Source organism: Apus apus, chromosome 5 (genome assembly GCF_020740795.1).
Source record: "Apus apus isolate bApuApu2 chromosome 5, bApuApu2.pri.cur, whole genome shotgun sequence".
Lineage (NCBI taxonomy): Eukaryota > Metazoa > Chordata > Aves > Apodiformes > Apodidae > Apus > Apus apus.
Window position 1 is genome coordinate 33496706 of NC_067286.1, and position 144179 is coordinate 33640884.

The 144179-nt window shown below is 37.4% G+C and overlaps 1 protein-coding gene and 1 long non-coding RNA gene across 4 annotated transcripts; one reads left to right on the forward strand and one right to left on the reverse strand.

Annotated features, from left to right (window-relative positions):
* Positions 1 to 9164: 9164 nt before the first annotated feature.
* SPRED1 (sprouty related EVH1 domain containing 1) lies at positions 9165 to 72172 on the reverse strand. Of its 3 annotated transcripts, none has more exons than XM_051621463.1 (7): positions 71381 to 71399; positions 46905 to 47014; positions 36694 to 36868; positions 26728 to 26896; positions 25393 to 25442; positions 15624 to 15782; positions 9165 to 10940 (listed from the first exon to the last, which is right to left on the reverse strand). In XM_051621463.1, exons 2-7 carry the CDS (start codon positions 46931 to 46933, stop codon positions 10281 to 10283), a joined length of 1242 nt encoding a protein of 413 aa, XP_051477423.1. In that variant the 5' UTR covers positions 46934 to 47014; positions 71381 to 71399; the 3' UTR covers positions 9165 to 10280. The 3 variants fall into 3 exon arrangements, with proteins under 3 accessions (XP_051477423.1, XP_051477422.1, XP_051477421.1); XM_051621462.1 differs by lacking the exon at positions 71381 to 71399 and adding an exon at positions 47195 to 47268; XM_051621461.1 differs by lacking the exon at positions 46905 to 47014 and having other exon boundaries at positions 71381 to 72172.
* A 459-nt stretch (positions 72173 to 72631) lies between these two features.
* LOC127385591 (uncharacterized) lies at positions 72632 to 75048 on the forward strand. Its single transcript, XR_007889708.1, has 2 exons — positions 72632 to 72732; positions 72954 to 75048. It is a non-coding gene; the product is annotated as an uncharacterized LOC127385591 (long non-coding RNA).
* The last annotated feature ends 69131 nt before the right edge of the window (positions 75049 to 144179 follow it).

The window sequence follows — 144179 nt, forward strand, 5'->3', positions numbered from 1 at the left end:
AATCTTCTCAGCTGTCCACCCATCCTTTGGCCTTGGCTACTGACAACAGCCATTACTAGCTGCTCACCCCATGTTAGGATTCCCATGTCCAGTCTCACCCTGCCACTGATGCCTCTCTCCATGCATTCCAAATACATTCTGCTCAGGCATTTTTGCCTTGCTTCTCTTAGGAAACTTGTCTCAGATTCCAGCCAGGTTTGAGAGATGCTTTTAAGCTGGACTGGTAATCTGGAAAAGGTTTGGAGAGCCTGATTTACATATATATATATATATATATATATATATATATATATATATATATATTTTTTTTTTACTAAAATATCTTAAAGTTAGTTAGCAACTCTGGGAAAACGTTTTCTGTGCCAAAAGAGCATGTGAGGCAGCTGTTCAGTAATTATGCAAACACCTGTGCATATTTTTAAGATTACTAACAGTTGGAGTAGCTGTCCTCCTCACCTCAATACTATGCTAATACCTATTACTTATATTGAAGCCTTTGTTCTTTAAATATATTCACATTTTAATAATTCTGTCAGTGACAAATACTGAGGTATTATGATGACGTGACTAAAATGACAATCTTTCTATAGTACTTGAAATATTCAAGTATCAACAGGATTTGCCGCCAAATCAGATAACAGATTTAGCAGACACAAAATCACATCAGTTTTTTGAGACTGGTCTCTTGCTTCTCCAAAATCTTTGTTTTCTTGAAAAACAAGCCACAGAATCGCTGATGCTGTAAGTGCCTTCTGGACATCACCTAGTCCAACCTTACCTGCTCAAAGCAGTGTCAGTTTGAGCAGCTTCCTCAGGGACATGCCTAGATGAGTTCTGAATGTCTCCCAGCATGGAGGCTTGTCCACCTCTCTGGCCAGCCAGGTCCAAATGCACTGAAACCTTCTGGACACTTCTTCACAACCATGACTTTAGGAATGTGAGTATACTTTACTAAGGTAGCTAACACAGAGATGTCTGTGCAAGTCTGCCACAAGCTAAAATTCTTCACAAGTCTGAATATCACCACCACCACCACTGCTTTAGAACAGAGTGTTAATTGAAATGTCTGGAAAGCAGTCAACCTTCGATATCAGTCCATGAGGTATTCAACTCTGCAAATTCCAGATAAGAGCTATTTGTGAATAAAAGCGTTCTGTACTATGACTTGGTGAATTTCAGAGGCAGTGCCTATTATGGAAGAGCTAGGACCTTGACTGTAACACACTTTACATATTTATTCAGGTACACCATGAGGCTCAAAGGCCCTGGGGAAGTTAGAAGCTGCACAGCTGTATTCAGAAAGCTTGAAATCTCTTGCAAATACTGTATCACTTGTCAACTGTCCTGAACAAGTTAATTTTGTGAACAGGGCCCAGGTGATGCTCCTCTTCCTCCGCTCTCCCTCTGCACTCCCATTACTCCACACATACAAAATCTAACCTGTCTCACGCTTTATCTAGGACAGCATGATTCTCACATCTCATGCCCCACCCCCATTTTCGAGGCTTCTAAGAACTCACTGAAAAAGACCACAAAGCCCAAGGAAGAAGGAATAGTCATTTCATCATTCTCATGACAGAAGTAGCTGTGAAAGAAAAAGAGTTCTCTCCTTCATAAGCAGCATTTTTATCACATAGCTGTAACATCACAGAAAATAAGAACAGTGGATCCTGCACAGCTCATGACTCAACAGCATTTCTAGAACCACTGAAGGCCAACAGTGACAACTCTTCCAAAATAATTTGTTCTGTGTGGGTTTCAACATAATTTCAACAACTAAAAATTATTTAACTGTATTACTGATGGGATTGTTAGGGCAAGAGAGCAAACCAAGAATTGTTTAGCGCTTCAGGATCTGGTTCCCCCTTTCCCTTGGAAAGAGTTGCACAAGAATGTGCTGGAAAGTTAATCCAATTAGCTATCTTATAGACAATTACATGCAAATAGGCAAGACAAATGATAATTTAGGTAAAACCATATCAGACACAGAAGCTAATTCTTAGAATTGGTCAGCCCATGTACCAAAGCTGGATGCCCGCATAATGGAGGAAACTTCTCAGCATTATCATATTCAAGAGAGATGCAGTATTTGGCCTTTGCAATACAACTTTAAAATACTGTTTATAACAGGCATTCAGTAATCAGCAGCTATAGTCATCAGATGCACACACAGCCTGTAAAAAATCTGTAAGCTGGCAGAGAAAGCAGAAGAAGACTTCAGGCAACGTAAAAAGAAATGACTAATGGAAAAAACATAGGAAAGATAAAGTCACTGCAACACTTCCTTCACAGGCAATATAAAGTAACAACAGAAAAGCAGCTAAGCACACTGGCAGGTACAAAGGGACAGTCAGCTCTCTGGCAAAGGGACAGTGATAGCTGCTGACAGCAGTGATGTTTTCACAACTCCTTTATTTCAGAAATAATAATATAGTCTCAAATCCTTATGTTGAAAGAAATAGTTCACTACACTACTTGCTGTTTATGCGGGATACAAAATGGCATGTTACCTACATTGGGGGCCAGGGAATCTTCAATATATGTAAATGGAGATTTATTTTTTTCAAATGTAGTGGAAGGAGAGAGCTCATAGAGGAATGTTTTGGCAGGTTGCAATATTGGAATAGGGGAGATTAGCATATAATTCAAGGCCAGTTTTACATGCAACAGGAAGTTAAATGATCTTAATGGGTTTTACAGCTAATTGTAGATTTACTGGAGAAACAGACGATCAATCAATACTGGATCTGTGTTTAAAAAGGTAATTCCTTCTCTTTCAAACACTTACCAATCACAAAACTCCCAGTATTTTTCATTGTTAGCAAGTTCAGTAACACCTATGCATTGTCCATGGTGAAATCAGAACTCTCTCTTAGGAAGCTTGCTCATTATCATGGAAAACAACCAGATCTGTCTTTCTATAAAGTCTCTATTTTCAGGCAGCAGATCATATTGCAACAGCTTTCATTTAGGAATTGTTTATTTACCATATAGGCCTGGGTAGGAACTAGGAAGAGCTTTCCTGGTCATGCTTTTCTTTTTCTTCCCCCTCTCCACTCATCCTCCCACCCCCACCAAACATTGAGCTTTTTGGTCAGCTTACCTTACTGTAGCAGGACGCTCCATCTCTCAACATGCCTGCCTAAGTTTCCCTCAATGATTCAATTGGCTTTTTTCTCTCAGTTTTATAGACCAGGCCTGGAATGGAAAGGTTCCCATGAGAAAGGAAAAGGGCTTGCAAGCTCTGAGCTGGTAACAACCTTGCAAGGTACAGAGGGCCAAGTTGTCAGCTGTCTTGTGTTGAAGAACACAGTGTCCAGCCTGGCCACAAGGCCCGAAATGGAGGCAAAATAAGAATGAACAGATAAATAAGAACTTGCTTGGTGAGAAAAGGGCCTTCTTGGTTTTTTTCCCAGTTTTTCTTTTATTCTCCAATGAGAGATTTTGAAGGTACGGCTAAATAGTTACACGACATGCAGTCAATCCACTTTATTCTATAAAAGCCTGATCCCATCTTTGATCAGCAGACTTCCCATACACTTTCCCAGGAGGCTGATAGAACTTCTCTCCAGTGGGGGTGCCTGCCAGAGATCAATTCTCCAGAATTAAGGACCACACAAAGGGAAACCCAGCTGTGGCTGGGCGAGGGTGAGAGAGATTAACTCCCTTATTGTCTCTATTAGTTAATTTAACACTAAGCAATCTTTCATCGTTCTCTATTTTAAGATTGCAGGATCCTTTTAAAGTCAGTAATTAGTGTTCTAGGCCTAGTATAAAACTTGCTGTTAACTAAGTTGCCAACATTTTAATGGTTGATGCTTTTTGTTTGATCTAACTACTAGCAGTACATTTTATTGTTAAGGTACCTTTTGCATACTAACCTTAGCTTCTGCTCCCATCTCCCAATTTCCCCATAATTTGACTGTGCTTGTGCCTTCTAATTTAAAACAGTTAAGATGCAGGTGCTGTTTGCAGTAAATCTTTTTCTGTGCATATACATCTCATCTGCTATCTCACCCTGTTCGAGACACTTATCCCAATGCATATTACTCAAAATTAGAATACAGACTTTTTTGATGGTGGTAAAAAAAAAAAAAAAAAAGGCAGTAAATGCCAAACATTAAATAATTGTTCCTATGCATTACTTCAAACAGACATAAATCAACATACATTGTGAAGAATACATCAGATCCAATTTGGTGGGCACCAAGATGTGCCTGGAGTCTGCCAAATCACCACTTAGATGAAATCATAATTCATCTGAGAGGCTTACTCTGTCAGTGAAAGTCATTATCTTCTCAAACATTCCCAAAGTTCTCAAATCAGGACATGAACAAGCTTCCTGAAGAACTGACTTACCTCTTTTGCTTTTCCTTCTAGGTGAAAACAACTATTGCCAGTCACTCGCATAATGCAGTACTCAAAACATAATTTAGTCAGATCCCACTGTGTATACATGCACACACTCTACAATCTCAAGTTAAAGTTCTGAAACATGGTATTATTTTTTATTTTTGTCCCTTTACTTGTTATGTCTGTTTCCAAGCTATTTAATTACAGTACATAGCTCAGTCTTCCCAAACGATGGAAGTGATGGTATAACCCTACAAACCAAAGTCTTTCCATTCTGGTACAGAAGCACATAACTATCCAGGAGAGCAAGTCAAAATGTTCAACAGAAATACAAAATACTGAGCATTTGGACTAATTGGTATCTTTTTAAACTGTCTTTAGAAACTGGCCACCAGGTCTGTGGTCTACAGACTATAGTATTCTTCTATAGACTTCAGTATTTTACTTAATTTATAAAGCCCAGCAACTGAATTTGACTTACCTGGGGGAAAAAAAAAAAGCGCAGACTCTTACCTGTCCTATTTTCTTGTTCAAAACCAGAAAACTGTACATTAGTTGTGATGTTAAGGTGGATTTCTCCAAGATCAAACCCTAGGTTTTTCATTTTTATGAAACCACATTTAATGCTGACTCACGTTTTCATATACTGTCTTCACATAGTCCTAAAATATTCCCTATTAAGCCCTCACCTTGTTAGTGACTTAATGTCTGTTCCCCTTCTCTGGTAGAGCTGCATTTATAAATCATCAGTAAAAAGCTTAAGTAACAACAGTTAATAGTCCATGTGATGATTACACCATGTAACAGTAAAAATTCCTCAAGTAAGATCCAATGAACAGAAGGAATTACTTTATTGGTTATAACCAGTAAGAAAGCATTTGCAAAAACCAGAGGCAAATACAATTAAGTTTAGAATAATCCATCCTAAACCACGACCACTGAGCTTTCAAATTATAGTCTCACAGATTTCTATGTGTTCATACTAATTTTTCTTTGTGGAGTTTTCCTTCCTTTTCTGGTGTATTTCTTATTCTTTACCTAGCACAAAGCTTTGAATTAAATTGTATTCAGAGATACATATTTTTTGTTATGGGGTTGAGTGGTAACTCAAATAAACATGATTTATATGAAGGAATCCTGAATTCTATAGCATCATGTCAAGGACCAGTACTACTACAGATACAAAGCAAGCTGGTACAGGCGTATTTTTGTTTAAATCATTATAGCTACTCTTAAAAAATGGTTCTTACGATGAAAGATGCTGGAGCTTAAAGGTAATAAATTTTTTTACATTGATCGGATTGACATTTTGTTTAACCAGGACACAGAATATTATGGCAATTTGATAACCTGTATTTTTATCTTTTTTGTTCAGCTCTTAAGCTGCAATATTTAATTTTGTATGCACTGTTCTGAGTAATTCCAACACAGAATGGAAAAACATGTCAGTTTTTTAATTTCAAGACAGTTTTAATCAGATAATTACAGGAAAAAAACATTTAAAACAATTTTTGTGGTGTTATCTGCTAAGTCAACTTACAAGGATATGATGTAACAAACCAGTTACAAACTTAAAGGCATATTTACATTATATACTCAAAGTAACAAGCTATATTCATATTCATAAAGGAAACACTTATGGGATGAGTTAACTAAATTATACATCATTTGGTAGAAAGAAATAGCAATTGAGGTTTAATGGAAACAATAAACACATGAGGCACTTTGAGGTCATTAGGGTGGAGAGAAAATGGCACCAAGCAAAAGAAAGAAAACTATGTACAGCTTATACTGCAGCTCTGAACACGAGGGCTTCTTCTTCTTCACCAAATGCTTTGATTACTTAAACGAACCAGGACTTTTGCAATTAAGAGAGAGAAGCTTTCAGGAAAAAAAACAACTCACAACAAAGCAAACACAAAACAAAACAAAAAACCAAACCCAACCTCTCCTTGTATTTATCAGCACACCAAAGGAAAGGGAAGTTTTATCTACCCAGCTACTGGACCAACAGTACCATAAGGCCTCTTTTTAAAGTTATTATTTTGCTGCCAGCCACCAGCCTTGATCTTCATTTTATCAATATGAATGTATCCTTTTACTGGTTCGATACTGTGCCATAAACTCGGAAAAGATTCAAAGGCTAATTTAAACCTGTGCATTATCTATACAGGATTATCCTCCAGGTACACACAAATTATTCTGAAGACAACACATCTGAAATGGGAATGTTTTATTCCAACATGTAAAATTAATACATTCTTCAAAATACCTTTGTTTCTCTAGAGGAAACCACATTGGCTAAAATTGGAACATTCCTTACATAAGCTCTGGAAAGGCTTCAGAGCTTTATGCCATCATTTGCTGCTGTTTACTAAATAGCTACCATAGAAATTGTAGATTATTATCAGAAGATTGCTCTAATCTTGCACACAGCTGTAGGTATCCCCCTCACAACTACTGAATTGCCTGTGCAAGCACACAGACCCACCTGTGCATACTGAAAACTTTATTTGTATCACAAACCAAAAGGCCAGACTCACATGGCATCAACATAAAAAACTCCCATCACTTTGCTGTGGGAGTGAACTTCAAGGGAAAACAATTCTAAATAGTAATAATAGAAAAAAAAAAAGTTTTATGAGCCCGGTGAAACAGTCCATTTTTCTTTCATTCCTTATTTTTACGCTCTTGTATAACATGCCATCAGAACTATTTAAAACCTAATAAAATATTTGGTTAAAGCATTTTTACTTTCAATCAATATTAATAATGAAACTTCAGAAGCACATCTTAAGATGAGACAAAGAATCACAGTAGGAGGCCAAATTACTATTTTGTAAATTCTTAACTACAGCTTAATATATTTTTGTAGCTTAAGTAGTGCACCAATAGCCAGTTAAATTACTGTGTAGCCTAATATCATGCAAGAATGCAGCTGAATGATTTTCCCCAGTAGATGGTGCACAAGTGCTGCTATGATTTAACTTCTTCCCCCATTTCAAGGGGAAATACTTCATTTTCACATTATAACTGAGATTTTCAATACGCCAGGGACGTAATATTCAATGATAGTTTCCCAAGGCTTGGGTCTCCCCTCCAAGCAGCACAAAACTCTGCTACTACATGCCTGACAAACTACAGTTCTGATGTTAAGGGTGAGGGAAGGAGTAAGGACTGGGGAGGAAATTTCTCTTTTCCCAAATGCTTAAGTATTTCAGAAGAAACAGAATAAATGTTATATGCTGTCAAAACCAAAAAGATGTATGGATATAACAGCCCATTCTGGAAAGGGTTTGTTGTATGTCCACCTATCACTACTCATCTCCTAACTGCAACAGGAGGTAAGATCACTCACACAAGAAGAAAAAGTACATGTGCATCCCACCAAAACCAGCCCGTTAGGTAATCATGGGTCTTCGCAGTTCTTTTAGTCACTCTCAAACTGGGCATGCAGGCTGACACTTCCAGGAGAAAAAGGGAACATACGTCAGTTTCGGTAACCCATTTTAGATGGATCTGGTCTTCAAAGCGGAAAGCAAAAGGTGAAAATATTTTAGCAGGAAAGTGGTTAAATGCAAGGTGAAAATATTAATGCACACATTCAATTAAAATATTAAAGCATATGTTTCATAAAGAATACAGTACAGGGCCAGGAGTTTCACTATGTTGTATAGTGCTCAGAAGAAACTCTTTAAACTAATTTCTTTCTGAAGTATATACACAGTATGATTCTATAGCATTTTCCTATACAGCCAGCAAGTTCTTTTCTTAGGTTGTTCATATCTCTCTTCACTTTGAATCAGGAACCTAGAACTTAGAAATATGAAATTCCTCTAGTTCACTAGAAAAACATTGCCATTTTTTAATCAAAGTTGTTATTAAAGTTAACAGTCTATTCTAGGCAACCTACATTTAGTTGAAAAGATGTAAAGCATGAAAATCAACCAGAATAGCAGTTTTCAAATATATAAACAGTAAAACCCAAGACTGCTGCCAGAGTGTCATATTCTTGGACTAAACTAATCCAATCAACTCTTAATACAAAACTAGAAGCTTCCGTAACTTCTACAATTTATCAATATATTTGTCTTCTTTTCAATGTGAAATAATACTTTGAGATGATCTATGTACACAAGGTGGTCAATTCAAGCTGTAATATAAATATAAATGTTTTCTTTTAAAAAGTATTTTACAGACAGATACAAATGCTAAAAGGGAAAACTAAGAGCACTGATACATGCAGAAGGAAAAATTACACAAAATATACTGAAGAAATGCATAGGAGGTGAGAAAGGTAAGTCATGTGCATCTTTTAAAATCAATTAGGTGTTTTGTTTGTTTAGTGACAAGGGTATATACCAGTGACAGTCTGTCCCACTCCAGCCAAGATATCAAACAGGCACCTTCAGTAGTGAATGATAACCAGTTTTAGTGTTTTACGTATCTTTAATGAAAAGTAAATGTGTCTTACTTCATGACAGAGCAAAGCATGTAATGTTTTAGAAAATTATCTACTGGGCCATCAGTTCATTCTTATCTGAAAGTTAATCACTTAGTAAGTACAAAGCCATAACAAGTATCATACACAATATACCATCGCACATACACATACATACACTCTCTCTCACTCCCTCCCCCACCCTCCCTCCAATTTCCTCAATTATGAAGTTCACTCCAATTCTGCCTGTGCTGTAATTTATTTCTCAAGCTAAGTCTTTTGTTGTTTGTGAACAAAACACTCAGTACTTTTGTTCTTGCTTGTTCAACCAAGAAAAAGTTGCAGTTCAAAATAATGAAAACAATTTCACTTTTGTTATTAATCTTTTGTTTTAATCATAGTACTTGATAAACAGCTGAACAGGATCCTAGTTTAACAGAAGGATAAACAAGAACACTGATGACAATTTGTTACAACTGCCTTAATGTACCTTTTGCTTAATGAACATTTGAATATGCAATAAAGTATTTTTGGAGGACACCCCAAAAGAAAACAACTTGCTGGTTGAGCAACAGAAATAACTTCCTTTTTGCTATTATGTTGAAATCAAAGTAATTTATATATAAAAATAAATGTTATGTTCTAACAAGAACATTTTAGACAATTACATCTGTGCTTAACAAAAAAATATTGGTCACTCAAGACTAGAATAATTAATATTTTAAAGGTTTTTAGATTATCAGGATGTATGGATACAACTCAACACAAACTGTAGCTGAAGGGAAACAGGACTGAAAATACCAATTTGTCCACCTGGAATAAAAATGCAACTAAATTAACTAATTAAATATTTAAAATACTACCATGGAATGTGACAGTAGATATGGTCCATACCTACTATATCAGAGAGAAGGAAAGTTTAACATGTAATAATTCGTACCTTACACATTTAGTTAAATATAAACATTTGTTATTTATACATAAAGTCGCTTCCAAAAAACTATTAATAAGTGATTTAGTTGCACTTAAAATCAGTTTTATTTCTCATTGTCGAGTATTAACTTTTCTTAATCTTAAATCAACTGTCACTAGTGCACTTTTAGTTAAAATTTCCCCTCAGGTAAGTTTTAATCCTTTTAAAAGAGCCCCCTCACCTACACCACGAATGTACAAAGTGGCAAAAGTTAATCCCTTTTAGTATAATCATAGTTTATATACTCATTTTATAGCCAATAATAAGAATAGGCTTTCCTTTGCAAAATCTCCTTCACAACTTGCAACAAATGCCACGTGCTCAAAGGAAATAATTAGGCGTGGCTAGCACTTGTAAAATGCCAAGGTCTGACAAGTCTTGTTGCTTCCTCCACATCAAGCATCTCTTACATGAAAGAAGATTCCCTTCAGCTTGCCAAAAAGCTTCCACAAATCCAAGTTAGATGCTTCCTGGAAACAAAGATTTTTCAGCTCTGTTTGGCACAAGACTGATTCATCCCGCAGCTTTATGCTTTCCTCCACAGCACCCACATACCTCACCACAGTGATGGCATGCTCTCAAGGGGAGGTAGCAGCACATACAAGGAGCAATGAACGAGAGTGCCACCAGTGCTAACCAGCGCAAGCAGAACTTGTCATCACTAGTGTCACAAGAGCAAGGATCAGAGAAATCTCCTTCAGAGTCTGACATGCAGTGATACAGCATGCTCTCTGCACAAAGCATGCAACTAACTTGGTAGATACATCTTTTAATAGGATCTGGTGCATCTTGACATTTTCCTCTGCCATTATCTTCATGATTAAACCTTTCCTGGCAGTATATACAGCGGGAACGCTCACCATCCTCTTTTCTTCTTTTTGAGTTTTTAAATTTCGATGAGGAAGGCTGAATTTTAAATACCACAGAACTCTTGGAGTCTTTCAGGGAATTCAACTTAGTTCCATCTCTACATGGGTATAAATAGTCAGATTTTTTACTGTCTGATTTAGAAAATGGTACATTTGAGTCTGCGTCATCCCTCTCCAGGTCGTTCTTCCACATGTCAGGATGCCTGTAGTCTGCATAACGACGTATCAAAATGTCACGAGGGTTTATTCTAACAATTTCATCTTCATCCTGAAAGCTAACATGTCTGATTGACTTCAGTGGGACCTGAAATAGCAAAATAAGAGAAGTTCACTATAGCAAAGTCCCAAATTTATGTCCACCTACAATGTAAAACTTAAGATTAGAAAATTAAAAAACAGGATAATTTTTTTTCTTGCTGCTGCAAGATAAAAATTTCAGCTTGTTTTCCTACTAGGACAATCCACAGACTTCCCCACAATAATGAGCCTTTTGCATGATACTAGGACCATGATCTTCAGTATTCTTTCCTGACGTTTTAGCATTTCATAAAAGCTCTGGTTATTTTGGCATCCACATAAAACTTGATACTGTTCTTTGAATTATGCTCAAAATTCATATTTTACCACCTCACACTGGCAATTAATCCCACGGCTTAATTACGCCTTACCTGAATTTTCTGATTTCGCGTACGTGACGGTTCACTGCTTTGGGATTAACTGCCTGAGTTTTCAAACTCCCTTCACTTTTACAATGAGAGTACTGAATACTGGTTACTTAATTCTCAATGCTGTATTCTAGATGAGGATTTTGCCATTTGAGGAAGAATATTCCCTACATGATCAATCAATAACAGTGGCTTCTAAATGCTACACCCTTTAGCTAATATATAGTACTTAAATTGATTCGTTTAGGACACCTGCAGGCAAACACCAAAGTATTTTTTAAATTCTCAACCTGTAATGACCTGATCATAATTCAAGACCTTTTACCTCAAAAGGCAACTAGGAAGGAACATGCTAAACACATACAAAACAAACAACTAAGAGATAGGATAGAGTTCTTGTTTATTCTGCCTTATGATGACAGGGAATGGGGGCATGGAAAAGCTGTTGAAGGCGGCAAATGTGAATAATCTGAATTGAAATATTGCAGACCTTAGATATAAGATAGTAGACTGCCACTAAATGTTACTGGAATCACATGACAAGTGACTTTCAAGAAAAGGTGCAAGTAACGACAGGATAAAAAATTAGCAGACATATATGGAAGGAGCTCCCAAAAATAGCAGATAGTGCAGCAAAAAAGCAAGTCTCAGTAGGTCCTAGTATTCCTGCCTTCACAGACAGGCAATTATTTTCCTACACTGTAGGGCTATTATAATCGGGAGCCAGAATATAAGTGAGCTTCAAGTCAAATTCCGCCTTTTTCTCCTGTCAAGTGCACAGCCTGCAAACCATCTAACAGAGAAGACTGAAAAGATCACTCCACTAACCATTAGTCTTACACATTTCTTCCAGAATCATGAATTATTTGGGAATGCATCTTTGGCATAAGTATTGTTGCTTTGGGAGTGTTTACCTTACTGGTACTCATCAAATTAATGAGAATTAAATGTGTCACCATTCCATAGCCTAGGACAACAGTTGAACTGTATGTTCCTCATCTGTTGCAGTGTGCAACAGCCAACTACTGAAGATGATGATTTAAGTTAACATACTTCTATTTCACTTTGCAAGTGTCTATGCTCCTACTACACTGAAGTCTGCAAGCCCTGATTTTGGGGTAGGAGACGGAGCCAGAGGAAGGCAGCTGGGAAAGAGGAAGGAATAGCTTCTCAAAATATGCCAGCTTTTGATTAATAAGAATATCTGTAGCCTGCTCTAACCATCACTTCCCTGCTTGATAATCCTTGTGTGATATATTTTAAATACAGAACTGTAATTAGAGCTGCTTTGCCCTGGAAATTTCAATTGAAGTATGCTAACAAGAACCTTTTTTTTTTTTTTTTCTTGGCTCCAAGCCACGTACTTAGACTTCCACAAGGTCTAAAGGATACGGGGTGAAGAAAGGTCATATCCTATTCAGCTAACATCACTGCTCTTCCATACTTCCCCAGGCTCCAATGCAAGCAGCTAGGCCTCCCCTTTGCTTATAAAAGCAGAGTACTTCTCAACTCTATTCTGTTCTCAAACAAGAGAAAGAGCCCATTGTTTTACCATCAATAACTAGCTATGGCTAACTGGCTTTCTAGAACAGTAACCAGCATAAATTTATTTAAGGGGAAAAGCATCAAAAATGTCATTACAATTCTCTATGTTACAGTCATAAAGGATCCTTACCCCACCATCCACACAGAATATTACGCATGTACTTAAGACATTAAATAAAACCCATTGTTTGAAAGAAAACAAAACCCCAAAACCTCAAACTTAAGAACCCACTCTCAACCTCCCATTCCCCAGACAGCTAATAGCCATTAAAGATCACTACAAATACTAACAACTGTAAAATGTGACGTCTCCTTAAGTCTTTGAAGGCTTTCTGTTTGTTTGAGCAGAACACACCACATACTTAGAACTCTGTTTTTAAAGTCCCCAGCCAAACAGCTACTAAAATGCAAAGGTCTGACATATTACAAAAAAGGCAGCATTATGTTCTTTACGCAACTGATATTAAGAAATTGTTTTTTTTTTTAAGAAAGGAAGTAGAAAACGCTGAAAAAGAAGCAAACAGGAGAAATTTTGGTAAAGCTTTACTTGTAAAGTGCTTACATATTGGGTGTTTAATGGGACCTATATGAAAGCACAAGGTACATAAAAAAAACTTAAGAACAATTAAGTTAGGTAAGGTAGTCAAGTTAGCCCTACCCAACCTCGCCTTGGACACTTCCAGGGAGGGGGCACCCACAGCTTCCTTGGGCAACCTGTTTCAGTGCCTCACCTGTTTCATCTTAAAACTGTTACTTGAAGGGCTGCACTTTTAAACAAGGCATGAACACTTGCTTGGTACTATAGCCTTCACTGTCTCTCCTCAAACAGATGTCCTTGAGTTTGCTCAGCTTGTAGCTCCCCAGTATGAGGACACCAGCAGCTGAAAGCACTAAAGTACTAAATCTTAGTTAAACATGTATCGGTGTATTACACCGTATCATCACTGTAGCTGAAGAGCTGAGGTACTTGGATATTTTTTAGTAACAGTCAAAGTAGTAGAGGTAAAGATCTGAACTGTCATTAACCGCTTCCTTAGTTTGAGCATCTACTTCTTGAGCTATTGAACTATAAGCACCATAAGAGTGTTCAAAGTTATTCATACATCACTGAAACAAAACAGGTATTTACCTCAAGATCTGCTGTGCCACATGGTCACATGCATGGAGTTCAGCAGAGACAGTGCAATGTGTGCATAAACTGAATGTGACATTTTGTTGACTTGTCTATGTTCTAAAGGTGTGCACCACAGGACCATGCAAAAAGCAGGGAATGTTGGATGCAGGTGGTGCTACAATATGAGAACAATAGTTTAAATAATATCTACTTCAATTTGCACGGAATCTCCCTTAACTACAGCCTACAAGAAATTAAATCTACCACTGTCGTTTCAAAGAGATTCATATTTAATTTCTATCAAACAGGCACTACCCCCAGTATAACTACAGCTCTGTAGCAAATTCCCTATGTGCTATGAAAACATACAGGTATTTTAAGCTACTGCACTTTTCAACTTTGGGAGGACTAACAGCATGTACATCACTGGTTACTGTAGCTGTAAAGTGTTAGCTGCAACACCTAATCACCCATCTATTCTAAGAAATGTTTTAATTCTCTTAGCAAGCAAATAGGAAGAGGGAAAAATATGTACTTCTTGATGAACAGAACAAACAAAACTATGAGGTGACTTACACAAAGAGATAATTTGAGCTCAATCAATGACTGAAAATCAGAAGTTTGTAATTTCATGTTCTTTAGTTAATTCTCCAGATAACACTGCTTCTTTTGCCCAATAAAGCAGTTAGAAAGCAGCTGATACAAGAATAATACAATCTTATCTTTACTTGCAAGAATGACTGAGGGCATTAAAAAGCTTTATTTCAATGAGCAGAAATATTTTCTGATTAAGTGTTCGTAACTACTTGAACCTGCATTCTGCTTTGAATTCTGTTATTAAGCTTATTCTAAAAAGTTTCCCATGTGTTTTCTTCTAGGCCTAAGAGCCTCAGATTAATTATTAAAAAACTGTCAGTTCTTTGAGGCTTAGAATAAAGCAAAATGTATATTGTTAAAAAAAAAAAAAAAGCTGTAACATCACCTTTGCAATCTAATGTATAAATACGACCCAATTTTAAAAATGTACATCAGCCTTCTAGATGTACACTCACATTAGTGGGTTTTCTTCTGTGTTAAGAATCTGGTAATCAATAGCTTAATACTTTTCACGCATAACTGAGATATTGTTTTCCTTTCATTACCAAAATAGAGTGTTTCAGTTTAAATAGGCAGTTAGAAAGTATAAAAAACAATGATTCACTAAAAACATTTAGCAAAAGTGCCCCACTGTGTAACACATCCAAGACATAAAATATTTTAAAGACACAATATTTATAATCAAAACAGTATTAGCATACATGTAACTGAGACTGAGCTCATGGCCAGGTAACATTTTTGGAACAAATTCAAACAGCTTTTCAAGTCTTCAGATAGAGAAGTCTAATAAGGAAATCTGACTTCAACAAAAGTGAAACATTTATTCGTAGTCTGCTGCATTACAGGTAAATAAGTAAATAGGCAAATTCCTTCACAGAGCTCTACATCTGCCATAACAATGCTGTAATGTTTCAGCTGCAAAGCTTTATTGATAATTTCAAGAAGTTGAGCATGTAATACTAGATACAGAGATTTAGAATAACAGTGCCTTCTTATCAGAAACTATATACTGTGCCATTAATGCAGCAAGAAAAGTAAGAACCTCTTCTTTTGTTGGAAGTCTTACCTGGTTAGGTTGGCTAGGAAAACAGGCTCTCCTGGTGTTGAAATCCTCCAATGCTGAAGGCCTCAAATTTGCACTGTTGTAAGGTTCACTGGTTACTACAGTTTCGTGTTGGAAAAGGTGATCTTTCATTAATGAACCTGATGTATTTTCTTGAGTAGTCTAGAATACATAAGAACTCCCTTGAAATGTTTTTGCATTTTTACAAAAAATACATCAAACCCACCAAGTTTGTACATAAAGGTATTAATATTTTACAACATGTGTTAGAGGCATCTATAAACAGAAGCATTTTTAAATACACATTTTTTAAGTACTCATAAGGACACAAGTATTTTCTTTATTATGAGTCTGCCTTGAAAAATAAGAGCTCCTCTTCTGCAGAGCATACACAACTTGGGCATTAGAGATACATGTTGTTGTAACTCACTTGCCAAATCAGACTGAGGAACTTCTCCAAGGAAGGAGAGATTAGCCTAGTTTCTAAGATTATGCTTTCCCTAGCTTCCCACAAGGCTGCCAGCATTTAAAAATATGCAACTGGAGAAAAAAAAATAATCTGAGATTAATAAGGCAAAAACTAGTCTGACCTTTTAATAAATTACAAACAAGATCAGCTGGAAAGGAACTGAAAGCCATTTTTAACATATACTGGCTCAATTAAAATATCTAATCACAGCAAGCGTGTATTAAACAACTAACGACTGTCTTTTTGAAATTAAGGCTGTATCAGGGAATCTGACACAAAAATGAGACCACATGGCAACATATAATAGGGTATCTGCAGGACGTGTGCCTCTGAGAATAAGGAAGAGGAAGTATGTTTGGGTGGAATATTAGCTTGTGAGATGATCAAATTTCTGAAAAGAAGAGAAAAACAAACAGTTCTCTTTCTTTAAGCTTAAGTGACTGGGATATACTTAGGATACAGTAGTGCATATTGATATAAATCCATTGGGCTGCCAAAAATGTACTAGACAATGTTTTGTTTGCATTAAGAAATGCTGTAGATGTAACTGACTGTCATAATCTGATAGCACTGAGAAAATTCTGGCATGATCCAGCTTCCAGCAATGAGAATGTTTCAGCTTTATGGTAAGGATTTGCATCTATCAAGAAAACATTAAGAGGGAAACAAAAAAAACGCTGCAGAAAACTACTGAGGCAGAGGCAAACCTGAAGTTTTGGCAGGTTAAATACTATCACTGAATCATTAGTTTTATCAAAAACTTAAGGACTTATTCTGGGATTACATTAACACCTCACATAAAAGCCTGATGTATAAAGCTTTGAGATATCTCAATAAAGGCGAAATAGCTGTTCTGTAGCTGATCTTTAGGAGAAAGAAAATTACCACATCACTAAGAATTTAAGAATTGTTCAGAAGTACTATGACTGGGAAAACGTTAAAAATCAATCATCAGTTTTAATTCTAGAGAGCATATGCCCCAGAAAAGACAACAGCTCCATCAGGTTGAAGTTCTACTGAAAACTTTTGAAGAGAGACAAAACTCAAGGAAAAAATACTTTTGGCAGATCCTTGAGTATGATAGTGCCACTACGCAATCAACCTTGTTGACAAAATTAAATTTTCTGGTCAAAAACTGTTGGGAAAGGAGTACAAAAGAAATGTTAAAATGACTGGCAAGAGATGGATTTCATGGATATATACTTATTTTAAGGGCAAAACCCGTAAAATATTAGTGCCATATCAAACATCTTCCTAACAGAAGGTACTACTCTAGCTATATTGCCCAATGACATAAAAGCTTCCAAAGCACAGGAAAGCTGCATCCAGAATGAGGAAGAAATGCCCAAGACTATTTTTGGTTTGAGCAATGTTACAAATGCTTACAAGCAGAAACAATTTAAGCTAGGAACACTTGGAACAGCTAGAAGCCATTTTACAGAAACCACAGTGATAAGCACTACTTAACCCTCCTACCCCCCTATCTATTATCAATTTGAGGGGTCTAGGGAGAAGGGATGAGAGCTGCAAAACTACTCCTCCTTCCTTCCCAGGGAAAAACACATCCTACCCACAAGCCAGTCTTTATCCCTGGGTGAGATTTGCAACAGCCTGCATTATTTCCTGTCCATGAAGGTGATTCACACCTTTTTTTCTTCAGAAATAAACTACCTGAACTGTAGAGCAAAGGGGATGCATGCTCTCACAGACACACACACTCCCCTTTGCAGTCAAAAAAGGCTCAGTCTAAAACAGGATACAGGAACTGATCATGTATTACAGTGCTAACTAGCAGCACCAGACAGCGATGTATAAAATACAAACCTTAATCTTAAAGCAAGCCTTTGTGCCCTATATGCAGCAATTACAAAGGAATGCTTTTATAGAATTCCAACACAAACACCTCAATTCAAGTTAATTGACTTCAAGGACAAATCTGGGGGTGAGAGTCGACAGAGAAAGGCATCTGACCATTTTAAGGTAAGAACTCATGAGATAGCTGTTTGGAAAGTACAACACCCAGCCTAGCAACCCCAACACTACAGGCAAGCAGACACAGCCACTTCTGGTGTTTGTGAGGAATGTCAGTGATCAGTTCAGCTATGATCTTATTTAGCCTACTGACTATGCAGAACTACAGAAATGCCAGATGAATATCCTGAACTCTGTATTTTTAATTAAACTGATAGTCTAGATGCAGCCAAACCACGTTCATTAGTGTCAAAAAGCAGCTTCACTTCCTACTCCAATGTGATGTTTTATGACAAGGTCATAAACACCTAAATCCCCACATTTTTAGTGGAAACACAGACAACCTGCAGGGAGAGGCCCTAGAAAAAAAAATGCTATTGTACTGAAAACGCATTTAAGGAAAAAGCACAAATGTAAAGTTTTCCACATGAAATAGGTTTGGTATATTAAATATATAGAATATTACACACAAACACAGATGCACACATTCCCCTTTTCTACTGTTCAAAGCAATTACACCGCCCACATTCAATATCCTTTAACCACAGCCTGCAAAGTACAGTACTGGCATAGGTTATTCAGTATCATCTGTAAAGTAACCTTCGCTAGTTTTAAATGCACAACGGAAATCTGGTTTGCTCCCAGCTGCTGGTATAATAATTACTGTCCTATGGTTGCTAAGAGATACTCTGAATTTTTTTCCAAGACTACTAAAACATTTCTGTGCGCGCAGGGAAAAGGATGCTGGGTAAAGCAATAAAATGACTCCAGCTGTAGCTCTCCAGCAGAATTCAAAGCCAGATGACAGCTGTAGAGAAAATGAAAACCAGACTGAGCTTCTCCTTCAAATTTTCTTTCCTTACTTTTCCCAGTTTGCCAGAGTTAAGTCTGGGAGAGAATTCAACATTGTTCTGCAAACATTGTTAAAAATATTCTGCTCTAAGTAAGTTTAATGATTACATAGAAGGATGGATGAGAGACCACATTTCTGTTGCATCCCAATTCATGTGTTTACTTCCCATGAGGCCTGAAAGTCTGCTGTTTGATACTAACCAATACAAGAAGCTTTTAAATTATTATTTTTTCGTTTCCTTAATTTTAAAATAATGAATAGATGATAGAGGGTTAAAAATGTGAATAACTTCCTTGTACTTTAGTTATTTCTAAGACTGATGGAGCAAATATTTTCATATTTGGCAAAGAAGTTCTTATTATAATCAGGTATATATTTCTGACATGGACTGAAATATTACCTAGATTACTCTGGATGGTTTGTACAGTTTAAAGTAAAAAACAAGGTATCTGACAAGCCTCTTTCTTTCTAGGTTATATATCCTGAATATATAAAGCATAATAGAGGTTTTTAGGGATTCCAAGGAAGGAACTAGTAAATTAGAACATAAAACATAACACTCTGAGGAAATAAGATGGAGAGGGAGACTTAAAGTCAGCTAGGGATACTGGTGAGAAAAAACAACAAACCCAAAACTTCCTTCACTTTTTCAAATACTACTCCACAAAAAAAGCTTAATAAACTCAAATAATTTTAGCATGATATATTACTGGACTTATTTAAAATGGATAATATAAATAAGTATTACTTTTAGTTCTAGTAACTACACCAGACAATTTATTAAGTGCACTAAATACTGTAATCTTTAGTGTTTTATCATGCAGTATTTTCTTCTGCATAAAAACAATACAGTGTCAAAGGTAAATAATTTCACATTTCATTACAAGTCACAATGTCCAGTTATTTTTGTAAAATATAACTTCTGTGAACCTTTTGTTATACACAAAATAAATTGAACGGTCCCTAAATAGCATATTTACAAAAAGGCATGTGTTGCAGGCCTTCTTCCCCTTCATAGTCACAAAACCCCCAATGTACCTACCTATTTCTGAAAGAACACGCTACACTGTTTTTTCCTGCTTATAATTTATCAGTCTGCAGTTTTCTTCTGGCAGTAGTAAGAAACTTCAAAGCATAAGTGCTCCGCTTCTTACTACTTCAAAACTGTTAAAATGTGATGGTAGCCTATAAATAACACCAGTATGGTTGAATCAACAAAACCTGAAAGAGATTAAGACCCAACTGCTCTATTTTTCAGTTTTCAAAAGCAAAACTTACACATTTCAGGATCCAAGCCCCACATAAAATAATTCTAAATGCATGAGCTCTAGATTTCATTTAGCTAGATTTACTTCTAAGGAAAAAAAAAAATCAGATTCTTACATTTTTCTTCAATTAAGTCAGATAGTTTATATTTGGTTAGAGGAAAAGAATCTGAGCCAATCTTTAAACAAACAAGCAAACTGACTTAAACAATCAGCTTGTCTTCTGCATTCAAAATGCCTGTTTTTATACCAAAAAATCCAAACCTCCTACCAAAACAAATTATTAGGGTATGTTGCCTTATAACTATATATACATTCCCGGGATCCACTTGCAAGCACTACAGGAAGCCAGATAGCTCTCCATTAACTAATCCATGTATTTCTGTTTGAAATTAATCTAGTAAGTCTAAGGCTCATTTAATGATATAAACAATTTGCATATAATATGTTCATTAAACAACTAATAGTAGTTGTATTCATGTAAGCAACCTTTATAGGCAAGAATGAACACCCTTAAGCAACGGTATTTTTAAAAAACAATATTTCAACATTATTTGTGAACAACAGAGTATCTAAAGAAGCTATAATGAAGCTATGTCTTCAAAATCAACTTCAGTAAGAAGAAAGCTTTCTCTGAGAAATTTTATTTGAAGAACATAATAATAATAATAAAAAAACCCCCAACAAACTAGTGACCCAAGATCACAGAATCACTTAGGTTAGATAAGACCTTCAAGATCATCGAGTCCAATCACTAACCCTACTCTACCAAGTCCAGCATTAAGCCATGTCCCCAGGCACCACATCTAGACGACTTTTTAACACATCCAGGGACGGTGACCCAACCACCTCCCTGGGCAGCATGTTCCAATGTCTGACAACCCTTTTAGTGAAAAAGTTCTTCCTAATGTCTAGTCTAAACCTCTCTTGGTGTAGCTTGAGGCCACTTCCTCTTGTTCTATCTCCAGTTACTTGTGATCAGTGCCTGCCTCTTTTCAATGTCCTTTCAGGTAGTTGTAGAAGGTGATGAGGTGTCCCCTCAGCCTCCTCTCCTTCACACTAAACAGCCCCAGTTCCCTCCACTGCCCCTCATAAGACTTGTTCTCAAGGCCCTTAACCAGCTTTGCTGCCCTTCTTTGGACAAGCTCAAACACCTCAATGTCTTTCTTGTATTGAGGTGCCCAAAACTGGACACCGTATCTGAAGTGGGGCTTCAGCAGTGGCCCCCCTGGTCCTGCTTGCCACACTATTTCTAATACAGGCCAGGATGCCATTTGCCTTCTTGGCCTGCCGGGCACACTGCTGGCTCATATTCAATCAATCTGTACCCCCAGGTCCCTTTCTGCTGGACAGCTTTCCAACTTCTCTTCCCCCAGCCTGTAGCATTGCATGGGGTTGTTGTGGCCCAAGTGCAGGACCCGGCACTTGGCCTTGTTGAAGCTCACACAGTTGGCCTCAGCCCATCGATCCAATCTAAGTCTCTCTGTAGAGCCTCCCTACTCTCAATCCTCAGGCAGATAAATGCTCCCTCCCAACTTGGTGTTGTCTGCAAACTTACTGAGGGTGCATTCTATCTCCTCATCAAGATCATCGATAAAGATGTTAAAAAGAAGTGGTCTCAGTACTGAGCCCTGAGAAACCCCACTTGTGACCAGCCATCAGACGGATTTAACTCCACTCACCACCACTCTGTGGGCCTGGCCATCCAGCCAGTGTTTTACCCAGCAGAGCGTATGCCTATCCAGGCCATAAGCAGCCAGTGTTTCCATCAGAATGCTGTGAGAGACAGTGTCAAAGACCCTATGGAAGTCCAGCTGCTGACTGGGCATTATGACCTAGTTGTTCTGTATATGGTGCATAATGCTACTCAAGATGATACAACACATTACAGTGAACAAAATGTAAGCCTAGAAAGCACAAGGTAAGAGTTCAGTTTTTGGATCTGCATTAGAGTCACAAGTGCAAGTTTTGTACAACCCCTGTTCCTGCTTTCTATATCTATAAAAGGTGATAATATTTAATAAGAGTAGGCATTGCAGTTTGCCAGCAGCGCCACTGACTAGGTAAGAAGGCTGGATATTTTGATCTTATTTGGATCCTTTTATTCATTCTCTGTAGTGCTGAATATAACCAGCCAGTAAAATAACTCATGAAGCATGTTTTGCTTTCTTCATCACTAATCATCATAATTTTTGAAAGAACCACTGTTAATGAAATTTATATACAAACTGTGCGCTATATTCATACTTCAAATATGCACTAAATGCAGGATTCCTGCTGTGTAAGATGACTAGAACAGCACAGCTGAAACACCTTGACAGCAGATGATGTAACTGAAAAATATGTATGAAAATGAGTATTTTCAAATGTACATTCTGGGCCCTCTGCCTACCATACTACCTAAAGAAGAAAAAATGAAACTGAAGAATATCAATACACGATAGTTACTCCAGGGTATAGACAAAAATAAAAGTGCATTTACAAATATGCTATGAAAAGTATAGTGCTAAATAACTTCTCTCTTTTTTTAATATTTTGCTATTTTAGACTTATGAATACTTAATATATTTAATTAAATAGAGAAGCTCTTCTGCTTGATTTTTTTCACTTCATTCCTTAAGAGGTAACAAATTATGATTCTAGAAGACTGTTTTGATGAAGAAAAAAACACCCCATTGCCCTCATATCCAAGTATCAACTAGCTCTTTAACATTCTAGCCACACTCTAAAATATCCATGCATATATATATATACACACACACACATATATATACATACGCATACACACTCTAAAACTTACTAAAAATACTATGAGAGACTTGGGAAAACAGCTTATAGAATAAACAGGGAAGAACAAATCATTAGGTCTTTTAAAATATAGTGGGGTGGGAAGAAGGAGGGACAAGTCAACATTACTTTTCAAATACATAATACATTATCTTCAAACAAAATGATCTTAGCCGTCTTTCAAGTTAAACACTCTGCGATATCAAGTTCCACTTAACAACAGTATAAGTCTTGGAAGGGGGAAGGACCTAATAATTTTTAGAAGAGATTGTACACAATTTGGTCCTTCCAAGATATTCTTGATGACTAGACCCGGTGCCTGTAAGGAAAATGCTACAGCCTCTCTACACTGACACTCATAACCCTGCAATTATGACTTTGTTACTGATACATAAACCAGAATTAAATTAAGCATAGCTAAGCCAGGGTGGGTTTAGCCTTTCTGGCATTTCTCCCCCCCCCCCCCTTCTGGTATTGTTATCAATAGGCAAATCTAATATAATTTACTTTACTTTGGTATGCAAGATATGGCAAGCGAGATCAGCTAGCTTTGTCATCTCTAGAAAACAGGTAATTCTTGCCTTGTATCCCCAGCACGAATTCACAATTAAACAATGCATGCTGTGATGAAGTCATTAAATGTTTTCCTGTCTGTATGGAATGCAACAGATTAATTCTACCAGTGGGTTGCACCAAACAAGATTGTTTGTACAATTAAGTTATATATACAGAGATATTTTTTTAAAATGTATTTATATGTATATATAAAATATATGTATTTATATTATATAAGAAGTAAATCTACATTCTCTATTTACATATCTAAATATATCTCTATAGACCAGAATATGTAAACACACTTTTCTCCACTCTCCCAACAACAAACTTCGTAAATATAAAGAATCCTGGATATTTGCTTCATTTTTGGCATACTTATATAGAAATGGAATAGCTAGGCAGCATAATCAAGAGGTAATTAGTCTCCTCTAATCTCATTAGGCCTGTAGAAATTGCTCTGTTATTAATCCTTGCAACAAAGCGTGTTTAAACAAGTCTTTTAAAAGCTGATTAAGGATTGCATTAACTTTGGCACACATTTCCTCCACCATGTCAAAATCTCATTCCTATTTTAAATCCAAAATATCCAGTATTTATAGTTTTTACTTTGAAGTGCCTTAAAATAAAGCAATAAAGAACAACAGGTGGTTGCACAGCCAACACTCACACAGAGACACATTTTTTCTACCACAAAATGGAAAGAAACCAGGAGACTCTTCTGCATTGCCACTGCATTGCAGTATCCTTTCTAAATACTTGACTCTCCACCTCCTATCATAATTTGGTTCTTACCCATATCTTCAAAGTAGGCTGCTAATTTTCTTGATTTTGCGTGGCAGAGGTTCTATGCTGCATCTATCTACACTGATAAAGAAGTTAGTGTTGCAAAAATGACAAAAATCTTTCCATCAAGAAATAAGAAACCACTTAAGAATACTATTAGTTTTCTGAATAGTCACTAAGACCCCTTAGTCAACTTGATTCTCTATCAGCTTCCTATTAACTTCAATAACTACACTCTGAAAAGTGAATGTATGTGTAAGTAAAGGCATGACTTTCCCTTAAACTGTAGAAGAAATGACATGCATACATAGACACAAATAGGTTTTTTCTCAGTTATATTACAGATACTTACTTTATACATGTATCCATAATATTTGTTTATACTGACTTTTTAACTACCTGGATTCTTGGATATTCCCAGGCACTGCTACACATTAGTGTTACAGTACTGAATATGGTTTTTGTGTAAAGCATTATGATTCTGAAGCACATTACGCTTCAGAATTCATATTATTCTCTTCTGCCATTATAACGTATAGAAATTGAATGATGCAAATATGGATCAACACAAACTTGAATCCCAACAAGTGACTGCTTTATCTTCAGTGTGTTTTTTAAATTTATCTGAACCTCTGCCCTTCTTTGGACTGGATTCTTAAACCATTGTTTCAGCATCTTTTCAACTCTAACAACATTAGAAGTGTCAATCACTGTAGTGAAATCTAGGAAAACAGATAGGATGTCCATGTAGTAGAGTAAGATTCCTGACCTCTCAATTTTTTTTTCCCCCAAAGAATACTCCATGTTCCCATGAGTTCAAAGAGGACACAAAACCTAGAACAGATATTGTAAACTTAAAAACTAAACTCAGGATGGTTAATCAACCTGTTGATTAAATATCAACTACTTAAGTTTAGATCAGACAACATTTTAAAGTCTTCTAGATAATTGTTCTGGAACTTCCTCAAAGTGAATTTTGCTACTGCCCTTGTTTGGTTATTCTCATTAATGAAAAAAAAAAAACCTGTTCAATGAATTTCTTAAAAAAAATAACTGCACAATCAATTAAAAAATTGAAATACTCACTTGAAAGCAGTCTTCTGCCACTTCAGCATCATTTTGAGAGGGTGGATAACCTACAGAAAAAGTAAAAAACCCCAAATTGCAAGACTACTTTCTTTTTATTTACTGCTTCCAGTAGTCCACAACATCCTTCAATATCCAGCTATAAGAATATAAACACACTTGTTTACTTTTTAAACCAGTAGCTCCCTGTACTTCATGTTGATTTTAACTTTCTACATTCTGTATTTCATATACTGAATATTCCTAGCCACACTCCTTTCTCTTCTTCACACCTTTCTTGCAAAAGCATTTGCTAAAGTGTCATCAGAAGTCAGAAGCAAGGGAGTACATTCTTGTTAATGTAGCATTTTGAAAATTAAAGGCAAGTACATTTGCTTGACATGAATGCATGCTGTGCTATATTTTGGTATAAATCAGCAGAAATTGCAACTGTGAGACCCTAAGAGAGGAGTCATATGTTCTCTAATTATTTCTCTTGCAGGGATATGGATGATATCAGCACAACTTAAAAAAAAAAAATAAAAATTTCCCTTCAGAAACATGTTTCTCCCTTTGCTAATATAACACATTAAATCCCTAAATTTACAGAACATCACAGCATAGAATATTATGTTGAAATTTCTCCCTTTGAGTTACTTTTCACAAGCCTGAAGAGATATTCCTTCCATTCAATAGACACCTGTTCTCCTCCTTCCCTCTCCCCATCTGCCAATACATTTATCACATTTTCAGCTCGGAATCAAGGCTTGATGATCTGCTTCAGTTTGCTCACTAGTTTCCGAGAGGTCCATGAAACTCTGGAACCAGTTAGCCATATTACTATTAAATTATTCTACAGTCCCATATAAACCTGTCCTCAGAACTACTCTGTCAGTGTTAGTAAACAAATACAAATATTAAATGAAAGTATGCACAGATAAAAAGAGAACTCAACGGGTCTTAAATCATTCAGCTTCACAGCTTATCCTCTAAGAACACAGAAACTGTAAAAAGCTGCTGAGAAGATCCAAGTAAGACACTATAACGTTCTAGCTCCCTCCATTTCTTCATCTCTAAAATAACAGGGGCAATGCTTTAGTATGTAGGGATGTTTCAGGGCATTACCTTATTAGTGTTTGAGAAACAATCTAAGACACCTGGATGAATGGCACTTTAGAAATGCTGTTTAGAAGTACTATTTAGGAACTGTTCAAATCTCAATATGCTATAGATGAATTCATACCTTCAAATACTGTCAGCACTAATCTTATGCAAAGCGGTCTGATTTATCCCATTTACTAAACACCCAACACCTGCCTCCCTGTCCCCGTAAGCCCCTTCACCTGAAATATGTACCTTGAGAAATATCCTCTACTGCTCGCCGAATACCTCTGTCAAATGCTCTTGCATCAGCAGGACTCTGAAATGTGAGGCCAAACTTTTTGTCATCAATCTTCCAGTGGTAAAAAGTAGGAGTAACTTTGTTGTAAACGAGGTCCTTCTTTAATGTGCATTCCAAGACCACCTTCCAAAAAGAAGAGAGGAGGAAAAGATACCACTGACTAACATATCAAATTTAAGAACAAAATGCAGTCTTTGCACATTACCTGAAAACATGCATCATAAGAGCAGTTAAAAGTCTCTGTTTAAATTTCGTCCTATTACAAGAATGCAATTTTAACTTCATTGCCATTACAGCCAATTTATTCAGTAACAGTTGCTGATAGGTGGAACGGGTTAAGGACATTATAGGTATACTGAGTGAATCTTCTCAATCTCAAAAGCATCTCATACCCACAGAAAGCACTTTGCTCAGTACAGACTTGCTACAGGTTCAGCAAATTAAATAAGCCACACCCTGTATCAGTGGGAATTTTATTTGTACATTTATTATGTACAGTTTTTGAGCACTGGACTAACTTCATGCTCCTTTCAGATGGAATCAGGTTTCTGCCAGAAAGGCTATTAGACATGAGAAAATAAACAGAAGAATTGTTTTAAAAACTGAGATTAATACAATCTAAAATGTTTTTTTATGTACCTAGATAGAGGTATTTATGGCTCATGTTCAACTATAATGAAAACACTAATTAGGAATACTTAAGAGAATTATTTGGCTACAAAACTATTACAGGTGTACATGCACATTCAGTTATGAAGCAAAGTCGCAGTTTTCACTTAATTTCCCCACTTTAAATTGGCTAGGTCTTAAAATATATTTGCATACTCAGTTTAACTGCAAAAACAGTTTTACACTGAATGTTGCTCAATTAAAAAAATCCAAGGTGAACAAGAAAGAATGGAGGGACATGCACTGATCTCCTTCAGTAGCACTAGATATAATAAAATGCACAGCAAGAAAACCTGTATTTCTGTATTACTACTAAATTCGGAAAGCCTACAGTGAGAGAGGTGAACAAGGAATTTTAATAGTCTATAATTTCAACGTTAACATATTTTCATAATTTTAATTTTACATTTTGTTACAGATGCAGGTTTTTCAGATAAAAATACAAAATTTCTTAAAATGTGTAGAAAAATACGGTTAATTATAATTGCAAAAAAAAATCACCAAATTAAAAAAAATCCTGTCAGTACTTAAGATTATTCTTACATATCCTTTGTGTTCTTCCTCTCCCTTCCATGTCTAATTATTACAGAGGCAAATAATATTTTTTCTCCTGCTCTTCATTATTTATTCCCCCTACCCTATATCACACCCCTAAGCATCTTATCTCAAGTTTTACTGCCTTCTCCTTCTACCTCTAGAAGAATGACATTCTTTCTGCACATATAAACTGCTTCAGCATTAAAATAATTCCACTCTGAATTCCCTAAATGGTCAAAAAAATGTAGGTGCAACTGCCTACGTGAAAACACAGGAAGGACTCTTTAACTATTTGCTGTAGATGTGCAGGAAAAGGTGCTGCAGCAAAAAAGGAAAAAAAAAAAGTATTCTGCAGTTTAAAGGTGTTTTAAATGATGGTTCTTCATTGGTTTTGATTATTTTTAAACCTGCTTCCTCCTAAAAAGAGAAGTTAAAACCAAAGATTTCTTACATCACTGCATTTCCTAGGTCTGGGAGCACTTTTGGGGACCTCTGCTGTACTAAACACCAACTATTTTCACACTATATTTTGTGTGCAGTTTCACACAAAATAACAAAAAATACTGCAAGACTCATTTTGTAGCACCTCAGTGAACACCTGCTCCCAAAGGAGTTAATCCAGATTATATGGAAAATTCGTACCTGGATGACAAGTATTTTTAAAAGATAGTACCACTGAAGGCAAACTACTGGATCAAAACTTTACTGAGGAGAACATATGGTTTTCCAAGAAATCCAAATCAAGCCAGAAAAGCCCCAGATCAACCCCCCAACCCAAAAAGTAACACTGCTACACCCAATCCCCATCTTCAACCCTCAATGTTTTCTAAGACAAGCAATCATTAACAAAACCAGCAAACATATTATCCAACACCATAATTGTTTTCAGCTTGATTTAAGGAAACAACACTGCCACTGATTTTTCAGATCTAAAGCTGTATGAAAACAGACCAGTTAATACAGTTGATGCAAATGGTTAAGGGCACTGAAAGGGAAAAAAAAAAAATATCAGTTGCATCAAAATCATGTTACTAGACACATGAAGAACCCATATGGGTGAGACTTTATGCCTGTGCCACCTGAGAGGAAATTCAAAAACTGTTTGTCAGAATAAGCAGTAGGACACAAACCTACAAACATCCAGCCTTCAGTAGACTTTGTTGCATCCGGAATACTAAAAAACCAAACCACACAAAAAACATACCAACTGTCCCCCAGAAGCATTTTTTTTCACTCCAAACGCTTCTATGCTTTGTGGCAACAATGTGGTTTTTTTTTCCCTGTTGAACATAATGGTGTCACATGCTTCTTCATGCTGAAGCACACAAGCTATATCTGGGGCTGGGGAAAAAGTATCCCAATACATGTATGTCTAAAGCCTGAATGTAGAAACCAAGCTTTTAGCAATATAGATAAATTTTTTGAGTCGCCAAACATCCAAAACTCCAATTATTTTTACTGCACTTTGTTATGGTTCAGAACTCTCCGTATCATATATGAAGATGACACCATACTCTCATCTACATGGTTACCAAAAAACTGCCTTCCCAATCTTTTTAGGTAGATCTCCCCCAAGATCTCCAGTGATAAACACAACAAAACCCTGCAAAATTGTAAACTGACTATGGCATAACAAAGTTGCATTTTTTAATAAACATGGCTCAGTGTTCTAAAAGTTTTCTTGGAGATTTCATGTAAGATTTCCATGCCAACATGAAGTAGCCATCTTAGCATGGATTGGGAAATGTTGCAGTTATCAGACTCAAAGAAGAGCTCCAAATCCACATGATCAAGATCTAAATTCTAAATTCTCAGAGCACGAACAGGGCTGTATGTCTGTTTACTACTACTTAGTTAAAAAATCCTTTAAATACCCAGATGTCATTAAGTGTAATACTAAGGAGATCATAGCTACTCATAAAAATACTCATTTGTTACATGTTTCTTATCTCTGCGAGCTACAGTCTTTAAAGATATTAGAAACTATTTGGCTTGTGTAGACAAGATGACTCTCTAAAGTCAGAAATTTTAAACTTCAGCACTTCAAACCCCAGTATTTTTAAACAAGATGAGCATTTAAGATCATTACCTAAGGCTTGTTTCAGAAACAAATATGAAAAAAAATCCTTACTGCATCTGATATACATTTTTATTTTGATAACAGACCCATAATTGTACATTTCTAGATACTAGACACTATTTTACTGGTTTCCAGCTGACATTAAACAGCTTATAACATTACATGTAGACAGATACCCCATGACTTCTCATTCCCAGCCCATATTTACAAACACAGAAGCATGTCGTTTTTGATGAAACTTTTTAATGCCTTTTCTGCTAAACAGAATCAAAGGCTTTTCTCTAGTCTTGGGACCAAGCAGCATAACCTGAATATACATTCACGCTACAGATGATGTGGCCGCAGTGCAACCATAACCCTCTGAGATTATTAGCATTCTGTGTGTGCTTTTTTTTCCCCAGCAATTCAAAAAGCAAGATGATGACTGTACTATAGCTCATCAAAATCAACCGTTTGTCAAACTTTAAAGCCAATTTAAAAAGTAAATTATAAATTAAGATTTGAACAGCATATTTTTAGAAGAGAACAGTATTTATATTCAGTTTAAGCTTTGTACCTCTCCCTTTACACAATTACCTGTTCTTCAAAAGATTTTAAACTTTGATTTGTCACTCCTGACTCATGATCCGAAAGATACTAGTCACTTTTTTTTTCTTCTCCTCTAGTAAAAACTCGCACAGCAAAGGGCTGGAGAAGAAAATAAAGCAGAACAGAGAAGTCTAATAGACTTTTTATCCAAGAATGCAAAATTCACCAAAGCCTAAAAATGTGTAAGCTTGAGCCTAATATATGTTTAACACAAGTGCTATTAAGATAGAAGAGAGCTACTGTAAACACAGTAAAAGAGAGCAGCAGACCTGACCAGGTTTGAAGGGAGTGCAATTGTTCCAAGCAGACTGGCTGGAGCCAGATTAGGAAGGTGAGTATAATAAAGGAGGAAACATGTAATTATGTCAAAGTCTTCACAAAATACCCTTACATTCCAGCACAGAGCTAATCAACTTGAGCAAACTAGCAAGGAGGATTCCTTCTCCTAAATTAATTCAATGGTGCCACCACTTGCATTTTCTTCTCAAGCTAGGATTCTTTTTGTGGATCCCATGAGATATTATAAATAGCTCAGTACTGGACAAAAATTTTGAAAGTTCTACATGTAGACCGATCTGGTTCATTAAAGGGCTGACAGTAACCTAACTGTTACTGTCTGAAGCCCTCCCCCCCCCCAATGAGGAACTTCAGTATTTTGATGTTCAGACCCAAAGTATTTAATTTATACAGCTGACTTACAGACTGAGATTTATAGTCCGAATTAAATGCCTGCATATACTATAAAAATATATGGAGAAATAGAGCACATTGGAATTGCAACGCAGTGTCAGAAGTAGTACTTTGAGAAGCAGCAATTAAAGATAAGTTACAAGAAACAGTAAGAGAAGCGATAAAACATCTCTCATTCTTTTGCATTTAACCATTTAAGAGGCATCTGGAAAATACCTCCATTAAGTATATCACCTCTGGATTTCAAGTTGCTTGGAATAAATTCCACCTTTCTACTAACACACAGGTTGAACAGTAACACTGGCATTACGATTCCCATGCATCTTACAAAAAAGCTGTAGATCTGAATTTCATTTGCTCTCTAACCTGAGATATTTCAAAACCTATGCTTCCCTGCTTCCCAGAAAAGTGCTTCAAGTTCCACATTACAGTTTGTCCAGGATAAGGGAATTCCTGCACCTTTTCAGGAAGCTGAATGAGTTCACTAAAGAATGACCTACTGGGCAGAGGAAATAAAAATCTATTCTAGCTATAAAGGTATTTTAACAGTGTGTAATGTGACTTGAGGGGAAGACTCCATTTATATGGATTACTTTATTTTTTTAATCCATAGGAGTATTTTCAGAAATGGCTTGCAAAAAAGTGAATTGGAAATCGTGGTTCAGTTGACCAAGCTGGAATGACTTCTAGATACTACAATAGATTAAACATTCTCAAAGACACATATGCTCAAAGTCTGAATAACTGAAATCTTCAAAATGGTTTAGGAAGCTTTTTTAAACCAATATTGCTACTTTCTCTTTGCAAATGCAATTGCACAGCAACCAACTAAATAAAGAGGATATGACTAATTAAAAAAAATTACTAAATATTCTATAAGCAGCTGGGAGGAGTCACACGATCACTCGCCCTTGTTCTCACAGGGGACTTCCCAGATGTCTGCTGAAAATACAATACAGGAGAGAGGAAACAGCCTAGGAGGTTCCTGGAGTGTGTGGAAGATAACTTCCTGGCACAGCTGTTGAGTGAGCCAACTAGGGAAGGCATGCCGCTGGACCTGTAGCTTGCAAACAGAGAAGGATTTGTGCTGGGTGTGATGATTGGAGGCCATCTTGGACACAGCAATCACGAAATTATCATTTTTGATTCTTGGAGAGGTAAGGAGGAGGGTCAGTAGAACTGCTACCTTGGACTTCTGGAGGGCAGACTTAGGCCTGCTTAGGAGACTGACTGACAAAGCACCTTGGGAGGAAGTCCTGAAGGTCAAAAGAGTCCAGGAAGGCTGGACATTCTTCCAGAAGGAAATCTTAAAGGTGCAGAAGCAGGTCATCCCCATGTGCCAAAAGATGAGTTGGCAGGAAAGATGCATGTTCTGGCTGAACACAAAGCTTTAATTGGAACCAAAAAACAAAGGGAAAAGAAAAAAAGGGAAAAAAGAGGAGAGGTTATGGCCTTTGGAAGAAGGGAAAGAAAACTCATGGTGACTACAAAGATGTCATTAGGCTACGAATGGAGAAAATCATAAGAGCCAAAGCCCAACTAGAAATTAATCTGGCCACTGCCATAAAAGATAAATACATTAGCAACAAAAGAAGGGCTAAAGAGAATCTCCATCCTTTATCGAATAGGGGCGAAAACATACAAGACAAAGTAAGGAAAAGGATGAGATACTTAATGCCTTCTTTGTCTCAGTCTTTAGTAAGACATCTGTGGATGTCGTCTACCTAGACTTTACTGAAGTCTTTTACACAGTTTTCCACAGCATTCTCTTGGAGAAACTGGCTGCTCATGACTTGGATGAGTGTACACTTACCTGGGTAAGAACTGGCTGGATGGCTGGGCCCAAGACGTTGTGGTGAATGGAGTTAAATCCTGTTGGTGGCTGGTCACAAGTGGTGTTCCCCACTTAGTGTTTGGGCCAGTTCTCTTTAACATCTTTTCCAGTTATCTAGACAAGGGGATCAAGTGGATCCTCAGTAACCTTGCAGACAACCAAATTAAGTGGGAGTGTTGATCTGCCTGAGGGTAGGAAAGCTCTGCAGAGGGACTTGGACAGGCTGGATCAATGGGCGGAGGCAAACTGTATGAGATTTAACAAGGCTCAGTGTTGAGTCTTGCACTTGGGTCACAACAACCCCATGCAATGCTACAGGCTTGGGCAAGAGTGACTGGAAAGCTGTTCTGCAGAAAAGGACCTGTGAATATTGGTCAAGAGCTGACTGAATACAAGCCAGCAATGTGCAAAGGTGGCCAAGAAGGACTATTGCATCCTGGCTTTTATCATAAATAGTGTGGCCAGCAGGACTAGGGAAGAGATTGCCCCTCTGTACTCAGCCCTGGTGAGGTCACACCTCAAATACTGTGTTCAGTTTTGGGCCCCTGACTAAAAGAATGACATTGAGGTGCTGGAGTGTGTCTAAAGAACAGCAACGAAGCTGGTGAAGGGTCTAGAGCACAAGTCTTACAAAGGGCAGCTGAGGGTACCAGAGTTGTTTAGTCTAGAGAAAAAGAGGCTGAGGGGACACTTTACCATTCTCTACAACTACCTGAAAAGAGGTTGTAGCAATGTGGATGTTGGTATCTTCTCCCAAATTACAAGGGCTAGAGCAAGAGAAAATGGCTTCAAGTTGTGCCAGGGAAGGTTTAGACTAGATATTAGGAAACATTTATTCACCAAATGAGTTGTGAGGTACAAAAGCAGGCTGTCCAGAGAAGTGGTAGAGTCACCATCCCTGGATGCATTTACAAGATGGGTAGGTGTAATGCTTAAGGACATGGTTTAGTGGTGGACTTAGCAGTGCTAGGTTAACAGTTGGACTTTATGATCTTATGGAGACGATGATCTTTTCCAACCAAAATGATTCTACGATTGCACGATTATTCAGGTGTACAGATTTACAAAGAGAGGCCATTCTAAAGTGAGATTAGAGTGCACTGAAACAGCAGACTCAGTTTAACTCTTAATTCAGAATCAGAGTATGATAAAAATACTTGGTCCCTACTCAACAGCAAACATGAGGAACCCATAACAACTTCCACTTCTACTTTAGAAAATAAAAATTAGCATTTGATGCCACTGAAGTAATCTTCAGTGATCCTTTCCAGGGTTGCCTCTTTGAGAATACGGACTTTTCCACTGTTCAGGTTGGAACAGACAATTACAGTTCAACTTCTTTGTGTTGTTTTTCTTGGTCTTTTCTTTGTATTGTGAAATATAATAGTCACCTGTCAATTCTATTTGGACTAAAGACGAATTGCTTGGCTTCACTGAAGAAACGAGTAAAAACCATGCTCCATCAGTGAGTCCACAGCATTGTAGGAATACCCTAGAAACTAATGTAAAACCATTAACTATATTGAAAGCCTAAGAATCAGAACAGTTTTAGAACCAGTGACTAGATCCCTGTCCAACAGAATTTCTCTTCCAGGCCCTGCTACATCCTCCTGAAAAAGTATCATGACCTAACAACATTCTCACATACTCCACTGTATGATCTTGTTTCTTTTATGCCAACAGGAGTCTTGTTGCATACTGGGCAACCTTGTTGTTAATTCATTACACATTAACTGTTGCTTATAAATGCATTATTTGAAGTCTGAAGAAATACATGCATACGTAGCTTCCTTTTACTCCGTTACCAAAGCATCACTGGCTCTACCATATTCTTCCTTACAGCCTAAATCTGCATTTGTTAGTTCCCTGACACACACTGGATAGATGTTCTTTCTAAGTGAATTTCTTCCATCTTGTGTCCTGTGTTTTTGAGGGGCTTAATTCCAACAGCAACTTCCTATAACTGCAGAAAGATAAAAACCTGCCCTGACAGACCAGCAGTTCACATTTGGGGGCAGTGGGGTGGACAACACACATATGGATACGGGACAGGACACACACAAAAAACCCCAAACTAAATAAAACAATTTGTTCAGGACAATAAAGGTTTGGAAAACATATTCATGAGCTCAGTTTTGGACAGGAAGAGGAGCGCAGACATTTGAAGCCTTCTACCATAAGTGGAAGTGAAACAAGGCTTGCCCAGGGGAAGGAGGAGAGAGAACACAAACAGACTAGGACGCTGATGGCTGTGACAGTTTCATATGCATGCAGGAGAAATATTAAACTAACCTTCAGTTCTGAACATTTTATTACCCTCAGATTCTGAAGGCAAGCTGTGAATGTTGAAAGTACTAAGAATTAAGAGAAAATTGTCAAATATCTCTAAATGCAATTAAGCTCCTTAAAAACAGCTTCAGTAAATCTAAAAAAAGTTCTAAAGGGAACTACTGCAAAGTGAGGAAGGAACTGCAGGTGCACATAGCTGTGCAGGAACACAGGGTACTCTGCTAATAGCACTACGCCTCGCTGAAACAACTGAGTCAGCAGAATTTCTATTTATATGCTCTCTTCCTACAACAGTCACAGTCAAGGCAGAAAACTCAGCAGTCCTGCCTCAAAGGAGAAACTGGTATGCTTGAGAAACTATCAGCAGTACAGTGTAAGAAGTAATTCTACCTTTTAAGCTTACACAGAAGTCAAAAACTATTAGCAGAAAAGAGTTTTTGATCAAAGTCATTAAGATGAAAGTTTTGTGCTTTCCCCATCTCTGTTTCCCCCCCTTCAGAAGCCTGTTTGGTACACAAGTACCCAAGCAAGCCTAGAAAGTAAATTTTGTCTTCCATTGGTCTGCAGATAGAAATGGCTGAGATCCTATACCAGTCTTCCTTTTGTAAGGCTGCCTTTTGTGATGCTATTTAGGACAAATTTGTTACTGGCATTTTATTTAATGTAGTTGGTAAGTGAATACTGCCTATCTGTTCACCAAACCAGATCAATTCTTAGACCTGTTAGCTGCATGCTTTCTTCCAATAGACAAGTTATTTTCATGTTAAATGGCTACTTTTTGTCATAGCCAAATTCCACAAAAATATGAATAATTACTGAGAAATTCCTTCAGATTTTGTGTTTTTAACTTTATTATCTCATTTTCTAACATGCCTTTTAAACATAACACAATTGGTTTATAAACTTGTTAATAAGATTTAACTAACACTCCTTTGGAAAAAAACGCGAATAGCAAAATGTTTCCGCAAATGGATGGAAATCCACAAGGAAAGAAACTATGTTTTGAAGGTTGTAAAAGGTTAACTTGCCTAACTCTAGAAGTACATGGTATTACACCTAAAATAAATAATTGGGCCTTCAGGTACATAATCACCAATACAGATAAAAGATCATCAACAGCATAACACTAAGACTATACATTTACTTTCTAGTCTACAAGCCATAAAAATCAAACATCCATTCTTATGTCCTACACAGTTTTAGTAGGAACATTAAATGCATGCAAATTGTTACCGTTTTATCCCTGAGTCGTTCTCCATGGATAAGAAAATCAGCACAGCTATTTTCTTCCTGGGGAATGACTTTGAAGACTGTGACACAGCTCAGTCCACCCCCTCCAAGTGGTAACCATCCACCACTTGAGTCATCCCGGGTCATCACCACAGCTCGCACTCGTGCATAACTATTACTGGAAGAGATGCAAAAGAAAAAATTAGTTCTCCATAAATGCTAACCAGCTAAGTCTAGTTAAAAACAAAAAATCAAAATCAAACCAAAACCCCAAATAAAACAACAAACTCATAACCAAGATCATGGTAATTTCAACTGTGAAGGTTCAGTCCTTCCACAACAATCCACCTAGAAGAAACCAGTATAAATTACTCTCTAAAAAATGTTCTTCTGGATTTTATGTCTTCATTAGGACTTCTTGGAGCTTACATGCAATTCCTTTTAAAGAAACTTAATCAGACTATCTAGTTCCTCAGAGTCAAACTAATATTATTCTAAAAACTTTACAGTCAGTGATCTAGCTACAGAGGGCCAGGGGTGGGAAGAGAGTAAGCATGGCCTCCCGATTTATTTTAGACTAATCATGAAGCCAGTCAGCCACCATGAAATTGCACAGAAAAGAGAACAAGAAAGCAGAAAGAGGTCAGGCCTTCTGCCACTGAAATCTAAACAAGAACAGGCTTCTAGCCAGAAACCCTGCTTGCCTTCATGCCTTCCTCCCTCCCCCCAGTGCACATAGCCTGTCCTTTGCAAGGGTAGGTCAGGACACACAAGCTGTGGGGTTCCACAACAGAACCAGTTACAGCTACTTAAAACTGAATATTTGCAGTGCCTGCTAGCTGGTTCTCTCCTGTATTTGTAGTGTGTGGAAAATTGCTTAATTTTAAAATTTAACAGCTTTTTCCATAATTTAGTATTTTTATAAAATAAACAAATGGCTATCACTTCATTACTCAAAAATCAAACTCCTTTTTTGGAGTCCTGGATAAAGTTTTTTGTGATCTTCTCTCAGCTTTTATTCCTTCCTTTTAAACTAAATGACACATACTTAGTTTTGGTTATTTTGTCACAACAATTGGAAAACCCCATGGTTTACCAGAGATGCTGTAAGATCCAACATTCAAAGTATGGTCTACTGCAGGAATGCAATACTCCATGAATGAACAGTCCAACACTTTAAAAGAAATAAGCTTCACAATATCTTTTGCAACAGATTTCCGATTGACGGTTTAAGTACTTACACTCGTTAGCATTAGTAATATTAGAAGAGGACAAAGTTGTTCCTACTGTACAAAATTATCTGTGATATAACCATTCATCAAACCGCTGCATTTTAAAATGATCACTGCTTTTTTTCCCTTTAAGTGTCCCAAAATAATGGAAGGTAGGCTTTCTTGCATAATATATTATGTTCTCTCTCTCACACACACACGATTCACAGATATGATTCACATATATATTTATATATTAATTTTGCTGCAAGCATCTAAAGCTTAAATGCATAACAGTTTGCAAAATGGGAAATAAGACTACCCAATTTTAGCTTATAGGCAAGTGATTTTTTTATAGATACTTTGTTTGCCCCTTCTAAGCAAGAAAACAGCCTCCTCCTCCTAAATATCATAACTAAAATGACAGTTCAGTCAGTGATTCTCACCACTTCTGTACCAACATCTTTTAGTAACTATTCCCACACAGCAGACAAATATAATCAAGTAAAATCCAACCTTTTATTGTATGCATCTATCAATTCTAATATCTGCAAATAAAAATGCCTGTATCTTGATGCTTAATAGTATTAGTGAAAGCTGAATCATTCATTGCTCTCTATCACTTTATTTCACTCAGACATAAGTTCAGATTGTAGTTGTACACTTCAGATGCAAGTAGCCTTTTGTCTCATTTCTCTCAAGTGAAGATCCTCTTCTGACAGACAGTGAGGACATGGGGACTTTCTCTGAAACAGCAAGAAACTGGTTAAACCTACATACTCTTTTTTCTACTCTCCATTCAATTGAATAACAAGTTTAGCTTTAAAGTTATTAATTCTATACATTTGGTTGTAAAACCTAAGAGCTTTCTTTCATATGCGAACAGACTGCAGCAAGAGTTCAGTTAAGCATCAGTTAGGGATATCACAGAAATTCACTTAGGCTCCATGAGAAAACTTGAACTACAGTAAGTTAATTTTTATTATTTTAATTTTTTTTAATAGTGTTTACACATCCATTTTCTTTTCAAGAATTACTAACCAGAAGCAAAGATGAAGGACACCTATATAAGGCTTAGTATCTTCCACTTGCCAGAAGTTACCTGTGTTTTTTTTCCCCTTCCCTATATTAAGACACCTAGTCTGGCCTACTTAACATTTCCACATTTTCTAAACGGTTTTAGAAAGCATTTATACTTCCAAATATTTTAGAAACTGCTGTCAAATCCACTGCATTAGTGCAAGAGCTAAAATAAAACTCCCCAACAGGTAACATTTAATGAGTAACCTCTTAAATGGAAACAAAACAGTTTTTCCAGACAACTGCCCTGTAAATTAACTAGACAAATAAATAATTGTACTTGCAACAACACCAAAGACTATGAAGAGATTGCTTAGCTTTTGTTGTTGGTTGTTTTTTAACATTTTTTTAATATTTTAAAGGAACTCACAATTGTTAACAATAGTTATTTTTAGTAACAATACAAACTGGTTTGCAATTAGCCACAAAGCAGCAGCAAGACACAGTGATTTCCATTTCCAGAATCCTCTGCAAGCAAAACAGCTTCTGCCTGTCAAACGACCAGTGCTACCAAAACCCCTCAGCTGTCTTGTATCTCTAAGCATCCCATCCACTTTGGAGCAAACTGCTCAACTGCTGGTATTGCTTAGCTGTGGGGAAAAAGGCAGACAAGGCTCCAGTATTTTCTCGCACCATCCCTACAGCCTTTTATTTTACCTATGCTTGCACATTTAGCATCTCTATCAGGAATAACGAAACCAAAGAAAACCAAAGAGGGCAATCAGTTGATCATTGCTCTTGTGAAACCCTTTACTAGAGCTACCATAAGTATGTGAAATGTAGTACAAAGAACAGCATTGCAACTGCAGGCCCAAGACTACTTTATCACATCCAACCTTTCCTGAGACTCCCTGACTGGTGGTTGTGGCCACTGGAAACTCTTGAGGCAGAACAAGATTTACAGGAAAAGTGAAATGAGATTCTGTGCATATGAGCATGCTGCTTCCCAAGATTTAGTACTGAGCACCAGTGAAGACCAAGGACTACCACATCAGAATCCAAGACCAGTTTCTATCAACTACGGAAACAGGTGTACTCTCTAGCAGCTGTGTGCCTCATGTAAGGAGATGAGAGTATGGTATTCTTTTGTGATTATTGTGATAAACTGTGATGAAGCAGAAAAAATAATGTTACCTACAGTATAGTTAAGAGCTACTGAACAGGACAGCATGTGTCTGAATGGTGTATCTATTAAACTTGAAATTAAGTAATTTTAAGATAGCATAGCATATTATGTAGTTTCATTCTAAAAATATTACCTAATTAAGATGATTCTTCACCAAAATCAAAAGCTAGAGTGGGGTGAACTAAGAAGCCTGAGAAGGCATTAGGGAGCAGAAACAAAGGGCTACAAAGAGGAAAGATGTAAGACTTAAAAGTCCCTGCCTGTCATCAACTTTATTTCAAGATCATCAAGCATTAAAATCCGACCACAGGTTTTAAAAGCTCTCTCCTCCCTCCAAAAACCATGTGTTTGTGTCACTGTAATGCTCTTGGACCCAAAATGACTTACAACCAGGCTGACCAAACTGTTGTTCAAGTGCAGGAAGCACTCCATTGACCTAGACAAGCTGGGATCTTCAGCTCAGCAACTAACGAACAACCCTGCTTTTTCTGGCAGTGGGGGGAGGAACACAATTGTAATTTAATCACTATCACTTTTTTAAATGAAAAATAAAGTATTTTGATAATTTGAGCTATTTATAATGTGTAATATCAAGCCAATTAAAGATACAAAATGTTATTACAACATTTGTCCTTTTCTGCATTAGCAATCAAAAAGAGAATGAAAGGTTAAGAATTTTCTGCCAAAATACTTTTCCCAGAGAAAAAGGGGAGATGTTGAAGGAAGGAAAAAAAAAAGAGCTATCTTATTACATTATATTTATTTTAACCCTATTTCAACAGTATGTAAATCTTCCCTCTCCTAGATTCATATTAAGCATTGCCATTCTTTTATTTGAATGCAGGACTGAAAAATATTATCAGTGGTCTCAAAAATGTCTGTTAAGACAATTGAATCACAGAATCATAGAATGGCTAGAGTTGGAAGGGACCTTAAAGATCATCTAATTTCAAGGCCCCTGTGTGGGCAGGGACACCTCCCACTAAACCAGGTTGCTCAAAGTCCTGTCCAACCTGGCCTTGAACACCTCCAGGGAGGGGGCTTCCACCTCTCTGGGCAACCTGTTCCAGTGTCTCACCACCCTTACACTAATGTCTAACCTAAATCTACCCTCTTTCAGCTTGAAACCATTAGCCATCGTCCTCTCCCTACACACTCTTGTAAAAAGTCCCTCCCCTGCTTTCCTGTAGGCCCCTTCAGGTACTGGAATGCTGCTATAAGGTGTCCCTGAAGCCTTCTCTTCTCCAGGCTGAACAGTCCCAACTCTCTCAGCCTGTCTTCTTAGGAGAGGTGCTCCAGCCCTTAGATCATCAGACTACAAGACTCGGGTATCCTATCAATGTATATAAATACCTGAAGGGAGGGTGCAACGAGGATGGAGCCAGGCTCTTTCAGTGATGCCCAGAGACAGGACCAGAGGCAATGGGCACAAACTGGAACACAGAGGTTCCATTTAAACGTCAGCAATCAATTTTTCACAATGAGGGTGCCTAAGCACTGGTACAGGTTGCCCAGAGAAGTTGTGTAGCCTCCATCCTTGGAGCTATTTAAAAGCCATCTGGACATAGTCCTGAGTAACCTGCTTTACGTGGCCCTGCTTGAGTATGGGGGTGGGCAAGATGACCTCCAGAGGTCCCTTCCAACCTCAATTATTCTGTGATTCTTTTATTTAGTATCATATTTCAAAGCACAGCATTTTTAATAAAACATTTATGAATATAAATTTATAAATATAACTAAAATGGATTAATTTATGAGGATTTATGATACTTTGAAGTAAGATTTGTCACTGTGCACAACTGCTATTTAAACACTTCTTACAAGGGTAAGGAAAAAAAAAGGCATTCTGAAAAATCGTGACACACGCTGCTATGAAATTACACTATCTCTGCTGGCACACAAGTTATAGCTTCAGGCTGATCTCTGAACGTGAACTGGTCATGGATCAAGGCTCTTTTTTACCTCTGACTAGCACTTTACACATGAACTTTAACCCCTCCAACTTCTGGTGCAACATACTTATGTGTTTGTAGCCTCACCCAAAGAGCATAAATGAACCACACTTGGCTTTTTATGATTGTTATTATCCAAACAGCTTAGTGGAAGAGTTTACAATTTGCAGCTAGAGAAGTGCTCGTAAGTACATGCATGCGTCAAGTACCAGAAAGTAATACCAGACCACTAAGCTAATGTCTGCTTTACTTGCAGATAACATTTGTTGAGTATTGACTCAATTTAGACAAAAAATAATTTCAGCAGTATCACATGAACCTATCGGTACACTGCTGATGATATAAAGCCCTTTGTTACTAAAGATTCAGAGAATGACTGCCACTGGCACAAAACATTAATGACTTCTTTACAACAGAATGAGATGCAAATACAGCATGAGGACTAAAGGAGACATTTTACATCAAGAAAACATGACAGCATAGCCTATTAATTTTTATGAAAAGAAAACTGCTGCATATATTTTTTGCCATAGTAACAGCTACTATATGAGGCTCTGCCTGACAAAACAATTACTCTTCTCTCAAAATTGTACCAGCAAATCAGAATATACACCGAACTATTTTGCTGGTAAGAAGCTAAAACTTCGCAGATTTTCTCTAAGACAGAGGCAAAAGGTTTTCCCCACAGGGAAGACAGGAGGCACAGCTACCATGTGTGGCTTACTACACCTAGGGTATTTAATTTTTGTGAGGAGCTTAGCAAGAAAACAGATATCCAGGAGGAACTACAGACAAATGCTGCTACATTTAGTATACTGATACTCACTCTGATGTACTGAATGAGCTCTGGACTTCGCCAAAAAATCTGAATGGAACATTGCTGCTTGAACAAAAACAAAGAGACCTACTAACAGAATCCTGAACTAACAAGAAAAATGGCTTGAACCCAAAATGGCAGAAGGAAAAAGCTATGTGGGAAACAGTATTACCTAAGGAGGGGATAACTGGTATCTGGAAGAGCCAAAAATACTTGATTACACAATTATTATTTAGCAGAAGAGGCTTGTAAAACAAGGTGTTTGACAGGGCACCTAAAATTCAAAAGGGAAAATGAGAGAAAAATGAGGTGTCCAGAATGGGAAAATTGTTGAAACAGTAAATTGATATTATGAAATGTTCTCCTGGACACAACATCAGAAAAAAATAATAATAAAAAAATAGTAGCACTAGAACCACATTCCTGTTTGAATACAGACAACTTGAGATTTGTGATCACATAAAGTAACCAATGCTGCAAGGAAAAATGGCTACTACCCCAAGAGCTTTTGCAAAGCACACGAGCACATGAAAAACAGAGAAGCTGTTGAAAAGATCTGAAAACCATGAAAATTACACACAAAGTAGATATTTGACATTTCTTTAATAACATTTTAGCCCTGCTCCCCAGTACGTCCTCTTATATACTAATTATAGCTAGTTTCTATTACTTCTGTATGTCATCCATGTGGATTCTTTAAATCACATAGTAATTTAGCAGATTCAAGATCACGACACATACTTAGCTTCCACCTCTTTTAAAGAAACTGCTTTCTGAAGGCCTGAGTTTTCCTGATAGTATGGATTCTGTAACACTGTACGATCAAGGCATATTTTCTTAGAAAAGTCAGTTTGTTTGGGTTTTTTAATTGCTTGCATATATGACATAAGGTGCTATTTTCTTTCCACCCTTCCCCACAGAACTTAAAAAGAACCAAAGCAACATTCAAAGATGGGTCCACAGGTTTTGGACACATGTAGCAGAACTAAAAGAACTGTATGTAGTGTTACCCCTTCTAAGAGTTGGTGAGATGAGCCAGACACAGAAGATGCTTTTTAATTACTTTCACAGCTGCCTGCCTATCAATAAAGGGCTGCTGGTACCAGGGACTCCTGGATTAAATTCCACCCAATTCTAGGCAGACAGGATAACATAAGTTGAGTGGTTAGATCCTAATAATCACAAGACCCCCAAGTTTAATGGACTTTCTCCAGAAAACTCTATATTTGCCTTATTTTTACAAGCTGACAGCCACGAACTCCTGAAATATCCACTCTTTATTTCAGCCTAGGATCTCCTTTCTATTTATATTCTAGTATTTTTTCTTCCTTCTTACTCAAGAATTTCAGATGATCCAAAGGAAACTCTTCACTGCATTTAGAACACAACTGTCTGTACTTCTTCAGTTTTTGTGAAATCACTACTCGTTTCTTATTATGTAGCAAACAAGCTATGGGGTACTGATGCCATGTATTAATTGCAACTTGCTTACCACGGAAACATGCAGATCAAGATGAAAAAGCACACAAATAAAGCATGAGAAAGAGTTCATTTTTTAGATAAGGAAAGTTAACATTTCTTTCCAACCTTGCAAAAACAGAGAAACAACTAAAGAAACGATGGAAGACAAGCTTTTAATTTTCTGCAGCACTTTAGAAAACTTCGGACAAGCACAAATTTGTAGCCTAAGGCAGATTCCACTGAGACTAAGATAACTTGACACTTCCAGTAAATGTCATCAGACAACTTCCATCCAGTCTAGAAGGAATTATTTTATTTTTTTAATGAAGCTTACAGATTCAATTGTGTCTCTTATTTTCCTCAGATTAGTAATGATTACCACAGTTTATAATACACAATTTAAGGACAGTTTTTCAAGCAATAGTTGTATCTGAACAACTATTTAAGGCCATTTTTCACAGTCTTACATACTCACAAAGTCCCTGAGCTTCACTCAAGTATGCAAGTACAATTAGATCACACTCGTAGTGAAAGCTATTTGTCATCTAGTCATCAAGATTAAGGATAGCAGGACTTTGGAGACCCTGTTAACAGGAGATGTGAATGCATTAATCAACAAGTCATTTTGTAATAAAGTTCTTGACCACTAAAATAAGATGAAGGTACTAATACATGGAAAGAAGACCATACCAAGATTCATTATGAACAATTTTAGTTACTCAAAAGAATGTATGTGTCAGCTGTAGTGAGTAGGTTATTTCCAAACAAGCACCTATGTATTTTTTATTTCACTCCTTGTTTGTAAGAACAGTATTTTGCAAATGGACAAAAAGCTATTATTCTCCTCCTAATACACCTCAAAACTTTAGCAAAAGAAAGGACCATACAAGTATTGTCCATGCTATGCTTCCCCCAACACACCAGAAAACTGCCTCTGAATTTATGTTTACGTCTGAATTTCTTTCTTTCAGCTTGTCCTGGGCTATACATGCTTTGGGACAGGGACCATCTGTAATGATTGTAATTCAATAAAAGCATGAGTGCATGTTGGTATACAGTATACACAGCTTAGCTTGTGAGCTGCTACATACATACATGCCACATACAATCTTTTAGCAATACATTTATGGAAGAATAAATGGAAGAATATGGAAGAATAAATACTCTTCCTTTAACTGTCTTAGTGAGTTGAGACTGCTAGTGGATGTTGTATAAAAAAATAGCATTTTAAAACTATGCGAATTAAAACTGTAGTATCATTTGTTGATATTGTTAAATCTAAAGCTTGTCCCAAAATTTACACTGACACGGCTTTTCAAGGACTTTAACCTGCCCATATGAAAGTTATCTTGCAAACAAAATTGTATTCTAGGAAAATCCTTAAATTGCTGCTTTTCACAAAACAAGGAAACAACAAACATCCAAAGCGATGTTTCACACACACATAAATGGACAAATCATAAATGTCCACACTAACAAAACAGAAATACTACAAGCCAAACTGCAAAATGCTTAACAAATAGCACCAAAGTAAAAAAGAAAATCTGAATTAGCCTGAAGGAAGATAGCTTGTGAACTTACAGATCTATTTTAAAGGTCTATGGCCAGTGACCAAAAGGAAGCCAGCATTCCCTTGCTAGGCAGCAACATACTTTGTGATTTTCATCAGTCTTTTTGTAGTTTTAACAAACCATTAATACTTGGGATGGAAGAAATAAACTGACACAGATAAGTGAAAGACAAATGCAAAGATTTCTATTACAATAATCCATCAGGATTCACACGATCATACAAAATGTTTTAATGATATGCCCTTCATATTTGGAATATGTCAGCATGAACAATGTGACTTACATACCAGTATATAACTGTATGATCTATGTTTGATAATCTCAGTAATAATTAGCACCCTAGTCAGCAGTCTAAAGCATAGAAATAAGTGAGTCTCAAGCATCGAATTAAGTGATTCAGAAGCCTTTAGGTCAGACATAGCAATGTTAATAGTGCTTTAAAAAAAGTGTAACTAAGCCTTGTGTAACTACATTCCCCACTCCAACCTACTGCTAAAGCAACACTTCTCGCAAGTTCCTACAAAAAGCTGTATGTAATGAATACAATGGTCATGCATGAACACAAATTTGCTGCTGCTTCAGAAGAGAAGTTTAGAAACTTGTAACCAAGTGCAGAGAAAAGGAATAAAAAGTATACATATATCCCCGCCCCAAAATATTTAAAAAAACAAGTATACAGTCACACTTCATAAATGATAGGTAGTCATGAGAATTCCTGCAATAACCACTGAATCTCTTAAGTTTACTTGGCAACTGAAAAGGGACGAACCAGCTACATTTTCCTTGTTTTGGCTACAACAAAGTCCTAAACAAAGGGTTACAACTCTGAGATCATGAGATGTTTAGTGCTATGATTACATCTTGTTGTGCTTCCTCTTTGGATTTTTCAAAACCATTAATATTATTAGAAGATACGGGTCTAGGGTGGGACTTCACCTTAAGGAGGAAGTTCTAAAAAAGGTGCTGGAGATAGCTAAGTCAAAATGCACAAAATACCTTATTAGAGCATCAATAAAGTGTGACATGGCACAAAGCAAGCTTGAAACGGTTTCTCGACAGCAGAGTACAAGCAAGGAGTAAAAGAAAGGTTCTTCTGCTCTATCAATCTGTAAGACAAAAATGTCAGGTAGAAAGAAACAGGCAGATTTTTTTGGTGCAGCTCAATGTTGCACAGTTTTACTAGACAAAACAGATTACTATCGTGGCTATTTGCTACTTCTGACACAAATATGGTATAATAGAAGTTTGTAAAACCCAGTATAAAGTACAAGATTTAAAAATCTTACTAAGTTAATGAGATGCACATTAAGTCGTTCCACAATTAAGTATTCGTCATCTTGTATTTAACAGCATTGAAAATGAATCCTGACTGCATAATTGAAGAAATACAAACAAAAAATTAAATATCTCTGCTTAGAGAGACAGAAAAAGACATTAAGTATTCAATAAATATAAATTAAACTGGTGGAATGGACAAATAGGTGTAGATAGTGAGGATAAAACTCAAACAGGAATCTAAATCTGGCCATTTCATTTGTACCCATGTGTTTTGTTATGGGCTTTTGCTCTTATTTCAGCAAGAGAAGGGCATTCTCTATTCACATCCCAAGCACAGGGTCTACTATTAAAACAGTAAGAAGTATAAATAGTTTTCCATTATTATAAATAACAATTAATTTTGAGTACTTTTATCTGCAATGACACTGTCAAAATAATCCAAATAAACCAGAAATAGTCATTAACTGCTTCACTAGCTGAAGAAAAGTAACCAGCATTTTATCATGCATTCTAAAGGCCAGGTCAAACAACATATTACAAATCACTTCCATAGTGATGGTAACGTTTAATCTTTAAATTTGGAGCTAAATTTTTCACTATTTAAGTATTTAAGCCTCAAGTACTGGTTGTATCACAAAAGTTAATGTGACAGAATTCTGTAGACTTTGTCCGCAACCCAACACTGAGAATGCATTCATCACATATGAGCTCTACATACAGGATGTAGAATAGTGTTCTTGAGGGCTCTGTTTCTTGAATTTTCATTGCTCAAACATCAAAAAGTTACTGTGCTTGAAGAGAAGGCAATACTTCCTAGCCATGCAGTAATTCCTGGACATAATTCAATTTTTAGCCATTCCTCACAGTGTTATTAAAGACATACTATTTTAAAAAACTTATTGACTATAAGAAAACTCAAGAGTGAAATGATTGCTTGAATCAAAGGATTTCAGAACTGTTACCCTGAATTTCAACTACCTGATGACTGAAGTAGCTCATCCTTGTTTTCTCCACCCATATGTTGACTGGGAAGTGCTGTGTGACTTGGTACTCACCACAACCATCTATTTGAGGCATTTTCACAAAAGACAGAGTAAAAAAAGGATATTGACTATTTCACATAAAAGCTGACGTTTAAAGAAAAACAGCTGACACATTTGTTTCTTTAGGAAGCACAAAAAATAAAAGATTGCCTAAGAGTTATTTAAGGGGAAGAAAGGGGAGCTAAAAATGCCAGGACTCAAGTAACAAAAATGAAGTAATAGATGTTTCAAAAGTGACATGAAAATATTGGGAGGGGAAGAGTATTGCTTGCATAAATTCTTCTCTACCAAGTAAGTAACATTTAAAAAAAAAAAGAGGAAAAAAACAAAGGAGAGGAATAGGAGGAGAGAGGGGAAACAACATCTACTTTTCCCAAACAAGAAGACATGAAGAAAAATTGGGTGTCCTTCTTCAATGTGTGCAGCATTGTCATGAAGTATTTACTGTAACTGTATTAGAAAACCATAATCATGAAACATATCACTGTTCAGCATGCAATTCTCATGCTATGGCTTCCTATAATACACTGATTTTTTTCTGCATTAAAAGAGAAATATAAAATCTTGTAGGTAAATCTAAAGTAGTAAAATTTTGGCTAGATTGGTTTAAATAACAAAAACCCACAGTAAAATACTGAGATTTTTCAGTTTTTAACTGTTCATGGATTACGTAATTTCCAGCAAATACAAAACATTGTATTACAATTAATATAACTTTAGCAGTTTTAAGTAACACAGGTGGAAAACTGATTGAGATCATGAAGGACAGGAAAGAAAGGTTTTAAGAAGTATTTCCACAGTAAGTAAGCAGAGACAGATGAAAATGCACAGTGATCAGATTTCTTCTCATCTTTTCTGTGACCACCTTCTGCAGTCTGATTTCAGGAGGTCCTTTATTGGAGGCTGGTGAGAGAATACAAAACTACTGACAGTTCTACACTATCTTCTACTAAAAAGTCAAAGACAACTTTCGTACTATACAACTACCATTACTATTATAAGAACTTAATTAATTATGATTTGGCATTGTTGCCAGAAGCACTCTACATGCTTCTCTTGCCGTGATCACTTACTCCTGCCACACACTTTCTCCACCACTTCTGCAACTTTTCAGTGATAGCCGATGTACATCAAGAGTAATCCAGAAGAAAGGTTAACTTCAATTCAGATCGATTATCCAACCTTCATCAGTAAATGACAGATTTTTGTCACAAGGCTATCTAGCAACTGCTAAGAGTGGTTCAGTAGGTATGATACTTCAACACAAGCTCTGGAGCAGTGTCTAAACACGTGTGTGTTTCCTTTATCATCAAAAACTGTTACCAAACTCTCATTTACCTAAGTCTGTATGTATCAGGAAAAGCAGGGGCCAGTCACATTACAGCCCAGTTGGAACATGCCTGCTTCTCTACATCATATATGTATTCTGAGATTAAGCCACAAATTGCAGTAAGAGCACCTAGGATTTAAACAACAAAGTTGGGCATTTTTGATCACTTTCTGCAGTTTCAGCATAAACTAGGTCTTAAATTTTCCCTTTCTTGGGGCTTCACACATGTGGAATGATGAGCACCAAACATGTAACAAAATTACCAAGAGTTTGCTACCTCCTAAGAAATACACATTTTCTTTCTCTAAATTCTTACTGTGAGAGGTTTTGGTCCTCTGTATCTAGTAAAGCCCAGTTCACATGCCAAAAAACAAAATTAATTTCCTTTATGCAATGACTGAATACACAAAGGGAAACCCTTTGGATTCCAGAATATGGAAGGGGATTACCTCTGGTAGCACAGAAAACAGAGATTCTGAGCACTGATAAAAGTTTAACCCACAATGTCATGAAAACCGAGATACAGAGGAACCACGGTTTTCAAGAAATACAACTGAAAATATATCACAATATGAGAAACTATCATAAGCACACGTAATTTGCATGTAGCTTTTGATATCATTAATCCACATAAAACCTCGTATTTTGAATACAGACATCAAATAAATGAGCACTATCTTGCTGCATATTAAAACACTGATAACAGCATGTCTGGCGGAACTTTTGTATTCGTAAATAATTTTACAATAAAGCAATACTAAAGATTGTAGTCCAACTGTATGAATTCAGGAGTCTGAACTGCAGTAAGACTCAGCAAGGGTTAAGACTACTCATCCAGGATCTTATTATTGGAGTTACAGCAGCCTCTATTTGGAAATCACCAAAAGTGATTTGTCTGAAATGATTCATCAGCTTGCCTTCATTGATGCACAGACACCAATATTCAAGGAAATATGACCCAAAAAAAAGTTACAAAATAGAAAAGCAGCCTTAAACAACAACCTAGAAAAAAATAATGAACAACTTAACATGATCTGCTAGAAAACATGTATTAATTTTAAGGAACGAAAACAAAACAAAATCAATGAAGTGACTACACAGTTAACTACCTACTTGAAATGGAGACTCTTTAAATCAATTTACTGGTACAACACATTTTCCAAACTGCAGTACTACTGGCATCATGGACCACTGTTGATTGTCACCAATTTTTTTTTTTTAGTTTGTGCCCCCACGTTATTATGCCAAGCACATAAGGGAAGGAAATACAAATTTCGCCCCTTCAAAAGAGGAAGGAGAAGAAAAAAAACACGACCAAGAAAACCCTTCAAGTTTTGCAGCTATTCATCCTTTGAAAAGGTTTGTTATTTACATAAGGTTATTCAGTATTTTTTGAGAATGCAAATAAATAAAAAAAATCCATGTATTTCAAGCTTTAAACACTGGGCTCCAGTACGATGGCACTTAGAAGGAAAACAGCTTCCAGATTACACTAATGCAAGCATTTTGACAGTCAGACGATGCATCTCCACAAGATGAATCAAAGGGCATTGAACAGTTACACGATAGGAGTACAGTACACATAACGGGCACATAAAAGCTACAAAGATTTCTTGTTTTGTGAGCTCCTTATTAATTGCAAAGGTTTATGCATAGGAGATGTCTCAACAGTAATATATGTTGAGTTCTACCACTGATTCAGCATCTGTAGGTCTGCAGCAAAAAGTATTTTGTGGGACAATAGGGAAGCAACTAAACCTACTCACCTAAATCCAGCCTGAATTCCTACCCCCTTCTCCTCCTCCAGACTTGGGGCACAATTCTGCTACTTCTTTGTATTAACTCAAACCAGTATGCAACTGTGAGATGAGCTGGCTGTGCAACCAAAACAGAAAATCCATTATCCCAAAAAGATGGTTCTGACTGGTCAGTGCCCTAAATCACCTACAGTCATGAGCCCCTTAGACAGAAGGCCAAAACTGTGTTAGTGAATGAAAACTATCCTTTTCAGTGGCAGCCCAGAACTATACTACACTTAATTAGAAGTGAAATTACACAATTGTTTAAAGACTTAACTAAACTATTCATATTTGGGGAATGATTTATATATAAATTCATCTTCAATCCAGTGGAGAGCCATAAAATTCTGCTCTAGTCCATACACAAATTTTAATTCTAAATAGCTTGGGTTTTTTTTGTTTTGATTACTGCTTTAACTCTGGTTTAAATCAGTCTGAAGCTGATGACCAACAATGTAGCCATTAGTCCAAAATAAAAATCCATGTGCTTCTCCTGTACATCATGGGAACAAATTGGCAAAATTATGCCTTACGTTTAAGAGACCCAGAAACCAAGAAAAATTTTCTGTTGCATTTGATGTATCACTTTAAAATCTCTTATACACACACTTCCAATACCAGCTGTGAATCTTAGGAAAATTTTTTTTACTGTGAAAGTGACAGAGCACTGGAACAGGCTGCCCAGAGAAGCTGTGGAGTCTCCTTCACTGGAGACATTCAAGACCCACCTGGATGCGTTCCTGTGTGATGTACTCTAGGTGACCCTGCTCAGGCAGGGCGGTTGGACTAGATGATCTTTCGAGGTCCCTTCCAACCCCTAGGATTCTGTGATTCTGTGATTTTGTGATTCTGTGAAAGTCTTAGTCAGGATACTGCTACAGTAGCATTTTCCAGATATAGCCAGTAATGCTTACATTCATCTGTATGTAAAGTTTAAAATAAATAGAAATTAAAACCAAACGAAACCAAAAATCAAGCCACGATTAATTTCACACAACTACAGGTTGAGAGCATCAACACCTTGTTTCAGGTGTGAAAAAAATACTTTTATAATTTTAAGTTGAAATTAGCCCTGTTAGTCTACTTAAGCATTTACTCTTGATCTTCATGTTCCAGCTTCCTGAGCAGCAGTTACACGGTTAAAACTCAATGCCTATTAGAATAAACTTCTGGTGGGAAGTGCTAAGAATTCACCCCACTGCCTACCAATCTATCCAGAAATCTGTTCTCACTCCTACTTCCTCATGTCTGTTCCTTTCTGTAACAGCAGTAAGGGGGTTGGGAGTTTGCCTTTCCTCTACTGGATCACAGTTGTGTACGTGAACTATACCAAACCATATGGTAATCTCTTTCAATTCCTTTAACAGTAAGAGGCAAAACAAGCTTCCTATCAACTCAATCTGAAGAGATCCAGGTATGACAGAAAGCCTACAGATACCAGTGTTTGCATCTCTGTATTCACAGAGACCAGTTGCTAAATTCTGCTAATACATTAAAGTAACAAGCAGCAACTATAGAAATGTTGCTTCAAGGATAAGAGAGTGCAGTCCTGCCCACACTCATACAAGCACTTAGTGCAGGTCTCTTTTCACAGGTAATTAGCGACAGAACAAGAGGGAAAGGCTTCAAGCTGCAACAGGGGAGATTTAGACTGGACATTAGGAATTTTTTTTTCACAGAAAGTGTGGTTAGACATTGAAATAGGCTGCCTATGGAAGTGGTTGAGTCACCATCCCTGGATGTGTTTAAGGGTTGTTTGGATGTGGTGTTGGTGGATATGGTTTAGGAGAGAACTTTGTAGAGTAGGGATGATGGCTGGACTCGGTGATCCCAAGGGGCTTTTCCAACCTGAATAATTCTATGATTCTGTGCTCCAAGCTTCTCACTTCACCATACACAAAACTAGCCAGCTGCCTACAAGCAACTTGGAGTAGTCCAGAGAAAAAAAAAAAAAAGACCCAGATGCATTAGACAGCATGCATGAAGGCTCTGAGCTAAAGAAAATGAGTGTATTGAAGGAAAAACAGTGTCTGTGTAATGTGCAATGCCTGCAGAGCATGAGCTTCTCGCAGGAGAGAGAAACTGAATAGGAGAAAGGTTGAAAGCCTAAAAAAAACCTCCATAGCTGCCTGGAAGCTGCCAGGCAGTGGCAGGCCAACCAGAAATGCAGCGGAGATGGATTTTCCTTTCATGAGGGAAAAACATTAAAGTTCTACTGAACACCAAACTGCAAAAAACTAATAGGAAAACCCCCAGACACAGCACCTCAGGAGAAATTCCACTACTCACTCTCAGCAAAGAGCAGAGAAGTTTCTCATAAGGGCCCAACCTCTGGTTACAAGAAGTTGTGTTTATCTCTTCAGTAAAACTAGGATTGTCTGATCAAATACACTGGAATAAGATCTTGCTCATTTCATTTTCTAGAAAGTTAAAACAGATTTTTACAGAGACTTTATTTTCAATCTTACAAAATAATTGTTGCATTTTACAACAGCTTTTAGTCCAGCAACTAAGTTCTTACGTAAAACAGCTCAAAATTTTCTATGTATTTCCATACTAAGTTTTAGGGAACACAATTTACATGAACATGCAAGGAAATTACTTGACAGAAAATAGCTCCCTCAGCTGGAGCTGCATAACTTTTACTTTTTAGTTTAATTCAACTAGTAGAGTCTTTAAGTATATAACTAAACTATATTTGTATAACACCACGGTAATCTAATTATCTTATTTTAACTTTACTGTTTACTACTATGATCTGAAGTTCTTTATTACCACATAGATTGCTTATCAACAAGAAGCAACAATATCAGAGGGAGAAGGGAGCACAAACTGAAAGCAGCGTAAGGTGCTGCCCATTACCTGCCCTAGAGAAATGAAAAACACCAAAGAAAAACAACAGCCAACTAGCTGGAGCTGTATCCAAGATCTGCCTGTATTAAAATATAATACAATACAATCAAAACTAAAGTAGAGTTGTCCATTGCATCATTTCTTCAACTCTAATAACATACACAATGTGGAGACAAGACATAGGTGATACTGCATGAGACTGAATATTCTACCTTTAATTTATAGGTGTTAATGCACTTGTAAGGTGCAATGACAGATCCCTGACATTCGATATACTGATAACAGAAGTGTTATTTAAAGAACCATTCATTTCTCATGCTAAGGTTAAATACACATCCCTCTCAGTTTAAAAGATCTGAACATTTCTTTGTCCTTACTTCATTAAAAAAAAAAGGGGGGGGACAAAAGTAATTACAGAAATAAGGAACTAAGCCCTAAGAGGAAACCTTTCTATATCTGTATTTGCCTTTAAAACTCATCCTTCACTAAAACACTACTCTAGACATGACTAAGAATTGCCACTTACAGCATAACAAATACAAACAATTTTCTTTTCACTGATACACAGCTATGAAAAGAAAGCACCTTTCTATTTTCTTGGTTCTGCTTTATGTCATAAATGCATGTTACAAGGATTAAACACCCAAAACCATAAGGGCTCAAATGTTAGTGTGAAAAAGTTGAAAGGTTTCAACTCTTCCTCACTTAAACCTTACAATGACCACTGGCGAGAGGATGTCAAAGGTGCCACTAGCCTATAACATTTTCAGCCTTCAAAAGACAGCTGTAAAAAAGCCAAAACCAACCAACCAAAAAAAAAAAATCACAAGAAACCATACAAACTCACCTTTGAAAGAAACTTCACAATCCACATTTAAAAGCAGTAAGTTAAAATACTAAATAGTCTAAAAGTTAAAATACTAAATCTTAAAAGTCCTACAGGGTGATACAGATTTCAGAAAGCTCACAGAAACTCTTCAGGAAAAAGGTTCCTTAATTCACACCACAATAATTTAAGGTTCAGTTAATGTCAAGCACCATTATTTCTTAAGGGCTTTTCTGAGATTCTATGTTAAATAGATTTAACCCCAGAGATGTAACATGATCCAATAATAGTTACGACTAAATTACAAGTTTTAAAGTAGACAGCCATCAAAGTAAAAACAACAAGCAATCATGGATTCAGGAAATGTACATTCTCCCATAGTCAGCTAATGGCAAGTTTAATAGGATGTGATGGATTTTTCTCCACCAGGAGAAAATACTGCCTACATTTCTGCTTCAACAACCCACGCCAGCTGACTAATGCAGTTGTATTTTTGTCTCGTATGAGGACGGTTACTTGCCCATCCTCTAGCAGTTGCAAAATGAAACATTAACAGCAGCCGTGGGGTGAAAAGAAAAGCTGCTCTATTTGGTAGCCAAGATCCAAAGTACAGGCCTTTCCCCTCAAACAGTGGAGCTCATTTGCTGTCACAGGATGATGAAAAGACACAGCATTTTGAACAAGGCCACTTTTAAGGCTTAAAGTAGCTAACTGAAGATACTTTTAAGAAGTAATAAATCTTCATGGGGAGGAAAAGTAAAGGGTTCACAGAAATTAAAAATAGGGTTCTTGGATAGATAAGAGCCCTTGGGAGCTCTGACGTTGTTGTTGGAAAGAAACACTGGTAGATCAAAACAGGTTTCTTAAAACAACTCATCAAATACTATTCAATGTAAAACCTCTTTCCCCTGGCATAGCAACCATCCTAATGGTAACTGACCAATCACAAAGACACTCTTCTGCCACACTACCGAGTAATCAGCATATCCCTGCAACTAGAAACATTTTATGCAAGCACATGGGCTTCAGGCTTGCAAAAATTTAAATGTTTCACTGAGTAGATGTACAGATCTCTGTAGAAGTCTGTAGTTTATCACGGAAATAAAATTTAACGTGTATTTATAAGTCTTGCAAGATATTTGGTTTTGGCAGAATATAAATAACACTGCTCTAATGTGTTTCAGCATCATGGTATCCTGTCTTAAAAACTAGGCATTTTGGTAAAGACTGTCATCCTTCATATAAGAAGTGGCAACTGCAGAGCCCACAGAGATATTTAAACTTCTCTTTGCATTTTCTTTGAAGTTTCAGAATAGTGTTTGGGCATTCTTTAACAGTAACAAGAAAGCTAACAACTGAATTCAATAAAAATTGCCCAGAAATGCTTTCTTACTAGTGCCATGGATACCGCTAGTAGGACTGGAAGCAATTTCTTAGATAAACTATCTATAGCTTCCAACACTTCCAAACAGTACATCAATTAGATTGTGGAGTTTACTAGTATTTTTCCAGAACCCAATGTGCTCAGTAGCAGGGCAGTAACTTGATATGAGAAGCAGTCTTAATAAAGGATTCTAATATTCACTGTACTACAATGAAAAAAGCTTTAAAATCTGCTACAAGAAGAGCTTTCAAGTAGCAAGACAGGCATCTGAAATCATTTTAGATACTTAATGCCAGTAGTTTGCCTAATTGACTTTTAAATGCATACCTAAAACTAGGCCTTGTCAGTCTATCTTTTCAGCATTGTCTTACTGTCTCTATTGCCTTTCATTTTAACTTCTAGCAAGGAAGAACTTGACCAAAGGAAGGGAACCTTGGTAACTGTCAATGCCATTGAGAATTAAATGAATGGTCTGTATCACCTCCTGCAGTCACTACTGCTTCTGCAAGCCCCAGCTGGAACAGCAGATCTGTCTTGGCAGAAGGCCCAGATCTAATAAGGGGAAATGAATTAATATACTTTGTAGGCATAGATAGCTCTTGTAGCAGGTTTACTTTTGCCCTTCTATTTCCTGTCTCCCCTTAATTCCATTTGATACCTTCATTTCTCTAATCCCACCTTGAGAAAACAAGACAGTTTCACTGACGATCCATGATTAAGATTTTAAGGCTAAGAAAGCACTACATGCAAGAAAAACAGCCCTGGTGTCATTTACTTCTAAGAAATTGCCTACGAGAAGTCCAACAACACTAACAGCAATGAAGGGAAAAGTGTAATTTAAAATACTCAGCAGTTCTCTGAAACCCATATGATGTCACATTTACAGTTTGTATTGCCTTGACCCAACTAACAAGTTAGAATTCCTTGCGTTCCAATTGACTTCTAGCAAGCACATGGTTCTGCGTTCAAAGATGACAGACAGACCTACAGATAAATGGAACACATAGATATATTTAGACGTATTTACATAACTTTTAATCAAGAAATACCTGGTTTGCAACTCAGATGTATCTAACCTAAAGCAGCACCTTTAATAAAGAAAAAAAACCCACAAAAACAGTTTCCAAGCATTAATGAGCTGGTCCTGACTGAAGGAAGGTGACACAGGCAACCCTCTTTTCATTTCATGAGGTCCTTGTTCAAGGCCAAAGCCCAAGAGCACCAGCACCTCCAAATCCCCTTTCTCCTGCTGCTAAAATATTACTTTGGTATCAGAAAGCAAGCAGTTGACACCAACATGACCATAAATTCAATGCATTTCCTAATAAAACTGAATTGTTCCCTTTTTTTCCCCTAAAACATCATGCTTACCATTTCATCTCCTTATTCACATGGTTCTTGTGAGACAAACCACTGCAAGAAAAGAAATATGCAGTACAAAATGCTCTGAATGTAGATACTAAGACTAGTTTAAAGTCCTAACATGCAAACTTAAAGAGCAAGCTACACCAAAAGATTAGAACTGAATAATCTAGCATAGCAATATCAGTTTGCTTCAATGTCTGGATGCCTGAAAACACAACACTTGTTTTAAGAACCGATAAGCCATCCAAAACTAAATTGCTGCTAAAGTAAAATGAGGTCTAACCAAACAACCACAAGCTGAAGTTTTCTACCAAAGAATCAAGAAAAAAAATAGCATATTTCAGGTAAAAACTTGCTGATGAGGAAATAGATTCATATGGAATTTAACTAAGTATAACAAGTGGCAAAGTAATCTTTGCCAAATCCTTTATGGCAATTCTTATGTTTTTATGTAAAGCATTAATACCTCAAGGGAATATCAGCATTAGCATCTCAAGATAATAAAATACAGTATTAAATTATTATTTTGTGACATCCTTGAACATTTTGTTCAGATATTAATTGCATCTCAGAATATCTTCAATATCTCAGTTATCAAGTTTCTTCAACACCTTCAGAATGAAATTCTCCATCTCCCAGAAAGCAGAAACTGTAGTTGGCCTCTTTTTAATTTTCAAGAAGTTCTGAACCATCATCCACATTGTCAAAAAACTTCCCCAAACCATTTCAAACCACAGATCTGCTTTACCACTAAAAAGCAAACAAGTGAATAGCTAACATCAGCAGATTTTAAATAAAACTACTCCTACTCTCCTTTATTAACTGATCTCCACTTCCAATTTGCCTTAGATGTTTTAAGAGGTGGCTATTAACTATCTAGAAACAGTTATTTTATGGGTTAAAACGACAGTACCAGTGCTATTTAGTGAAACTGGATTTGTCAGTGTTGGTAAAACACAGGGCATTAATGGCATTCTTTTTATTTCTATTTTAAATGGCTTGCGTATTTACACAACTTTAGATTATTCTGAAATACTGAAATCCTTCACTGGTTGACAGAAGGGATTTGGAAAAAAAAAAACCACCAACAAATAAAAAACCCACCCAAAATCCAAACCCATTCTCAAGAGTTAAGTATTTCAAATTATATAGTCTATCAAAAGCCATTAAACAACCAATAGCACATACCAGTTATACCACTACAAAACTTCATACCATTCAGGCGAGAGGGCATTTAAAAAGATGTTCAGATTTGTATCTCTTAAAAACACCCACAGAATTATGAAGATTTGTTTGTGATCACCCTTTTCTGCAGTTTTGCAGAGGAACATCAACTTTCAAACCTTCAGAGCTGCAGACAAACAATATAATGCAATCCCAAATACTATAATTAATACTGAATTAAACTTAATTCCTATGAATCTTGTGACCTCACTGGTAGCAGCCTCAACTACCAGACTGGGCAACTGCTGTTGCAAGCAAGGATACATATTGAAATTAATAAACCACACACAAAACATTGTCCTTCGTGAAGGAAATGGTACGTAACGGAGCTCAAGATTCTGAAGATGAATGAAAATCCTATGAATGAAGTTTTATCATTAGGAAAAAACAAACTTGGACTACATGAGCTCCAAAGGTCTCTTCCAACCTCCAACATTCTGTAGTTCTGTGATAGACAGAAGTAATACATAACCCTCCCTACGTCTGCTGTCAGAGCAATTTCTGATTATCATCTCTTTAAAAGCATACAATACTACACAGATATTTAAACCTTGAGAAATATCAATCTGAGATTCTTGTGATCTACTGGAATAATACACAAAGAAAGTGTTAGACCAAAAGAACTTCCTGTTTTGACCATTGTTGGCATTATTATTGCCAAAGGACATATTCCAAAGTCAAACAGAACCAATTCCTGACAAAATTATTTGCTGAGCTATAATAAGAACTCACTGTGAAGGAAAGCAAAAATAGTCCTTTGGAGAACACTGTTTTCCAGAGTAAATAGAGAAAACAGAAGTAGTATCCTAATGAAAACATCATATAACTAAACTGATTTTCTTGGTTAATGGTAAAAGCTTGAACAGCATCTTTCAGTTTAACTGTTAAAGACTACCTTTCTCAGGAATCAAATATAGCATTTCATTATACAGACAAAATAAGGAATATTTACCTCAGACAAGGAGTACCAAGACTGCAAAAAATCCCCTCTCACCAAATACACCCTAGATCATAGATATTACTTATGTAACTGGGAAATGACAGTTATGCTTTCTCCACCAGTATTTACCTAACCGTAAATAAGATAAGCAAGAAAAAAATGTAGAAAGCCAATCCTTTCTACGGTAGGATACTCTGATTTACGCACTGATTGTAATCGCCTTGGAAACAAACTGTGAAAGTTGGCCAAAATTACTCTTGCCCTTGAGAAGTGACATGTCAAAGTTAGTTCATTTACCTCCTGCACCTTCCCTACTGAAATGATCTTTTCCTGAAACACATGACAGAGATTTGGAACATCATGCCTTATTTGAAAGAACACAAGGACCTTAAAGCTAACTTAAAGCTTTTACTTCATCTATTGAGCTTCAGTTGTGGGGATGAAGCTCACACAGCACAGATTTGTCAAATAAAAAAGCCAATCATCTACCTCCCAGTAGCTGCTCAGTCCTAAAAAAAACAGCTAAAATAACAGATTTGTTAACAACCCTGAGTTAGGTAATGGGAGATTTTGCAGAAATCACTTAAGCATTTGCCTAGGGCACTGAAAATTGAGTCTGTGACCATACCTCCACCCTGGCCTCTTGGCTATAGTCCTCTTGTTACGGGATTAGAAGCTTCTCAGTTTTTAGGTTGTTTGGGAGGTGAAGAGGAATGTTTGGAAATGTTTCCAGAAGTTGAAGTAGCGTTGCCTTATCATGTTCTTTTAAGCATTTTACGGGTGTTCTGCACAGTGTTACGGAGATGCTTGTGCAAGCATATTGTATGTTTGTCACTGGTACCAGACCAGTTTTGTTTTTCTTTGAACACCCTAAGTTGACAGTGCAGGAATTTACTATCTTTCATTTCTCTGTTACAGCTGCCTGCAAAGGGGGAATATGTCCACATTCATTCCCTTCAAGCAGCATGAGCTCTTCTTCATCTAGTACTTGAATCTGGATGAAGAACAGGTCAACTCAAGGAAGCTATTCAAGAATAAGAAATGAAGTTGGAAAGCTATAGTTGAGTACAGTGTAGTTTCCTAGGGGGGAGGGCTTTTATTATCCTCCTTCCGGAGTAAGTTGTGGTTAACAGGGGAAAACTGATATGCTTAAGTCGTCTAATTAGAGGAGCTTTTCAGGTTCTTCCCTTTCTTTTCTTCTCTGCTCCACCTTTTCAAAACTGAACTTTTCTTGCATTAGTTACTGCTGTTTGTGGGTTTGTGGTTTGTTTGTTTGTTTTACTGCTGAAAGTGGCATATTTTTCTGTGTTTTGAAGTATGTTCACATTTAGAAAGACCCATTCTTTTAGGTTTTGGGTTGTTTTTAGCATTTAAGGAAGCACTTTTCTGAGCATTTCTCTGTACTTATGTTCTCATCTAGCTTATCTTGAAATGCTTCTCCAGAAAATAAGACACTGGTTAGTGTCTCTCTGAGACATTTTGACTGGCCCACTGAGCATGCTCAGAGGTCTTAATACCAAGGTTTTATCATTGAGCAGTGATAGCAAGAAGCCTGGTTTTTGCCACTCTGGAACAACAAAAACATAACCCTAATAAAAATGTTTTTCCTGTAGAAAGACAGAATGCTTCCCACAGGCTACGAGTTCATCCTTCTTTCAGCAGTGAAAGAAAAAGACAATCCAGAAATGTTGAAAATAAATGCTGAGCGACTTTTCCATTATAGAAAATGCTACTTTTTTGACATTTGTGACCAAATCTTTCTGAAGTAGATCTACTTTTCTGAAACAAAATAAAAAATGTATGGCTTAGACATGTGGAGTAACTGGAAATATACCAGATCTGTTATTTTAGCTGTTTTTTAGGAAATTTAGGAAATTTTAGGAAATTATACTATACTCAACTATAGCTTTCCAACTTCATTTCTTATTCTTGAATAGCTTCCTTGAGTTGACCTGTTCTTCATCCAGATTCAAGTACTAGATGAAGAAGAGCTCATGCTGCTTGAAGGGAATGAATGTGGACATATTCCCCCTTTGCAGGCAGCTGTAACAGAGAAATGAAAGACAGTAAATTCCTGCACTGTCAACTTAGGGTGTTCAAAGAAAAACAAAACTGGTCTGGTACCAGTGACAAACATACAATATGCTTGCACAAGCATCTCCGTAACACTGTGCAGAACACCCGTAAAATGCTTAAAAGAACATGATAAGGCAATGCTACTTCAACTCCTTCTGGAAACATTTCCAAACATTCCTCTTCACCTCCCAAACAACCTAAAAACTGAGAAGCTTCTAATCCCGTAACAAGAGGACTATAGCCAAGAGGCCAGGGTGGAGGTATGGTCACAGACTCAATTTTCAGTGCCCCAGGCAAATGCTTAACTGATTTCTGCAAATCTCCATTACCTAACTCGGGGTTGTTAACATGCACGATTCTGTTCCATCACCATAGTAACAAAGCACGTACATTTTAAGGTGCATATGGGGGCTCTTCTAGTGGATGTGTCAAGCTGAATACAGCTAAGACAATATAAGATTTATTAAGCTAGACTTCTTCAGTACAAATAGAGAAAGCATGAAAGTACTGTGCCAGAGATCATCACAGGACTGTTAAAGCAGTGGTTACGCATCCATCAAAAAGTTTTGTAGAGGCAGAAAGAAGTCAAAGATGAAGCAAGACTCAGTCAGGACAATTATGGGCCTTTATGCATAAAACCAGATGTGTATTAACAGCCCGATTTGAGATACACTAACTTCTTTGGGAACCACAGAAGAGAATATCGTAAAAAACATTAATAACCATACACTTTACCTACCAATCATAAAAACATAAATAGGAAAAAAGATCCAATTAGAAAAAAAAAATACTGATTGAGAAATGCCAAGCAACTGGCATTTTGATTTCAATGAGAACTGCAAGTACTTGGCACTTCCATGCCTGAAGCAGGAGACTATACCTGTAGCATACACCAGTGCCTACTAGCATGCCAGATGCACATACCCTATAGCAGCATGACTTCTCCTAACAGACACCATTATCACCTTAAAAAAGCCAAATTTAAAGCAAGTTCAACATAACAAATGTGTTATTCCCTCATCTTCTCATACCACACTAGAGACACTTCTCATATTAGAGGAAAAAAACTCAAACCAAACCCTTGAATTTTGGTAAGGATTAAGAAAATGGCGCTAGCAGAAAGAATATAAGAAACGGCACATTAAAAGTCTGAGTAGAATTACAGCAATATTACCAACATCTGAAATACTCCCACAGTTAAAATCTGAAGATTCAAGACCAAAACCAGATTAAACCACTTAAACAAACAAAACCCTAACAAACTTGTTAGAACATTGTTTTAATTTTCGCTATTAGTATTTCTAGAACTTTAAGGCTTATTAAGATGCAGTCTTCAACTACATACCACCACCTGTGTGCAATCAGAAGGTGCTGTCCTCTCTGGCACAGGATGAGAAGCAAACAAGGCAAGGGCCCCCCCAGTGAAAGAAAATGGGTATTTCCTAGTATTGAAGGTTTGAGAGCAGAATACATGCAATCTGATTATATTCCTGGCTCTGTCTCATTATCAAAATTCATGCAAATTCATTCCCCCATGGCACATGGATTATATTTGCACAATCTCAGTTCACAAGCTTGAAAATTCTCAAGCTTTGAATTTTGCAACTTTGTATGCCCCTCGTACACTTATTATGTACCTTATTACAGGCAAACATAACTTCATTTTTTTTTTTCTTAAAATCTAGTAAAATTAAAGTAAGAGACAGCAACCCCCAATTTATTTACTTTTTTGGCATAACATAATTAGCACAGACCAGTAGCACTTGAACTACAAGTAGAACTTAAATGAGATACAAAAATTACCCCCTGGAGAAGGTACAGACATACCTATCCTAAGTCCACCCTACTAGGAACTTCCAGTTTAGTCTTGGTCCTAGAGGGACCAAAGACCAATGGCTAGCAACAGTAACTAATGTCTTAAAACATATTGGTTTGGTACATAAAGTCAGTTACTTAGGTAGACTAAAAAAGAAACAAATAACAAAAAACAACCCAGACTTTCCTATTTTAAATGCAGAGGCCTCAACTTAAATCCTGAGTTAGTTTCTTTACACCCTTCACGTGTGTCCCAGTTCAAGGCTCAACATATTAAGGCATGCTGTACGGGTATCCAGAGTATGCATGCCATGCATAGTAAGAAATACCTAGGGCACAGAGTACTTCTTCACAGCTGAGAGGCTGAAACATTTCTAGGAAGCTACATAAAAATTCCTAAATCAGATCAAGTTCTGCAGTTCCTCCTTTCACTACCCTTATTTAATCCTTTCAAAAGGTTAAAAAGAGAGAAATTACTTCTGTCCTTGAGGTTTATACTACTTCACCAAAACAGTTCTGAACAATTTCTGAAAGAAAAAAAAACAACTCAGGCAGGAATCCTCACTGAGAGTTATATGTTAACCAATTCTAGGTTTATTTGTGGAAGGCAGTCAGTATCAGTAACAATTTTTATTAAAACTGACACTAGTTTTCAGTAATTACATGCTTTACTAGTGAAATTCTTGATACTTTTTTCTTGCTACACTTGTTTGTTTGCACCATTTGGCTTTACTAAAACTGAAACAAATCAGTTTCATTTTGGCTTTGACCAACTTCAGTTAGTGCTGCAACTCGTCAGTACAAGTCAAAGAAAAAGGGTAGCTGTCATCAGTTGTCAGATCATTTTTGGGAAGACCTATGTATTTGGTACTGTTGGTACTGTTTTTCTGGAATTTCTTTTTAAATAAACAAGACACCTCTTCCATAGACGTTAACAACATCAGGTCTCACAAACCATTCAAGTCAAACATCAGCTTACAGAATTTCTTTAGGGGTTCGGAACAGGTGAGTGCTTGATGTGCCATAGCAGAAGGATGGATTATAAGACTTCCTCACCTACCTAAAATATTACACATAGCAGTAGTCAAAATTTTCAAACACAACAGTGAATACATCTAAGGGGAAAAAAAAAGGGGGGGGGGGTTGTGGAATTTTAACACCTCCTTTTTAAGATGGCTTACATGCTTCAACAGTACACGTTTGCGGAACTCTTGTGTAACATACATGTGAAAAATATTTTCTTCTGAATGGAAGTTTGGTACCAGACAGCAATGCAGAATGGAGCACAGTAACTGCTACAGTTTCTATGGCCTATTTTCCCTGTTTGAATTGAAGCATTTACTGTCACATGACAGTGAGTTCTTAGAGAAAAAAAATACTTGTGATCTCCTTGCATATATAGATGTGTTTATTATCATTATATTGGGACTGTTTTATTAGTATTATTTATTTTCCCCTCCTTATTTGGAGCATTGGGATCAGGGCCTGCCACTGTGTGTGGCAAGTCACTTGTTATTTAATTGGAGCCACATTTATAACCAATTATAGTACTCAAAGCACTTAAATGCACATCTTCTGTTCCTTAGCATACCTAAAGATTTGTTAGTCATTTGATTTTTTTTTTTTATTATTTTATTGTCACACACAGGAGAAAACCAGTAAACATAAAATACTGAATATAATAAATGAATACATATTATTTTAACAAACTGATATCAAAGATACCAGCATTAACATTATGCAAAAGATAAGCTTGAAAGGATGTGAAAACACATGCACCTAAAATGTCTGCATACTTCCTACAAGAAGCTGCTGTTCAGTACCACCATAGTCTTTGAGACTGAGAAAAACCACAGGAGTAATGCCAGCCAACAGATTTTACTAGATCATAGCCTAAGCACTACCAAAATAAAATAAAATAAAATAAATCTTCTCTTGCGAGTACAGGAAAAGTAAGTGCAACAAATGTATTGCTATTGTTTTAAGTCTAGAAATATATGTCAATACAGCATACCAGAAAAGCATCCAGTCCCCTTCGTTCCCTCAAAACAAGCATCGCAGAAGATTATTTCTGCTGAATACCAAGACTGGTTAGAGGATACACCTAACAAAGTGTTAGGAAGTATTAAAAAATGTTGCTAATGTATTTACAACTTATTAAATTCTAATTTGAAATATTTGTACCACATTAGTTGCCAAAAAATTAAATAACTGCTTCACAACTAGAAGTGCTTTCAGAAAGCAGAATGAGTATTTTCAAGGGAGAGAAAGGAGAACCAAATTTTATGTTTTCAGGGACTATTTAATTTATGTTTACAACCAATTCCAGCCATTCAGTAAGTGTGCAAACTGTACCAGTTAAAATTTGCTTGCTTAAACATTGTTGCACATTAGAACTGAGAGGAAAAAGACAAAGACAGTTCCTTTCTAATATCTCCATAAAGAAACAGGGATCCTCAGCAACATGGCAACTCCCAGCCATCCTTCCAGTTCCTTTAAAGAAACTGCAACATGTTCAAATCAATAAACAGGAAGAGAGAGAAAATAGACAGTTAAACATTAGAACACTACCATTTAAGACAGTATACACTGTATGCTGTGTCATGGTTACTTTTTTTTGAATCGGGGAGCAAAAACCAAAAAAGACAAAAGTATTTCCTTTGTCTCCCTTTTAAACTTGTGTCAATACTCTGAAAAGTATTTTTTGTTTCTGTTTTTTGTCATATCCCACCAAACCACCACCAATGTATACTATTTCTCCAGATACACACAAAAATGGGTTAACAGCAACCAAAAACGCCAGTGTTTAGCCTAAAATTCATTAATAATTCCCTCAATTTTCATCCTGTGAATCCAGTTCTGTTGAGATATACTGCTTTCAAGAAATGTCTCTATTTTTGAAACACACAATGATGTCCTCATTGCCACTTTAACACTTCAAGTATACTACATTTTAAATGAAAAAACAAAGAAAACACTAATTTTTTAATTGAAATATTATCCCTGGCTCCAGTTAGACTGAAACATCCAGAAAACATTTTTCTCCAATACCACAGTAATCAAGGGTTACTGCTAAGATGGACCTTTTATTTTTTTTGTTTAAAAAACCCCAACAAATAATAAACAAAAAACCCCTGACTCCCAGATTACATAACATGCAAATTCACTTTCATCTTCAAAATAGTGTCACATAACACAAAGCCTAAGAGGCAGCAAGTAGTAGTTCATATGACTGGAGAAGCTTCCCAAAATAAAATATATCAGAATTGTAATGATTCATATAATCAACTGGTTTAGAGGCTGCTTTCCTTAAAAAAAATATTTAAAAAAATCAACTTTTTACAAATTCCTTACATTAAGGGATGAAGAAGTTCAAATTCTATATTCCAAAGTCTACAAAATTAGCCTGCTGAAGTGTTAAAATCCTCCCAGAACTAAGAACCCAAACTAGTTGGCTTTACTTTCTATAATATGATTTAATCTTCATCTTTCAGTATCTGTGCTTGTAGTACAAGGAGTTCTGGAGCATGAATTAAGTATAAACAGTATTCTCATAAATACTGAAGGAAGACTTGGATGTAGCATATATTATATTTTAAAAAATCAGTTCAGCTTTTTCAAACCGTATTAACATCATAATCCAGGGTCTGTTAAACACACAGCATTAGTATACACTCTATGTTTCCTTAATTTATAATCTCTTTAATTATCTAGGAAATAAAGTCTAAGATTACCTATATTTATGTAGAAAAAGAATAAGCATATGACACACTGAATCCGTAAAGATACATTATGTAAAAACAAGTCTGCATATAATTCAAGAGCACAACCATTCCCTGAAAAAGAAGGAGGCCACCTGCAATACAGAGCAAAGTAAACAAGCCAATAAAGCATTGCTCCTACTTCCCAGTAGCAGCAACTCAGACTCCATCTTAAGTCTGTCATCATTCATCCCTACTGAATGGGGACTACATAACGTAACAATTATTCTGTTTTAGCTAACACTAAAATTCAGTAGCATTTCTAGGCAGCAATAAAATCTGCCACCAAAACAGGAATTGCTGACCTGCCTGCTTTGACATTATTATGTTAAGTTGCATAAACAGCAAATTGACCCATGAGTCCACAAATCCTACTAAATTGCTTAATTTAAAAAATGATAGTATTTGTGAACACCACACTGTGTTCATGCTGACCACATTGACTGCAAATCACCACTGAGGGGGGGGGGGGGGGGGGGAAAAAACTGAAGGTATAGAAATGCTCCCATTTAACTAATACCGATCAGACAAAGACAGTAATATCATTAAAAGAACAACGTAAAAATCACAAACACGGATTTATCTGTGGCAAACAGAATTTTATACTGCTACCTTCCATATGCTCATGACTGACAAGAAACTCAGTATTGCTCAGTGCAGCTTTTTAATTAATCTTTCCCAGCACTGCTGAGAATTTAACATTATTAACTAAGGTCAAACTCTAGACACCACAAATATTTATATTTTACTCCATAAAATGAAGTTTTCTAAACAAAGAATAGTGCTCAGTTACCAGAATATTCCCAGTAGCCACAATGGCACGAAATGCATTGCAAAGTACCCGTATTCGCCCTTATATGCCCAGAGATTTGTTAATGAATTCAAGGCCATTGATGTCATCAATTATAGTGATAAAATTAAACACAGTGAATTTTAAGTACACGATGATTTCTGTAATGGTTTATTTGGAGTATCAATCATATTCCCCAGTCTTTTAAAGTGACACAATTGTGCTACGTGCAAAATCAACCAAAGAGGAACGATGCTCTGGCCTCGCCAAAAGTACTGTCAAAAAAAAGGCAAATGAAACCAAGAAGAGAGATATTTTTCTTCTGTTATTCTGATAACCAAAGTAAAAAAAAATAAAAATAAATCTATCATCTGACTAAAAAAAGCACTGTTTGTAAGGTTACACACATTTAGCTCTGTAAGAACACTGAATTAACTCAATCCAAATACTGTATGTGAGCTTTCCTTTCTCATTTTAAGTGAAGATTAGCAATACATCAGGTATTCTCTTAGGGTGCACCACCAACAAAGATTCCTCCACTCCAAAAATGCATAATTAAGGATCACCTTAGTGTAATTTGTTAAGATAATGAAATACTGTTTTCATGAGCAATGAATGTCACCATTTTAACATGGGCAACCACAGAACAGTTACATCAAATAAATACATTGTCTGCTTCAGAGATCCCTCATCCCTAAGATGAACTTGATTTCATTTTTTGAAAGATGTAAAAATATTAAAAATCCAACTTAATACACTGACCTCTAAACAGTTTATGCCATATTAGAAGGACATCTGTTATTCTGCTATTTCAGAGGTCTCCTCAGCCACTGCATAGGTTAAGGAGAAATGACGATTAGCTAAGCTGCCACAAAATTATCGATGTGAACAGAAACCAGCAATGCAGTTCATTTTTGTCTATCAATTTAGTTGTCCTCATTGTTACCTGTATTTTATCACAGGCAGCATTTTCAGATATCTCATTAGGTATGACTGACTTCCTTCTACACCACGTTAATATTTCGCAGATGTAAGACACTATTGTTCAATAAAATGTAAACTATCCAATATGGATTGGCACACTGTCTTGAAAACACATCCATAATAATGATTTCGATTTTCAGTATTTTATTTTTTAGTCGGTATTTCTGGAGGGGAATATATTTCAACGTTTTCTGAATAAAACTCTTCCCTGCTTTTACGTTATATGGTACAGCGAAAACGCACCTCTGAACTAATGGTCCTTTACAGAAAAAGAACAAACGCAAACCATAAAAACACACAAGCCCCCCTCACCCCTCATCTTTACAGCCACTTCCCATGCTGGCAGCCGTAAGCCCTCTTTCTGCTGCCCTCCCCGATAAACCTGCCGGCCTGGCTGCCTCTCCCTTCTCATGGAGGTCTGATCTGCGAGGCTGCTGAATGCAGACACTGTACTGCACTGTGAATGGACAGCCAGGTATTTTATGAATGGAGCAGATCACGTGCTCCCAGCACCTCCCCGAGCTGATATTTCCCACATAACTGTGTCAACAAGCAGCGAACAGCACATATTAATACAGCAGGTCCTGAAGACCTTCCTCCGCCAGCCGCTGGCTGCAGGCTGGTCCTTCGCACAGCAGCAGCAGCGTTAGGCACTCTGCAGGGCAGGTTTTGCCGCAGGTCAGCGGTGAAGGCAGCAATATTTTTTTGGTGTTTTTTTTTTTTTTTTTATGAATGAAGATTGTGGTATGCAAATGAGAGCGATTCACAAAAAAAAAGAAACATGGCGGCTGCCCCGGCTACCGGCCCCGCGGGCGCCGCAGCGTCTCCCGCCCGGCCCGCTCCGCGGCCGGCAGCACCGACCCCCGCGCCCCGCTGCCCCGCGGGGCTCCGCTCCTCGGGGAGCACAGCGTCGCGCTCGGGGGAGCGCAGGGGAAGGTGCAAAGGCTTTGCTCGGGGAAAGGCAGGGAAAGGGGGAACTCGTCTTTCCAGGCGGACGAGGAGCCGTCCGCGCCCTGTCAGCCCCGCCGGCCGCTCTCCCTGCCCGCCGCTCTCCCTGCCCGCCGCTACCTGCCGGTACAATGGGCGCCCGGCCCCCTCCCTCCCCAGCGCCATGGCTGCGGCCGGCGCCGCATCATTCATAAAACCAGCCCGAGCACAGACCGGCATCGCCAATCGTAACGCCACAGCTCGGAGACCGCAACGATCAACCTTAAACTTCCCGATAGCAGGAAAAGTTTCGAAATACTTTAGATTCGATTTTCAATGCCATAAAGAACTCGGATGTGTTCTGACAAATATTTATCTCCTCCGACCCAAAACGCATTTCAAAGACAGATTACATGCAGGGGGATACAAGCGCACACACACGCACGCACACACTCTCCTCTGGATTTCCTCCAACCCAGTCGCATTAAAAATATTAAGAGATCCTTGAACTGTACCCTTCCTCTTAAAAAAAAAAAAAAAGTAAAAAAAAAAGTCCCAAGTGTTCATTAAAGGGAAAAAAAAACCCAGGGCTTTAGGGTAGGTTTAAGCTGTATTTACACTGACTGACTCATCCAATTAAAATTCAGGAGCAGTTTCCTGCAGGATGAAGCTCCCACACACTAGTTTCCATGTGAAATATCCAGAAGCAATGGGATATTATCAAAGGTGGTACGTGCAATATCTCTCTGGGCATTCAAAACCCATCCTCCCCCTCCGAGGCACCGTCGTTACCTGCACCGTTTTCTACTGGGCTTTAACTAAACCATGCTTCTCTGGCCGCTGGCTCGCAGCCCTTCTAAACCAAGCTCCTTCACAAAGAAGGAGCTTTCTGGGCTTCCAGAGCGAGCAGAAATACGCAGTACGCGCAGGGGGGAGGCCGGGACACGTACGTGCGCGGGCAGGGGCGCCCCGCGGGGCGCGGAGCCGGGGGACGCGCCGAGCCCCGGCCCCAGCCCGACCCCAGGGCGGAGGGGAGAGCCGCCGCGCCAGGGCGGAGAGGGGGGAACGGCCGCTTACTCGTTGTTAGAAGTCGCCGTCTCTTCGCTCATTTTCTCCTCACCGCGATCCGACAGGGAGACGGAGCAGCACCGACGCAGCCAGGGCGCAGGCAGAACTCACCAGAAACTTCACCATTGTTACCCCCCGGTCTGCCCTCCCCGGCCAGGGCACGGGCAGCGTTGTGAACTGAGGGAGGAGGGGGAAAGAGGGCGGGTAGCGATATTTATCCTGGAAACACGAAATCCTGTTGTCCTGCGCTGGAGCGTATTTCTCCGTCTTTAGAGATGATGATGAAGATAGTGGTGGAAACAGCAGCAGCAATCACAGATCTTCTGCTCTTGAGCTGCCCCCAGTTAATGGAGAACAGACTGGTGGAGACAAGAGAGGGTTCCCCGCTGCAAAAAGCTGCACCGCACCGTCCTCCCGCTGCAGCTCATCTCCCGCTGCAGCCGTCTGCACTGCTGCCCTCCTCCTCCTCCTGCTGCTGCTGCTGCTCGGCCGCCTCCCTGCCTGCCCGCCCGCCTCCCGCGCCCAGCCGGGGCAGGCGACGGCAGAAATTCCTCCAGACACCGGAGCCGCCACAGGCCGGGGCGGGCGCGGGGTGGGGGGAGAAAGGCGAGGCAGAGCGGCTCGGCTCTCCCACCCCCTCCAAAGCGACGCCGAGCACTGCGCAAGGAAAACGAGCCGGCCCCAAGGAGAAGGCTGGTGACGGGGGGAGGGAGGCGTTTTAAACCAGCCTGGGGGTGGGAAGGGGGGGACAGAGGAGAGAGAGGATGCGTCACGGCTGTTTGTGCGAGGAGAGGAGCAGGGAGGGAGGGGGAGAGGAACTACCAGGGCGAGAGAGGAGCCCCCGGCCGCAGGACGAGGGGGAGAGGACGGAGAAAGCCCGCGGGGAAGTTCAGCGGCAGCGCTCCCTCCCCGGCAGCAACTCCACTGGCGACCGCCGCCGCCTCGGCTCCTCGCAGCCGCCTCCGCCGCCTCCTCCTCCTCCTCACAGGAAAACTGGGCGGAAGCGTTGACTTCAAGGTCCTTCCGCCGCCACAGCTTGATCCAAAATAACCACGGGGGAAAGGGAGGAGGGAGAGGAGGGAAGAGCGAGGGGAAGAAAGCAGTTCCCTTGACCCCGCGTCCGCCGCCCTCCCCGCGGCGCCCGGCGCCTGCCCTGCCCCCGAGTTTCCTGAAAGTAGTTCCCTCCTCTCCGGCGCTGCCTCGCGCGCTTCCCGAGGAGCGGCTGCCGCACGCGCACGCCCGGCGCCGCGGAGGGATACGGGAGCTGCCCCGCCGCCCTCCTTCCTGCTCCGAGGGCGCGGGACAGGAGCGCGCGCGGGGCGCCGTGGCTCCTGCTGCGGGCCCCGCCTGCCCGGGCAGCGGTAAAGCTGGGGGGGGGGGGGCCGGGCGCCGGCGGGCCTGTGTCCGGGCGTCTCCGCCGGCGGGCTGCGTTGCGGTTTCTCCCTACTGTTTTTTAAGCCGGAGAGAATGTAACCGCTTAAGTGTGCGGCAGGCTCGGGGGAGTGGGGCTGGTGAGGCGGGACCCTGCGTGGCACCGGTGTGTCCTTCTTCACGGGTCGCCGCTCGCCTCCGTGTTCGGCAGGACCGCGTGTGTTCCGGCGAGCCGAGAAGCGCGGTCACGTTAGCCGGGGTCTCCGTTGTGAGCGGCGCCGTGCGGGGCTGGCGGCAGCGCGGCGCCTCCGGGGGTGCGGGCGGGGCTCACCTGCGGCCTCTGAAGGGCCTGCCCGCCTGTCACGCCTGCCTGAGCTCTGCAAACCTGGGAGCGGTCCCGAGCGGGCGATGGCAGGGAGGGAGCGTGAAAGCCCGGCTCGGCCTCTCTCTCTGAGTGCACCCCGAAATGGAAGCCTTTGTCGTGGGTCCAAGCAAGCAGGGAAATCGAGAAGCAGCAGCGACTGAACCCAAACCCCTTTTCAGGAACTTACAAAGTAAACGCGCTGCTCGATCTGATTGAAAAGTGGAGCAGTGCAGCAAACCCCGAGGGCTCAAAAATCACGAGTCAGACCGTCAAGTAAATGAGATTATAATAAAAGATTATATTGTGATTTTGTCTGTCGGTTGGATTTTGATTTCTTCTTGCCTAGTCCTTCCATGCCTGCTTGCCAACTGATACATCTCGTCAAAAATTTATGGACTAAAATATTGTGGTGCTACTGTGAGAGACTTCACTTCCCCAAAGCATGTTCATTATCCCCAGCTTCTCATGTACTTCCTCAGTTTTTCACAGCTGCTCTTGCAAGAGCCTTCTCTGTCAACTTTGATCCTATTTTGCTTTTTCCTGTAACTGGGACTTTTTTCCCCTGACTCTGGTGATGTCACAGGCGCAGTGGTGAGCTGTTCTCTCTTCCTGTTTGAAGAAGATGGGGTGAGCTCCCTTGGCAATAGTAACTAGTCTAATTCCCACACTACTGTTAGTTGGTTGCTTTTCCCAAGGAAGGGAGATACTGGAACATGGGAAATCAGGAGGAATTTCCATCATTTCAAGGGAACATGGAATGTCTCACGTCATCAGAGGCCAGACTACAAACTTGCATCATCTGTTTGAATACACAGAAGCAGGATGGTAGTGTGCTTATCAAGGGTGTTTTTTAAGAAAATTCTTCCTTTTCACCTGAGGTTAAAAGTACAGTTTGTCTATGGGTCTTAATGATGTCCAAAGATTTTTCTTGAAAATGTTTTTTATGTGATTGAAAGCTATGAGGAAATCTTGCAGTGACGAAAAAGCGTATGTATTTTCAGACAGGTTTTTGTTTTGAGGGGTTAAAGCATTTTAAACATCTATTTTTATCTGCTATAGCAGGCAAGAAATGGAATATTTAGCTTCTAGACAGTATGTTTGCTGTAGTATTTCTTATTAATTGAAATTCCATGTGTCTCTTAAAGAGTTCTACCATAAAAATAATGGAACAATTAAAATAAACTATCACTCTCGCTCTGGTAAAGGCCTTGTAACATGTTTCAAGCAGCTCACGTGTCAAACCTACAATAATAAAGCTCGCTTCCTTATGGGAGGATTTTAGAGGAAAATTTCCAATTGTTTTGTAAAATACTTTTTTTCTAAAGGAGTACACTCAAAGTGGTTCAGTTATTCATGGCACAACCACATCCAGATACTAAAAATACATTACAAACCATTTTTGTACAATTTTGGAGTTCATATTAATCAAATTGAGTATTTGATAGGACAATGCTCAGGTCTTTTGAAACTCAACTGGAGACATGGTATTATTCTACTTAGCAATGAGAATCCTTTCAGAGAACTTCCTGTCTTGTGGCTGGCACATAATGACACTTCCTCTAGTATAATTCTCATTTTCTACTTGTTTCAAAGCTGAAATATTTAACATTCTGTAAGCTAATGGTTTAATTAAGATAATTGGATTAATATGATCTTGTACAAGAATGTTAAAGAATTAGCTCAGTTTGTCAGATGGTGGTATAGCTCTATTCACTGCACTTGAAGAGACCGTTTGGTAAGATAGACCGTTAATCTGGATGTTGGTTTTCTTTTAAAATTCCTTAAATATATTTAATGTAAAAATTATTTTCATCATGGCAATTCAGTAAAATGAACTGTTTTGTAATATACCACAAAGAATTTGAAATCATTAAGGACTCTTTCAGGTTTTCATTAATGTGTTTATTAATAATTAAATGTATGTTCAGTTGTCAACTGAAAATGTGAGACTCATCGGTGACTTTCATTTGCCTGTGCAGAGGAGGTCAGGAGAGAGGGACTCATCACTTCTTCACTTGCAGCGGCTCTTCAACTTCTGCGAGCAGTCTGATGCTACAGTATGTGTAGTAGAAGTCTCGCAAGCAGTTTCTCTCCTTTCACCTCAATATCATAAAGGGGACAGAAAATCTGCACTTGTCTGTGTCTTGGTACTGTAATCCTGTTTGTTTACCTCCACCCAGGGTGGAAAGATTGGAGAACACGATCCTGGAGTATTGGTGTCCTTTTGCTGAGCAGCAGTTGGTTTCAAGGCTTTCCACGTTTGTTTTTTGGAGCTGAAATAAGTGGTCACGTGTTTTCAATGCAAATGGTTTATTTCAGAAGTACTTGTGATCCCTGCCTGTGCAAACAGCAGAAGTGGGCTAGGCATTCGAAAACCTTAGACAAATGACCACTTTGAGTCCCAAGCACCAGATGTTTTGAGGTCTTATCTTTCTTCGTATGTTCTGTGCCTCTTTGCTTTCTGTTGTTACAGACTTTACAATTTAAGTGTCCTGAGCTGAAATGCGGGCTTCCTGTGTATGATCTGGAAAAGATACCTTTGAACAGGAAAGCTTCTAGTACTTTTCACTAGAGCTGCTGAGGTGTATTCACTTTTTGGTGTAGGTACAGGGATGACTCCTTACCTGAAAACAAGATATGCTCAGTGCTGAATGGGGCAAATGTGATAAAAATTATAATTTTTTATGTTACTTTTGATATTTTTGTACATCCAATGCTTTCTGTAGTTGCACTTTACAAAAAATAATTTAGATGTCAATGCCATTGTTTCTCTATAACATATTGATAGCTGTGGACCTTCAAAGTAAAAATATTCCCTGGCCTCGCTTCCAGAGACCTTTTTAAATGGGAAATAGGGGGTGACAGTGCTAATGGAAAGTGAAGGCAATGTGTATAATTAGGAAGCCATGTAACATACAAGCAGAAATTTATGTAAGCAAAATGATAATCTGTATTCTGAATGTCTGTATTTTTGTAATTTTCACATATGTCTGCATCCAGAACCCGTCTTTCTGTGACTGACACTAGTCTTAAAAATGCTCAGTTAACCAGGAGTAGTTATGATGAGGCAGAAGTCTGCTCGATGTTACAAACTGTGTTTACTTGACCGAGCAGGACTGAAGCATTTTTCATACACTACTACTGAATGTAGAGCAAGGGCCCAATACGCCTGTTCGCCATTCTTGCAAATGGTTCCACGTGTGCCTGTGAATGTTTCTGATGAAAGAAGTGATCAGGAGTGGCAATGGAGTGTAGCAGGACTCTGAGTCTGTGGCAGAAGAATTATATACAGAAGATGCATTAGAGGGTTAGGTTGAATATTTCTGATCAGCATGGCATTCACTTCTTAAAGTCTGTGATAGGATCAGTGGAAGTTAAAGAACCCTTTCAAGATTAGCTGGGCATTGAAGAGCTTCAGTGACCAATTCTTAGTTGAGGTTTTAACTACTAAATACAAAAGTTCTGAACTCTGCCTCCACAAAACACAGTGCTGCTTATATTTGAATCCAGATGCTAATGATAAATTTACAAAACATGGAGGTCAGGTGGAGGTTCTGCCATTTTGAGGAAGATTATTAGAGGTCTATTAGGAATTTCTTTTCTAATAGCTTTAATTCAGAATCCTAGCTTGAGTTAAACACTGAGTGATCGTTAAACACATCTTAATAAGGGTTTAGCTAAACTGAGCTCATTAAATTTATGTTAGTATTTCAGCAAAGTCAGTTTTTGTTAAGTTCTAACCAGGTATCCTGCCATCACATAGCAATAGGATAAAAAAGTTGTTCTTGATGCTATTGTCTCAAAAATGTTTTCCAGCAAGATACAGAGCCATGTTAGAGTCAAATCTGTATCAATTCCAATATATTTGAGGTGGATCTAATTAATCAGAATATCAGATTTTCATATATTATTCCAGTTACTGATTTGTAATAACAGAACTATTTATAGGAGATAGAAAAATGCTAGGAAAATGGAGTCCCAGGTGGGAGGATGAAAAGCTCATTTTATGTGTTTTCAAATGTGTCAGCTGTTGTACCTTTCACAGAATCACAGAATGCCATATTGGAAGGCACCTCAAGGATCATCTGGTCCAACCTTTCTTGGTAAAAGCACAATCTAGACAAGGTGGCCCACGACCCTGGATGTGGTTGCAGTGGTCATCTGTGGTATCAGTTGTTCAGTAATTTTAGTCTATCTTTTTTGAGTATGCTCAAAGGATGTTTTTTTGGGATAAATATATTTGTTGTGGTTTGGGCCTAACACGACAACAAAGAACCAGCCACCTGGCTGCTCACTCACCCCACCCCCCCTACCTCTCCACACACGCTGGGATGGGGAGGACAAAGGCCAGTTAGAAGCTCATGGGTTGAGACAAAAGACAAGGAAGGTTCTTCACTGATTAAGGTCACGGGCAAAACAGACTCAACTTGGGGAAAAATAATAATTTAATTTACCACTAATCAAATGCACACAGGGTGCAGACAACACAAAAATCAGTGCTTACATACATTGCCCCCACCCCTCCCTTCTTCCCAGGCCCAAATTACTTTGTTCTCCATTTCTCTCCCTCCTTTCCCCCAGCAGCACAGGGGGACAGGGGATGGGGTTTAGAGTCAGTTCACAGGCTGGTGGTTCCTGCCACTCCTTCCTTTGGAAGAAGGATTCCTTACAGTCCTCACCTGCTTCTTCATGGGGGCCCTCCCATGGGAGAGAGTCCCCCACGAACCTCTCCTTCATGAGTCCTTCCCATGAGGTCAGGAACATCAGGAGCAAGCTGCTTCAGTGTGGGCTTCCCACAGAGACATGGGCTGCTTTGAGAACAGTCGCCTCCCCTGGCACAGGGTGTTCCACAGCTGCTTAATCCAAGTCCTTTGACAGCAAATCCAGGTCTGCTGGGAGGAAATCCAAATTCACCCCTTCTGCTGCCTTCAGGGAATGTTCCACCATGTTCCTCCATGAATGCAGAGGGACAGCCTTCCTTCTCACCATAGGCTGCAGGGAAACTTCTGCTTGGGCACCTTCTTCCCCATCTTGCTCACCAACCACGGATATCTCTCTGCCTCTCCAGCACAGCTTCCTACCTGCTTGTCCCACTCAGGTCTTATATAAGTTATTTCATATGTTAATCGTAGAGTTGCATCTGTTGCCTCTCTCTCTCATGGTTCCTTGGCTAGCCAGTTTTGGAGCTGGGGAAGCTTCTCAGCTTTTTTTATCAGAGCCACCCATGGGGCCCCTCCCCACTACCAAAAAACTTGGCAAACCAAACAATATTTTAGGGTTTTTTGGGTAATACCTTTTATGCCCTAAGGTATGGTCAGCTAGGGCAGCATTGCCACTGAAAACAGCAGCTTCACCTTTCTCCTACTCTGCTCCCTTCTCTACCTTGCACCTTACTTAGATGGCCCAAATATTTGTGTATTGAAAAATGAACTGCACTGGGAAATTCACCCAGATTAAAACTAGTGTGGGAAATAATAACTGATTAGCCTTTTAGTATTTCCAGTGAACCATGCAACTGGAGAAATACCCATGCTCACCCAAGAATGGATAACATGGAAGGGGGGGGAGCAAGAAAATGGTGGCATTGGAAAACTGCTTTTTATGGAGGCAGGGCTGATTTGTGCCAAACTAAAGTGTGGCTTGATAAACTACCACAAAATCTGGGTAAGTAAAAGGAAGAAAATGGGCAACCTGAGAACACTAAAAATCATTGCAATCTCATTTGTTTGGTAATGGCTATGTTGAGACATAAATATTCTGTGAAGAATGTATTTCAAATCTCATTCTAAATCTAATACAGACTTTCGTATGTTTCTTTTTCTGGACTTTTTGCCCCATTATTACCAATAGTAATCTAGGAAATCAGGCCCTAAGATCCTCCAAAGAGAAAGTCCCAAATATATTCACAAATTCCAGTGGTGCCTTCTGGCCAGCAACTGGGGACAGATTTGTTGCAGTCATTTCAGCCTATATAAAATAGGAACTGGAGACACATTTCTGTTTGATATGCAGAAATGTGTTGCCCAGGGGAAACTGTGGTCTAATGTATTTTGCAGTAAAATGAACAAGGAGCATTTACATGACTGCTTCATATGTTCAGCCATGAGAAAGCAGGTTCCTATGTCACTCAGCTTCCAGGGGAGGGCAATTCTTACCCACACTAATTGCTCTCACTTCTGGAAATAGAATGGAAATACCCACTAAGGTACCACATAAATTCAAACAGATACGTAAACCTCTCAAGGTTTTTCATTCTGGTAGAATCAGAAAGGAATCAGAAGTGGATATGCACGGTCTGAATTGAGTGTTAGCTCAGGTGCAAGTGAATGTTGCATGTAGTCTGCTTTAGAAAACAAATGGTGCAGTACCAGGATTGCAAAGAGAGAACTTGCCTTCCACCACTTCAGGTCTCTAGTTATTCCAGTGTCATTTTCCACCATGCTTATAATTGCCATTGTATTGAAATTGTTTAATTTAAAAGCAAGTTAAAACCTGAGGTTGCTGTGTTCTGCTTGTTGCTTTTCCTACAGATGGGCTTGTGCTGCAAACCAGTGTGACAACTAAGCTGCATGTGCTGTAATTTCTAGGACCCACACAGAGTTGTGCTAAATGAACTCATGGCAAATCAATTAAATTGTTATACATACCTGCTGCCTACTCTAGTAAAGGTTTAACTTGGGGGGGGGGAGAGTAACAATTTAAAATGGTCAAATAATCATAGAAGCATAGAATCATCCTGATTGGAAAGGACCTTGAAGATCAAGTCCAACCATAACCTAAATCCCCCTACCATAACCTAATTTACCCTTTCAGTGCTTAAATCATGTCACTAAGCACTATACCTACATTTATTTTAAACAATTCCAGGGATGGTGACTCCACCACCCCCCTGGGTAGCCTGTTCCAGTGTCCAACCACTCTTTAGGTAAAGAAATTCTAATATCCAGCCTAAACCTCCCCTGGTGCAGTTTCAGGCCATTTCCTCTTGTCCTGTCATTATTCACTTGAGAGAAGAGGCCAACTCCCACCTCCCTACAACCTCCATTCAGGTAGTTGTAGAGAACAATGAAGTCTCCCCTCAGCCTCCTCTTCTTCAAACTAAACAATCTCTATTCCCTCAGCCTCTCCTCATAGGTCTTGTTCTCCAGACCTTTCACCAGCTTGGTAGCTCTTCTCTGGACATGCTCCAGTGACTCAACATCCTGCCTGTAGTGAGTGGCACAGAACTGCACATGGTACTTGAGGTGTGGCCTCACCAGTGCTGAGTACAGGGGCATAAAACAGGGGCAATAAACTTGTTTTAAAATCAAGCATCCATTTTAGAGGGTTTTTTGATATTTATACTAGGTGTTTCCATTCTTCTTTCTTTACTAGAAGGATAATTAATGTGTTTATTTTTTTAAAAAGACTGTCTTTCTTCTTAAATAGTAGAGATTATGAATATTGCTTTTGAATTGTAGTGTACTTCAGATCTGGGCTATTTTTAATTCCAATTGCTTGAGAGATTTTTCTTTTGTCCATGAAGGTCCTGAAGGAAAAATTCCTCTTGCTTACTTCCTCAATTAAAGCTCATCATGTGTAACCCTAGAAAATCGCTGCACCTGGTTACTGGCACTCAGACTGGGATGTATCTTTGGTTTGGCAACTAGTTTAGACCAGACACCCAACTTTTAGATGGCTAAACAAACCCTATTTACGAGTCCTTTCTGTACTTTAAGAAATGATCAGTCTAGCAAATTGGTACAATACTCTAGGGTGTCTCAGATCCTGAATTGCTCTGATGTCTCTCAGCTGAGAAATAAAACAAGGTCCTGATTAGCAGTGTTTATTAAAAGGCCTGTGACACTTTTTACTTGAGCTGACTATAGATGGGTAATCGCATCCACGGTTACATAACTAAGATAAACATTTCATGGCGTTATAAACTCTCCTGCTGTAAAGCATAAGCCACCCACCAACTGCCTGATTTTAGGAAGAGCCCTCTCTATTACATAAGTGTTCACTATGGGGGTTTCTTGCACCTGCCTCTGAAGCATCTGGTACTTGTCACCTTCAAAAAGAGGATTCAAGACTCGATGGACAACTAATCTGAGCCAATCTGGCAATTTTTATGTAACCGAAGGCACTTTGTGACAGGAGGACGTGTCATGGTTCTTGATGATGTATCTGCCGAATTCCCAAGGCTATTTAAAATGTGTATTGTATGTTCGTCCTTAAAAGTTCATTTTTAAGATGCTTGATACAAGGTAATATTGTAGGAATCGCTATACAAATGTGCAAACGAGTGGGACTATATTCATATGTGTGACTGTGGGTGACTTTTAAGTACATTACTCTTCATGAAGAAGAAGTGAATTGCTGGCAGAGAAAGTGGGAGTACTATTACATAAGTTGGAGCTATCCAGGATATCTTTAACTTGTTCTTATATGCTTTGTGCATTTTTCCTTTCTTTGCTGGAAGGACTTAACAGGTGTAACTATCTAACAACAGCTTTATCGCAGCCTAGATTTGATTCCTCCTTGCAGTGTTTAGCTGGTGTGGATTCCTGATTACTCTCACAGCAGATCATACAAAAGCTACCAAAGTGCTTGTGAAAGAATTTACACAAAGGATCTGTATCGGGGGATTTTATCATTTACAAGAAGAAAAATTTTAGATACCCTCTGTTGAAGTAACATTCTTCAAATCCTAAATAGGAAACCTCTTATTTTTCATGAGAACGTACTGGGCTCTGGGATGGTAAATGGTCATGTTTAAAGCTAAGTATTTTCTTTGTAGCTCATATTTAAATCTCACTGATGTTTCTGGGAATTAAGCACATTTTTAAATCTAAGCTTGTTCTTGACTGCTTTGCAGCTTTAGGATAATACGACTTGCTGCCTGTATTAAAACATGTCTAAGCATTTCCTAAACAAAAGTCTCGCAGTACACAGCAACACAGTGAAATGTTTTATTGTGGGACATTAACAGTACCATATTTAATTGAAACTTAATGCTGTTTCAATAAAAGTTTGGCAGCATTAGGTGCTGCATGCAGGTTCCTTGGTAATGATATTAAATATTTTAAACCTCAGATTAATCTGAAGCTCTCCAACCAATAGACTCTGTGAAAAGCTCTCCAAACATTTTCATCCATTGCTCTGGCTTCCAAATGTATCGGCTCTTTGTCTTTTTCCTGGTTGCACTGACTGCAACTGTCACTGAGTCACACAGCTTGCTTTGGGACCGCAGCCAAGTTGATTACAACAACAGCTTGTGAACCATGAAAAGGTAGTCTCAGATCTCAAAGAGAACTAAATTGTAAAGAAAAAGGACACACTAAATCAATCTGAAAATGAGTGGACTCAAAAATGTTTTTGTGTAATTCTCACTACTTTCTTGAGAAAAAATAGGTTATCAATGGTGAAATTAATTCTTTTGAGACATCACAGGCAGCTACAAATGAAAAATGTGTTGAAGCTGTCTGTAGTCTATCAGGTGTTAAGGCAGTACCTGTCAGTATACATGGTACACACAGGTTTAGGGGTAAATGCACTAAAATAATTTCTTGGTTACTCTAAGTGTATTTCAGTGATACTTATTTCTCAGTAAAACAACTGCTCACCAGCTGTATAGGACTATCTGACATCTCCAGGGTGTAAACAATAAAACTAACTAATTTATTTATACTGTGACATTTACACAGGTGATCTTTATGCAATGGATGGTTAGCACACCAAGTAGGAAAGAATTAAACTGTTGTCTTTTTGGGGGCCCTCGCAGGCATTATTATTAAAAATAGTATCACAGCCTATTTGGATGACTGATGAAAAGGTTCTATTCCCTATCTTCTACACCACAAGTATGGCTTAAATACATAATTTTTGGGAAACAATACTCAAGTTCCCAATGTTTTAACCCATGTATTTTAATTGCATGATTTGAAAGTGAGTTGAGTATGTAGATAATTTGTGAAGATTTCAGTTCAGTTGGTGTAACACTGCAATTTAAAAAATAAGTTTTGCATTAGATCAGCTACAAGTATCCTATAAAGTAATATGGAGCAAGACATTAATTTGACATATGTGTCTCCACTGACATGAGATCCTCTGTTACATACATTTTCTCCTATAGTGACTAAACTTCAAACCCAACTTGTTTCCCCTCCCTACTCCCAGTGGGAAGTGGAGCCCTATCTTCATTCTCTAATTGGGCGAAAACGTCCTGATTTCCAACCTAAATTTATTAATGATCAGATTATACTCATGTGTTCTCATGACAACCCTTTCCGCTAGCTTAAATAGTTATTCTCCTCCTTGAGGGGTTTATATCTCCCATAATATCAGTCCCCATACTCTAGATGTACCAGATCACAATCTTCCATTTTCTTCTTATAAGGCAGGCTCTCCATTTGAATGGCCCATCTCTGCAACTGCTTTAGCTTGAATGTATCTTTCTTGGAGAGGAAACACATGAACTGTGCAGAATATTTTATATAAAGTGTTGCCAGGACTCAGCACTAATGGTCTTAATCCTCCAGCATTTCTGACAAAGCCTATGAATGCATTTGTCTTTTTCTTTGCTTGTAGCATATTGGTAGATCAAATAGTTTTGATTCCAATTAATGTATATGTGTCATTCTCCTGAGTTGTCTCTAGCTGAGGAGCTCAGACTTTACAGTAGAACTTTACATCTTAGTTTCTAAATGCTTGATTTTGGCCCTTGAATTTGACTTAATTTCTGTTACTCCAGTCTTCAGTTATCATTTTTTTTCTGGTGTGATATGCTCCCCTGTTATGATCACTTTGCTTTGTCAGTCTGTCTCTTAACCACAGATGTTTTCTGTGACATCTACATCTGTCCAGATGCAAATAAGCCTGATCCCAAGAGCAGTCCTTGAGCACTGGATCAGCGCCACTAGCTGTCTCTGTCCAGTTTGATGCTTTCCTTTCAACACTTGCTAAGAAACATCTACAATTTGTAAGGTGACATGTAGACCACTGCTCCTGCATGAATTTTTACATGAGATTTAAAAATGCATTTTTTAAACATAAGAGATAGAGATGAGATAACTTGAGGATTTTTGTCAAAGAGATAGGAACCTTTCATTCAAGGCCATATAGCCATTTCAATCCTTCCTGCTCCCCCAGACTGCTAACATTTGCAGGCAGTTCATTAGTTTATGTGAGGGTATTTTAAAGACTTCAGAACAATTAAGGTAAAAAAAACCACAATATTAATATTCAGATGAAGTATAAAAAAGTATAATCTAATTTTGATGCTTCATTTGGTTTAAGATTCAGATTAGAAGACATCTGAAAACCTACAGCTTGCCTCACATTTCATCCAAGTTTGAATCAAAACTATGAAAACAAAACTAAGAGCCTTTGTGAGAAAGGTCATCAGCTTAATTCAGATCCAGAAATTCAAATATATCTTGGAACAATAAAGCAGAAACCATACCTACTGCTTCAGATTAATCTGGAAATCACAGAGCTGCATCAGAACTAGCAACAATTTATGTAATTCTTTACAGTTTCGGTATACAAGGCAAGACATAAAGACTAAACTAACACCTACTATCTGCTTTCTCTCATTTCTTACACTGTAAACTGTTTGAGGTAGGGCTAGTTTTAAGATTATTCTGTTTCCATAGTGCTCAGAAAAATAGGCTCTTGTTCTTAGTTGGCACTGTTGTAGGAAACACCATTTCTGAAGAAAGATGGACAAAACCTGCCCTGTTGTCAATGAATCATGGATAATAGTGATGTTTACATATTTCCTCCTAGCCTCCACATTTTGTAAAGATTAAAAAAACAACTTCCACTGTAATACCAAATTACATATATTTGCAGTACAAAGAGCAGTGCTTAGTTAATGTAATGACTAAATTCAATTCACAAAGATACAAAAATTTGGTCAGGTTTAGAAACTATTTTTAATTCTTTCCATTGTGCACACAAGCTGCAACATGTGTGATATTACATTCCTACATCTCTGATCTGTATACAAGGAGAATAGGATTTAAAACCCTATTCTTGATTTTCTGAGATTGATTAAAATGCTACAGCACAGCTGAATCATGCAGGTGTAAATTGTCTGTGTGTGGGAGGAAGAGACAGAATTGCTTCTCTACAGCTTGATCTGACTTACACTACAGCAAACAGCCTTTTCTTCTTTACAAAATGTGTGGTAGTCAAGAAGCATCCTACTTCTCTTGTGATCTGGGGTACTGACAGAGTGTTTCCAGTTATTCATTCTAGATGGAAAATGCAGACAAGTACAATGCAGAACACATGTCAGGAAATGTGCTCTGGGTTTTTGGTGGAATTATTCCATTGCTAAATCAATCTTCTCCTAAATGTCTGTGAAGTGCCCTTTTTATGAAGCTATCTTTCATAAACTCAGACACTCATTCACAGACATGCACACACGTATAGCTGTGCTTATGTAACGTGTGCACAGATACACACACATATGCAAGAACACATATCTGAATTGTTCCTGAAAAATGAATACATTAACAAGCCTTTTCAGCTATTTTTCTTTCACCTGCTTGACAGGCTTGGATGCTGCTGGTGTCCCAGTGTCTACAAGGCTCAGAGATCTGGGCTTCATTGTGCTAGCCATCAAAGATGCTCAAAGAGAAGAATAATGTAATGAAGAGTGGAATAGTGTTTGCAGAAGAGTCCAATAGTGTTTGCAGACAGAAATGGGAGGCACCTACAACTATTATCTGTCCTGAACACATGCCTGAAGATGCATGTTGTATATTTTATCCAGCTGTGATTTGCCCAAGGTTGTACTGAGTCTCTGTGGTAAGACCATGAATTGATTCCAGATCTCTTGATTTCAGGCTAATATGTTAACCACACATTATTCTTCTATGGTTAGTAGAAAATACATAGCTGAAAATGCTTTATATCTGAGTAATAGGAACTGTTACTTGCTTTGACTGGCTATGAATCAATGTAGAACAAAAAGAGTGGGCATACTAAAAGTGTATTTGTAAAGCATTTTGGGAAATTAAGAAATTATAAAAGCCCCAAGAGAGAATCAAAGAGGAGAAATTTCTTGGAAGTCAATGGAGAGAGCAGCCGAATGACATATTTTATAGAGAACTCAAATCTAACTAGTGTGCAAGAGCAATTGTTAATGTAAAAGCAAAATAATATTTGTTTTTTTCAGTCACTTGATTAGAAAGAAGCTTGCTGTTTACATGACACAGACTACATGGGGAGCTGCAAAGGGTCATCCAGTGAAAATATATATTTGAAGATGTTCTTTGGACTCTTGCCTCTTTTAATTCATGTCAATGAAGTCTTGAGATACCATCTCTCTGCTGATATGCGCTCCTGAATGAACCTAGCAAATAGCAGATACCATCTGAGTAGCACTCCTATAACTGCAGTTCAAGTTTCAAAACAGGAAAAAACCCAGTACATTTATATTCGGGAATGAGAAGGAATCAAGCAAAGTAGTAATTCAGGAACTTTGTCTTTTATGTCACCCAGTCTCCCAAAATGATTAGAACATTTTGCTGTGGTGTATTTCATGGTGTTAATAATCCAATAGGGTGAATAGTATTTGTTTAAAAAGTTTTTAGAAGTCGAGGAATAGACAAACTCAAGAAAGACCTTGTAGAAATAATGAAATAGGACATTTTTCTTGATCTAGTGCTAAATGTCTTACTTAGGACATACAAGCTTTCAAAGATCAGCTGCTGTGTTTTGCACTGGTGACATTGGATACAATACCTAGCAATAGGGTTTTTGTCAGTTTAGCATTTATGTAGTTAACATTGACTGTAACAGCCAGCTTGGAACTTTTGGGCAATAATTGTGTGTGGCCTACTATTCCTGTATGTGTTTTCAAGTGCTATGTCATATGAATCCTAATGGCAGGAATTTTCCATCCTCCACTGTATTACTTTTCTAACAAAAGTTACAAAGACTCAAACAGCCAAATATGCCTGTGTTTACATGTACATTTTCAGTTTTGCTTTTAGAAATGTTACTGTGTTTCATTAGGCTTACAGAAGGCTTGGGATCAAATTTTTGGCTGGTGTGAGAATGTAAGACTGTATTACTGGAGAAATATTAGCTTATGGCAGCCATAAGTGTATATGAAATATAAAGAAAACGTATTCTTCTAGATTACAGAAAATATGCTCTTTGATATCTTCTTCTGCCAACCCAGTAGTGCAAGGGACATTTCTTGGGGAAAGATGTTGTTACTGGGATTATATAGTTTTGCAATAATTTGCTAACAGAACACTCTCTTGATCTCATGATTTAGTTGTCAGTTAAGGCAGCCCTGAAGTGATCTGACCTTGAGACCAATGACTTCAAGACTTGTGGAGTGTAGAAGGAGCTGTTGCTTTCCAAATCCCATAAGGATTCTTCAAATGCAGTGGACCACAGCAAATTTCTTAGGCAAGTCAAGCAACTGTAAGTGAAAAAAGTCAGATGCCAAAAATGCTGATGTAAAATTATATATGTTTATGATGTATGGGATACAGAAACACACAAGGTATGCAGCTTTTAGATAACTCATGGAATTGCTAAAGAAGTCATCCTATTCTTAGAAACAGTTCTGAGAACATTTCTTTTACTGTACAATTGCAAATAAATCCTATTTCATCTCAAGACCCAGAAACTCAAACCCTTTCTCTGCCACCTTTGGATTGATCAGGATGCCCCATTCCATGATTCTGGATGAATCACTGAACCTTTTTGAGCAAGATTGTTACTATCACATAACTACCACCCTGGTAAAAGAAATGATGCTCCTCCTTCTTATTGCTGATTGAATAAGCACCAACTGAAAAAAGCAGTAGCTGGTATCAGGCAGTACACAAAAGGCAGAGAGAGTCAAGATTCATCAGGTAATGTGTTGAAGAACTGAACTGGAGGATTTTCCTCTAGCTTTAAATAATTATCTTTGTATTTAATATTACATTTTTAACATGAGACTAAATATGTATATAGTTATGTAGTTATCCATGTGGAAGCTCTTTACATAAATCATGGCTCTCAGACTGCACCTTACTAAGTGTGATCAGCATTTAAAGTAAAATCCCCTTTCCTGATCAACTTGTCTGCAAAAAATATTTGAAGGAGGGATCCCCTTTATGGAATAGGGCTTCTACTTCTGTTTGTATGTGCTTGAAAGCTTTCTTTCTAGATTTCAGAACTGTCCCTGACTTGGCTTCACACTTTTCTGAGTTCATATTCTGTTCTTTCCATCCCATCCATTTCCCAATTTTAGTTTTTTCTCTTTCTTCTTTTTCTGCCCTCTTCTTCTGTGAATAATTCTTCTGTATGTATGACACATTCTTTCTTCTGAAGAAATGTGACCAGTAACTCTTACATGGAAACTAGGATTGGTGAAAATTGCAGTAATGCTACTAAAAAGGCTACAAAATGTTGACATTCTCAAAATGGATTCAATGAAGATCTGAATTTCTACTTTAAACACATTTCTCTTGCATTATATATTTTTTGTTTTAGTATAGTGCGTAAAACCGACAGGTTTTGTAATGCGAAAATACACGATTAAGCAAGTTCCTAACAATCAGAAATAGGCATTATGTGTTCAAAGAGAAGATAAATGTCCACTGAGACTGGCAAATACAGTAATTGTCCCTAAGACTTCCATCAGATTTGCATGAGAAAACCGCCAGTAAAGCCATGCAATCATACAGTGCAGAATATTCCTAAGAAGGCATCCTCTTGGGGTTTGTTTTACCATTTCCATGTTGTGCTATTTTGGCTTGACCATCATTAGGCTTATGAGATCTTAGACAACACTACAATAAAAGGTTATAAAACACGTTCAGCATGAAGTCCATCATTCCCTCCTCATACACCACAAATTAGAAAATGGTGTGGGTTCCCATTTGCCTGTTGCAGCTTTCTTAATGCCATTTGTATTTTTTTCAGGTGGCTTGGGTTTTGTTTGTTTGTTTGTGTGTTTTGGGGTTTTGGGTTTTTTTTGGTTTTTTGGGGGTTTTTTTGTGTGGTTTTTTTTTCATTTACAATCCATAGAAGACGGTGAGCTACCAACACACAAAAAGCTATTCAATACATATGAAGAAGAGGCAAAAAAGGAGTAGTTTGAGGAGACCACTGCTGTGTTCTGTGAGAAGTTAGCAATGAAACACACTGCTAGAAAGTAACGTGTGCCCGTTCTTCTTTCTCTTGTTTGAAATACAGTATTAGATGCTATCTGAGATTAGAAAACATACAAAACCAAATCTACATATGCAACTAATTTAATCAAAGGGGTGAGAGGGGTGACTAGAACAGATCAAATGCCAAAACCATACTTTGCCACAAGAAAAAGTGTGGCGCTGGGAGTGGAGGGGGTAAAAAATTTACTCCATATGGTCTAAATATTGATGTTTAATGTCTCTGTCATCTGTCAAGCACAGGGAGATGCAACTAGAAGTATGTTGTCCTGGCTGAACTTTCTGATGGTTTCTTTCTCTATATTTCTGTTTAAAGAGTGATAAATCACCAAACACTACTGCATAACCACATTTTCTTATTCAAGGAATATCTGTGCCTCTAGTCCCCTCCAATTGTAGTTTTATATAGAGTCTATGGAGAGAAGAACAAGAGATTATGGGGTGTTTGCTTATTGCTCAGGATGATCTGCTTGCCTGTGGCATCTAGAGGGGTGCTTTGAGGAACATAGTTTTTCTTTTGATCCTGGCAAAGTTTCAGTAGTAAAACCACGTTGTCCTTGAGAGAGTGCTTGGGTCAGGGTAAGCTTCCTGCTGATGGGACACATGCTGAGCTTGCCCAGGGAAAGTGGTAGGGTTTCCCCTGTTTAGGGAACTGAGCCAGGCAAGCTCTGGAAAATGGACCATGCAGCTACTGAGAGATTGAGGAGATATTTTTCCCACTGACCATAAGTGTTTGCAGTATCTCAAATTCTCTTTGATTATAAGATAAGGATTGTGAAACACAGGGGCAGAAAGCTTTTGGTGCAGTTTCCCTGGGAAGAGGAAAGAAAAGTGAGCAGGAGATACAAAACAACATACAATTTATGGTTTGAGCTTTCAAATAGTGCTTAAATATTTGATACCATTGCTATTAATTCTCATGAACTACAACTTTAGTTGTAGCTTAGGAGTTGTGCAGCATGGAGGCACTGCTGATGGCCTTTTCCTCAGGATTCAGTCTGGCACAGGAGTGCAGGATGGAGGATGGAGGGGCTGCAGGACCTGACTGGTTGGTAGCACAGCATGGGTCAGCTGTGCTGTAAACAGCATGGTGTTTGTTCTTTAGGAGCTCTCATTGCTCTTCTGGTGCTTTATCATACTTGTGTAGGATGTGTTTTCCCCACTATGAGAAATAAATTTAACTCGGCAGTGCTCTTGTTACTCAAATGGAGTGAGACATACATGTTTAATACCAGTCCTGGCATTTTTCGAAAGTTTTGTAAATTATGTTTCCTGCTGTGTTCAGAATTCTCATCTGCTAATAAAACAGTTTCTACCTCTGTCCACCCCCCCAGGCAATCACAATTGCCAATTTTCAAATAAAAAATAGCCAGCTCTCTTCAGATTCTTCCTCTTAGAAAAGGCATATTTAGTGCTAGTACTAATAAGCATATTTAGTGCCAGGCTCCTGCTTGGTTCACTCACACATTTCAATCAAACATTCAAGCATTGAGCACACTTCTTCCACTATTCATTTTTTAGTGAATTATTCAATAAGTATAAAGCAGTAATTGGCTACTCTATCTTGTGACAGATAGCCTCCCCCACCCCTAAGCCACAAATATGAGTATTGAGAGAGCCATTTAATTCAGACTTGAGTTGTTAATGTATTTTTATGCAGGGTTTTTCCTCAGGTGGGCCAATAGCTGGCATCACTACTTATAGGCAAGAGCTTTTTTAATCCACAAAAGGTTTAAACATCCAACTGATGTGTACATGGATTTTACCAGCAAATTCAGCAAGATTGACATTAGTTCTCAACCAAACCATTGGAAATCTAAGCAAATAAACTTTTACTACCCAGATTTTTATCACTTCTGTGTTGTTGGTTACAGATAACTTGAAGTCCATGAAAGGTTATCTGTCACTGAGCCCTCTAAGAAAGGTGCTTGTGTACAAGCTGAAATTTGCACCTCCTTATTTCAGTAAAAAAAAAAGAAAAAGAATAGCTTTGATCACTGGAAGGAACTATTTTGTGCTCTAGAGCAGTCACATCAATTGCCAACTTTTAGTTTCCAAATCAAAGCTGTTCATTAGACACTTAAGAACAAATCCATATGCATGCAAAAATCTGATTTTAAAAGGAAATTAAGGGACTTGGAAATAACTCTGCTTACTAGGAAAATAAGCAAACCTCAGGCCATGAAAACCTGAACTAACAAATATGTTCCCAAGCTGAAAGTATTCTAAGTTTGCAAGGAAGTTTAAATATTGTCTATAATTTCATGGAAAGTGGTTAAATATTACCATTATAGTTCTGAATGTTTGCCCTTCCTCTGCATGAGTGTAATGACAGTCAGACTTACACTGAACAGAATAATTAAATCATATGGTGATAATACAGTGAATAAACATTTCAGAGAAAATAATATAATTTCTTTAATTAATTCTGCGTGGCATATTCTCTGGATATGTATAAGAAAGTCAATGGAATTCACACCACCTTATCATGCAAGTATTACATGTCAAATGAACTGAAACCTGATCATTTCATTAACAATTACCTTGCTGTATAAAAGACTTTAATTACATTCAAGTATATGAAAATATACGGTAATGACTTACTAAAATTTAAATCTGCATTTCATATAGTAAGCAAAGAATAACTCTGCTTGTGTGTCATACGATTATCTTGGAACTTGTGGTTCCAAATTAATATCAGACAGATTGATTACTCTGATACCTGCCAGTGTCTTCAGCTTATTTACTCTTCTTTCCTGAAGAGCAGCATCTGGCTCCTAATGTGTCAGCTCTTAAGAACATTGTTTTTAAGAGTTCAGGAAATGTGTATGACAAAAATTGCTGCTGGTAACAGGCTTAGTTCTAAAAAGAAACATGCAAAGATACTTTCCTCCAACAAAAGTCAGAGAACCATGCAGAGTTTTGGTAAGTCTGTAACAACAGTAACCAGCACTTCTACATTATGGTTAGTCTGAGTTAGTTTTTGTCAGGTAACTCAACTTCTTGGGTCTGGGACCGTGAACATTCAGATATTCTTGGCATTCAGAAACTCTTTGATATTTTGCACACAAATGAAAGAATAATAAATTTAAAATATCTTGACAAATGCAAAACATGCAACACTGATCTATGGTCAAAGATTCCAGCATTGAAAATGGTTCCTGAGATGCATGGACTTAGAACTCTGAAGAGGCTGGAACCTTGAATTCAGCTGAGCTGGATTCAGCATCTTCCTTGGTTTTTCCTTGCTGACTTTGAGAACAAGGCATTCTTCAAATTACTTTCTGGTCAGATCTGGGTGTTGAGACAAAAATGAGCACTGAATCCAGAATCTCATAGGGCTCTTTCCGTACCCTCCACCCACACTACTATCAGCATGTCATGCTAGGGATTTAAAATTGTATGTAGAACATTTGTACAGTCCCTTAGAATTCCCTTGAAGTTTTTATGCAAAAGGCAGAGTGGAGATAGAAGTTGCTTTCAATAATGTGACTTTTATTATGACCCTTTGATACTGTGCAACTTCATTTCCTTCTACCTACTTTGTAAGTCAATTAAGAAGAAGAAAATAAGTGCTGGCTTGTGTACTGCCCACCAGGACTACTCACAACTCAGAAATTATTCTACTAACAAAAAATTAACTAAGTGAACATGTTCAGTTTGTTTTTTTTTCAAAACAGGGTTTTTTGAAGGTTGAGTTAGCACTAGTAGCTGATTTCGGATTTGTTCCTTTTCTTTTTTTCATAAACAAAAAAATTATTTCTAAGCCCTATTTGAAAGAATCTTTGGCCCAAAGCAACATGACAAATAATGAAGCTGTAAAATAAACAACAGTAAGAAGTCCTTTGTTTGTGTGTAAATTTGGTTGTATGTAATATAAGCAGAATAATACCTGCCCTGACTTTTCTTCTTCAAGTTCCTGTTCTCCATTGCTCTTTACTTTGAGTAATGATTTACACTTGAACTAACTGAGTGCAGAGAGTGTAAAAGAATATCTCCACATTTAGGAGCATTTTATACTTGGTTTAGACTGGCATTGCTATGCAAGAAGTATGAGTGAAGCCCTTCAACTGTAAAAATGCATGATTCAGCAAACTTGCATATATGAGTCATCCTCACTCTGCTGAGCAGATTTCTGATCTTAATGACTCTCTACCATCCTAAGAAAACATCCTGAATAAAAGCTGTAAGGAAAGTAACTTGTACCCATTGCACCGCTACTTCTCAGGTAAAGGATACGCATTGCCTCTAGCCAGCTTGTCTGGATCTCACTCACAGGTTATAAACTGGACACATTCAAATCCAGATTTTTCTTGCTACAACAATATCCTTATTTTCAGGTTTGTTGTCCACATACATAAAACCAGCATAGGCAAGTAAATCTGCAGCCCAGAATGGTTTTGTTTAGCAAATAACTAATTTATCACTGGGACATCCTATTCCTACCAACCAATTAGAGCAATTAGGCTGAGCACTTTGCACAGAAATCCTAGGTGAAGGATTTCTTATGTATCTCATATAGCATGAAAGGACAGAAAAGCCTAAAGAAAAACTTCAGAAAACATTTTAAATGCTCTTTACAGCCAGATTTAACTGCTGTCTCTTGACAACTTAACTCTTTAGTTGCAGAAAAGCACTCTAAAATTGTCCTATTTGTAAAATACTTTCTGGAATGACCTCCATGTAAATCAAATTCTTATATCAATTGTTGCCTCCACATGAGCAAAAACTCATCTGCTGAAATTGCTGATTTTCATTCTTTTATTCCCAAATAAAGTTTTCTATGCAGGTGATAAAAAGTTAAATTCTAAATGAAAAACTTTTCAAGGTTTGTGTCCAATTACAAACCAGTAATTTAGGTCAGCATGACTGTGTGCCCAATTTGTAAGGCAAGATGTTGCAAGGGCTGGGTAACTGAGTTCACCACAAATGCGGTATTTTTTAAAAAGTAAGCCTAATTTTCCAAGTTTGGTTATTTCTGTGTTTATTGAGGTATTTATCCTGGTGAAGAGCACTGCCCAGTCTAAGAATCTTTGGTTTCTTATCTACCCTATTTACATAATTGACAACGACCTGCGTGTGCAAAGCAGCAAAGGATTCCTTCCCAGTCCTGTATTGAGAGGCATCTGCCAGAAGTTCACGTTGCCTTTTAAGGTGGAGGTGCTTTTTGATTAAGAAATGTTTTACTTGATAAATTCCAGTCTTAATCCTACAAACATACATACCAAATGTGGAAACATTTTAAATTCTCTAACATTTCATTTATATGCCACATCACAGACTAAAGGTGAACAAGTGTATCCATTTTGCTGGAACTTACCAGATAGACTGCTCCTCCATGCCAGCAAGTATGTCTGTCTCTCATGGATGGGTAATTACTGGGAAGGCAACAAATGGGGTCCAGCCAGTTTTGACACCCAAAAAATTGCTTTATTTTTGTGCTTATTTTGAATGGCACACGAAAAAAGTTGCTTGCTTTCTTGTACTTAGCATTTTATTTCTTACTTTGATGAGTAAATATTGTACATATCTCAAGCTTTTAAAATTTGTTGCCTTACTACCTAAATAATATTTTGGAATAGTCATTAGGCTGAGTCCAGAGGGGGTTGTTTTTTTCAAATTAATATCTCCGAACAAAATTCTTCTGCTTATATTCAGTGCAATCTTTAGGGTAATGTATTTTCATAATCAATTACTGATTATGTTCACTCTTAAAACTCAACTACTGTAGAAACATTTAACCATTTAACCAGTTTAGTTTGTAATACAAAGAAATAAAGTTTAACAGCATTTTAATGTTTGAGAAATTGATGGTGTGACACATAAAGTGACAAGACTGAGGCCATGAAAATGGCTAAGCAGAGAGAAAAAAAAATGAAAGTGTCTATGTTGCAGTACTTTAGCCACATTCATGAGGGTTTTATATCAATTTGGGCAGAAGGCATTAAAATATTCGGTTCTGCTCTGAGTTTTGGAATTTTGAGTTGTAATCTCAGCTGAGATCAGTCTCTAACTGATTTATGGTTATTTATTGCTAGGCTATTTTTGGAAGAATAAAAATATACATATTGTGTGTCATATCTTGACTAATACTGAAACATGCTTGAAATCACAAGAAAGAGTGCAGAGCTTAAGAAGGGGTGAACACAGCTAAAAAAAGTCTTTGTGGTTACTAAATTTTTGGACTAGTATACAAGCAGAAGGTGACAGGTTGCATTGTCCTTAAAATGAAGTGACGTGGAAAAGAACAAACAGTAGACAAAGCAAAAACTATTCATTCAAATAAATTAAAGAGACACAGCACCACATTTCAGGCAGAGATGAGTCTGACAGGACCAAACCCACTTACTCCCAGAGAATTGTTTTTGCCAAGTCTTTGAAAAAGGGAAATCTGAAGATGATGTAGCCACTGAAGCTACTCTCTGACTACCTGGGAATTGTCTTTATATAAAATGTGTGTGTGTATATATATATGTAAATGTGTATATATATATATATATATATATATGCATCTCAGCAGTTAAAACTGTTTTGTCTCACTGGAGTAGTGCAAAGCTGCCAGCTGGCCTGAGGGTCAGTGCCTTCACGTTACAGAGGAGAAATTCAGAGACTACTCAAACTATAACATCAAGTGAAGAAACCTGATTTGTGGCCTTCATAAATCCAGTCTTCTATTTAAAGCAGCAAAAGGCTTTGGGATTGATTAACTGTGCCAAGGAAGGATTTGGAAATACCAGAGTAGAAAACTCTAGCATTGCTCTAGTTCAAAAAGATAATTGTTAAGTAAACAGAACTTTCAAAGCAAAAGCTTTGCTCTACATAGCAAATAAGCACTTAATCAGGCATGTAAATGGAAGAGAGGCATCTCAGGTATTTCTGAAGGTAATTTAGGGGCACTTAGGACTGCTGTTATGTGCTCCAGTTGGTACCCCTAGTAGACTTATGGAAGTGGTCAAGAGATTTTGTAAAACTAGATAAAGGCTCTTCAGAGCTACACAGAAGACTGAACATCATCCTGAAAATGCCAAAATTGCTGGATGGTACTTCAGATTTATTTTCCTTGTTACTTCTGGAAAAAAAGGCTCTGATTTGTCCCGTGTTTCAGGAACAGAGAAGGATTCTTAATAAAGTAAAAAATTGATAGTAGGAAAAATCACAGAACAAGCTGTGTAATAAAGAATTGAATTATGCATGTGTATATTTGAAGTTCTATATTCAGAAAGAAAATATGGCAACAAGGAACATGAGGAAGTGCTGGGAAGGGGATGCAAATGTTCTGAGGGGAATTTCTGTTGTTCATTTCTCTTCCTCAGCTGGTCGGTGTGCTTTCAGGTGAATTACTGAGATGCATCACAAGTTATGTCTTCTTTCACTACGGGGATTCTGCTTAAAGGTGGATTTCACACATGCAGTTTGTCCAGGACTGTTGCTAGTATAGGGTTGCTTAGGAAAGATGGGGTCCTAGCTGAGCAGGAAATGAAGCCGCAGAGAGACCAGCCACGGCCTCTGGCAGCAGAGCACTGAAGAGTGTATCCTTCTACCTCCCCTTTACCACACAATGCTGCTGTCTGTGGGTCCAGCCAACATGGAGCCACTTTCATAACTGGGGTTCCATCAAGTTTTGGGTACTGTTACCGGAAAAGGAACCAACATGGGTGTTCTCCGTGGAAAGAACTAAATGCATTTGTTTTCTGGTAGTTCTTTAATCAAAACACAGTGTAAATTCACTTGGGTAGCTGAGGTATGACTCCTGGAAGCCACTTCATCATCTGTCTCCTATCATGCATTTCCTGTTTGACAGCGTTGACCAACAGTTTCCATGAACAATTAACAGGATTTAGATTTTTTTTCTATGTATGCACTGAGCATATTTTAAATAATAATATTATTATTTTCCTCACCTTCATTTTTCAAGTATTGTGAAGGAAAGTGAACTCACCTCCTAAACTGGACAAAATTTGTCCAACTTTTTTTTCAAAATTTTGACATATACATCCATAAAAAGGCATCAGTTGCAAAACTAACAGGATGTTCCTGTTATCTATTTACATTTCCAAATGGAAATAAATTACTTTTAGAGACTATCTCCCAAATAAATAAATAAAGCTAACTTCAGTGGATAAATTGCATTACATTTTACACGTCTCTTAAAACAAAAATAACTTTTGTGCAAAAATGTGAATAATGAATATAAAAATGAGCACTTACAGTAGACACAAACATTTAAAGTCAGGCTGAGACTTCAGCCCATACAATAGAAGACATGTATCACCAATGCAGGATAATTCAGTGGTTCCTAAAAATACAATCTATTATAATGTGTCAATCATTTTCTAAATCTGCCATCAAAACCACATACCTCACTGAGAGAAATTTTATTTAAAAGGCAGCAAACCTGTTATTTCCATGACTAAAAGCCATATGGTCTCTCTCAGACTTTTCTCTGCATCACAAGTTCACTTGTAATATTAAGATTAATTTTCTATTCAGTAAACCTGTGTGAATTGCACCTTTACACATCTGCTATTCTGTGTCAAAGTGGCACTCCTATATCTACAAAAATTCCATTCACTTTGTTTCTTTGAGTGCTGCACTCAGACTACATTTTCTATAGATTTTATTTTTATTGATTCTTCAGTTTTATGCCTGTCACGTGTTCAGCCTTTTGTGGTGGATATGCTAAAATGTGACTGTAATGGGTGAAGTCACCAGACTGCTGACCTGATTCAAAGTAAATTATCAGGCCAAATGATCCCATTTTAATAGACAAAAGGTCCCAAATTTTCCCCTGCAAAAGTTCTTTGCATTGCCATTAAACCGTTGTGCTTGTAAATTAATTTTGTAGTTAACTTTATTAAGACAAAAAAATATTTTCTGATCAGAAGATGATAATGTCCTCAGGTTGTTTGCAAAATAACTTATAGAAGACAGCTCTGTGTTGAATTTTGAGTCTTTTTAAAGCATATTTTGGCAATAGTGAGTATGTTGCAGTTTCTAGTCTCACACTGAGCAAAATAGGTGAGGTTGCTCTTTAGGGGGAGACATTCCTTTTGTCAGTGTGCATATGTATGTATACAGAGACTTCCTTAGGCCTTGGTGTTGCCAGTCCTTTGCTGGAGCTTGCAAAGCCAACTGCATAATGAAAATGACAGTGGAAGGAGAATAAGGAACATAAATCAACAGTGTTTTATGTTCCTGATGACTTATAATTTGTAATAGATTCAGACCAAAACTGAGTTGGCACCACATTAAAATATTGCAAGACCCATTCTTGTTCCTGTTTTCAGAGGTCTTGCTACTGTTTTGACAGAAGTAGAAACTACTGGCTTGACTTTGGTTTTGGTTTTGGCTTTTTTTTGGTCTTGTTTGTTTGTTTGCATTTGTTGTTTTTTTTCTTTCCTGTTCTTCTTTTTTTTTTTTTTTTTTTTTTTTTTTTACTTTTTGTTACATAAAAGGCTGCTGACATTTCAAATGACAAATCTAGTTTCCTCCAGTTCTCAAAAAAGGAAGCCTGTCTTCAGCAAACGTGAATCAGATACTGCTGCCAAATGGAAATAGTGTCTTTTTGGGCCAAAGTTTCAAAGAAAGGATTTTATACTGACTACAATGAGCTTACTGCATATCTTGTACACAGAGCCAGATAATGACCTTCAAATCTGAATATGCAGAAAGTACCTTTACTAGCAGGTCTTCCAACTCCCACAGGAAAAGAGGGTTTGGCAACTGAACTAAGGAAGCTCTACAATCACTCCCATGTCCATTTAACAAGGAAAAGTTGCATCAGAGGTAAAAAAGGGCAATCTAGGTGAGTGGTAAGGTGGGTTGAATATTATTTTACTCCTTTCAAGTGCTGAGAGGAATCACAGGATAGATAAATTAAGTCAAAAGGCACAAAGATAATCTGATGGCTCTTTCTGCTTTGTTAAAGCAGAAGTGAGAGGGAATCGGGAGTTCAGTGTGTTTGTGAATTTTTAGAGATAAGGCCAACCATTAGTTTCACAGCCAAAGCCTCTTGGTGTCTGAAGACAGAAAAATTCCCTTGTTCCAGTGAAGCTGCCTGCATTGTTTCTCTCTTATTTCTCTCTACAGGGTTCTCTTTCACAAGCTTTACTATGATTGGGATGCAAATTAAAAGGCAGGGTGAGGAAACATAAATTATGACCTATGGCAGAGAAGTTTAAAGCAGGGACAAATTTAAATACAAGTGTAAATAAAAACAAGGCAGTATAAATAAAAGTAGAGGTCACATTTACTCAGCACAGTCACTGTTGTTTCTATTATGGGAGTGACAAAGGACTCCAGTGGAAGCACAGATTCCTGCTGTGTTCACTGCTGCTCGAAGACAGAATGTAACAGGTGTCTCTGCCACCAAGAGCTTTTAAGTACAACCTAATTTTATGCAGCATCTCTACAGAAGAATGTGTTCTAAGTTACTTTGAAGGAGGGAGGACACCACAGAATATTACCTACTGTCAGGAATTGTGTCAGAAATGCTTTCACTGATTCCACTTCAAAGAGAACAAATTTATATTTATATCTCTCTCACATAGATCTGTCTCTTCAGAGATCGTGTTATTTGCAGTTCTCAGGGAAGTACAGCCTTTCACAACCCCCTTTTGAGAAAACTATATATAATTATGGAACGGCACTGAATGGCCTTAAAGCAAGTGTGTCCAATGTGTTCTGAAAAACACACTATATAATGTTTAGGACACTATATAAATAATCTTTATTATTACAAAAGGAAGCATTTGATTAGATACAAATATCTGAAATTTTGAGTGAGGGCATGGTAGATCACAGAGACAGGTAAGGTTAGGAAAAGGTATAATAACATGCTTGTGTTAGCCTGGTATACTACCTAGTACCAATGAAACTGTGGATCAGAGTAATGTTACTTGACAGATAATGGTTTTGCTTTAGTGGTCTGTATACAGTTACAAAGTAACTGTGAATGACAGTCTTGGCATATCAGTGGTTAGCAGATATGACAATATTGGCATATAAGTGTTTAGCAGATATTAATTCCAGAATTTAGGCAGCTGTCTGGTGCAACCCAATGTATTTTATAAGTAGCTTTCCATATAAAATGTCTCACAGAAGGCTTTACAGCTAATCATCCTTTGTATATGCATACACAAGAGGATACCAGTTGCAATATAATCCATAGTTAGCATATAGAGGCATCGTATAGTCAGAGGCAAATGAATTAGGATCTACTGTAAAAGCAGACCCTTGTAAACAGCAGCTAATTAAGAGTTTATCAGCATGTCACTATGTAAAACAAACCCTAATATTTCAGTAAAACATAATAGTGTGTGCATGCTCAGCTGTCATAGCTTATCAGATTGGAGGCTTATGTGAGGTGAAGACAGGATACTGCACACAGCACCACGCTGTACGTGGGAGTAGCAGGGTAGAGTATGAAAGGATGTTTCTGTTGTAAATCCTTATAGCTGCTTAGATTTTTCAGAATTAAAACCTTATTAAAATGCCTGCTCTATACAACCATTTACCTTTAGTAAGGTAAGACACCAGGCTCTTTTCCCTAAAAACAGAAAGTAACAACTTAGTGTAAGGCAGTAATATTAAAGAGCATTCCACATGACCAAAAGACAGCTGCTTTCACAACAGCAAAGAAGGAGCTGAACAAAGGAACAATGTAATTAACTGCTGCTGGACATTCAACAATAGGCATGTCATGTGATCGCATGAAGTATGTAAGCATATCATTCTTCCAGTGGGAGAAACACAGCCAAACTGAAGTGTTAACTTCTTATACTAATGTGAAGAATATTCCCATTTCTTTCCATTTTGTGTTACTCCTACAGAACTCCCATTTGCCTCACCACAAAGTAGCAAAAATTGCAGAGCAACAGTATGAAATGATATTAATTATCAGACTTCAGTTTGGCAGTGATGAGTCTGATATCAGTACCATTACAAAAAATCTTGTTTCCAAGTCTTCCAGATCTGTTTTCTCAGGTTCAGAAGATTCATTACTCATTCTCAAAATCTTTCAGGTGGACAGCCTGGCTTCTGGATTGCCAAGGGCACTAGACAGAAAGCACTGCTGAAATCCAGGAACTCTGAGGGAATTTGAGAAGCCTTTGATCTGGAAAACATTCTTAAACAAAGGAAATAGGCTGTCCTTTCTGTCAATGCAGAAAGTAGACCCAATGAAGCCATTTGCTTTTTGAAAAAGGGGAAATGTGATACTGTGCTACATCAGAGTCCAACTGACTGAGATTGTGATCCTTCCAACATCCGTCAAAAAGGACCTACTCTTTACAGTCTCTATCAAATGCAGTAAGTGGTGGCCATCAAATTAGGATTCTAGCAGCCTAGTTCAAAGTAGAATGGTTAGTAGAGTTGTGGAAATTGTTACTAAAGGACAGTGTGGATGAACAAAGTTTACTGGATTTCAGGGAAATGTTGGCTAACTGGAAGAGAGATCTGTTGGTGGATTACTGAACAAATGGTATCAGGCTTAGGAAGTCTTCTAATCTGAAAGAATCAAGAGGCTGGGAGACTTCTAGTGAGCACATGTTCCATCCACTCTACCAGGTTTATGCATCTGGTTATGGACATTGTTGGAGATAAAATATGGGGCTAGACAAATACTAGGCTTTTCTGTTCTTATGTAAAAGCATTTCTGAGTTACAAGCTGCTGGCTATCAGGGTCTTCCAAATAACAGTGAATGCTGACATTGTTCTCATCCTGTTCTTAAGTTCTGTATGTCTCTGCTGGAGACAGGATGTAGGGTGACATTGACCTTCAGATCTAGTCTAGCTGTCCTGATGCTCAAGAACAGCAATCTAATTCAGGACACTATTCTTCCAGTCACTTTTTTAATCAAGACTGTTCAGAGGCATCTTCTTGTATATCTTACTCCTTTTCATACATCAAGTAATCTCTGTGGGTAATTCCAGAAAAAGGAAGTAAAACCAGAGCACTTAGGAGAATGACTCTTATCACGGCTTGGTTCCACAGCTGCAAAGCTTTGAAACTCCCCAATATTCAGAGTCTCACAGAATACGGAACCATTGAAATTGGTCTTAAAAAATTTTAAGAACATGTTTTTATGTAAACAACCTCTTTATCTTCAAACAATGTATTTTGGTCTAAATATTGTACCTATGATCACAAATTTCTGCTTATTATGTGGCTTAAAATAAATAAGCAAGGAACAATAGAAAATTTGCAGCACGCCCTTTTGGTTGATTTCCTGAAAATACAGAAGTGGCTTCTTGGTGGGACTTTCCAGACGTATGTACTCAAGTCAGTTTTCTCTGAAACCACAAAAATGTCTCAAAATTTATGCCTGTTTGTAATAGTACATTTTAGAACATTTCTGATTCTTTGTTAGTCAGAACTTTATGGACAATTATAGGAATGTGTGCTTCATTTTTTTTAATGCCAAAGCTAACAAAGGATGATTTAAAGAAAATACCCAAGTCAGGCAGCTAAGTTCTTTTGCAAAAGTGGCTTTTCCATTCAGAAGCCTAAGTTCCAACAAAAATTGAAGGAATGGATTCATGAGATGCTTCATCAAGGAAATAAATGTCTTAAGTAATTAACTAGGACTGTTTTCAAACTGAAATATAAAGTGTCATCTAAGGTCACCAACTAAAGTTGTAGGAAGGGCTTTTTCTGCCCATATTAGTTCCACAGGCAAACTATATGGAATTACCAAAATGGGACTTTAATATACAATTATGTATAAATTGTATAAATTGTATAAAATTGTATAAAATACAATTGTATAAAATACAATTTTAACAGTGTCAGAACAGAGCATCTTAACAGTTTTTCACCATCTCCATTTTACCATTATGAAATTTATTAACATCCATGCTTAAAAGCACATTGAGTGGAAGTAAAAGTTTCCGAAGGTCCCTGGCGACTTTTAATGACCATAATCAACAAGGTAGCAAATGTCCAATTTCAGGATCCTCTGCATGTCACTGCTTTCTTTTTCATGGAGTCATGGTATAACGTGGAACTTCCTGATCCAGTAAGGTCTATGTATTTTACATGCTGTCCATGAACATATTGCAATTAAGTTGTGGTTGCATTTTTCTGGTTTCATATCAGACACTGTAAATGCGAGTGTCAAACTCTGTCCTCAACATGTAAAAAACCTGTTCTGTATGCTCAAAAGAGTGACCATTCTGCAATGTAAGTGTTTCTTTTAGTCATAAGCTTTTATTATTTCATTGAATATGTGTGTGAAGATATTGTTTCAATTAAGATATGAAAACTTTTCAAGAAGGCACAACATATGTAGTTTTATCAAAAAGGCTGCTGAATTAAGTGGCAGGAATTTGTTATATGAAATATCGTTCACTAGCTTGCTCCTGTAGTTTGATTATGTGCTTTCTAGAACTTGCCTTCATATTGACTCACTGAAAGAAATTCCTGGATTCCTTAAATCAAAACATATTAGACCACAAAAAAAAATCTTGAGTTAAATGGGAAAGCAGGAGAGTGTAACTAAAACTTCCAAGCCACATGGCTATGCTGTGGAAACACATAACAAGTGGCACTACTAGGGAACATCAAAATCCCTCAATTTAAAAGCGTCTGCATCTGATTTTACACATAAATGTTACAAAGACTGAGTTTCTAATTTTCAAGAGTATCACACAAAAGGTAATTTCTCAGTAAGGGCAGGAAGGAAGAAAGGACCTATGAGCCATGAAGAAGAGCCATTAATGTTTGGGTTTTTTTTTTTTGTTTGTTTGTTTGTTTATTTGTTTTTTCCCCTCAAAATAACACAAGGGAAACGGCAGCTGAGAGAAACAATTAAGCCTAAGAAGCTTTTGGGAATTTGCATGGGAATTGATCAGTTGTGAATGCATGCACTTGTCAATTTTTGGTACAATTTACCGGAGGAAGATATAAAAGCACAGTCTGTAACTCTGATAAAGTAGGAGTGCTTATATTCATTTTCCTGTCTTAGCTCTTGCTAGCTACCTCTAATTGCTGATTAGAGGTAAAACCTGAAAACCTCAGCCATTTCTGTAGATTATAGTTTCAGCCCTGGTTTTAAGCATTTCAGAACATACGGCTCAGATTTTTTACTATTTTTACAAATATCTTGAGAGTACCTGATACAGAAATGGTCTGGTTCATCTGTGAGATGAAAGACAAAAGAAAGTTTGCATTGAAATTCCGTATCTATTACTGCCCAATTAATAGAATAAGCATCTGAAGTAATTAAGAAACACATAATCTGTCTCCAGAAGAAGTGCAAGTTTGTCTCTTCTAAAATGGAAAAGGCCAGATTTTCCTAAGTTTGCAAAAGAATGTTTATTCAAATCTATACATTTTTCATAGGTGTCTGGCCAGAAAACTGTTCACTCCTGTTGATGTTAGATTTTGGGTTCTATGTGCTCACTTAATCTAGGAAACAAGTAAACTGATGAATGGATTTGCATTTGAATACCTAAAACAGAGCTGATTCTTAAATGCAAACTTTGAAAATATTAAAAACAGAGCCTCTACAGGAGGTGTTGGGAAAATTCTGCATCACAGGAGGCTATGTAACGCACCTCAAAGATTTCCAGGAACCAACTTGTGTGCTCCTTGGTGTCTCCTGTATGTCCTTCAGAGAACAAGTAATTCTGTGACTTAGCTTCAGGTCACTTATGTTTACCAATTTATTGAAGAATTGTGAATATTTTACAAGAAAGCACAAACAGGATGCTATCTGCTTATGCAACATCTAGTAGTTTGTCTCTCCACATAAAAACCTCCCCTAATATTTTTTATAATGTCTACCAATGGCTAGATAGAGCAATACAGAATAGTTCAGTAAAAATGAAAACCTTAACACAAATATGTTTGTGTGCTCAGTCTTGAGATACTAGAATCAATATTTTATTTCTGTGTCATGTGGAGTGTGGCCATTTGCCATAAAGATGAATACAACTTGCTACCAAACCAGACTTTCTATTTGATTGATGAATGCAGAAGTCCACAATCAGTTTTTGCTGCATCTATTGATAGGTTAAATTTCCCATCCATGCTGGTTTATTCAGGGAAGGATAGAAGGGAAACCTTTGGAGCCAAACTAAGACAGCTTCTAATAGTTTGTTCATACAGAAGACTCTGGATTTGTAGCCATCCAGCCCTGTAGATTGTGCAAACCAAAATGAAGGAGACCCTCAGCCTGTGAAGACAAAACTCGTTTGTGTGCACTTGGAACCTGGGGACCTGGGGGTGTTCATTGATAGCTGGCTGAACATGAGCCAGCAGTGTGCCCAGGTGGCTAAGAAAGCCAACAGCATCCTGGCCTGCATCAGAAATAGTGTGACCATCAGGACCAGGAAGGTGATCCTGCCCCTCTACTTGGCCTTGGTGAGGCTGCAACTTGAGCACTGTGTGCAGTTTTGGGAACCACAGTATAGGAAGGACATTGAGGTGCTGGAGAGGGTGAAGAGAAGGGTAACTAGGCTGATTAGGGATCTGGAGAACAGGTCTTATGACTAGAGGCAGAGGGAGCTGGGGCTGCTCAGCCTGGAGAAGAAGAGGCTGAGGGGAGACCTCATTGCTAGCTGCAACTACCTGAGAGGAGGTTGTGGTGAAGTGGGTGTTGGCCTCTTCTCCTTAATGACTAGCAACAGGACAAGAAGAAATGGGGTCAAGTTGCACCAAGGGAGGTTCAGACTGGATATTAGGAAAAATTTCTTCACAGAAAGAGTGGTGAGGCATTGGAACCGGCTGCCAAAGAAGGTGGTGGAGGCACCATCCCTAGAAGTGTTAAGAAAACGGGTAGATGTGCTGTTTTGGGAGATGGTTTAGTGGTTGGGGCTTATAGGGCAGATGGTTGGACTTGATGATCTTGAAGGTAATTTCCAACCTTGATGATTCTGTGATTCTATTCTACCCATCTTTGCCATGATGCTGGTGAGTCTTCCTGATAGCAGCTGCAGAGGTGGCTCCAGGGAATATTACACTTCTGCTCTGAGTTATCTTCCTATTAGTTTTTTATACAGAAATCCAGAGAGGATTGTGATTAAGAGAACAGCTGCTTCCCTGATTCGCCTCTTCCTGTTCTCACTTCAAGGCTGTGTATGTAAGCAGAAGGGAAGCAGTGAAGTTGCGGGCAGGGAAGGGTGGGAGACATGCCCCGAAAGAACTGCTTTCCTCAAAACGCAGTCGGAGAAATAATTGAAGAAGATACCTGCCTCTTTCTGTGTTCAATTTAAAGAGGGATTTGGCTTGAGTGCAGCATAAAGGCTTTTGGACACTGAATAATATTCCCTATGTTTCATGAGCATCTGGAACATAGTACGTATTTGACTACCTGGGGTAGGCAAAATTGTTTAATTTAACTTTCTATATACAGCCTGTAGGTTAGGAACAGCAGACAGTACTCTACAATTTTAGTGATTGTTGTCTGTTCACCATAATTACAGAGTTATTTTAAACTTCCACATTTTGTTGTAGGCATAATATTAGGTAGGGAATAGCAGCAGAACATTTTGAGTAATCTGTTATTATGGACACATCCTGAAGACTAGCTGATGCTATATTTAGTCACTATGTGGTTAACTGTGACTAGACCAAGGATATTGTTTTTTTGTTTTGTGCTTGAAGCTGCAAACATGGATTTTTGCAGTCTGAAATTGCTCAATTAAAGAAATAATAGTCTTAATTCAAAGTGTTCATAGGCACACACAGAGAGAGTTTTCCTTTTACTTTCTAGTTTATATTGCTGTAGCTCAATTAATTAACTTAAATTTCTTTTGAAGCAAACTAGCTGAACAATACAAAAATATAAGTTCACAGTCAACCCCAATATAACCTTTATTAAGAGTATATCCTTAATATGCTCTTTATGCATAACTATACAGACCCAGATCCTGTGTCCTGATCTTGCTCACACCAAGTAGAACCAGAGAACGCTGTAAAGGAAGAGACGTTTAAGAAAAACATTCCGAATATTCAGCAGGTACATTTAAAATGATAAGTCTTTTAAAAGACCAATACAGCTTTTAAGAAAAATATTTTAAAAAAATGTATAGCATTCGTGGCTGCAAGGACCTGATTTAGCATTTTGGGTTAAGCTATGACTGTCATAACTTCCTCTTAGTTTTGTGGCTACTCTAAGTACCAGCAGCAATTGCAGCTTCTCTTTGGAGAAGTTCAGGAATTCCTCTTCTACAGGATCAGATGCCCAGAGACATGGAGGGATAGTGAAGGGAACAGAATCATCCTGTTTCCTCTGCACAGGACAATACAGTTAGTAAATTGTAAGCATTATTTGCAAGAAGCATACGTGAGCTGTGAAACAATTTACATTGATTTTGGGCTACGGCTAAAGTTCTGTTTTTCTCAAAGATTCTATTTACTGCACTGAAGCCACAAAGGTGCAGTGAAATTTTGTGGCTAAAGTTTACTTAGATGTACGATTAATAAGTGTTTATGTACTTTTGTTGTATGTGTGCATATAATGCCTTACTTGTTTCTACTGTAATTATTTTTTTGTTTTTTAAATTATAAACAACATGGTTGCTCTTAGTAAGATGTACAACACGTACCTTTCTTAGGACATGTAGAGTACCAGTAGAGTAGTTGACAGGGATGCTTCCTAATCCACATCAGGTGAAACCAAGAGGTAAGTTCAAGAGTTAGCTGAAGTAGTCTTCCTGGTTTTGACACTGCGTTAGGGAGCAACCTTGAAAAATAAGGGAGGTGATGCAGCTGGAGATACAAAATCTGTAACAACATAAGAATTGTAAATTGCTTCTGCCCTTTTCAAAAGATTATATGTCTGCTGTTTAAATCATATAGGAACTCCTGAAAATTTTACCCTTTTTTAGTAGGAAATTATCGCTGTTTCCAGGAGGTCCAAGCACATTTACTGTGGGAAGATCGTAGGCATTTCAGAATCACTCCAGCTTACAGTATGCACTCAGTTCAAGGGACCTCTCTAGAGTAGTCTGTAACATTATTCCTTGAAATACACACAGTATTTCAAATCCTCAAAACGAATCATTTTACTCTCCATACCCCTTCTCCTTTTGGACCTCCACACTTACTGCTAGTGACCTCAGCTCTGAACAAATCAGAAGGTTTTAGTCAGCTTTCTTTAAAAAATAGTCTTTCAAAATGGAATTTAGACAGCTGTTCCACTGCATTTGTTTCAGATTTATGCCATAACCTTTTCTTCCTCATCCATATGCCTCTAGCCTCTTTCAGCTACTAATGAACCCTATGCTCTTTGGAGATCTATCTCTGCTCCTAATTGAAACAGTCAACTGTTTAGCAAAGACTGTGGGACATGCTCACAGAAATCAATGCATAGGGCTACTCTTCCTCATTCACCTACATTAAATGAAGAGAGAAGGCCTCAGGAGTGAGGACTGAGGATGATAAAGTGACTTGAATTTTCAGCTGTTGAATGTCAAAATGCCGAATATCGACATGCCGAGTGTCAAAATGTCAAATATCAATCCTACATTATGTACAGACAAGAAAATCCTGCCTCATGAGATATTCATAAACCTTTCCACATGCTAGACAAGGGAGCGCTCTGTATTTTCAGACAAACAGGCAGTGATCATCCTAAACTGCTTTGTAAATACAGGTAGCTATAATTATCCTCATAGTGCAACTAGGATAAACCAACGTACTGAAAAATTTAATGATTATTTAAAGATATGAAGTATGTCAGCATCTACAAACATAGTTGTTTGATTTCTGTATATCATTTGAGCCCCTTACAAGGCATACCTTCTCAAGGCAAAAACTGTATTTCAGTAGCTAAGACAAGAATGCAGATTTAGCTAAAAAAACTTATTGGTAAAGATTAATACTGCAGCCACTCAGATCCAGCTGTACCATATTTCAATCTAAAATAAATAAAATCTTCTTCCTGTATTTTGTGTTGGCCACATCCATATGACCGTGTAATGATACCTGTGCTGTTCAGTGGCTTATGTACACCCTAGCAGAATTCTGTAGTATCACAGAATGGTTAAGGTGGGAAGAGACCTCTGGAGATGATCCAGTCCAAGCCCCTGTTCAAGCAGGGTCAGTTGTGGCAACAATTACAGTTGTTCAGGGGTTTGTCAAGGTCAGGCTTGAGCATCTCCAAGGGTGGAGATTCCATGACCTCCCTGTGCAACCTGCTCCACAGTTAAAAAGTGTTTTCTTATGTGTAAATTTAGTTTCCTGTATTTGAATTCCTGCCTGCTGTGTGCTGTCCATTCGCTGAGCGTCACTGAGAAGTTGGCTCTGTTTTCTTTACTACTTCTTGCCCCCAGGTATTTATAGACATTGTTAAGCTGCCCACTGACCCTCCTCTTCTCCAGGCTGAAAAATCTCAGTTCTCTCAGGCACTTCTTGGATGGCAGATGCTCCAGTGCCTTAATCATTATCATGGCCCCTTGTTGGACCAGCTCCCTGTATCTTGTACTGGGGAGCCCAGAACTGGACCTAGCACTCCACATATGGCCTCAACAACGCTTACTAGAGGGAAAGGATCACCTCCCTCATGCTTTTGGCAATGATCTTCGTAATGTAGCCCACAATGTTGGCTGTTGGCCTTTGCTGCAAGGGCACATTACTAGCATGATGTCAACTTCTTGTCCAGCACTATGCCCAGATATTTTCCAGCTAAATTGTTTTCCAGAGACTTGGCCCCCACCTTGTACTGATGTATGGGGTTATTTCTCCCCCGATGTGGGAGTTTGCACTTTTGTTTGTTCTTTGTTGAATGGCAGCACAACCATGTAGTGTGTTGTCTGCAAAGTTTCTGAGCATACATTCTGTCTCATCATCCAGATTATTAATGAAGATGTTAAACAACATGGGACGTTAGCACTAATTTGCATGACCAGACTAGGAAAAAGAGAAATCTGGAAGTGACTGCAATGGATTGTAACAATCTGCTTCTGTTTGCATGGAAAAAAAATGATTTTATGATTGCTTCCTAAAAAGGATGAGATGCTATAATTTTTTTACACCATGCCCCTCTTCTTCTTTTCCTTCATAGTAGGAACACTCAACACAATCCCTTTCCTATCTGAGCATTTGAGCAACCTTCTTGATTTTTTCTTATAGTTGCTCTTTTTCATAGTCCATCTAATTTATTGCACTTGGCCACCTCATCAGTGTCTACTAGTTGCCAGCTGTTTAAAGAAAATAAAGACAAGTGTCCATACTAAACTGTTTCTCTGTCTTTCAAGAAAACAGTTTGCATTCTGCACAAGTAATTAATTCGTGGTGTAAGGGAATTGACGTCAGTACTGTTACACCCAGGATGATTTTGGCCCTGTGTATCTATTATGCAATACTTTCAGATGTACAATTCTGTGATGAACAAATGACTGCCAGATGTGAGAGCAGTATTGTCATGAGTGGACTATAAACTTCATCAGTGTATGCAAGTGTACATATTTTAAGAATAATTTTATAGAAAATATTTAAAATGGCAACATAAGAAAGAATAACAAAATGAAACCCACATTTCTTGCTCTTAAAAAAATAAAGCTCTTATAACTTCCTTTCATACACATGATACAGGCTCCTCCCTTCCTGCTAGGTGGAAGCTGGCAACTTCTACCAAAATCCTCACAACATCCAGGTTTGGGAGAGAAGCCCCTGGAAGGAAGAAAAGATAAAATTGGTATCTTGGCCTTCTCCCAAAGTCACAATGGACTGTATAAAGAGACCTGTAGTTAAAGATGATAAATATCACAAGATATGTGGAAGAATCCAGTGGCATGAAACCATCCATCACGTTTCCAATGAATTAATTTTCAATGAACCATAGTAAAAACCCATGAAGTTTTCAAAGTTGTATTTCTGCAGCATCTAAGGACATGGAAGTCCTGCATATTGATTGTTCTTATTTAATCTTGATTTCATGAGAGCAGGTCATTGCAATGACGTGCTTTGCAAGGGTACTTTACCAACACTGGTTTTCTTCCCTTATGTTGATGTCTGCCATTTACAACAAACATCTTGGTTTGCTGGTCTTCTTGAAAAGAACCTAAACAGCTCATTTTACAACTGCTTGTTTTGCATACTGCCTAGGATCCTAATGCTACTGATACCGCCTCTAGCATTTTACTGCAGAAAATGACTAGCTCAAGTGGGGAAAAATTTCCTTCCAGAACATGTTTTTACTGCATTTCACTGAAATCTCATCTTCTATAAATGTGGGTGATAAGTAGAAAACATTTCTTGCTTTATCCTTTCCTCTATTTTAATTTGTTCTTTGTGCTAACCCTTCCTCTGAGTGCCAAAGGCATTAGATTCCCAGTATTTATAGCTGGAACTAAGTATCACATATGGAGTTAATTCCCATTCTGAAGAAACTGCATGCAAAAGTCAACACATTATTACATGACTTAGGTTCTGTTTGCAGTACATTTGGCACTTGAAGCTGAGTCAGTCTCTTGCACAGACTAGTTGCACTCTGAATTATAACAGCTTAAGCTGACTATTAGTATTGCCTGATGGAAGCAGTGAAGTCTCCCTCCATGCAGTAGCCCATTCCTGCTGCCCCTACTGTTTACAACGTGTTGTAAAGCCAAACTACCTGAAAAGAGGATTTTTATAAGTAGCACATGAACATTGTACTCAGTAAGTGGAAGATATTACAGCAGAATATAACAGAATAATGTAACTGAAGAAAAACCTGCTTTTATGTCCTTCTCAGACTTACCAGTAGTAGATTTTGGTCAAAATATGTGGACCATCAGCATTAACCAGGCATCTTAGGCACGTACTTCCCATGACTGCTTTGCAGATACTGAATGTTTTTTGAAATTCAGGGGAATTAACATAAGCAGTATTTTGTCACTGAATAGCAGTAGGACAAGTAATAGTATGACCTTCCAGCTTTTCATCCTACTGAGTTTTTTTTACCTATCTCTTCTATCAACAATACAATATCTCCCACTGTATCTTCTCCTCGATCCTGCTTTCCAACTACACATACTTTTATAGCCTATTCTTAATACAAATGACAATGTAGCCTTACCATATCCAAGCAGATTGGGATATGTTTCACTCTTTTGTCACAGTGATTAGCTCCCTGTTAATGAATAGTTAAGAAAAATAACAAAAAGCTTTATGTTCTAAGTTTGGATAAAATACCTCTGTAAATTTGCCTGGAGCTTTGAAATTACTTGTACCATAAGGCTGAAGTAGCCTTGTATTTCTAAATATAAGAACTTCTGATCTGAGGTAGACTGAAGTTTACAATATTACTTAGAAGACTGCTGCTTTCAAATAAACTGTATAACATTTCCTAACCTTTAGGAGACAGGCTGAAAATTTGTCAAGCTGTACTTCCATACAGTCCCATCCTGAAGTACTTTTAGTCTTTAACAAGCCTTGGAGAGTTGGGCCTGGCTTGAATTTTATAAAAATAGCAAATACAATGTAACTAAGAACTTCAGGACTGTGATGAAGATACACCAGGAGATCCTATGGAGCAGAGATTTAGCACAGATTCTACTGTTTTGGTTTAACAATCAAGTAAGAAAACATCTTAAAATAAGTCTATGCAGTTCTTGATTCTTTCTGAATGGTAGGCCTCTGTTAGGATCATGTCAGATTTCTATCATCTCCTATTTCCATTATAGCTAGGAAAAACTGTAGGAGTTCATAGGAAATAATTAAAATAACAGAAACTTTAAAGGACCACTTCAGATGGATGGCTAAGGCATAGAGACATTTAAGTCTGCTGTAGAAAGTCACAGTTGTTGCTGTGTGTATATTTTCAGACACCTAATACCTCAAATAAAACATGCTTTCCTGTGAACCGGTATTAACTTTGTTTCTCTGCTTTTTTGGCTGATGAGAGAAATGCATTCTTCTTGTGACAGACAGGAGGCAGGATTCTGTATGAAGCAATATTTGCAAAAATAGAGACTTATGGAGGGCAACAAAATCCTCTCTCCTGGCAGTAACTAGCTTGGGAGATCCAAAGCAGTAAAGTCAACTAGAAGGAAGGATACATAAAACAGAATAGCAGAAGCAGAAAGTGTCCCCAGGTGAGAATCACTTTTGGGTGGCTCAGTCCTAACAAACACAGAGGACTGGAAAGCATGGGGATACAAAAAGTCTCAGACAAAAGAAGGTCAACATACCTAAAGTGAAAACAAGCTTGAGATCTATTTCTAGTCAGCGCTCCACATCTGTATGCATAACAAAAGTACTACTCAGTTCATCACAGAGTTAAGAACCTAGAGCTATCCATGAGAGCAGCAGAGGAACTGTGGATGGAGGAAGCGTACTAGAGCTGGGGGAGCTGGGGAGTTGTGTAACACCTGCTTGCAATATTGTTGGCACTAGCTACCACTCTGAGACTGTCACTTTCCAAGTTTTCTAAAAAATTTAAAGACAAAAGGAATGGTATTTCTGCAGAATTCCCTTTTCTTACTCACGGCCATCACATGCTAACCAGTTTCTGAGATGTTGTATTCAGTATCCTATGGAACTGTAATGAATTCAATGAAGTTATTAAGGGTACAAAGCAGATTCAGTTTTGCTCTGTTTCATTTAGATTTCATGTGGTGATTACCCTCAAAACTAGCTGGTCCCTCCTCCTTTTATTTCTGCAACTCATTTCCCACAGCTGTAGTATTTATTCAAAATCCTTGGCTGCTTCTTTCACTTCTCTTTCTGCTGCCTGAATAATTTGATCCTCTGGAGTAAACTACTTTAAAACTATGTTGTACACACCAGATGAGAGATATTTTTGCACGTCTTTTCCAAGGCCAGATTAGAAATAAAACTATTTCTGTTTAGCTAACTAAATACTGATCTCCAACTTTTTTTTTTTTTTTTTTTTTCTTCTTCTCTAGTTTGTATCTATCTTTTCAATATACATTGAAGTACAGTCTCTGATATCTCTAATAGGAGCACAAGCAGGGAGTTGAATGAGAGCCATTACTTACTTACGAAGACATTCTGGACAGTCAATGAGGTAAACGCAAGTAATTTATTTTGTATATCAGGCCCCTTGATGTTATGTTTCTTTGTCATGCTAATATTGTTCTAGATCTCTACTGTGTTGATTGCAGTCAGGAAACTAGTCAAGAGTGGTGTGTCCTTAAAGAAAAGTATATTAAGAAAAAAACAACCAAAAAATACTTTGAAAATGCAGTAAGAGCAGTAATTGTTAATTTCTGAGGTCCTGGTGGCAAGAACTGTTTTTAGAACATCTCGCACTGAAACAAAATGACCTCACAACAGTTTCTCATCATCTTCATTTGTTTAAATTCTGGAAGTAAAATGTTCAAGATTCATGCAGTGGAGAAGCTTTCATTTTAAGTAGTAATATAATATAAATACAGATTCTTAGCTCTAAACATCAGGATTGAAATTTCAGTCCTACAGCTTGTGCTTCAGGTCTGTCAAAGTTCTGCATGAAAGGTCAAACTGGTGTTTTATTTTAATCAGTTTGATTTGACATCTGCTAGCTTGGGTTCTGACAATATGTTTCATTTAAATAGTGACACTAGGCTCAAAACTAAAACTTGGAATGTAGTTGAGCTTATGTAAGAGCTGGAGACCACACATACCAGCTCAATTATATGATTAAAAATATTTTCACCAACTTTTATAAGAATCTCAGATATTTTGTGGAGTTTTTGTCCAAACATGCTTTTACATGTATGGATTTACCTATATTAAGTATATATTGAAATATTTTACACACATCCAAACTTATGTGTGAATATATGTATGTACACAAACATGCATATGGATGTAAAAGCCATGACAATTTAAGTTTTGTTACTACTGCAACCATGACTTGACATTGCAGACATCTGGCTTACTCCAGAACAGAAAAGTCTGTAGCAGCTGTATTCTATGCTGCCAGAAAGATTCTCACTTATTCTTGACAGATATTAAAATTTTCTCTCAGTTTGACCCTTTTTGTGGTGCCTGGTGAAATCTGACAGACCTCTCTCTGCTTTACAAGTTGGACTATTTTAAAATTTAGCAAACCTCCTCTCCTTGTATTATTTTACTTTGCTTTTTCCCAAAAGTAGTTGTGGAGCAATACTATGCATTTCCCTACACATCTTTAAATTTTTATTAGTCAATGTATTTAGGGTTAAATTATCCCCTGAGTCTTCTGTGCAGTAAATGCAAAGCAGTGACAATCAGCAACCGATTCCTCAAGGCTGTTAAAAAAACCACCTTGAGATTTATAGTGATAGAGGGATCCAGTCATGGCTTTGGACATTCAGCAATCAGTTGTTGCTAGTTACTGACCAACACACAATTTTTAAGCTGCAGCAGAGGTGTAAGATGCCTTAGGGAATGATTTGATCTTATATGCTCCAGCAAAAATGGAATGTGAGACAGCACAAACAATAAAGATATCCTTTTTAACATGCTAAAGAACTGCTTTTAAATTTGGAGCAAAGTTGCACATTAAATGTTTCTCATTACTATTGTCAATACAAAGCTAACGTTTAAGACAATGGTTAGCATGTTAATCATTCAGAGAGTGGAGGAAATGTCCTCACTGAGCTTACTAAGCGGAGGCTTTCTGGAGAATGTTTGCTCTAGTAGTTAGTCACCCTTCCACAGTCACAGAGCTGGCTTCCACTGACACAGAGGTAGCTGGCTGTGGGGTTGACTATTTTTAGTGTGAATACATAAAGATGACTAACACTGCATCATGCCTTGGAGTGAAAACGTAGCATTTGTCACAAATACATGTTCAACGGTATCTAAAAAATATCATAAGTGACTGTATCTGTGTCTAACAAATCACTAAGGAGAGGAAGTGATTGAGCACACAAAACTCTAGGTATGAAGAAATAATGTTCTGTGAGCAGAGAGGAAAAAATGTGTCTCTCTTAAAATGGTCATTAAGGAAAATAAAGTAATGAAATAAACAAAAAAAATCATCCTATTACAAATTACCCCTCTAGCTATGATGATGCTAGTGAAAAAGAAGCCCAGTGAAAGTGGAAGGATATATAAGATAGACCAAATTTCAACAGGGAGACAAAGACATCTTTGGGATAGCAGGGAACAAAGAGTGAAGATTGCCCTTTGTCTTAAGTACGCAAAAGACATAAAACATGTAAAGCCTCAAGATGAGGTGCTGAAGGAGATACAAAACACACCTCTTTGTGCTACTATGCATTTTATTTAGAAGAAATATTATTTTGACAACAATCAGCGGATGCATACACTGAAAAAGGGAACAGAAACCCAGTATAATTAGTGAGTAAGCCCCTAAATTACCGCCTCTCCATAAATGCACGCAATACGTCTTTTCAACAGTCAAAAATGGAGCTGAAGTTCAGCTTCTTGTGCACAAAGATGCATGGCAAGTACTCAATCCTCTTGCATAAATATCAGAATAGAGCATGGCAAAACAGTCAGCCAACTTGTATGACAGCATGAAGAGAAGGAGGAGGAATAAAAGGAGTGAGCTAATTCAGAGGCAACAGATAGGAGGCTGTCATGCAAATGGAAGTATTCATGTTTCACATGCAAATCACCTGCAGATTTTTTCTACTGTTGCACTATGTCCACCTGTTCCTAACTTATTTTCTGAGGAGGAAAGAAATTTTATCCTCAGCAAGTACTTCTACACAAAGGAGCTTGTTCGCCACACCCTGGCACTGTGAGAAGTGAACAGTACATGAGAACCCATGGTGTCATTTTGACCTGAGGACCTTCGCAGCTCCTAGCATTGCGGAATTTCTTGAAACAGGCTTAGTTGAGCTCCTGCTGAAATAATAAAATATAAGCACCAGTCAAAAAAGGCTCATGGATACCCAATATCCACCTGTAGCTTCCATATAGTGAGGGCTCTAGTTAAGATTTTTGAGACTAGTTAAATAAAGTTTACTGAAAGGAATGGACAGAAATTCTGTCTCACATTTCATTCTATGCTGTTCAGTGACTTTTATACTCTGGTAAAAGTAGATACTGCAGAGAACAGGGTCTGTAAACTCTTCAGTGCAATCATGACAGTTTTGATGCATTTCACTCACTGTGAAGATTTAGAAAGATTTATTGTCTCTAAAAATTCTTCTTTTTATCAGAAATAGCACCAGCTGTCCTCTCTGTATGCGAGAATATAGCTATTTATATTAAATGAAGGGTGCTTCTGTTTGAAATAACATGAATATGCCATCTTTTTGTAAAAGAAAAAGAAAAAGAAAAAGAAAAAGAACAGAGAGATAGACTGTCACAGATGTGATTGGACCCTGAAGGTCTTCAGTTCTCTTAAGGGGCTTGAGTGCCGCACAGGAAACACTCTACAGTATATTACAGGGTTACACCTGATGGGAAGTTTCCTGCGTCTGTTTTGAACACTATGTGTGGAAGAGAACACAGCCAATGAAATGTCTTCCTTTTTTTTTTTCTTCCTTCCCCCCTCACCCCTGCCCCTAGCTTTTTGATATAAGTACAAATGTGTCCAGTGTGTGAGATAATTTTTACAATTGCTTCACCTTTGCAACTGCTTCAACTACAGCACACAAAGCGGGTCTTTGGAAACCAGACATGCCATCCTTCCCACACAGGAGCAAAAATGACCAAACACAGCACAAACTGAGAATGTAGCTCAGGCAGTGAGTCGCTAGTTTGTGACATTCTCTGCTATGGTATGAGAAGAAATTTCAGCATATTCTTTTCCTGTGATGTTCAGCTGTGGAGCTTATTTCAAATTAAGCTGCACACATATCTGACACACCCAAACCCATACCTCATTGTAAGGGACATCCCATGTTTTAGACCCAAATTTACATCAGGTATGTAAGGACACAGTGTTCTCATTTCAATTATAGTAAATTACTTGCATGAGAAACACTGAATCATAAAGTGCAGGTTAAGAGCTTTCCTATTTAATTTTAACCCCCTTGCACTCTTTGTTTGTATGTTCATTTTAAGTTTTGGGCTATGTCTTTGGGCTTGATTACAGAATCTCCCTAAACCTTACAGAATGTTTGGAATAGCTTTTCTTTATAGAAGTTAAATCAGTAATTTAATTATTTTATAAGCTACCTTCTGCATAAACTTTGCCTCAGAAAATATATATTTTATCTTTGATAATCAGTATGAAGTAATGCCATTAGAGTTCACTGGTGTTATACCTACTTTTCCAATTATCAAAGAAATTTCTACAAAAACCAGGAAAGCATTTTTGGAAGAAACATTCTAACGCATAGTATTCTGCCTTTGAAGAAAAATAAATCTGTTGACTCTTTGCTGTTCACTTCCTTCTTCTTTCCTGTTTTCTGAATAAATATTTTTGAAAGCAAGTTTTCTAAACAGCATTTATTCTGGAACATCTTCTTTTAAAATACTTTATTCACTCTGTTAATGTTTAGATCCTCTTTTGAAAGGGCTGAGATACTTCACAACCAAAAGTTATGTATCTATTACTTTAGTACAGCCTTCTCTGAGGTGAAACACATAAACTACTCTGGTAGCAATAATGTTCACTGTGGAATTAAACAATAACTCCTTTTTTATTGGTTCTGCCATAATAATATATGAGTGATTGTGTTCTGAGAAACATCTATTAACGTTATTTTTCAGTAAACCAAAATCTGTAAAAGTAGCTGGCCTCATGTGCTATAAATATTATTTGTTTGTTAAATTCAAGTCAGCTTTTCACAAAGCTCTGAATGTTCAGCTCAAAGAGAGATGACTGTAAACTTGAAAAGCTGTGATTTCCTAAGAACTGGATGAATAAGAGAATGTAGAGGAAAAGAGGCTATTTTCCTAAGCTGTGCACGTTCTTAATACACTTATATAATTTTTGGTCCTGCTGCTCACTTCCTTTTGTATTAAACCAGTCTATATTCCTGTTTCTGTCAGTGAAACTATGTCAGATGCAAGGAGCTTGGCTAAGCTGACAAATTCAGATAGCATGATCTCTCAGAATTCTTAGTGACTCAGACAGATACAGTAAAACTGGTATTGTACTACACTGCCTGCTAACTACCATTTAGCCTCATTAGAAAAAAATGAAGTGTATAAAACAGGGCCGAAGGGATGGACTGGAAAAGCAGAAAAGAGTTTGATTACCTTGTTCTTATTGTCTTTAAAACAATAAATGTATTGAATGATGTAGATTCAATTATCTTGCTACATCCTTTATCTCAGTGAATAACACAGAGCTGTGCAGAATTCAAATATAATGTGAAATAAAAGAGCATCAGCTGAAATGTAATCACATTTCTGCCTTAAACACATATGCTTGACAATACTAAGTGTATCACATCACTGAGTCATAGGGAATAGCAAAACACATACATTTTTCTCTATATTTCAGATTTGTTTACATTAGCTTTTTACAGCATTTTCATTTCTTCTCCTGTAAAGTCTGTCCCCTCTGTTGCTTTGTGGATCTTTCAGAGAGCATAAGGGACCTTAAGGGGAGAACAGGATTCTGAGTCATACTCCAGTACTTTAAATCTTTTTTTTTTAAGCTGAAATTTCAATAACTGTGGTACTTTACACAACAGATAGTAACTGTATATGCACATACACTACTAGAATGATGTATCGTGCCTGGCTAAATGTCAACCACTTTTCATATTCAAAGCCTTATATAAACATCTATTTATTAATCTTGAATGCTCACCTGTGAGATCAGTCAATATTGCAATTTAATTCTCCCACCATAGGAAAACAAGGGCTGAGAAGTATTTTACTTTATTCAAAGTTAAAATAGAGTTAATTAAATTCTCAGTCTTTGGAAAATTCTCTGGATTTTAGGTCTGCAAGTGTATTGCAATATTAAACTTCTTACAGATCCCTTGCTTCATTATTTACTTATGTTTTTTTCCTCATTTCAATGCTCTGGCATTTCTAGACCTTCTTCCATTTTCCCCTCCCAAGAATGACCTGGCCAGGATTTAGCCTACAACAGAGATCAGACATATTTTAAATACCAGTTTCCTTCAAGAATGCTTTTAACTACAGAGAAGCAATCAAGTACCAATTAAACTGACCTACAAGTTACTTGGAAAAAAACCCCAGAATTTTATGTTCAGTTCTTGAAGTAATTACCTGGCTCTAACGGGCAGGACTTGTACTGAATTTTGCCTTGGGCAGACATTTCTAACACAACAATAAGCATGAAGAAACCCAACACAAAACCCCCCAAACCAACAGATAGATGCAATCAGAAGAGGGAAGCTGGAACTGGAGTGGAAAGAAAAGAGAGCTCACAACTTTTCTGACTCAACTAGACTAATTTTTCCATGTCACCCTCCATGCAGCAAGTGTTATGTGCCACAAACAGATTGTCAGTGACGCTCACATAAGCCTTGAACTTTGAATTTGATTCTTTTTCCTATATATAGAACTTCACTGAATTCATGGAAGTAAGGATCTGTTTACATGAAGCTAAATACAGAATTTCAGCCACCATAAAATATGTTGATATGTATTATTTTCAATGCAAACAAAGCAGGGGAAAAATAATCCCCGTCAAATCATTAATATCAGATGGAAAAACAGGAAGAAACTTTGGGCAAGGACAGTCTTCGTTTTATGCGTATGCAATATTGAGGACAGTGGAGAGGACAGATCTCTAACTGGTGCCTGAAGGTGTTGCAATGATTCAAGTAATATTGACAGAAAATAGCTGTCATTGACTTTTTTATTTATTTATTGTGGAAGAATCAAGGTCACAAAGCTTTTTGGTACAGCTGCCTCCAAGCACATAACTAGTTGTGAGATTTTGATTTTTAATATTGTACTTCTATGCTTCTAGGTTTTAAAGACATATAAGGCAAATAACATCATGATCTCGCACAGATGAAGACAGAATTTCATACAAGGATGAAATTCCTCTTATACAGAAGTTAGCCAAAACTCAATAAAACCATAGCAGCTGTGACTAATACCAAATTTGTTGGCAAACCTGAGTTAAAAGAGGCTGGTGTTCTCTAAATGTGTAGATATCTTTTCCATTTGTAATTTCACTTTATTATAAGATTCATAGTAGTCCATATGCAGTCACGTTGATTTCTTACTCAGACCAATGTAGATTAATATAACTGAAAGTGAGTAAACTATTTTCTGTGTAAGAACGACTACTGGATCACCTATTTTTCTAAAAGAGATGAGTCTTACATTTCTGCGGTATTAATGGACAGAGACTGCATTTTAACTTACAGTCTTACTGCAGATCCTACAGATGGACAAGTTTTCTGGATGTTACATTAGGACCAGAGCTATTATCATGGGAAAACACTGAGAACGTGGTAGCACTAAGGTTTGTGGTTCATCTCAACTCTCCTGTACAGGGCAAGAAATAAAACCTATAGAAATATTCACAAATCCCTGCACAGCAAAACTATCTTGTCATCTGGCCTAAAAGTGCTTAAAAAATTTAACAAACCTGCAGATCGATAGCCAGTTGAATCTAAGTCCATGGCTAAAATTTGCTGTTTTGTTTAGTTTTAATAAGGCACATACAAGAAGAATGTATTCCTCTTCTTCCTTATTTGTTTGTTTGTTTGTTTGTTTGTTTATTTTGTTAGTCAGAAGAGACAGCATCCCCTGTGTAGTTTCTACTTTCACAAATGCCAGTCTTGTCAACATACTACATTGCTTTAAGTTACCCAACAGCTGGTTTTGCTGTTCCTCCAGTCACTTAAAATCTCGAAATTATACCCCTTTTAGTAGGCTGTCCTTCATTATTGATTCCCTTAGGCTTCCAGTTCCTTTCTTAGGTATCTTTTAAAACTGATCCTAAGTGGAATCTGGGAAAAATGTTGTTGGCATTATTTCCTTGATTAGGTCTACAAAGTAAACTGTCCTTCACAAAATACAGCAAAAGATATGCAGAAAAGTAACGTCGTTTTTTTCTGAAACCCCTTTAGGTAAAAGTATTGCCTTTTTTTACCAACTATATTGCCACGGGGCACATGATAATTTAAAGCCTTCCTTCCATTTAGGTATGTAATCAACTCAATGGAATAATCTAAATAATCTAGTCACACATGTAAGCTTTAAGAAAAGAGAGCACATCTGCTGCAGTGATGTACCAGCACCTTACTTATTTAAAATGACAGAAAAAAACCAAAGCATTATATAACATGAATATAAATTTAAATTAAAAGCTGGTAATCTTTAAAGTTTTTTAAAAAATATGCAAGCAGCAAGTGTTTTCTAAAAAATTCCACCTATTATTTTAAATTTAAGGAAGTGTAAATTGCTTCAACTTGTAACAGCAGCTTGTTAAATTAGTTGGTCAGTTAAAGGACACTCTGAAATTTGATCCTTATTAAATGCTAAGATGAATAATTCTGACAGCGTTAGGGTACCCATCACAGATATTTTGGGTTTGAACTATGTCAGATGACACTGCAACTGTAAATACTTTCACTGCACAGAGGTTATGGTAAACTGTTAATGGCGTATGTTGCCAAAAGCAGCAAGTGAAATGCATAAGGGCTTAATTTCTTGTAAAATCTTTTATACTCTAAATGGATCTACAAACTGCGGACAAATACCAAGTTAAAGGAAAGGCTGATCTGATATTTTCATTGTGATGAATAAATGCACTGGGCAAGTGTAGGCCTTGTTATTGAAATGGATGCTAATGATATCCTTGAGTAAGTAGTATCTGTAATAACACCAGTTTCAGAGTTTTTCCTTTCAGTAAATGTAGCTTTAACTGGGTGTCAAATGCTCCTGCAATTCATCCTGTCTAATAGTTATTGCCAGCAACAAAGAGTAGAGGACAAACCAAGTGGCAGGGCAACTTCACAGCTAAGAGGGAATAAAGTATAGTGGTAATAATGTAACTCTGAGAACCAGGTCTCCAGCTGATTTCTCCTGTGTTGGTTTCTGCTTGTTGTGTTGCTTCCTTGTTTGACACAAGTCTGACACGTCTTCCCAGCCAAAGTTTCCATCAGCACATATAGACTGAGTACTAACTGATGGACACAAATCAGGGAAGGTGCACTCCCATCTATGATGAGGAAGCAATCATTTCCTATGTCTTTCCTTCTGTCCTGGATATCTTCTGGCTATTTTTTTCTTAAAAGATAGACTTCACTTCAAACAATAATTTGATCAGTCAGAGACGTTCTCCATCCTGTATTGTTAACAAAGTAAGACTAGATGATAATAATAGACTATCTGAATCTTATAAATATCTGTGTCAATAAATTTTGTCACTAAAAGATGTCATTCTCCAAGTGAGATCAATTATAAGTGTCAAAGAAAATAAAAGGAATAAGTAAAAAAACTGGAAATATTTAAGAGAGGGAAATTATATTTTAATAAAAAACTAATTTACTTTACCTGCATACACTACAGAATAATACAGAAACTTTGGAACTGTAAGGAGCTACTGAATCCTAAATTTATATGAAGACACATTTGCAAATATAAAATCCCCAGAAAAAAAAACAAAAACAAACACCTTAAGAAGGAAGTTAGGAAGAACAAGCATAGGAGACATATGAATATACACAAATATAGAAAGAATTCTTTTTAGATACTAAAAAAACTAAATCAACAAAGGAGACACATCTTACTTTAAAACATGATAGCTCAATGCCAACAAAAAGATTTCTGCACTTTAAAAAGGAAATTAAACATAGTTATATAAAACTTAAAATGTCTTACCTTGATATATTTTCAGCAGAAAAAGTGGATTTATATAGATATAAATTCATTTGCTGGGAAGTAAAAAGATGTTAAACTAGTAAAATGCAGTAAAGAAAACACTGCCAGAAATGTCTCAAAGTACATCAGTCACAGAATTTATTCCACTCTTATGCCATACATGATCAAGTTACTTAAAATAAAATAAATGATATACATAAGAACTACTAATGGATTTTAACCAATGCACTGCATTCTAATTTGTATTTTTGTGTCCTTGCTTTTTTGTGTGGCCTTTTGCACATGGTCTTAATTTTTTTTTAACCACTAAACGATCTATTAGCACCTTATGTTTTGCTTTTGATACGTGGAAATAAAAGCTAAATTCTTTAGTTGAAGTTACAGGATAAATTCGAAAAAAACTTTCATCTTAAAGTTGTTCTGTTTTTTCCTCTAAGTGTTCCCTGCCCCACACTGTGTAAATCCGTAGTCAAAACCAATGAATGACATAAGCAAACTTGAGACCCAAAAAAAGGTGAAGGGCTCTTAGTGAAGTTTCGTGCTTGTAACCATCAATAACTCTCTTTGATTAATCCTGAAGTCATGCACATACTCTATATGACGAGAGCAGGATTTGTGTAAAATATTCTATGTATTAATATGTAACAAAATGGTAAATGAAAAATTATCCCTCTCCCACTAGAAAACACAGTTATGAAAAATAGCTAAAGTGTTTATTGAAAGAAGCGTGACAGAAGGTGCATACAAAAACATATCTTTTGATCAAAACACTATACTTGATAATATCTGATATAATAATATATGGCACATGATTCTCTGGCATGTTCTTTGTAGTAATCAATCAATGCAAAAAGCATTCATTATTTCTCTCTTTTTTAGAGAGCGGAAAACATTTTTAAAAATAAAAAAGTGCCTTTTAAAAAAGATACTGAATTCTCTCTGCATTATTTCTACAGCATAACATCTTCCTTTTGTTTGTTCAGTGAACTAATGAAGATTATCTTCATAAGTTGGAATGAACTACAGTGTTTCTTGGTAGGGCCAGTGGTATTTTGTTTATGAGTATCATATTTTGTTGCCAAAAGCCATTGGAAGCTAAATTCAGAACTTGTGACATATTATGTACAATTCATTCAGCATGCAGACAACATTTTTCTAGACATAAAGTAACTTAGAGAGGAGTTTTCACTAGGAACAGCTACATACTATAAAACTGAATGCCCAATAAGCTCTTTCTATATATTCTTTTCTTTGTTACTCTGGGAACTAAATGTTCTGCTGAGTCAGGTGGTATCTTTAAAGATTAAGTTACATTCTCCTACATAAGCAAAGAACACTAGTAAATATCAAAGCTATAAACATGGTTTTGAAGAGAAACCATATCACTTTATTCAACTAAAACGAAGACCTGCACAATCTATACAACTGGCTAAAACCAAAGCATCACCCATAACATTAGAGGATTATTTTGTGCAAATCAAATGTCTGAACATTTTCCTTAATGCTCAAACAATTTCACTCACTTTACTGAACTGAATTTCTTTTTTACCATCCCATTGCATTTCATTCCTAGGAAGCTTAAGGACTTCATGTAAATGCCTTGATTTGCTTATGGTGTATTTCTTGTTCTTTTTGTTCTAAAATACCTGGCAGTTCCCAGTTAGTGATGAAGCAGAGAGGAAAAAAATCAAAGGGAACTCACACAGTTTGTTCCAGGCAAATGCTGCTGGCTCAGGCAGAAAATAATTGCAAGTGTTCTTATGAAAATGATAAAATGCTTAAGCAAACCCCTAAAACTGTGTTTCATACACAGAAACTGTTCTGAATGAAAACCAAAATCATCCCAACATCAGTTCATATAGGTACTTCTTGTGATGGATATTCATTCTGTATTTTGTTTTGCTTTTAAACGTACCATCCAAAATGGGTGAAAGAACAACCTTGCAGATTCTGTTTCCCTCCCTTTGCACAAGCAGTTCAGAAGGCAGACTAGACCCTAAAACAAGTCACGTTTTTACTGATTTAATAATCTTTATCAAGCCATGTTAGCAAGCAACTCAGATCACAAGTAAAGTAAATGTACATCCACTTTAAAAGGTTCTTCTAAATATGTCCAACTCTCAATTCTGTTATAAAGTGGCTATTTATAATGCATGTAAGCAAAAAAACACAGCAGGATGTGGGTTACCGGGAGATAACCACATGCCCAGTCGCCTTCCTTCTATACCCATAAATATTCATTTAAGATGATCCTTTCTCTTTGAATTCATTGACAAAACTCCCACTCATTTCAGTGGAAGCAGACTCAGGCCATAGTGAAAGAAACACGTAAGCTGCTATCTTCTGGTTATGGAAACCTTATGGAAACCTATAGGATTCTTAAGAAAACTCAGGACCAAAGTACACAGATTGAAGTGATTTAGTTTGTAGTAACACGATGGGGAGTTCTTTCTAATCATGCTTGAGCCGTATGAAAATCAGTGTCATGTTTGAGACTAACAATATTCCAATATACTCTTTCATCTCAGAGTGAAACAAAAGCTGAAATTCGTATTTATTGTGTTGAACAGAATTTTTTTAAAAATTTCAGTGCAGAAATAAGGAAATACTTAATTCCAGTATTTTCACAATTGAAATATTTTTACATGGCCAAACTGAAGTGTCCTGCTTAGCACACAGGTCACGTGTCTTCAATGAAACACCACCCATCTCATTTGAAAAGAGAGCATGCAAGAGGGAACGTGGGTATGAGACATATATAGCAAAGCAGCTGCAGAGGCATATGCATTTCAGTATGTGCTGACTTAAAATGAAACATTTCAGATTAGTTCAGCAAACCAGAATACTTGGTTTCATATTCAGCCAACTGGAAACAATCTATTTATTTTCTTGGTTTTCCTGATGGGAAAATGGAAGGAATCTACACAAAAGGTTTCTCTTGTGGAAAAAATCCCGAACAAACCAGAAGAGATTATAACACTACATTTTCTATAAGGAGAAAAAGAAAGATCAAAACACTTTGATATACAAAATCCTCAACCAGCTCTAAGGTATATGAAACCCCATGATAGCTGTTCAGGCCAGAAGTTGCTTCTTGACTGCTGCTTAAAATTTTTACCAGGATAACACAGAAAAAACTGTTTTTAATTTCACAGCTTTTTATTGTGAGTGAAATGAAATATGCCAGGATCTTTTTAATAGACAGGAATTTTTGTGAAATAAAAGCTGGAAAAGCTGGAATTAATTAACATTTTTTTTGAGGGGTGTTAGATGGTCAGTCAGTGACTTGGAGACTTCTTGATTTATTTTTTTTTGAGGTATTTAGTAGACAACACAGCAAATGCTTGCATTTCCATGACTACTGCTTTGATCCAGTTATCCAAACAATGGCTAACAAAATAATTTGTGTCCCAAGGATTACAAATCTACTGGTAACAATTATATATAATCCTAGATGATCTGGAAGTTCAGAGGAGAAAAAAATAGAAGGGATGGACTTTTCATGTGATTATGCTCTGTATCTTGCTAAAACAAGGAAGATGAATTCCTTGCACTTAGGCCAGATAAGAATTCTCAACCATAGTAACATCATATTGGCACCATAATATGGTTTCTTAAATGCTATCTATGTCTATACCTCTTCATTACAAACACCTAAAAAGAGTTGAGTTGACCATTTGAAACTATGAGGGAAGAAGGAAAAATATCTACACAACCAGACATCTTGCAGCCACCAAAATCTGCAGGCCCTTTTACAGCTGGACAGCACTGCTTCTATTACATTCCATTAGAATTCACTGATCCTATCTGTGCATCTTGCAAGTATAAGGCTACCACATAGTTGGGGCTTTCTTTAGCAGAAAGTGTTATATGTGCATTTTTTGGCGCACTTGAGAAACAGTTGCCCAATGGCTGTGTAGGTGTGTGCCTTTCAAGTGCAGCCTGCAGAAGGTGGATTTTGGGAAAAAAGTTCAAATACGTGTATGTGTTTATGATTAAATACAGGAAATGGGAGTATCAAATTGAAATCATGAAGGATAAATCAAACATCCGTGGATTCTTCTCTTCAACTGCTTATTTGCAATTTATCTTCACTCTTCCCAAGGCTAGTTCTGAAGAGTGTAAAAGCTGATTACTCAGGTTTGTGCAAATGACTGTCCCGTATCAATCACAGGTGAAAGCCTTTTATTCCTTTATAGGAAATATAAACAGTATAATAGGAATAAATAAAAAGTCAGAAGATTTAGGCAATATCGCTGTCAAATATTAATCTCCAACCTTGGACTGGAATGCTGATACAATTGTTTCAAAAATCTTTATTCACACAACTAGAGGACTTCCTAATATAGGAGAATGCTGCCAGGAAAGGTGTTACAGCATTCTGCCTCTTGTTTGCTCTAGTATACGAGATTAAGTCAGTACCAGTACTTTTACTAAATCTAGCTATGCCACTTAATCTAAGGGTAAGTATAGTAGAACCTAGAACTAGGTTAGAAAGTGCAGAAAAAAACATTTGTCAAGAGTCCAGTGATCTTGCTATGCAATTATGTGCCAGCTAGTTTTTGCACTCCGTTCAAATTGCTTTGTTCTTTGGAAAATGCTACTGGACAAATTATGTTTGGTCAGTAAAGAAACTAGGGAAATTATTGTGTGGAAATACCCAGATCAGTCTACCTAGAATAAAATTAATGTGAAATTTAAACCAGCAGGAAGCAAATCTAATAACTTAAAGAACGTTTTGTAAGCCATTGCAAAGTTATTTCTCATGCCTTGGCACTTCTCTGTTTCAGCCCGAACTGAAATCGGAAATGCCAAAATACTGTGAGAAAGGCTGTTCTTGCACTACAGATGACCTGAATGAAACAAGGAAACACTGCAAAATCACAAGACAGACTGTTTTTAGGAGATTACTATCTAATTTCCAGACTGGAGAAGTCTGGATGAGATCAGGTAAACTATGGAAACCACTAAACTTCTGCATGTATATCTGAACTAAACGATTTAATCCTTGTGACTCATCCTTTACTGAAGTCCACATTTTGCAGAGATGAGTATAAATAAAACAGTTTTAGTTTGGGAAAGAAAGAAGGAAACTCAGCATACTAAATTCAAAGGTTTGCCTGCATAAGCCCTCAAATTAGAACTTTACCATACATACAATTGCACTGATCACAGTGATTTAAATAAAGAGTATGTTCCTGAAGTCACTGGAGCTAAACTGGTTAAACTGGGAGAAGATTTCTGCCATATTTATTCATGACATGTAGTTAAACTGCAGACATACTGGGCCTTATTAGACCATAACATAAACTTCCATTACTTCAATGGTATTTCATGAGGAGTAAAAGTGATCCACTAATCCTAGCTTGACTCATCTTTCACTTTAGTTGCTGGCTTCTGATGTTGTACTGGCATAGTTCATAATGGTGACTCTGTGTTGAAATGGTGTTTATGGTCATGGTGGCTTAGCCTCTCTCAGGTGTATCTGTTGTTTATCTACAAAGCAAAGCCTGACTTGCAAATCTAGTATGGGCACTATGTAATTTAGAGCTTGAAAATGAAAGTTGTGACCTGGTTTTGTTCATTAAAGGAACAGATGTGTTGATGGTTGGCATGAGATCTTGCTAGGAAGTGTTAAGCATTTTATGAAGCTTTAACAATTTTTGTATATTTTTCATCAACCTGAAGTCTGAAAATGATCAAACACTATGACTAAGGTGTTAGTTTCTCTCTAAACACTTAGTTTATAACTTAATGCTATTTTATTTATTTAAATCAGCAAATGTCTACGTTAATTTTCTTAAGCAAAATAATAAACTAAGTACATGCTTTTATGGCCATAACCTAGGAAACTGATATGGGAAAACACTTAATTTATATACTTAGTTTACTAAGTCACAGGAGGTGGGAACTTGCAACGGACTTGACCAAAATGACACGTCAGGAAATGACCCCTGCGATGGGATTTCAGAGGCAGCAGTTGAGAAACAATGTCCCTTTACAACTTCTGTAACTTTGGAACATACCATCCCAGAACACAGCTGGCGTACTGGAACCAGCCACCTGAGCTCCAATGAACAATTGTTTCGTTAAGTACAATCCCAAATAATACATGTCTGTATGTAAAGAACAGTGAAACAAAAGCAAATCATAGCTAACTGTCAATGCTCACGCCAGTGCTGAAAAGGAAGTCTTCATCCCATTGGACTAATTCAGGACGTCAAATGGGTGTCCGTGGGGAGTTTTGTTTGGGCAGTGAATCCTGTGTTGGTCAGATAGCGTGCTCCAGCCAACAGCTTCGTGGCCAGAGAGTGGTGCGGAAGGGAAACTGCTCTCCATGCTGAATGGTGTCTTTGTTCACCCTGCCGCAGCAGTTACATTCTGCATGCCCTGCAGATACAACAGTGGCTGTATGAGAGTGGAATGGAAATGAGATGCTGGCTCCCCCCAGAAGTCCTTCTTCTTTCCATTAAAACTGCAAAGGAATTCTGGCAACTGAAAAACAGCCCTTCCTATCGAGCAATATTTTCCTGCCTCTGAAAGCTGAGGGATCCAAAAGCACAAAGTGAAGCTAAAATACAGAGGAGATGGGCATACATTTTATAGATTCATTACTTCGCAAAAGAGAACCAAGTCCTGCTGGTAAATTAAAGGCAAAAATCAAACAGTAGCTGCAAACTACCTGCAAATTTGTAAATTCACCTAAGCCCTAAACAACAGTAGAATTGCAATGCATCCAGGACTGATCTATTTGCTAAACAAATTCTTTAGTATGTTCTAGCTACAAGGGTAAACAGTTCAGCCCTTGATCTGCATACCTTTTTCAATCTCCTTCTGGACCAAAATCCCAGTCTGCTACTAAAGAAGGCTGTCATAGTATGACCACAATTTGAATTCTTTCAAGTTAGGGTAAACTGCCAGCAAGTTACGGGATGTCATATTATCTTCTAACTAGAAGTAAGGAGTATCCTTCTGTTTCAGTTTAGTAGGAATTAGCCTATTAATAAAGAAACCCCTCTTCTGTTCCAATAATTCATTTTTGATAAGCAATATTAAAAGCTCTTTTTCATAATTCTCTTCTTCCGTACAAACCTTGCCCACAGTGACATAAAGATTAACACTTCTTTGAAAGTGAGGCTTTGAGACAGTCTTGTTAGAGAAACCCTAAAAGTATAGCAAATGCAAAGCAGAAACTGTAACACACATTATAACTGAACTATGTTACTACTTGTGACCTAATTTGCTTTCATGTCATGAAAGGGCAGTTTGTTTGCATTAGCAGAGCTATTTGCAATTGTCATCATTGGTTTGCTCATGACATAGCTGTGATTTACTTGATTCTAATGTGTTTGTTTTAGTTGTAAGGCTCACAGTATTTTTCCAATTCATAGTGGTTCCTCAGCCAATATAATTTCTTTTCTAAATGTTTCAGTTAAGAATACTCATGAAAAAAACCTTATAGTCATGTGGAAGGCCTTAGAATTTAATTTGGGAAATGCTTATGTTACCAGCCTTTATTCAAACAAGAATTCCCATTGGTATAAATGAATACAGGATGCAGTAGTATAGATAGAACTCTTGCTTTGTAACAGTTCACTCATAAGCCCCAGCTGTGTGTTTGCTCAAGGAAATAAAGGCAAAGTAAGAACTTTTATATTCCCCTGCATGGCCTAAGTATTTTGTTAGAGTAAGCACAACTACAGCAGTTCTCCTTTGCAACCTTTAAGTAGCTATCAACATGTTGACTGGAGCAAAGGCATTCATCTCCTTCAAGGAGGTGCTCAGCTGCCCAAAAGATCAGGTCATAAATATTTAACTGTTCATAAGTACAAAATAACTGAAACCATACTGTTAGGTACCTACAGGAAATACCATTAGAGTGAATGCTCTTAGTTAGAGGTGGATGGAGTGCTTGAGAGGAAATTTTTCTGCCCACTAGATATCAGCATTGTCAGTGAACCTGAGATAGCAGAATTTTCCAGTGGGGTTTCTGTGAAACTTCAAAGCTATAACCAAAAAGAGAACTTTTCAAAGGTAATGGGGACATTAGATGACGAGCCTTGAAAATCTGGAATACAGAAATCACAGATGTATGTTCAATCAAGGTAACTATTGACAGACTGCAACTTGAACATATATGCTCATACACATCCCTGGTAAGTGTTAACATATTAAGCTACAAAATTATTGTAGCTATGTATGGACTGAAGTTAAACTGAAATAACAAAACAAACAAATGGTAAATATCCATTTTTAAAAGTAAGTCTAGTCAGTCTTTCAACATAAGTTGGATCCCAAACATTTATAACTCAATGCTAAATATTTGTAGGTCTTAAACACACATAAAAAGAAAGTACAACCTGGAAGAATAAAATAAAGCATTCTTCATAAACTGGTGCACTCAGTAATATATTCATAAGAACACCTGCTACAGTATCTAACACAGAAAAGTTCTGAAAAGTTAAACCTTTTATTTGATTATTAACTCGTGGGTGCTTTTCTATACTTGTTTTTCACCTAGAGGCTGGAAAAGTCGAACAAAGCTGAGCCTTTATTTGCTTAGCAGCTTATCAAGCAATTGCACAGAATTATTTTTAAGTAGGTCCAATGGCAACTTTTGAGTTGCGTGTCAAGTTTTTGTTTACCTTGCTGTTACAGCAATAATAGCAAGGTGGAGTCTTATTCACCCAATAGGTAGGACCCTAAAATTCTCAATGCTTCACTGTTTACCAAGTCACTGGACACATGAGTGCTGGGTTGGACCATGTTTACCCAAATACTGGTCCACTGACAACTAGGTGTGGCTTTATTGGTCTGTTACTCATACAGCTTTGACAGAGGAGCTCAACTTCGTAGCTGCAGTGCTTTAAGGAAATTATAGAGACATGCGGGGATGAACTAATACTTATTTATGGCAATAGGCACTAATTGGGAATGTTTTGCTTATAGGAACTATATCTGGATGCAAGGACCAGAGGCCAGAAATTAACAGGCTGTGACAAAGAAAAAAATATCTCTTTGTGTTAACTTTGTGGGCAGCAGTTAAACACAGGGAACATCTGTTTATCAAAGGCAATGTGCTGCTTCTAATTAAACCATCATCTTGCTTGATGCTAAATTAGTAACTAGGGATGCAGATCACACCCCTTAACAGACAAACTTTAAGACTTCTTTTTCCAGTCTGCTATACTGTCAGAGAAAAAAAAATACTGTTTCATATTTTGAATAGGTGTCGTCTCATAATTGTAGTTGTAAGACTGAGAGAGACATTATGTAATGCAGTTCTTACTGCAATGTATGTTTAAAGTTACAGTTTAATAACTTAAGGGAAAATTTAACTGAGTATGAGTTTAGCTGCTGAAACCCTTAAAGAATGAAAGTTGTAATATTGTTTACAATGACAAGAATTTTCAAATGCTTTGAAGAATGATGAACAGTTTGAAGTACTCTAAGTATTAGTTATGATAATGAGGCCTGAGCCCAGGAAATAATTTATTACAGCTCTGAATGTCTCATGTCTTTCAGCTAAAATAGTTTCATGGCATGGCTGATCTACTCCAAAGGAATTATGACATTTCCAAGAAAAAAGGAAAAGGCTTTTTTAATAGTCATCTAAAGCAGTAAATCATGACAGATATTTTTTAAAATTTTTTTTTTTTTAATCCCAGTATACTTATTTATACAGAAGAAAAAACCTTATGGCATCTGTGTTCTGTTTTCCAGCAGTATTTGGCAGGCAGGTGTGATGTTTGAAAAGATTTTAGAAGGCCTCTGTTTTGGCAAAGTTGATATAAAGTGGCTATAGAACACAGTAAACAACCCTCTTTTCCCCTTCCCTTCCCTTGCCATGAGAAATATCCTGCATAACCAATGCTACAATAACACAGAAGGTCATAAACCAGAACATATCTTAAAGGCACTTCATACCCAAGAAGACAGTTTTCAAGATGTTGGTGAAGTCATCAGTTTTCATGGTATACTGCCCTGAAATACAGCTATTTCATCCTACTTTGGAGAGTGCTCCCTTTGACTCTACCCAACAACAGCAGCTTCTCCCCTGCTGTGCATCCTGTTTTTGAGAGAACACGTCTGTCTTGAAGCGACAGCCATATACAAATGTATGATTGTCTTCTGCAATGCTGCTCCTGTTTGTAATGACAATATCCAAACAATGCAACACTTGCTTCAGTAAGGTTGACCCTTGGGATCCCAAACAATTATTAGTCTTATATGTGTCCATAGCCATGGTGATCGAGATACCATTTGCTACCCATGCTGGCATCCTTGCATTTATTTTATGTTAAACCAATGTCTGAATGTGTGTAGTTTCAACATTTTTTTGTTTCAAGATACCATAATCTGATACCATTAGAAAACAGCTCATACAGTATTAAAAGATTCTTTTAAAACCATCTGGAGGAGATTGAAATATATCTCTACAACTACCACATTTGAATAATCTCAACTACTGAATCCAGAAACCTTTTCTCAGTAGCTACTCTGGTGGTCACAGTCCATGCTTCATCAAACCGTATAGGGTTTTTTAAAATAAGATTTTTTACTAGACTCTGTTGCTTTGTTTTACATTTCAAACCCTCCAGAATGGCTAGGCAGGGTAATAAAGCCTCTCCCATCCTTGTATTAAATTAAAAAATCACACTTTTATTTATTAATTAATTAATTTGTTTGTTTGTTTAAAAAGAATCTGCTTTCTTGAACACATTTTTTACAATTACAATTTACAATTTACAATTACAATTCAGTAACTGGGATAGGACTCTTCTCCTATAAATACACCTTCCTCCTATATATGAAAGCAGAATAGTGATAATGAATATGGTGAAACTTTCCATGGACAGGGAATAAGGCCAAAGTCGTCATCTTCTCTGTGAGTATACTGGAAATTAATTATTCTTAATGCCTGTATCCATGAAGTACTGGCCTCCACTATCATGAAAGAAAAGTACTATAGCCTGAATTTGAAGTATCCATGGAAAATTTACTTTTCAACTACAATAGTATTACCCTATTGCCTCTTTGAGTGCTTCAAGAAAACTAACCCTCCATATCTGTTTAACATTTTTGTATACTAATACACCCAGGTTGCTAGTTTGATGATTTTGATTAGACATATCTTTTGTCTTTATAGCTCATCACCCTGAGAAATCTGTTTTCTTGTTATGTTAGTTTTTTTAGCTGGTCTGCTTTTGAGTTCTGGTTATGTGCTGTTCAAAAATTACTCACTGCTAAGGAACTGAAGGACATCTGCTTCAGTAACTATCTCAGTTCTGACTAATATACATTGCATATTTTAAGTCCCTGCACAATATAACAATTCATTCACACTGGCTTAGGCCAGAGTTTTATAAATGTGCTGTTCCTCGCAGGATGAAACATCTTCATAAGTACCTGGATGTTGGCATCAAGAACACCCTGATGAAGTTTGCTGACAACACCAAGATGAGTGGAGAGGCTGAGCCTCCAGAAGGGAGACTCACCCTCCAGGATGGCCTGAACTGACTGGAGGAGTGGGCTAGCAGGAACCTTATGAAGTTCAGCAGGCAGAAGTGTAAGGTTTTTCACCTGGGAACACATAACCCAGGAGTGCAGTTCAGACTGGGATGCGCTTGGCTCGAGAGCAGCCCTGTGGAAAGGGACCTGAGGGTCTTGGTGGATAACAGGCTCAACATGAGTGAACAGTGTGCTGCAGCAGCAAAGAAAACAAACAAGATGCTGGGCTGCATCAACAAGGGCATCACCAGCAGAGATGAAGAAGTCATCATCCCGCTCTACCCAGCACTTGTCAGATCACATCTGGGGTATTGTGTTCACTTTTGGTCCTCATTCTACAAGAAAGATGCAGACAGGCTGGAGAGGGTCCAGAGAAGGGCCACAGGGATGATCAGAGGACTGGAAAACCTGCCATATTAGGAGAGGCTGAGAAAATGTTTTTTTTTTTTCTGCCTTGAGAAGAGAAGGCTCAGGGGAGACTTTATTACCATGTTCCAGTACTTAATGGGTGGCTACAAAGAAGATGGAGACTCCTTATTTACAAGGAGTGACATGGAAAAGACAAGGGGTAATGGGCACAAGTTGCTCCTGGGGACATTCTGATTGGACACAAGAGGTAAATTTTTCACCGTGAGGACAGTCAAACATTGGAATAGTCTCCCAAGGGAAGTGGTAGATTCACCCACATTGGACAGTTTTAAGTCTCAGCTTGACTGGGTACTGAGCCATCTCATATAAACTATAGTAATACCCAGAAAGGTTGGACCAGATGATCCTTGAGGTCCTTTCCAACCTGGCATTCTATGATTCTATATATATTTACTGAATATCTTGTAATGAAGAATTCACAAGGATGCAGACATGAGGTTTAGAATACAAACTTGTTTATTTATTTTTAGAAATACATGATAGTGGCTCAGAATTGATATTTACCAGCCTATTCCTTTTTTTTTTTTTTTTTTTAAATAAAAGAAAATTTTACTTTTGTTAGATTGATCTGTAAGCATCCTTTGGAAAGTGGGATTTGGATGGAGTGGAAGGTGAGAAAATATACTAGAACACTGAACTGCTAAATCTCGTATTGTTCAGAAACTAGGCAGGTGATTGGTAGCATTAGAAATGGCAAAGTTTGAGGTGGACAGGGTTAATAGCATAGTTCAGGAGGCTCTTTTTAATGTAAAAACCTATCTACATATTTTCCAAGGTTTAAAATAGAAATTTGGTTGCATAATATACATTTGCGAGCATGCTTGCTATTACTTCCCTTAGTGGTGGGCTTATCACCTTTTTTGCACTGTATAAAATACATGTAACTTGTGTCATGCCTATTGAGTTGAATTGCAAAGGTGGGGCTAGCAGGCACATGATGACAGAAGACAGAAAATCCACAACTCAATTCCCAGGTGTGGGTTCAACAGAAAACCCAACACTTTACTATTTCCACTTCCTCCATATTTTGGTTTCCTTAGGAAGAATATACAGGTGTATAGGCTAGAAACCACAGGACATTCCAGGCTCTGATCTGAATAGCTGTTGGAGCAGAATTGTTGTATAAGCTGTGGACCATACTTCAAGCTATGCATAGACAAACAAAGGCTCCAACCAGTTGAACAGTAAGTATGATGAAATATTTCTTCTGGGAGGAAGGGATGAAGAATTAATGGAGAGATAATTAATCACAGTACACTGTGCAGATGCACAGATACAAAAAGCTGTGCCAAAGCAATTGCTGTCTAGATCCTTATTTTGGTTTTGTACACCAAGATGAAGAGAACAAAAGTAACATGGGAGAAGATAGTGGATATTCTCAATACACAGTACTGTATAACATAAAAAAAATAAAATAAATTGTTAATCCTTAAGGGATAATATTGATTCATCTCATAGAAGTACAAGCTGCATAAAATACCACAAAAAACTCAACAGATGAACTTTCAGAACAAAAAGTATTCACTGCAAACTTGAATCTGAATTTGTAGGAGCATTTAGTGTAGCTGATGTCACAAGGATACACATACTGAAACACTTACTGAAATATGTACTCAAAAACATGTTGATAGACAAGCTTCCCATGACTACGGAAAAGCTCAGACTTGAACATTGGAAAGTTACTGGTATGCACTACTGGTATCCTCTACCTGAAGCTAGAATAGCATGGAACACTCCAAAAAGTATCAAAGGCAAGCATAAGTATAGGAAGAGTAGAGCAGCTCTACTGAAACTCCCCATGCTACTTGTAGTCATGATGAAATGAGTCTGGTTCAGAGAGGGAAAAGTGTTCATGACACATCTGGAGAATATAAAGCATTTGTTTAGCATTTGGTACTATGTAAAGGTACAGAAAGCCACAGAACTTAGGCTGTATTTGATATTTACTGGAAAAGAGATGTAAGACCTAACATCAGATTTGTTTCAGGAATGTAGCAGCAGATCAAAATGCCCAATAGCAGAGAGAAAACTTACCAAATAATTATTTAAAGAATGAAAGAAGTTTATAAACAAAGAGTTCATGACAGTTCTGTACACAGGAAGCAAGCTTCTGCATAACATGCTTCAAGCTAATGAAAGACAGCTTTGAGGGTTATAAGAACCTCATGCGTGAACTTTTCCTATCTACTGCTCCACATATTCCCATGAGTGAAATAAAAGCAGTCACACTTAGTGATAAAGAAAGAGACATCATTGTGTGCTGCCTTGGGTTTTACAGTGACAGGTCTTGCCCAATCTATGAAAGAGTCAGGCAAGACTTCCATACAGAAACCAGTATGATGTCCTTGGGAGTCAGAGAACATTAACTGGACTGTGTGGCCTTTTTGGATTGGTTTGGTGGTTCTTGCTGAGGGTTGTTTCTTCTTGTCTTGTTTTGTTTTCTTCAGGTTTTGAACTATAACTTCTTAGATCTCTTGTAGGCAAAAGTAGTAGTTATGCAAAGGGAGCAGAGTTCATACTTTAGAGTTTGGGCAATAGGAGCTCTTACCACCTCCTTTTTAGAAATGAGAGGCATCAACATGATTTCAGCATGTCTGTAGAGGTCTGACAACTGATTCAAAGTATACTATTATCGGCTGTTGTCAGATGTGAAACTGATTTCACATAATTATCACTAAGCAAAAACTGTCTCTTTTACCATGTGCTTATGCAAAAGCTCAAGCAGGAATTTGGAAGACTATCTCTGCAGTGATATACAGAAATTATGGCTGGATAACTCAAGCAAAAATTAATTTAAGTAATGTGATAGGTGACTGCATTTTCAGTACCCAAAGTTAGAAATGTAACTGTGTCCATTCCTTTTAGAGTGATACATTTCTGTTTATTAGTAATGGACTGAAATGTACAGAAAAGTATGAGCTTAAAGCAGTACTAACCAATGTATCAGTGATGAAAATGCAAATGTTCATACACTCAGTGTAATAATTGCAGTAATCTGTCCTCTAGTGTATTGAACATGCTTTTATGGTGGTATAATATTGTGTTATGCGTTTATAGCCTTTGGTACAGTTAAACAATGAAAATATTTTAGTTCTTTATTTCTTCGAATGTGAAAACATTTTTAGCTTGGTGGGTGATTGTCATTAATGTCAAATTTAACTGAAGAACCAGTCAGCTGAAGTTTTTGCAACAAAGAAATCCTGCAAGCAGACATATTCAAAATGTACCACCAAATTTTGTACCTCTGGTGGATGCAACAGGTAGTTTTTGAACCTCAGTTTGCTAACACAATGATATATAATAGGTAAAGATCTTCAGTAATGCTAGTAGTTTCATCTTTTACAACTAATATGTGTTTTAAATGAATCTGCAAGGAAATATGTTTAAAATAAGTTTAAAATGTACTTGGCTGTATTGACTTCTGTTTCTTAAAAGCAAAAGTGAAGACAAGGTAGCCTTCAGCTCAGTTATTCATCCTGCTTAACTTTGTCCTTCAAATAATTCTATTTCACTCAAAAAAGCAGTGTACATTTCTCCTGTCAACACTGATACAACACTTAAATATTAACCATGTGTTGTCTGAAACTTTAAGCTGATGAATCTCCTCTTTGGGTATATGTCTACGACAAATGAATCTGAGAAAGATTAAAGACAGTATTTTTAAAAAGCATAGTAAAAAATGCAAGTAATTGCAACTACTTTCAGCTGTGGTGGAGAGGTGCATATGTAGTCAACCAGATGTGTCTGCTCATGGTAGGGGCAGGGAAAGAGAGAGATAGCAATTCATTCCATCTATGCTAGACACTTATCTTCAGATGGGATGAATCATCTTTTGGGAGCCTCTACCTCTCTTCATTTCCTACAGAAGTGCAGATGACTAGCTTAGGCTCAATGACTAAATTTAGGTTGCTAAAATTAGATGGGATGCATTCCATTTTCATCCATTCATTTAATTAATCCAGTAAAAGAATGATCTATTAGCTGTACTGGAAAAAAAGAGAAGTGGTGCAATTTTGTTGAAAGCTGTGATAGTAGTGTCCTGCCTTGAACAGTCTGGAGTTTAAGTAATGTGTGGGTGAAATGAATTATCATCACCGTTTTACACACAGGGAATTCAGGATGCAGAAAGACTATGTGAATCACTCTTACACTAAAACTTTGTGTCAGAGTAAAAAGTCAGTGGTAGTCTGTGTGATAGCACAGAAAATATTAGTCAGTTATTCAGCAAAGTCCCTGTATTTCAGTACACAAACAGATATAATATATGATGCAAAAATCTGTTCTGTTATGAATATACTTGCAGTAGCTTGGACAAGAGCTGTCTAAAGGATCACTAGTCTCTCAGAATTAATTAGAGTAGTTATAGTCAGCTTAAGATCTTGAACCACCATTTGAACATCCAGAAGTTTGATGAAACCCAGAAATCCACTGTGTTGTGTTTACAGAACCAAAAACTGCTGTATAGAATTACGTGTATTTATTCTAAAGATGCATGTGGCTTTTATGTTTTCATGGTTTTGGAAAACATGGTATTATGATTTCAGATTTGAAAAAATGGAGTTATCTTACTATGTTTCATATTTAACCTTTGGCAATGGATAGACGTTATTAATCACAGATATTTAATACTGAGAAAGTGTCTTCCTGAATCTTATTTATTACCCCTTGAGAATGTATCTGGTAAATTCATAATATAATGAAGTCCTATAAAACAAGACTATAGTTATTAAAGCAATACTGTTTGTTGGAACATTGCTTTGAAATAGTTAAGATTACTCTAGTTCAAAAAAGTATTGTTTGCTTTTAGAATCTTTGTTCCAGTTATTAATACAGAACACTGTTAAGGCCACACATTGAATCTAGATTTTAAAATGAAATAAGCTATGGCTTTTTGGGTTAAATGGGAGATTTATGACAAATCCTAAGGGTACTCCACTGTCACAGTCCCACTCCAGAATGATTATGTTTTAGAATCCCTGACCAATTCCTCCATCTGTTCACATGTGTGTATATATGTGTGTGTTTGTATGTAAGTATACATACCCATATGTGTAAGTACATGACTTTTATGCAAGCTATACATGGTAATCCCAAGCTCAATTAATACATCTAGTAAGCAAATCAGAACTTACTTCCTTTCAGGAGAGGAGAGAGGAGTGCCAGATACTCTCCTGTTATCCTATATAGAAAACATTTTGGAACATCAGGGGAATATTCAATTTAAGCTGTTACATATAATAGAGGTAATTAACAGATGTGAAGACATTTTATCCTTACTCATCTGCATCCTTAATTGGTCTGCAGAACACTATTTTAACAAGGCTGCTGCACACCATATTGATGAAAAATAATAATAATAAAAAATTTCCTCCTTAACTCTGCAATTTTACAACCTGCTCTCTTTTATTCTAATTTAAAAAATAAATATATTAGTGTGTGTGTGTATTTAGTTGCTCACAGTAAGCATAACTTGCATAGATTATCAGAATACTGACATAGAAATGATGCATTTGTGACAGATTTTAAAAGCAAATGGTGATGATCATATATTTCTGAAGGAGCTGCATTATCAAATGAAATACAACAGTTCTCTGCTGGTTAGTGTAATATTAGAAATATATTCTGGACTGTATTTATCTGCAAAAATAGACATTGAAGCCACCATTAGATCACCAAGTCTGAGCTCTTATCAGCAAGACATCATAAGGCTTAATTTTTATGCCTGTATTTGCACACTAATATTTATATATTTTTTTAAGAAAGAGATCTATAAGAAGTTTCTAGCTTGTTAGTTCACTATATTTTTATCTAGCAATTATTTAGCTTTCTTTATCAAATTAAATAACTGTTTATATTTACTGTACACTAGGGCAGAGCAAGTAATTTTCTTGTGTTTTTAATGAAAACTGCCTGAAGAGGAGAACTGAAAGAATTTCTTGTGAGCATTACAGTTTGCTTTCCAGAAATTATCTGACTTGGAATAAAACATTTGAAAATTAGTTAACACTGTCAAACCTGGGGGTTTTGGTATGAACTTGCAACCATCTTGGAAAAATTCCTTACACTCAGTAATGAGTTAACACTTCATGTTTCAGTGACAGAAAAGAAAAATGGAACATCACTCAGACTTTCAAGAATCTCACAAACTTGAATGCCAAGTGGTACTTCATAATTTTGGGAACATGAAAAGATTCTTTCAGATTTTTATATGAAGGAAGATGCACAATTGTTCACCCATTCTTTTGTTATAGCACACTTAGATTACTGAAAATCTCTTAGAAATATACCACAGAATCTTTACATTGATTCTTGCAGTTTTGTAAAGTTTCCCCTAAAATTTTAAATGAGAATGTATTCTGATACAGGAAAAATGACACCAACTTTGCCAGTCACTGTAATAAGAATATTAAAATTATTAATAGATGTGTCCTTTATGTTTAAGGCATTTGTCCTTTCTACTAAATCTTGCTTACAACTTTTCTGATTTAGCAATGACCTAGAATACTGTTTCTCTTTCTGAAACACTCAAACCAGCTATTAGTTTCATCCAAGTTGTCTACCCACAATTCATTAAAGGTTGTTACGCCTAAAATTATGGAGCTTGGAAATTTCTGGGCATGATTTCATTTGTTTTTATATTTTCAAAAGCTACCATTTGGAAATATTTTATAAGAAAGCAGGAAATACAACAGCTAAACACAAGCTGAGCTTTTGAGTCATAGACAAAAGGAAGCTACAATCTTCTCTTCCGGTCACCCCTGCAGTCAGTTCTAGGGAAGATGGTGCAAAAAGAAAGTGGAAGAGCAATTGAAAAGCAGCTAACTATAACCTATGGCTCTCTGTCATGATGCTTGCCAGTTCCATATTATCACTTAGAAATGTCTTTGCCAAAGCACGACCTGTTGGTGCAAGGCGTGACTAAGAAGTGCAAAGTTTTCCTAGTATAAATATGTTAACAGCATAAAGGATGGCAAATGCAGCATGTCTTTTGGGCAGCTCTGACATGGAAAAAGGCCAAGAGCATTTTGTAGTTTTGCCTTTCTCTGGAAAAAAATAAATTGCTTTAGACTGCCCCTCAATCACAGATAAATATATTAAAAGTTATAATGGATTTTCCATACTTGCAAACCTTAAAATAGAAGTCTTTAGCACACCATAACATCAGATGACATGCTTAAATCCACCTGGAAAAAAGTGCTGAGATTATTCTTATTTCTCAGAAATGCAATTTCATTAGCAAGAATTTATATAAACCATAAAAGTGTACATAGATATGCATATATTAAATTTCTGATTTTCTTAGTATGTAGATAAGCCACAACTTTAAATTATCTTCATCTCTTGAAATTCTGTTCTGGATGCATTTTTTATGAATAGTTGGGAATCTATCATTCAGATGTAGCTCACTGAGAGTATGTGATATCTTATATTTTATATTCAAAATTATTGATTCTGCAGACTACAGGATAGCCATCTGTATGAGCTAGTCAGTTTTCATCTGTTTTAAAATCAGATCTGTGTAACTAACACTGGCAAATAAAAATGCAAAATGTTATGTATTACATTAACTTTTAACACTGTGATTAAATAGTCATAGAAACATGAATACTGATCAGAACATGTATGGTGTATACAAAAAAATCTCAGAAAAATATAATCAATCTAAATATTAATTTTCTTTCCTGGGAAATAGAAAGCTTGTAATGTTTATCACCAGAAATGGGCCCTTCCCACAATATCGTGCTTGGTCAGGTCTGCTACTAAGTACACTTTGAGATTTCAGCACGACAGGAAATACAAAGGAAGCTAAACTTCCTCTGCACCCTTGAAATTTCAAATATGCAGAACACAGATATAACACAAAACCAAATCAATGATACTCCCTCTGATTTCTCAGGGCAAAATCTATTTCCTAAGCCACTTTTTGAAAACTCTCCAGTTTTCACATTTGTATTTATGGCACATAGTGCCCCACAAGAAGATAGAATTAGGCTTGAGAGTCCGCTATAAAAATATATTGCCACAGCTATGCATTTACATTGCTGTCATGTGTAATAAGACCATGTCCCGGTTGTGCTTGAAGATGTTCAAACACAAACCCAAAACAATATCTTTCCCCAGCTTACAATGTAAAGATGAAATAAGAGATAACAGAAGTATAAGCAAAACGATGAGACAGTATTCTTCAGCAAGACAAATGGTAGCTTCAGCCACTGAACCACATCCCACCTTTACTACTTTTGAAAGAGGATAGTATATTAGCATATATGATGGCTTTGGTGACTTCCTCTTAAACATGAGAATCGGCATGAGATGAAACACAAATATGTAAATATGTTAAAAATGTTT

Coding starts and splice junctions, on each gene's coding strand:
- SPRED1 (XM_051621461.1), bottom strand. CDS start 71,412: ATGAGCGAAGAGACGGCGACTTCTAACAACGA. Junction 36,869..71,380: donor ACGGCGACTTCTAACAACGA/GTAAGCGGCCGT, acceptor CATCTCTTCCAG/TAATAGTTATGCACGAGTGC. Junction 26,897..36,693: donor AACGACTCAGGGATAAAACG/GTAACAATTTGC, acceptor TCTTTTTGGAAG/GTGGTCTTGGAATGCACATT.